Raw genomic sequence first — 120,916 nt, 5'->3', positions numbered from 1 at the left:
AAATTCACAAATTATACATTCCCATAGTTAGGTTACTTTTTTAAATCTTTTCATTCTCTTTTTTAAGTTGCTTTTTAAAAGAGTTGTGTTACTTTTTAAAAGAGTTGTGTATGCATCATCCCAGTCAGCGCTGGGCTCCCTCCTGCATCCCAGATTCATGGTTGCTCCCTCATTCTCCTCAGCTTCTCCACACCCCCTTCCCAATAAAACATTGCCTCTATGTGTCTACTCCATCTGTGTTTCATAAACTGGGAAACCTAACAGAAATAATAAAAACATTAAAAAAACCACAACAGAAAGAAAGAAATAATATCAAGATAAAAATAAAGGAAGAAAAGCCCACCAACAATATTTTAAGACCCAGAGAAGAAATTTCTATTGTGGAACAAGTGAGAAATGTTTAAGCCTAGAGCAAATTCAGGTTGGGTCAAGAGGGAGGTCCACTGATCAAGTATCATATTATGCCAGGGTTTGATACACCATAATCAAGTTTACAAAAATCTCTGATAGTAAAGCTGCTAGAGTCCTTCGCCTGTGACCAGACAGAGGGAATATGCCAGAGGCTTCCTCCAGGGCTCCTCAAACATTTTAAACAGGGGGCCAGTTCACTGTCCCCCAGACCCGTTGGAGGGCCGGACTACAGTTTAAAAAAAAAAAAACTATGAACAAATTCCTATGCACACGGCACATACCTTATTTTGAAGTAAAAAAACAAACGGGGCAAAAACACCTGGCGGGCTGGATAAACGTCCTTGGCGGGCAAGGCCCGAGGGCTGTAGTTTGAGGACCCCTGTTTGAGGACTCTGCAGACGGACTTTGGACTCCCTCTGTCCTCCATAGCCTGCTGCTAATTGGATGCTCACATGTTAAGCTCTGATAGTTCTCTTCATCATATTTGAATTTTATTATTTGTCCTATTTGACTCACACAGGCTGGTGTGCTTCTTTGACGTGGAGTTAGTGAACGTCTCACTTAGATGGCTGCTTGTTTGAATACAAGCCTTTAAGACCCTCAACAATATTCCAATTGATAGCGGGGCGCCATCTGCTTTCTTCTCCACACTTTATTGTAGCACTCTTATCTTCAGTGATCTCTTCATGAAGGTGAATATGGAGTAGGGCCATGTTATAAGAAATAATGTTCTTAGATTGGGGCTAGAATTTTTTTAATCATTGTATTGAGGGGGTCTTACAGCTCATAACAATCCACACATTAATTTTATCAAGTACATTTGTAATATGTTATCATCATTTTTAAAAACATTTTCTTTCTGTTTGAACCCTTGGTATTAGCTCCTCTTTTTTCCCTTCTCCCCCCACTCTTGAGAACCCTTGATAAACTATAAATTATTATTATTTTCATATCTTACACTGACAACTGCCCCCCTTTGTTGGGAGCCGATAGCCATTAAGACCCTGGCCTCAGACCCGTAGCAGAAACTTGGCCGCTTTCTAACATCAAGGCTTTGTTTCCTGCCCAACTTCGCCCCCACATTCCAAGCTACATGCTCAGTAGCATGGGCAGTTGCAATAACTGACCTTGTTGCCATTAGTCAAAGTACTGAGCACCCATTGAACTGCAGATATACCATATTAGGAACATAGTGATCAGTTCACCCGGTAAGCCTTGATTTGCATGCAGACGTCACCACAGATGTCTTTGAGTACTGTTGCGCACCCTTTGTACCTTATTAGGAACATGTGGCTGATTGGTTGTTGTACAGTGTGCGGTTGTTACACAGTGTGCTTCATTGGAATATGTGCCTCCCACTTCCTTCTCTCTTGTGAATATATACCCCGAGTTTTGGCAAAATAAACGGGCTTGATCAGCACTTGTCTTGCCCCACATCTCTGTCTTTTTTCCATCCAGGTTCGTTGCCCCTCCGGGTCACCGCGTGAGGGTCTCGCTGGACGAGACCCCAACACCCCTTCACCCACATTTCTGTTTTTCTTCCCCTTTGGGGGGGCAGCGTCATACATCCATCATTGGGATAGGTTCCCCCTACTCCCCACCTTGCCCCTATCCTCTTGGTATCACTACTCCCAGTTCTGTTGCTGAGGGGTTTATTTGTCCTGGATTCCCTGTGTTGAGAGCTCTTGTGTGTACCATTAGCCGGTCTCACCGGATTTGGAAGGTAGAGCTGAGGTCACGATATTGGGGGTGGGGAAACCTCTAGGACCCAGAGGAATATTGTGTTTTGTAGGTGCTATACTACACCTGGCTGACTCATCCCTTCCTTGTGACCCTTCAGTGAAAGGATGTCCAATTGTCAAGAGAACGGGTTTGGGTCTCCACTCAGACCTCCCTTGTTCTCAACAATATAATTATTTGTTAGGGTCTTTTGATGCCTGTTACCTGATCTCGTCAACACCTCGTGATCACACATGCTGGCGTGCTCCTTCCATGTGGGCTCTGCTAGAGGGCCACTTGTTTCACGTCAAATCTTTAAGACACCAGACACTATAACTTTTCATCGTGGAGCTAGAATTAAATGGGAGCCCAGAATCCATCTACTTGCCCACAGGTTATGAATGACTTTGATTTACTTTATTGTGACAAAAAACAAAACGAACAAGAACAACAATCAAAAGCCAAAAACAAAGTAAGCAGAAAAGAAACACATTGTCAAGAATCCCCCTGAGACAGAAGGCAATCGCATTGATAATGTCAGTGCCCTGGGTAGAATTTGAGACCATGTTGACGTGAGGGTTTTATGGAATAGAGTCCAATTTCAAGCTGCAGTCCAGGAGTTGTTGCTTTATACAGATTGATTTCTTAATTGATTTGAGTTCTGTTTACAATGGGCATGGGGGCTGGTGCTAGGGGAAATTTTCCTGTGCATTCCTTACAAGGGTAGATCCTGATTAACACCTGTCACAATAATGCAAGGAGAGCATTGAATTGTTAAATATATGGTGGGTCTGGGCCCTCGTTCATTGGACACCCACTGAGACAGAGGTCCCACCCAAGGCCATTTCCAGAGTCTTGGGATGGCTTTCCTCTGCTTCCTCACCCATCAGACTTTCAGTCCTCCGTCCAAGTTTACAGGTCGTTTTGAGATAGGGCCTGGGTCATTCAGTTGAGCTCCACATTGAGCCCTTCTGGGGTGGCCCTGGGGGATGCCATGCTCCCTGTAAGGCCAATGTCTAAGACCATCACAGTGCTTAGTCCATGGTGCAGTTTCCAAAGACTTGGGTAAAAACTTATTCAAAGTGTCTTCCCACGAACATGCTTAAAAAAAAGAAAGAAAGAAAAAAGAAGAGAGTTCATTGCCATCAAGTCAATGCTGCCATCAAGTCAAAACCACGCTGTGGTTTTCTGAGACAGTGACTGTTTCCAGGAGTGGAAAGTCTAATCTTTCTCCCACAGAGCTGGTGGTGGTTTCAAACTGCTGACCACATAGATTACAGCCCAACGCTTAACCACCACAACACCAGGGGCCCTAACCGAGGAACACAGAACCAGGTTTTTCTCCCCTTATGTGCTCTGTAGTTATTGACTAGTACGCCCTCCCAATGTAAGGCTCCTCCTCCCCATTTATCCACTGCACCCACTAACAGAACTATCAGTGCCTCCTCCAAAGGGGAGAGGCTTCCCTCCCTGGTCTGAGCTTGATTGTCCAGTAAGCGTCAACTCTCATTCCTGTGGAAGGCCTGTCGATTTGTCACAGCCTCGTCTTAGTGTTGGATGGCATCAAGTGGATGGCCTTCCCCATTTCCTCCCTTCTTGAAGGAGCGACCCCAGCTGATGTGAGGTCTTCTCTCTCATAAGGGTTCTTATGAAGTGCACATAAGTGGGGTGATGTATAGCTCATGGCTGGTGGTCAGGCTTTCTAAACCTTTGTTTGCCAATTGGTCTCTACAATTTGCTTAATTGGTGTTTCTCCTTAGAGTAGTGGACTCATACAATATTTGTCCTGTGATTGACTTCCCTCACTCGGCATAATGGTTTCCAGGTCCGTCCATATCGTGCAGTGTTTCATGCTTTCATCCCTGTTTTTAAGGGATGGGTGGTGTTCCAGTGTGCATTTGTACCATAGTCTCTTTACCCATTCTCCCACTGTTGGGCATTTGGCTGCATCCAGATTCTTGCTATTGTGAACTGTGCTGCTATGAACATGGGAGAGCACACCTCCACTCATGTTGTGTCTCTTATATCTTCGGGTTTCTGATGTGAAGCTTTATGGGAGCAGGCAGCCTCATCTTTCTGCCAGGAGTGCCTGGTGGCCTTACATCATTGACCTCGTGGTAAGTAATCTAACTGCTTAACTCATTAAACCAGGGCTCCTCAAAATGAGACTCCTTCATTAAGTCTCATGTAGTAAACAGAACAGAGAGAACCTAGACAATAGCCCACACGAGGGACACCATCAGCATGCATCCCGTACTGACGCCTGAGAAATCCGCTGAGTCAGTCATGATGTTCAGTTCATACTGCGAAGATTGAAGAAAAACATCACAAGATCGCGATTGGTGGTATCGTCACTGTCTACAGAAGCAGGGGGAAGACCATGATTGGGATTCATACACAATTACAGGTTAAAAAGGTTACCGGATTGGCTATTTTTTTGTAAATCATTACTCATTTTGTGATCCTGTGGAAGGAGGACAGGTCCAGGCAAGTCCCCTGGAGAGCTGTGAGTAATTTTCTGCTTTTAAACTGCTTTTCCTCAGGACAAACTGTCTTTCCCTGGGCTTCCCTAGACTAGTCTAAACATAGTTGCTTGTTGATTTAATGGCTAGCAATTCACATAAAGAACTCAAAAGGTGGCTGAATTTATGTTGAGTCAAAACTTTCACTGTGTGGGGAGCAGGGAGGGAGGGGAAAATGAGGAGCTAATGCCAGGGGCTCAGGTAAAAAGCAAATATTTTGAGAATGATGATGGCAGCAAATGTACAAATGTGCTCGATACACTGGATGTATGTATAGATTGTGATCAGTTGTATGAGCCCCCAATAAAATGATTTAAAAACACAAATTTCTTTTTTTTAAATCATTTTTGGGGGCTCGTACAATTCTTATCACAATCCATACATACATCCATTGTGTCAAGAACATATGTACATTTGTTGTCATCATCATTCTCAAAACATTTGCCTTCTACTTGAGCCCTTAATATCTGCTGCTCATTTCCCCCCTCCCTTCCCACTCCCCCCTACCTCATGAACCCTTCATCATTCATAGATTATTATTATTTTGTCATATGTTACACTGTCCGACATCTCCCCTGCCCCGTCTTCTTCTCTGCTGTCCCTCCCCCAGGGAGGAGGCTATAAGTAGATTCTTATAATCAGTTCCCCCTTTCTACCCCACATTCTCTCCACCCTCCAGGCATCACCACTCTCACCACTGGTCCTGGAAGAGTCATCTGTCCTGGATTCCCTATGTTTCCAGTTGCTATCTGTACCTATGTACATCCTCTGGTCTAGCCAGATTTGTAGGGTAGAATTGGGATCATGATAGTGGGGGGGGGGGAGAGAAAGTATTTAAGAACTAGAGGAAAGTTATGTGTTTCATCGTTGCTACCCTGCACCCTGACTGGCTCATCTCCTCCCCACAACCCTTCAGTAAGGGGTGTCTGGTTGGCTACCAATGGACTTTGAGTCTCCACTCTGCACTCACCCACATTTTCAATGATATGATTTTTTTTGTTCCTTGATGCTTGATACCTGATCCCTTCGACAGCTCATGGTCACACAGGCTGGTGTGTTTCTTCCACGTGGACTTTGTTGCTTCTCAACTAGATGGCCACTTGCTTATCTTCAAGCCTTTAAGACCCCAGATGCTATATCTTTTGATAGCCTGGCACCATCAGCTTTCTTCACCACATTTGTTTACACACACGTTTGTCTTCAGTGATCGTATCAGGAAGGTGGGCACCCACTGATACGATTTTTAGTTATTTGATGTCTGATAACTGGTCCCTTCTACACATCGTGGTCAAACAGGCTGGTGTGCTTCTTCCATGTGGACTTTGATGCTTCTCAGCTAGATGGCCACTTGTTTATCTTCAAGCCTTTAACACCCTAGACGCTATATCTTTTGATAGCCGGGCACCGTCAGCTTTCTTCACCACATTTGCTTATGCACACATTTTTCTTCAGCAATCGTATTGGGAAGGTGTGCATCCTGGAATATCAATTTAATAGAACAACGTGTTCTTGCATTGAGTAAGTGCTTGAGTGGAGGCCCAATGTCCACCTGCTGCCTTAGTACTAAACCTTTAAATTATACGCACATAGATCTGTTTCCTTACACTCATATAGATATATTTACATATGTACATTCCAGTCTTTAGACCTCTATAAATACCCTTTGTCACCTAGTTCTTTCCTCTATTTCCTTTTACTTTCCTCTTGTCCCACTATCATACCCAGCCTTCATTTGGGTTTCAGTAATTTCTCTCGGTTACCTAGCCCTTGCTGAATCCCTACCAGGCCACTCACACTCTCCTTGCTACTGATTTTGAATCACTTATTGCTCCCCTGTCCCTGGGTTGGTCAGCACCACCTCCTTGCCCCCTCCTCCCCCTCTCCCATGTCCCCCTGGAACCATTGGTCCCATTGTTTTCTCCTCCAGACTATTCATCTAGTCTATCTTATCTAGATAGAGCTGTAGAGATAATAATATGCACCAAAAATCAAGTCATAGCAAGACAGACAATGAGTGAGAACACAGCTATAACAAAAAGGAAAACCAATTACCCGTAGAAGAATAAATTAATTAAAAGAAAAAATGTTTAAAGAAAGAAAAACCTGTAAATAGATCTCTTATTTTTGATCTCTAGGCATGTCCTTCAGTCAGGTTCAATGGGGTACCATGCTTTGGCCCCAGAGTTGAACTCCCTTGGGGGCTCCCTGCTCTGCTCCCATGGTTGCTCTGCCACACGCTTTTAGTGGTTTGCCTCAGTGTCACAGGGTCAGTCTGGGCCAGTCCCAGCCCTGAGTCTCCAGTGTTGTCTCCCTTAGGACCCTGGGCCATCAAGGGACCATGTGTCTCGTAATGGGATCAGCCATATTGTCCACTCTGTCCATTGGCTGTTCAGCGTGGGTATATCGTCCTCCAGGCCTGATGGGCCAGGATGTGCTCCACTCTCTTTTCCTCCCCCTTCATTTGCTCCCATTTTCTCTGATCAGACATGCCCCTCTCCACTAGCTGCAGCTTCAATGCCGTCCTCTCAAGTAAATTCTTCTGGGGTGAGGGGCAGTTGTCTACATTGCAGGTATGGGAGCCGAGCCCTCAGGCCCTCTTCCCCATGTTTTACTATAGCACCTATTTAGTAGTCAGTGATGGTCTTGTGATGGTAAGGACCGGGTGGGGAGCACATTGGAATCACTAGCTGGCCTGTGATTGGGCTACAAACTTTACAATGGAAGCTCAATTCCCTTGATAGAATATATCTTTACATGCATGATTCGCTTCATGGACAGTCTATTAGCTATCTGAGAAATCACACAAGAAGAAATCTTCATACTGTAAGGCTGAGAGAAGCTACTCAATTCAGTCACCAGGCCAGATGGGCTGCAAACAGCACAGTTCATTACTCACTGGGTGCGGAGAGGCAGGACAGTGCCTCAGCCCCAAGCCCGGGACTAGTACCCTTCTCTATTGTACACAAAAGAGGGGTGCACTTGGCCCTGCTGGGTGGAAAATACAGGCTGGGGATTGTTTGATCATCAGCATCATAAAAGCAACACATGGCATTTTCAGTCATCCTCGTTTGTGGTTCACTGATTCCTGTGTGGTTGTTAGTGTCCTCGGTTCGCGGGTTTCTGACAAAGGCACATTCTTTCCTGTTTGTACAGAACTTTTTACAGGGTCCGCCTGGGGGGAGAACTTATAAGGTTGGCTTGGGGTGAACAGGAAGGAACTTTGGTTCTTAGCAGCCTCTGGCCAGCCGGACATACGACCTCTTACAATTCTAAAAACAACAATTTCAATGACTATCATTAATTCAGTCTACAAGCCAACGATCAAACTCATGGCCATTAAATCAATTCTGACTCATGCGACCCTATAGGACAGGATAGAACTGTCTCTGTGGGTTTCCAAGACTGAAACTCTATGGAAGTGATAGGGGTGACTTGAAGTACCAACCCACTATTATTTTATGATAGAAATATAATACAGTTAGGAGAATTATACACTTTGTTTAGATGTAACTTAGCTAGAAATCCTGAGCTAAACTCCTCTATCTGGTCTCACCGAGTATCCTGTGATAGTGTCCAGGCTTCCTCCCTGCCCTCACTAATGGCCAGCACCTGCCTACCTAGTCTGTCTTCATTAGGTGTAGGGTCCCTAAGTAATAGAAGCTCTATTGCACAAGAGCTTTGTTAAAACAAGACTGTTTTTCCAGCTTGTACCTGTCATTCCAAGATTTGTGTGTCTGAAAGAACTGTTTCTCCATCTATCCTGGAAGAACAAAAGTTCGGAAACCGGCATTTGGAGGAAGGATCCCCCCATTCTCCTTTCCCAGGCATGTGGAAATAACACTTAGAGTCTCTCTAATACACCTGGTTCCTGCCATCTGGCGATGGTGGCCAGGCAACGCGAGCCCTCTTGGTGGCCACTTGACAAGAAAAGTAGAAAATCTTGTCTTTCTTCTGAGAAGCAACTGGTGGTTTGTGACCATGTGGCTAGCAGCCCAGGGTGTTGTCACTCTGCCCACAGTGCCCCCTCATCCACCCTACAGAACAGATTAAGATAGGAAGGAGGAAAAATATAAAGAAAGGCTTTTTGTTTGTTTGTTAGAGTAAACCAGCCGCTAGCAACCATGGGGTCCGTGGGCGCAACTGCAGAGCGATAGTATATAAAGATTATAGTAAGTCATAGAAGACAGAAGAGACATAGGAGAGAAGATAAAATAAAGGAGTCAGACACATTTCATAGTAGCATGCTCACCTCAGTCCCTCTTGGTGGTCCACGTGGAGGTGGGAGAAGAGAGAGGGAGTCTTTACTGTCTTGGGGCATTTGTAGGTAGTCATAAGTCATGCATATTCAGTCACCAGGTGGGTGATAATCACAGTAAAGTCCGTGAGCCCACAGTGAGGAAACCCAATACCTGCATTGGGGGAGGGCATGAGGGGTAATGGGTGCCGCAGCAGGAGGAAGTTATCAGGGAATGTCTGCTTCTACAGGGAGACTGACTCAACCACGTGCTTGCTTTAAGGCAGCATAGCTGTTAGGGGAGAATCTGTGGGAACGATATTTAAAGCAGGATAATGTGCTTGGACTTTATCTCTAACTTACCAAAGTGGAGTCTTTCCTACCATGGAATATTAGCTTTCCAGATTCCCTGTTACACATTAGGGAATACAGTCCTGGTCATATTTCCCTCAGGGTTAGTTTCCCACAGTTGTTGTTGTACTTTTGACAGTCGTAGACTTGGTTATGTTTGATTCAGAAGTGAATTTTAGGGCACAGGAGGCCCAAAATCCAAATATAATTAATAGAGACACTTTTATTAAGTTTTAAACAGGACAAACACAATTTGAGTGGAAGTGGGAGACCATTAGTCAAAGTCCATAATGTCATACAAGGACTCCCAGAGACATAGCCCTTCAAGTGAGACCTGGGAATACAAGGTAAACTGCCACAAAAGCATGATTGGTAGCAATTTGCTACCCTGTTTCCCCGAAAGTAAGACATCCCCTGAAAATAAGACACCCCCCTAAAATAAGCCCCTCTCCCCCAAGCTACTGTAACTCTGGACTCTGGACTGTAGTGGCAGGTGCCGCTGCACAGCTCACTGTTGGCTACAGCGCAGCCGGAGCAGACAGGAAGTGCGTGATCTCTTTTAATAAAACAATAAAATAAACAATAAATGTGTACCATATTCTTCTTCATGGAAAAATAAGACATCCCCTGAAAATAAGACCTAGCACATCTTGGAGAAAAAATTAATATAAGACACTGTCTTATATTCGGGGAAACAGGGCACGTCGTAGCTGCATGAAGGACAAGAGAATTAGGAATGGGACGATGATTGGGACATAAGTATTATTCTAGATAGAAAGACTTACAAGACTTGTTCAAGGACTGTCCAACCAGGCAGTCAGCATATAACTCATGACTGTGCAGCACTAGTGCCCCAGGCTCCCTCCAGGACACACTTAGAAAGGTCCTCGAGGGAAAGTCTCCCCCCTCAGGTGGTCGGGGCAGTAGTGGTTGGTGTCAGGTGCGCTCGAGCCAGCTCCAACTCACGGCGACACTATAACAGAAAGTCGCACTGCCCGGCCCTGCTGCATCCTCATCAACGTTCCTCTGCCTAAGCCCATTGTTGTCGCCACCAAATCCACCAAATCACCCCATCTTGTTGAGGGCCTCATCTTTTTTGCTGCCCTTCCGCTTTACCAAGGATGACGTCCTTCTCCAGGAACTGGTCTCTCCTGACCGCATATCCAAAGTTGTTAAATGAAGTCTTGCCATCCCTGCCTCCAAGGAGTGCCTTGGCCACAACTGTTCAAAGACAGATTGTTTGTCCACAGTATCTTAAAAATTATTTCATTGGGGGCTCTTACAGATAGCATAACAGTCTGCCGTTCAAGCACATCAAGCAGCATTAGACAATTGATACCACGATCAGTTTCAAAACATTTTCATTGTTCTTGAACTTTTTGATAATAGCTCCCGTTTGGCCCCTCCCTCCCCACCATACCCCCAGGGTGGTTTTTTTGTCATATCTTACACAATCCTATCTATCCATTCATGTACAGTCATCAATGCTACCAGCTCCCCATTCCACCCACCATAGTACTTTTTTTGGAAAAGTCATTTTACTAGGGGCTCATACAAATGGAATAATGTGGGGGTTTTCTATGAATTTTTGAAGCCTCCTCATGTACATTTCTTAACCACAAAGGATGACTTCTCTTTACTTGACACGTCTCGTGTAACTTACAACATATCAAATAAACTTTTAAACACCTTTTCCATTTTAAACAGGAAAAGTCTTTTGTAACTTTCTGTGAAGTTTCAAATTATTAGGACTTTATCAATGAAAACCAACATTCAAAGTTATTTAAACTCTTTCACCATCAACATGGGCAAGTGGCGAGGTCTTGGTACCCCAAGGAAGCTCCACAGCCTCGAAGGGGGCAGAAATGGCAAGATAACCAGCACAGGAAGCCCATTTGGGCACAGCTCTGAAAGCCCGCCCCTTTGGAAGGGAGATAACTGTGCTGGGAAAAGTGGGGGTTGGTTGAAGCCAAAAAGATGAATCCTGCCATCAGGAAGTGCGTCAAGTCCAGCTGATCAGGAACAGCAAAAAGATCACAGTGTTCGTGCCCACCGATAGTTGCTGGGATTTGTTGAGGAAAATGAGGAAGTTGTGGTGACTGGATTAGGTCACAAAGATCAAGCCGTTGGTGACATTTCTGGAGTCCCTGTTAAGGTTGTCAAAGTAGCTCACGTGCCTCTTTCGGCTTTATACAAAAGCAGGAAGGAAAGGCCAAGCTCGTAAGTTTTGATGGCGAACATGTAATCAATTTTCTTTGCCAGAAAAGAAAATGAAGTTATTTAAAGATTTTCAAAGTAGAAACCTTGGTTTGTTTCACACCAAAACCATACAGCTTGGTTTGACTTGGAAATCTTATCCTAATGAGGGGTAGAATCCTGGCTTTTGAGTCAGATTATATAAAGAACAAATTAATTCTCTAAGAGTTTAGATTTTTGTTGTTATTTTAAGGGCAAGAAACATAACTCTTTATTTTATATTTTATATAACATTAGAACCAAACCAAATGAAACCAATCTCTCTACTGTCGAGTCAATTCTGACTCACAAATAAGTCTATGGGACAGACTATAGGACAGAGTAGAACTGTCCTTGTGGATTTCCAAGGGTGTAAATCTTTATGGGAGCAGAAGGCCTCATCTGTCCCTTCTAGAGAGGCTGATAGATTAGAACTGAGCCCTTGATAGTTTATAAATCATTATTTTGTCATAACTTGCCCTGTCCGACGTCTCCCTTCACCCCCTTTTCTGTTGTCCGTCCCCCATGGAGGAGGTCACATGTATCCTTGTAATCGGTTCCCCCTTTCCAACCCTCTCTTCCTCTACCCTCCCAGTATCACCACTCACAACCCTGTCCTGAAGGTATCATCTGTCCTGAATTCCCTGTGCCTCCAGGTCCTATCTGCACCCGGGTACATCCTCTGGGCTAGCCAGACTTACAAGCGGCTATCTTACTGAGAAACCACAAAGTCCATATGGAAGAAGCACACCAGCCTGTGTGACCATGAGCTGTCAATGGGATCAGGTATCAGGCATCAAAGACCCAGAACAAAAAATCTATCATTGTGAATGAGGGGAAGCGCAGAGTGGAGACCCAAAGCCCATCTGAAGGCAACTGGACATTCCCTTACAGAGGGGTCGCAAGGAGGAGATGAGCCAATCAGGGTGCAGTATAGCGATGATGAAACTTACAAATTTCCTCCAGTTCTTCATGCTTCCTCTCCCCCACACTATCATGATCCAAATTCTACCTTACAAATCCTGCTAGACCAGAGCATGTACACAGGTACAGATAAGAACTGGAATCACAGGGAATCCAGATCAGATAAACCCTTCAGAACCGCTATTGAGCGTGGCAATACCGGGAGGGTAAGGAGAAGGTGGAGCAGAAAGGGAGAATTGATCACAATGATCTACATATTCCAGGGGGATGTACATCCCAGGGGGGTAGACAACAAAAGAGTGTGTGAAGGGAGACATCGGCCAGTGTAAGACATAAAAAAAATTAATACTTTATCAAATATCAAGGGTTCATGAGGGAGGGAGGGCAGGGGGGGAGGAAAAAATGAGAAGCTGATACCAAGGGCTCAAGTAGAAAGAAAATGTTTTTAAAATGATGATGGCAACAAATGTACAAATGTGCTTGACACAATGGATGGATGTATGGATTGTGATTAGAGTTGTAGGAGTCCCCAATAAAATGATTAAAAATCCATAGCGTAACAGTGTTGCCTATGCTAATTAACCCCTAGTCCATTGGCCCACCTCAGACTTGCTAGCAGTGGAGGAATGGCCCTGTGTAGGATGTGGGGAGGGAGCCAGCCAAGTATTTAACACAGAGGAAGGAAATTTGGAATTTTCATCTTTTGTATTTTCTCATTACTCTTGTGTAAGTGAAACTGCACTCATTGCCAGAATTATGACCTACCTGTAATTGGTAGTTATAAGAAACAAAGAAAACAAAACTGAGCTATGACAGAGGAGAACAAAGAGAGACTGCTTGACCAGAGGCTGAGGGTGCAGCGATATGTGCAGCTCCCGCAACACTGGAGGGCAGGCGGTAAGAGGGTGGTGGTGGGGGGCGGGGTATGAAGAAAAGAGAAGCTAGCCCACAGAAAACTGGGGCCGGGTGAAGCCTTTCCCCCTGATGTGGAAGAAGACTGTCCAGCAACTGCAGCACGTTGCGTTTATTTATCTAGGCAAAACTGCCTGCGTAATTTTATCACCAACTCGAGTGGAGGACGAAGTCAGAACAGGGAGTATAACTGATCTTTTGCAGAATGTTGTGCTTCAGCAGTTTCGCAGGGAACACGAGGGGAAGAGTCTACTTTATCTTAGGCCAAGGTCAGACAATCCAGTGCACTGGCTCCTTGGGTTGTTGAGCTGTCAACACCTTCCCGTTGGGCCTTCCCTCAACCGTGAGAGGTGATGGTCCTGTACTACTTGACCAAGGAGTAGACAGCTTCATGCCCAAGGTGAGGCGAAAGTAATCCTCTTATATGATTAACTGGGTGGGGCTAGAGTTCAGACAGAAGAGCTTCTACAGCCAGTCCTTCTCTCTTTTAATGATATTTGTAAGCTATCTAACAGACAATGTTCTAGAAACAGATCCAACGCCGTCTTGTGAGCTACAGTTCCTTCTTGGGACTACATTTCCCAGAATCCATGACACCTTGGAAGGTGATTTCACTTTTGTTGGTGAGTAAACTAGGGTAGGTGGCCTTTATGAACATGCTTAACATTATTGTCTTTAAACGTAATGAAAACACTTTCCCTGTATTATGTTGCTAGTCAAATACATTACCAACTTTCAGTGATTCCATGAACAACAAAGGAAACACTGCCTGTTTCATCTGATCCTGTGCCATCGGCACAATCACTGTATTTGAGGCCATTCTTACAGCCACTCTGCCGGTCCATCTCCTCGGCAGTCTTTCTCGTTTGCATTGCCCTTCCATTTTACCAAGCATGTAATTAATTTATCACCGTTCCATTAGCCATGGTAGTTAGGGGAATTCATCTATATGAACCAAATACAGAACAATATCATTAATATCACATGAAGGTAAAATGTTGCTGAAGATTATCCAACAATGGTGGCAGCAGTACATTGACAGGGAGCTGCCAGAGATTCAGGCGAGATTTAGAAAAGAATGTGGAATAGGGATAGTATTACTGATGTCAGCTGGATCTTGGCTGAAAGCAGAGGATATTGGAAAGTTATTTATTTGTGTTTCATTGACTATGTCAAAGCATTCAACTGTGTGGATTATAACGATCTATGTTGCGCCTTGAGAAGAATGGGAATTCCAGAAGACTTCATTGTGCTCCTGAGGAATTTGTACATGGATCAAGAGGTAGTTGTACGAATAGAAAATAGGGAATACTGTATGATTGTAAATCAGGAAGGGCATATGTCAAGGGTGTATCCTCTCACCATAGTTGTTCAATCTCTATGTTGAACAAATAATCAGAGAAACTGGACTATATGAAAAAGAACATGGCATCAGGATTAGAAGTAAGTTTATTAACAACCTGTAATATGCAGATGACACAATCTTGCTTACTGAAAATGAGGACTTGAAGCACTTACAGATAAAGATCAAAGACTGCAGCCTTCAATACAGATTATCACTCAAAGTAAAGAAGACCAAAATCCTCACAACTTGACCAATAGACAACATCATGATAAATGAAAAAAAGAAATTATTAAGGATTTCCATCTAATTTGGATCTATAATCACTGCTCATGAAAGCAGCAGCCACAAGCTCAAATGATGCACTACGCTAGGTAAACCTGCTACACAAGGCCTCTTTAAAGTGTTGGAAAGCAAGGATGTTACTTGGAGAACTGCCATGGTCTTTTCAATTGCCTCATATGCATGCAACAGTTGGACATTGAATAAGGAATACCAAAGAAGAATCAATGCATTTGAATTATGGTGCAGACTAAGAATATTAAAAGTACCCTGGACTGCTCTGCTTGATGCTCACTCTCATGGAGGGATCACTGAAGATATGGGTGCTATAGCAACATATAATGAAGGAGTCAGATGAGGCCAGCTATCAAAAAGAATAGCATCTGGGGTCGTAAAGGCTTGTCTTAAAACAAGGAGCCATCTAAGTGAGGCAACAACGAAGTCCACATGGAAGAAGCACACCAGCTGGTGTGATCTAAGGTCTAAATATAATAAATCCTAATCCAAAAGAGGGAATGGCATCAGGGCTTAAATTGCGAACACTCAATTTGCAGAAGGCTATGGATGACAGTAGAAGCCAAAAAAATTCCATTTGCAGGCTCCCTACCTGGATTGCACCTCCCTCGAATTCCCTCCGACTGTAGTCAAGAGGTGTGAATAGCAATGCCACCCGACAGAGAGAGCAGTGTAAAGTTGATCATGGCGAATGTAGTGAGGTTAAAATGAAATACCTTATCAGTTCACTTCCCCTTTACCCATTTAGAATGTTTCAGTTAAAAAAACTAGTGAAGGACAAAGACATGTGGATTAAGCCTCTGGTGAATTCCCTCTGATCAGAGACCAGGGCTGCGAATAGCCTGCTAGCATGCAGAATGCCATGGAAAGTGAGTTGGTGGAGAACCAGCTGGGCTAAAATTGAAGACCTTATCATTTTATCTCATTTGTGACCCTAAACATTTATTCCAGTTTTCAATATTCCCTGATTTATTTTCCACTGAAGATTTTCTCTGGTTTATTTTGTTAATGCTGCTAGTTTGTTTGTTTGTGTTAGGTATGTTTTCCAGTATATGGAAGTCAGGACAGGTAAATCTGTAGAGATAACTGCATTAATGGCTTATTGGGGCTTGCGAGGGGAGGTTGGAGGGAAATAGGGAGCTAATAATGAGTACAAGAAGGAAGAAAATGTTCTAGAAATGATTGTAGTCATGATTTTGCAACTCCCTTTAATAAGACTTAATGATTGAAGTGCGTGATGTATGAATTATATCAATAAAACTATAAAAGAAAGTACCATCGACTGCCAAGTGAGCCAACACATTTTTGAAGAAGGACAAAAAAAAAAGCAACAACCAGGTACAGCCAGAGTTTGCCTTATTCGGCAAGGATGGCGAGACTTTCTCTTACACACTTTGGACATAATGCCAGGAGAGACAGTGCCTGCAGGAGGACATCATGCTTGGTGAAGCTGAGGGGCGGTGAAAACGAGGGAGGAAGGCGCTGGACAAGATGGACCGGCTCAGCGGCTGCAGCAAGCGGGTCGACTATGCTAGGAATTGTGCGGAGGGAGCAGGACTGGCTAGTCTTTCATCATCGGGTCGCTATGAGGCGGGGCTGACTCGATGACACCTAAGGAGAACAACATTTTACGAGGCTACGTGGACCAGCCTGCAGGCTCTACAGCGGGTGTGTCTCCGGCCTCAGCCCAACGGAGCTGCTTCAGGCTACGTCCCCAGAGCCCTCGAGCGAAGCTGCGACCCCGAACGACAAAGCTCTCCCCCATCGGTGCCCTGCGCGTCACCGATTGCTCCGGGCCCTCCTCTCCGCTAACTGGACGAGCCATCACCGGTCTCCAGTCGGCAGCGGGGCGCCCAGGGAATACAATCGTTACACTGACAGTGGGACACTCCCAGCGTTCTCGAAGTTTTTCTCCCGCGGTGGGGGAGGGAGAAGGGCGGGCCTTCCGCTCCGCGTCCGCCTACCGTCGACATCATAGAGACGCAGACCTCCCACTTCCTAGCCAGAGCGCTCGTTCCCGGGTGCTTGCTAGAGCGTCTCCGCGCCGCTCCTTGTCGCTCACGGGCCGGGGAGGAAACCGAAGGGCGTAACTCATCCACTGAGGGAGCTCCAGAATCCGTGTGTCACAGAGACGCCGGAAGTGTTGGGTGTGAGACCGGAAATGATGAAATGAGGTCGGGACGTAAGGAGGGCGGGGGCTTATGAGGCGGCCCAGGGAGCGTTGGGGTAGATTCGCACTCAGGGCCACCTGAGGGACTAGGCGATGGCGTTCAGCTCTTCCCCTTACCGTCGCAGAGACACGCTTGTCGCCGGAGAGTAGGCTACTCTATGCGGAGGGTGGGCTGTCGGGAGGTCATTTCTGTGGTTTGGCTTGAAGCGAGGTGTGGAGAGGCAGGGCCGGGGGTGGGGCAGGCCTCCTGGGCGTTTGTGAGGGAAGACCCCCGCCCCCCTCCTAGCCCCCTCCGTATATCTAAACTGCCCCCGACTGGACGCTAAGATGGCTGCCGTTGCCATGACACCCAACCCTGTGAAGACCCTTCAGGAAGAGGCGGTGTGCGCCATCTGCCTCGATTACTTCACGGACCCGGTGTCCATCGGCTGCGGGCACAACTTCTGCCGGGTGTGTGTAACCCAGTTGTGGGGCGGGGAGGATGAGGAGGATCGGGATGAGTTAGACCGGGAGGAGGAGGAGGAGGAAGACGGAGATGAGGAAGAAGTGGAGGCTGTTGGGGCTGGAGGAGGGTGGGACACCCCCATGCGGGACGACGACTACGAGGGGGGCATGGAGGAGGAGGAGGAGGAGGGTGAGTTCTGGACCAATGGCATGGGCGAGTCGAACTGGGACGACATGGACTATGTGTGGGAGGAGGAGGATGAGGAGGAAGATCTGGACTACTACTTGGGGGACATGGATGAGGACCTGAGGGGGGAGGATGAAGAGGACGAGGAGGAGGTCCTGGAGGAGGACGAAGAAGAGGAGCTCGAGCCCGTCACCCCACTGCCTCCGCCTCCTGCCCCTCGGAGGTGCTTCACCTGTCCCCAGTGCCGCAAAAGCTTTCCCCGCCGGAGCTTTCGCCCCAACCTGCAGCTGGCCAACATGGTGCAAGTGATTCGGCAGATGCACCCGGCCCCCGGCCGAAGGAGCAGAGGGAACGAGCAGGGCATTTGCCCCAAGCACCAGGAAGCCCTGAAACTCTTCTGTGAAGTGGACGAAGAGGCCATCTGTGTAGTGTGCCGAGAATCCAGGAGCCACAAACAACACAGCGTGGTGCCGTTGGAGGAGGTGGTGCAGGAGTACAAGGTGAGAGAAGTCCAGGGCGACGGGGCTTTCGTGGGGCGGGGGGGGGGGGGTAGGGGGAGGAGGTAAGGGGAGCCGAGAAACGGACGCATCCATCTGTTTCCAAACCAAGGGCTTGGTGGGACAGTGGGTTACGATTTGGGTTGCTAAGCTCAAGGTCAGCAGTTCCAAAGTGCTCCGCGGGAGGAAGATGAGGCATTCTACTCCGGGACAGATGGACAATCAACCCCCAGAGGGCACTTCTTTTTGCCGCTAGGGTCACTATGAGTCAGAATCGCCGGGGTGGCAGTGAGTCTGGATTGGGCGGTTATGGTTTGGTTACCAATCCAGGCTTTCCTCGAAACAGCTGAGAAGCAAAGGGGATTCAGTGACAGTGAGTTTGATTGCTCACGCACGGATTAGAGTCGCTAAGGCTAGCTAGGGGAGAGGATTTACAGCAAGTAAATTGGGGGCAAGTAACAGTTTTCAGGAAGGGTAATGAGGATTCATTAAGGTGCAGTTATGGTTCTTGACAGGATACAAGTCCTTTTGTACCTCGGTGACCGGAAGGTTGTGACTGCCCTTTCTACTCATGTTCTGCCAGCTGAGTCTAGTAATAACTGATGATTGCTTGCTGTGGTACTTTACTGGGAGGAAAGGGCTGCGAAGAGACCGGTTAGCAGGAAGGAAAACCCTGGTTAATTATGAGCAGTAAATCTGTGTGTGTGTGTGTGTGTGTGTTTGTGTAGGAAAATACTGTTTAATTATGAGCAGTAAACCTTTGTGTGTGGGGGAAGTGGACTATATATATGTATAAGTAGATATATGTACATGTGTGTATATATATTTTCAATATCCTATGACATCTGCTATCCTGGGGCAGGCTTCTGGGGAAAGCTGTGGAATTTACAAAATTCCTACAAGGATAAGTAGGTTAGGGGTAATCTCAATCTTTCTCCCCAAAGATCAAAGAACCTCCTGCCCTGGTGAGATGCTCTCTTTAGGTATTTACTGGCACTGAGGTGGGATATGAGGGGGGTACCCCCGAAAAAAACAGAATCTCCCAAGCTATATATTTAATTTTTTAAATAAAATAACCTTATCATCTTCAAAGTACTCTTCATTATACTTAATACATTTGTCAAATCTGCAATTCCATTCTTGGAAACAGTTTTCAAACTCATCTGTTTGGATGGCTGACAGCACCTCCTTCATTTTATTCTTCACCTCTTCTAAGTTGCTGTCCTTTCATTCCCCTCTTCATTTGTGGAAACAAAAAGAAGTCGCATGGAGCGAGGTCAGGTGAGTAAGGTGCATGGGGTAAGAGAGGCATGCTGTTTTTTGCCAAAAACAGGCACACTGAGATGGCTGTGTGAACAGGTGCATTGTTGTGGTGGCAAAACCAGTCCCTCATCTGCCACATTTTGTCTCACACTGTTAAGCTATCTTTTCATAACCCCTAAGTAGAAATCTTGATTAATAGTCTGACCTTGTGGAACAAATTCAAGTCAACATTTCCGTCTGTTTGGGAAGATGACAGATGTCCAGAATGACGTTTGTTATCAGTTGACATTTCACCTTTTTTGACAGGAGAAAACTACTGTACACTTGAGTTTTTCACATTGCACTGTCCTTGTGAGCTGTGTTCAACATCACAACAGTTTCTATAGCATTTTTCCCAAGCAGGAAATGAAATTTCACAGCCACACACTGTTCTCTTAAATTGGCCATCACAAAAATGAGGTTTGAGCACAACTTCTTGTACAAAAAAATTCATTGAGACCAGAGAGAACCTTCACAGGAGATGCCACTGGGTGCACTAACTCACAGCGAGTTGCTTGACTTTCTGCTGTACCCAGCAAAATTCCAGTGTTTGGGTTTTTTTTTTTGTGGGGGGTACCCCCTAGTAGAATGAGAAGACTCCTGTACACAGGCAAAGGAGATACCAGACAAGACTGGCTTCCACAGAGCTTAACAGGCAAAGCTACTGAAGACAGTACAGGGCTGCAGCTCCTAGGAGCAGCTGATTGCTCTTTCATCCTTCCTCTGTCCTCAGGTGTGGCAGTGCTGGTAACAGGTCCCTAGTGTTTACCACTAGTTTCCGTTTCCTTTGGGTAAATCTGAACTCTCTGACTATGACCCCAAGAGGTGGGAAGAACTTGGACTCTGAAGCAGGATCTTAAAAATGACTAATGTTAGAACTAAGTGTCCCATACTTGCCTCCTGACTGGAATGCGCCATCCACCCCAGGGTTTGTTTTGGTTCTTCACCCCCTTGCAAACTTTTGTTGGATCTGATGTAATGACCAGAACTTCTTAACCATTGCTAATAGTTTAGAAAAAAAGAGCGAGAGGCTTTTTTTTTGTTTTGAGAAAGGCTTTTTATCCATTTTTTGCTAAGCCAGATGACCTGGCTCTGTTACTATTTATTTAAACAGTCTTTTGAACTTTAACGTCTGCAAGATTGTTGTTGGGTGCTATCAAATCAGGATTAATGTTATTTATTGAACATACTCTCTCTACCAAGCACTGGACTCTTAAAATTTTTAAAACCCTGTGATTTTGGATGTGTCCAGATTTTACAGTTTGAGAAACAAAAGCCAGAGAGGTGTAAGCACAGTATAAAGGACGACACAGCTACTCGTAGATGGGCATGTTATGACTCCCCTGCCCCTCCTCCATAAACAGCTGCTACCATCATTTGAATGTTTGTTGTTAGCTTGGCATCTCTGACCTGGGACCTCGCTCTTCGGAGTCTCATTCAGGTGTGGGTAATATCTTGCCTCCCTACTTCTGATCCCTACAGTTTGTGGGCAGAGCTGAAGGAGATTTGTTTGTATGACAAGCAGCACCAGTAGCACTACTTAACCCGGGCCTGGCTGGCTTGAAGTTAGCAGGACTAGGAGGAAGAGGGGAAGGTGGTTTCTGTGTGGTCTGTGTAGTTCTTTTTTGCTTGAAGACTTGTGTTTTTACACCTAGAGTCACCTCAAGTTAGATGTTGTTATTTGTTACTTCAATTTTAATGTGTATGAAGACATCTCAGCTCTGAGTAGAGCAAAACAGAAACCTACATCCCTTACTTGTGATTACAGGTAAACTACCCTTTCGTGTACACCTGGTCAGCCCCATTTATTAGAGGAACTTCAAAATGGACAGTGGATCTACCATTAGACCTTTTGAATCAGTGTTGGGGAGAATTTTTTAGGAGCACCAAGTCAAGTTTGAGAATCATTGTATTGGTAACGTCACCTTTTAGCCTTATATCCTTCGTGGAAGTTTTGTGGTCCTTTGGACCTTTTATATGCCCTTAATTCCTGGTTAACTGTACCCCATCATGCAGTGTGCAATTGCTCAGTTAACTAGAACCAGGGGGCCTATCCATGAACATACCTTCTCGTTTTCCTTCACTCTCCTACAGGATTCTTCTGAAGACCGTCTGAAACTGGATTTTATTTGTGTTGATCATATCAGTTGAATACATACTACTGGAAATCCTTCAGGAGGCTTGCAGAAAGTCCCTGGGTGGCATAAGCAGTTATGCACTTTACTGCTAGAAGTGCCCAGAGGGATTTCGTTGATTGGCAGACCTGGCTGTCTGCTTCTGAAAGGGCTCTGTCTTGTAAACCCTATGGAGTACATTTCTACTCAGTATATGTGGTGTCCCTGTAACTTAAAAGTTTTATTATATCCTAATATGAGTGGATCCCTTTCTTTCTGACTTACATGCTCTGCTAGGAAGAGGTAGTCTATTCTTTTCAGATACATACAGTGATCAGCTTGTCACTGTTGTCTAGAAACATTTCTTGGTTGAATAGTAACCACAAATGATTCATAAATACAGCTTTAAAAAAGTGAAAGATCTTTAAGTCTTTTAAATAGCAATGTAGTGAGGCACTTCAATATTTTACTGGCACCATAATATTGAAAATACAATGGGAGTGGGGGAAAAAGGAAAGTACAATGAAAAATATTGAAAGTACAGTGGACTGCTGAAAGAACAAACAAATCTGTCTTGGAAGAAGTACAGCCAGAATGCTCCTTAGAGGTAAGGTTGGTGAGAATGTCACGCATACTTTGGAAGGCCATCATGCTTGGTAAAAAGTGAAAAAGAGGAAGGTCCTAGACAGATTGACACTGGCTCAGATATAAGTGCAATCGTGAGGACGGTGCAGGGCCGGGCAGTGTTTTACGTAGGGTTGCCGTGAGTCAGAACGGACTTGGCAGCACCTGACAACAACCACGATACGGTGAGGAAGTCTGGCGGCCTAGCGGCTATGTACTGGGCAGGGTTAGAATCCGCCATCACACTCCGGGAGAACGATGAGGCGTTCTGAAACACCAGTAAACATCTCTAGCCTCTGAAATGCAAAGAGATGATTGTACTCTGGTCTGCAGGGTAGAAATGAGTCACAATCAACATGATGACGGTCAGTTGTGTTGTGTGTTTTAGTTTGAGTAATATAGTTGGATTTTTGGTTATGAGAACTTGCCAGGAATTTCAGAAGTCTTAATGGTAAAATGCATGATTTTTTTTTAATTGCTGGAGTGGAAATCAGTGACAGTTATAAACCAAAGTAATATCAAAAGGCAATATTTTGTGTAGTTTGTATATTATGAGTTGACTTACTTCTGTCATGTTTTCTAAATTCTCTAATCCTGTGTAACAACTGCTTTTAGTGCTAAGTCAGAGCTGCTCTAGGTCATTATCAGGGTGTCTGTCACAGGCTAGAGGCTTAGGGAGTGAATACTAGATAACATTTGCTTACCTTTTGCTGTTGTGTGTCAAAGATAGTGTTGAATTTTTAATTCTGCTTTCCCAATTTAATATGATTGCCACTGGTCACTTAGTTGTATTCAGATTTAGGTCTGACTAGCTCTAGGTTCAAGGAAAAGAGAGCGATGGCTTGAAGAAGTAGAAGACAAAAAAGGACAAAAGGCTGCTTTCACCCTTGTGTTAGAGCACTGGTATCTGGAAGGCCTTGGACTTCAGTGAAAGGTCTAAATCCATTTTGAGTCTCCACCTTGATTCATCCTCTATTGGATTCTTTCTGACCATTAACCAGCAAAGGGAATAGTTTTGCCCTTAGGCTGAGTGTGTTTGAAAGTGGATTACCACTACTCCTAGAGCTAGTCTTAGGGATTTGCCTGGGTATGCTCTTGAGGGAATTTGGAGTATTGGAGCCCTGGTGGTATAGTGGTTAAGAATTGGGATGTGATCTGCAAGGCCAGGAGTTGAAAACTACAAGCAGCTTCACAGGGGCTTTTACTCCCATAAACAGTGTCAGCAACTCCCAGAGGCAGTTCAACCCTGTCCTATAGGGTCACTATGAGTCAACATTGACTCATAGCAAGCAATGGGAGGGGTCTGCATGACCATGAGTCATGCCCCGCCTGCCTTCATCCCAAGGCCCTGAGGCAATGTTTAAGATTTTCTATCCAGAACATTGTATCCCAGTCGGTCCTTTTCCCACATCTGATACACTGCGCTGCTGCCAGTCATACTTTAGCGGCAGCTTGCTTCATATTTCTGTGCTTACGTGGCTGCATTTCTTTAAATTCTTCAGTGCTATTATGATCCATCGTGCTAGTGATCCTCCCTCATATGGATGATGTGTTTTGTCCTAGGATAACAAATGTGCTCTATAAATTACATTTGAGATTTGGGGTCTCTTTTGCTCCCCTGCAACACCCATTCTGGTCTCTAACAGCCCTTTAAAGGAAAAGACTTAACTTCGATTTTGGGAAAGTAGAACTCGTGTATTTGCTGTGAAAGTTAAACTTTTAGGGGAGATGTTTTTGTTTTAGCTACTAGAATGGAAAAGAGAAATAAGTAACCCTGTCCCCAGGATCCCACGGTGTTATGACAGAGTCATACTCATAAATGATTATGGTGGTATAAAAGTTTTAGTCAAAGTTCCTTGGAATCAAAGATTGAGGGTATGTGTGGGAGCTGGGTCTTCAAGAAAAATTGTCTTAACTCAAGTAGCCTCTGGCAAAAGCAGCAATGGTGTTAAAAGTATGGAATTATGCTTAAAAAAAAGAAAGAAAAAATTAATTTGGCTGAAACAGGCTATGAAAACAGGGTGTCGAAGGTGAAGGTCAAAATGCAGGAGCAATGAACGCCTCATTGCTGGAGAGCAACTGAAGCATTTTTAGTTCAGGCACAAAATTATCTGAAATGTATTTAGAGTTAACTGCTGGGCAGGCCACATGGGTTACTTGGGGGAAGGGACCAAAGCAGGAGGGTTCATATGGAGGCTCTGTGCGCGGTGGAGAAATGCTGAGGTCATAGTGAATTATACACAGTGAGCTGTTTATCGCAAGGTCATGGGTTTAAACCCACGAGCCACTCCATGAGAGAAAAATGAGACTCTCTGTTTCTGTAGAGATTGAAGGTCTTCGAGGCTCCGCTCTGTTCTGTAAGGTCACAGTCACTCAACTCTGAGTTGGAATCAACTCGATGGCAGCGGGGGATGTATGGTGGGACAGAGCCACATCCATCCCGAGTCTGCGTGTGGGGCTCTGTGGTCATAAGGCTCTCCACTTTCAGGAATACACACCAGAGCTGTGCATAATTACAGGAGGAAGGTCAGAGGCCTTCATGTGATCTGAGGAAAAAGGGGGAGGAGGATGCTCATAGATGATCCCTTGCATAGATCCCTTGCATAGATAGGGGTGGGGGGAGTGGGCTCTAAAGGGCAGGTTCTTCTCCCAGGCCAGGCCTCTAACATTCTTTTCCCATTCTGTCAGGCAAAACTTCAGGGCCACGTGGAACCGCTGAGGAAGCATCTGGAGGCTGTCCAAAAGATGAAGGCCAAGGAGGAGAGGCGGGTGACAGAGCTGACGGTGGGTGAATGTTTTTATTTGGTAGGAGATGGCTGGTGCTGTAGTCAAGGAAGATGGGGCTGCTCCCTGTTGGAGTGGTTCTTAGATCCCCTGTGAGGGGCGGCCAAGGCCTAGGAGAAAGGTGGACAACTTTCCAGGGTTCTGAGAAGAGGAGAACCTGAGAGGGCTGGAAGCCATGTTCTTGATTCCAAATTGGAGTGAAATTTGAGGATTGACTTGAAGAGGTTGACTCATTGCTACAGAGTAAGGTTTCTACCTTGGACCTCCAACCCCAGAGCCTATGCTCCACACTACCATGCCAGCCTCAAAATGCAAGAGCAACAAGAGCCTTATTGCTGGAGAACAGCTGAAGCATGCATAGTATAGACATTGCTGCATAGACAGAAATCAGCAGTGGGCAAAGCAAATCCCACAGAGCAACCTTCAGAGACCCCTCGGGTGGGGGTACTGGTAGTGGGTAGAGAACACAGAGCCTCAGAGGAATATGGTCTGGAGAAGCTTATTATACCCCCAGAGAAAGCCACAGTGTTTAGGGTAAAGGAGGAATTAGTGAATGTTGACATTGCCATCCGTTGTTTCCTTATATTCCCATCCATTTCACCCCAACCCTATAATTGTAAGGTGAGATTCTGGAAGGTAAACAGACACTGCTGGAGTAGCCCAGCTTTGTGAGCTGCTGAGGCCAAGCCAGGATATCTCCCCCTGTCCCTTTTCTACCTCACTACCAAGGTCTGCCTCCATGGCCAGCAGCTAGGCCTTGTCACTATTCAGGGGCTAGGATTGTTGACCTAGGGACTCTGCTGTTGGCTACTCCTGGACCTTGGGTCAAGAATCTGAGTCTGAGAGTCAGGACGTTACCTTGCCTCTGGCCAGCTGCCCAAGTTGAGGCTCTAAGGTTCTCCAGGGGGAGAGAAGGGTGCAAAGAGAGGTGCCATTTATACTCGAGTATAAGCCGACCCGAATATCAGCTAAGGCACCTAATTTTACCACAAAAACGGTGTTAAAAATGTGCTGAAAAACTTGGCTTATACGTGAGTATATCTGGTTCCAACTCACTGTAACCCTATGCACAAAAGAAGGAAACACTGCCTGGTCTTCCTCTTTTTTTGTTTCCCTTTTACTTTTCCAAAGCATGATGTCCTTTTCCAGGGACTGGTCTCTCCTGATAACATGTCCAAAATACATGGAATGAAGTCTCACCATCCTTGTTTCTAAGGAGCATTTTGATTGTACTTCTTCCAAGACAGATTGGTTCTTCTGGCAATCCAGGGTACTTAGAATATTGTTCACCAGCACCATAATTCAGATGCATCGATTCCTCTTCGCTCTAACTTAACTCATTGTTCCATTTTCACTTGTATTGAAAATAGCATGGCTTGCATCAGGCACACTTAGTCTTCAAAGTGACGTCCTTGCTCTTCAACCCTTTACAGAAATTTTGTGCAGCACATTTATCCCGCGCAATGCATCAATGTGATTGTTATGTGAAGATGTGCATAATGACCACGATTTTGCCTCATGCACCCAATGTCTAAAATATATACTATATGAATCTTTACAGAAGTTTGTTGGCCCCTAATTTAGAGGGCCAACCTTGGGTAACTTTTCAAGGGTCACTTCAAGTAGAAAACTTATTACCAAGTAGCTATTCCATGCCAGGGTCTGAGGACACTGTGCCAAAAAAAGACACACCGAGTTCCTACCGGCAGAGCTTATGGTGCCATTGGGGGTGGGAGTAGGGTGGTGTTAAAAGATACTCCAACATAAACATGAAATTTCATATTGAGATACATGAGAAATATATGCCTTGAAGGGTTACAGTGATACCCAGTGGAGGTGGTCTTGATTTAGATCTGAAGGATCTCAGAGAGGATTTTAAGCTTAGGTTTGAAGGAAGAGTCAAATTGAGGCAGATGAAGAGAGAATCCAGGCAGAGTGGATGACTTTTACGAACAGTGTACTAGGACTATAACATTGGGTTTGGGAGACTGAGAGATGAGAGGGTACCAGGAGCCTCTTCTCACCCCAGGTCTTTCCTTGACCTCTAGGAGATGCATGGCTTCTTTGCTTTGGATTGAGGGACAATAGCTGCAGAAGTGAGTATTAAATGTGCTGAAGTGAGACCCCTATCACCTTTTCAATCCTAGAGCCAGATGAAGTCAGAGCTGGCAGCGGTGGCCTCAGAATTTGGGCGGCTGACCCGGTTTCTGGCTGAAGAGCAGGCGGGGTTGGAGCGGCGCCTCCGAGAGATGCATGAAGCCCAGCTGGGGCGTGCAGGGGCAATGGCCTGCCGCCTCTCAGAGCAGGCTGCCCAGCTGAGCCGCCTCCTGGCAGAGGCCCAGGAGCGGAGCCAGCAGGGAGGCCTGCGGCTGCTGCAGGTAAACATTGCCCCCTCCCTCACTTGCCCCCACCATCTAAACTTGCCCTTGTCCCACTTCCAGTACCCTGTGCCTGTCTGTCTGCATAGTCAGGCAGTGCTTTTCAGGCATGAATCCAGAGTTGCCTTTTGCCTCCTTGGGAGGAACCACGGTGGTTTGACTTAGACATCAAACCCGATTTTTTAGGCTGAAATCTGTTAATGTTCAATCCTGTGTTTGGTATGACCAGTGTGTACATGAGGAAGATTCCGTTTTCAAGGGACGTAAATGAGACTTACGGGAATACCTCCTGCTGGTGACCTCCTAAAGATGACCAAGTTATTAGGTAGCTTAAAATCAGAGCGCTCCCTGCAGGATGAGGTGAATTCGCATGCCAGGTAGATGATGGCTGAGATGAACTTGAAGTTATTGAGGTCTATAAGGGTGCTTCTTTTCCCTCCCGGTTTAGTTCAGTCCTTTCTCTGGCTGAAAATTGGGAGAAAGAAAGAACCACCTCTGTGCAGCTGACTCTCTCTTTGTCTCTCTCTCTCTCTCTCTCTGTCTCTCTCTCTCTCTCTCTCTCTTTTTCTTTCTGTTATTCCCAGGACATCAAGGAGACTTTCAATAGGTGTGCTCCCTCCCTTTACCCTTTGTGGCCCAGTAGCATCTGCTTCCCCGACCCTCCCTCTCTTGGGTACCCCTTTCCTTGCCTTCCTTTCCCAGGGTCTGCGTTTCTGCTTCCTGGGCCCTCCTTTCCCTCAGCTTTTGCTGTTTCCTCTGGGAATATCGGGTCCTACCCCCTGCCCGGTCCCCTTCCTCTAGGTGTGAAGAAGTACAGCTGCAGCCCCCAGAAGCCTGGTCCCCTGATCCATACCAACCTCACAGCCATGACTTCCTGACTGATGCCATCGTGAGGAAAATGAGCCGGATGTTCTGTCAGGCTGCCCGAGGTAGGGAGCTCACCTGTATAACCATCCTTTCCCTTTTCCTTTGTTGGCCTGAGCTGGGGTGTGGGGGAAATTTAGGACCCAGAGCAAGTGGGGTGCATTAATGGGGCAATTGGGGCTTGAGTGTCAAGTAGCCCTGTCATAGGCCAGGGTGTAGAGTGATAGGAAAAGCTGGAGCCAAATGGAAGGTCTATCAAGTGTCCTGGGAACAAGATGGGGAAATAGTGGGCCCCCAGGGTGTGGAGCTGAGGAGAAGTGGATTGCAGGGTGAGGGGCGGGCAGCTGGAAAGGGAGAATCCATGGAATTAATTGAGATTGGGGAACAGCTGTTCCAGCCCTGGCACATTTGTCCTCCCTTCTCCCAAGTGGACCTGACGCTGGACCCTGACACAGCTCACCCTGCTCTGATGCTGTCCCCTGATCGCCGGGGGGTCCGCCTGGCAGAGCAGCGGCAGGAGGTTGACCACCCCAAGCACTTCTCGGCTGACTGCTGTGTACTAGGGGCCCAGGGTTTCCGCTCTGGCCGGCACTACTGGGAGGTAGAGGTGGGCGGGCGTCGGGGCTGGGCGGTGGGTGCTGCCCGTGAATCAACCCATCACAAGGAGAAGGTGGGCTCTGCAGGGCCGCCTTTGGGCAGTGGAGATAGTTCCTCACGTCATCACCATCGCCGCCGCAGACTCCATCTACCCCAGCAACCTCTGCTCCAGCGGGAAGTGTGGTGTGTGGGCACCAATGGCAAACGCTACCAGGCACAGAGCTCAACAGAACAGACACTGCTGAGCCCAAGTGAGAAACCAAGGCGCTTTGGTGTGTACCTGGACTATGAGGCCGGGCGCCTGGGCTTCTACAACGCAGAGACTCTGGCCCATGTGCACACCTTCTCAGCTGCCTTCCTGGGTGAGCGCGTCTTCCCTTTTTTCCGAGTGCTCTCCAAGAGCACACGCATCAAGCTTTGCCCTTGATTGGCCTGCCACCCGCAAGGGCCCCTCTGGTAAACACTGGGGGGTCGGGTGGTGATGGAGGGTGGCCTATAAGTTTGGGGTCTCAATGGCTCCTTTCCAATGTTAATGCGTTGCTTCCCACTCCCCCTTGATCCCAGGCCCCTGCTTCTCCTAGAAGCCTAAAGAACCTTCCTGGCCTCCAACTTGGCCCTCTCTTACCTACTTTGTCTGTCCAACAGGTCTGCATGGGTCCTTGATATGAGAACAGCTTCCTGGCCTTCTCCCCCTCCTGTCTGCCCAGTCTGGCCCTTGGGGTCTGAATTTAAGTTAGGGAAAATATCATTCCTTATTAACTTCTTTTTCCCCATCTGTGTAATTTCTGAAGGGTTTGGGCATGAATCCTAACATCCCCCATATTCCAACTCCATATTCTGGTACAGACTTTTAGCTAAGGGATTTGGAAGCTTTTATGGGGAGGCAGCCTGGGGAAAATGGGTAGAGCTGGGTAATAAATGTCTACTCTCTTGGGGACTTGGGGAGGAATTCCAAACGTTCCTTCCTTCCCCTATTTCTACCTCCATAGACTGGCCAGAACTTAGCTTCAATGAGAGATCTGGAGTGGTCGACATAATTGAGCCTACATTACTGTTCCACCATCCAATAAATTATTTGCTCCCCTGCCCTTCATTCCAGCACACAATCTAGAAACAAAACTCACCCTCCCACCCCTCCCGGTTTCAGGGTTTTTACTGCCAGGCCCCTTTCCCCTCTGTTCAGTGGAGTTGCTTATACACTCTCAGTTTCTAGCCTCTCTCCATGCCTTCAGTTCCATTTGGCAAAGCCCTGCTGGGGATGCCTGGGGACAGGGGTTTGGATCCCCACCGGGAGAGCCTTGGGTATAATCTATTTTTCTAGTAATCCCTTGCCTTTTGTCACAAGCTTTTGCCCTCTGCTTTGATAGCCGAGGTCGATTCATGTTCTAAGGGAAAGGGAGAGGTGGGTTGTGTTGTGGAATTGAATAAAAGTTTATTTGCTTCTGTGAAGTGTATTCCTTTAGACCAATGTTTCCCAAAGTAGGTGCTACTGCCTTCTGGGAGGCACTGGAACAATCCAGGGGGCCGGTGAAAACAGATGCCTATACTGTATCCTGGATTATGAGCTATAGTACAAATGTTGTTAATTGCTTGGGGAAGGAGGGACTGCTAAATAGTGTTTTTACTGAAAAGGAGGCAGTAGGCCAATGAAGTTGAGGAGCGTATACTCATAGTGACCCTATGCATGACCGAGGAATCGTTGCCCAATCCTGGGCCATCCTCACAGTTGTGGTTGAGCCCATTGCTGCAGCCACTGTAACCGTCCATCTTTTTGCGGGTCTTGCTAATTCTCACTGCCCTTCTACTTTACCAAGCGTGCTACCCCTTTCCAGGGACTGGTATTGATAACAGCCATGAAGTCTCAGCATCCTTGCTTCTAAGGAGCTTGCTGCCTATACTTTTTTCAAAATAGATTTGTTTGTTACTTTGGCAGTTCATGGTACTTTTAATAATCTTCAACAACACAAAGATTCAGATGTGTCAATTCTTTGGTCGTCTCTATTCAGGGTCCAGCTCTCACGTGTGCAAGAGGGGGTGAAAATAATTGTGGCTTGGACGGTCAGGGGAGGTTAGTGTTCAAACGTCACAGGCTTGCTCTTCAACACTTGAAATCATTTTATTCAGTACATTTACCCAGTGGAATACGTTGTTTTATTACTTACCTGCTACTTCCACGAGTGTTGATTGTGAATCCAAGGAGGATGAAATCCTTGACCACTTCAACCTCCTCCATTTACCATGATGGTTACCTTTAAGTCTACGGAATGTGGTTTTCTTTACAGTAACGTGTTACCCATATGAAAGGCAGCTGTCCTGATCTTCATCAGCAAGGACTTTTAGTCCTCCTTTTCAGGAAGCAAGGTTTCTTTACATTCAGTTTGTTAATAAGCCTTCCTCTAATCCTGATAGCACATCTTTCACATAAGAGCCAGTTGCTGAAATTTGGGCCACTATGATGGGCCAGATCTGGCAAGCCATACATACCCCACATAACTTTGAGAGCATAGCATTAGATTGTAGTGACACCACCGGAAGCCTTACACAGGCAAGTATCAGCCTTATTGAGCTTTCCCGATGTCACCACCACCTTTCTGGTTGCCAGTGTTCACGGAAGAGACTGTTCTTTAAAGTAGGAATTGCTGTTTTGAGTGTCAGAAAAAACACACCCGAAGTTCGCTAGATTTTTTTTTATTTCAAAAAGGTGTGCCATAAATTTCCACTGAGTGCTGCCACAGAAACACACACCAGGTTATCTATGTAGCAACCAGAGGCTGCAAGAAAGAAATGTCTGATTAGAGCAGACCTCTCTACAGTGGAAGTCTACAGTTCACCAGTCAGTAAAGGGGGCCTTTTTAAGTTAAGAGGAGGCTTCAAAAAGTTTCTGGGAAAATTCAAATTTTTACCCCCTTTCATGCCGTGTTTTCTAAACTGCTCTAACCAAAACACAGGTGATGATTATGTATTCCTACATAATTGATGCATATGCATTATGGTGCTGGCAAAGAAAATTGAAAGTATCATGGACTGCCAAAGGAACCACCAAGTTTGTCTTGGAAGAAGTACTGTCAGAATGCTCCTTAGAAGCAAGGATGGTGATGCTTTGTCTCGCATACTTTCGACACGTTATCTGGAAAGACCAATCCTTAGAAAAGGACATCTTGCTTGGTAACGTGGAGGGGCAGTGAGAGAGGAAGGCCTTTGACAAGATGGACTCACAGTGGGCTCAAACAACAATTCCGAGGATGGCACAGGACTGGGCAGTATTTGACCATTGTATATAGAAGCAATATGAGTCAGAACCAACTCAGTGACCCCTAACAATAATACAAACCAGTTGATGGTACAGACTCGGTACATATTTCTACGTTCCAAAGTGAAAGGCGGTTAACCAGTGTCCTCAGACCAATCTTACCTCATGCCGGAGCACATACTACGCATCCATTTACTGGCACACGTAACAAGTATACAAACTAAACCTGGCTATTCTTTGTCATTTTACTTTATGTTAAAATCAGCCGTGGTCTTAAGACTGGTAGACTAGTCACCTCAAGAGCAGAAAAGATGCAAGCTGAGTCACTGGAGGACAGACACTTACCTGGCCAGAGCCGTGTCCTGGGACGCTCAAGCCTTGCTGTGGGGCATATAACTTCCTGGTTCAGTTCACCTACGATCGTGCCTTCCAAGTCCTGGGAAGCAGCAAGGGCCCCATAAGTGGTGTTAATGGCACAGATACTTTAGTAAGGCGCAACTAAACGTTCTCTTAAGATGTGCCTCCCGCCCACCCTGGATAGGTCTCCCAAGAGCCCCCTTTAAATCTAAATCTCATTTAAACAGGAAGGTCATGTTCCCCTGCTACCCCTACCCTGAATCTTTGGTAATGCACGAAAGCCTCTGGTTATCACTTCTGAGGAGAGATTTGACCATCTAGTGTGTAGAGACTAGGAGTGGTAAGTAAACATTCTACAATGTGTAGAGCAACCTTGCAACAATTTTACAGCCCAAAACGTCCATTTTGAAGATGAGTAAGTGACTATAATAGTTTATTCCTCTAAGTAGTTAAATTTAGCCCATCGTTACAAAGTAGTCCCTGGCTTATGATCAAGATCTGTTTCCATGTCCTTTTATATCTTCTAAGTAAAATTTGTAGTGAAGCTGAAATATGTGCAGATAGCTCTTTAATGCAAGAAAAACAGGCTCAAAACCTTCAGTGATTCGAACTGGCAGAGCTTTTAATCGTCTCTTAGGAAGCAAAGGAGCCTGGTGGCATAGCTGTAAGGTCAGCCGCTTAAAACCTTTTAAAGGGCATGGAGAAATAAGTCAATGGATGTTTGTAACCAAAGGACTGCCTGTGTTGAGAAGTCATCGCTGGCAGGGCTCCCAGTGAGCAGCCAGGAACTTAGTCTGATACCCATCCATACTCACCCCGATCTTGATCCCGGGGCCTGTGGCTGCTTCCGTTGGGACTGAAGCAAAGGATGCTGATGTCTTCTCAAGGGTATAAAGGTACTTGACCTTCATTGAGGTCCCACTGCATGCCTTGGCCATCCGGAGCAGACAGGTATGGTGAAACAGGGCAATGTTACTTCACGCACACGTCTATAAGGCCAAGCGTTTATCTAAATTAATCCCAGTTTCCCTCCTAGCTTTTGATAAGCCAAAAATTCAAACACTATCTTGGTAGGCGTTTCTTTAAATGCAGGACTCAACTCCTACCCCATTTAGGCACTGATAGCTTATGCCTCCCCATAATCAATTTTGAAATGACAAGGTTCTATTAACCGCAATTGTTTAGCAAACTAGCTTTATAGAAAACAGCTTGCTTTGAATGTTATTTTGGGAAATGCTCTTCAGAAATGTGTATTTTTCTCTACACTGGAGATGCCTTGCCTCCAGAAGCACAGAGAGATCCTTCTCGAGAGATCCACCGTGTTCAGGTACCCTGTGTGGCAAAGTTACTGGTTTTCAGTTTCTATTTAGCCAAGTTCCAACACCTAGGTTGACAGAAAGGTGGGGCCCACACAGTGAGGAACTTGGGTCCAGATTAGCCATGTAGAAGGGTTTAGCTCCCATCTACGGCCATAATGCTCTACTAGCCACTTGAGAACACTGCCGGCCAAACAGCAAACCCAATGGCTTGAAACTAAGTAACAGCAGGGGGAATATTGATGGTGGGACTTCACCCATGGAATGTAGTGTTTATACTCGCTTCCTGAGACATAAACTCTAAATCCTTGGTAATATAAGAGCCTCTTTGCAAAAAGGGCACCAGTTCTGATATGTTAAGCCAGTCAAAAACAGCCAGAAAAACCCAAGGCACTGTTTCATATCCCTTTGGGGACTTGGGAAGAAGCCCCACTTGGGAAACACTCCGAGGCCCCATGCTAATGAAACAGCAACCCACCGTGCATTCGGAACCATCTTAATGAATTACGAAGACGGGGTCTGCAAAGCTTTTAAACTTGTACCCCGTGACCCTCTAGATGCAGTCAGCACTTTCCATCCGCAATGGCCTCGTGGCCCTGGCACCAAGCTCACCTTGACCAACTTGTCCCAACCACACGAGGCAGTGATGGTATTGCTGCTGCTGGGCGCAAAGCGCACATAAAACATCTATTCAGAGGCTCTCCTACCGGAGACAGAAAAAATGTCCTGTCCCATGAAAGTCTAGACTACTGTCTCTCCATCCTGCTTTGGGAGGTGAATGTTACCAGCCCTTGGGTTCCAGAGAAACTTGAGATCCGTACATATAGTAGAGGAAAGATGGGAATGAACCGGAACATGTGATCCAACCCCATACCTTCATTTTACCTGTGCAGTGTACTTCCGGATACCCAGATTATTCCACAGCTTGATGGGTTTATCTCTGGAGCCAGAGACAATCTGCCGGTTGTCAAAGATGGCCACATTCAGCACATACTTGGTACGACCTACACAGTGGTGTATGGTGGCACCCCTGAGAGGGAGGACAGGGTCACTATACCAGCCGTTCTCAACCTGTGGGTTGGACCCCTTTAGGGGTCAAACAACCCTTTGGCAGGTCACCTAAGACCATTGGAAAACATATTTCCGATGGTCTTAGGAACCGAGACACCTCCAGGTGGGTCCGCCCACATGCAGATACGCCCACATACAAGTACCTGGTGTGATGACATCATCGTGCCAACCCCATCACATACATCCCGTACAAAGACAGGTGTATGTGGCAGGGTTGGCGCCATAATGTACTTATGTGAACCAGTCACGTGTAGGGAACAGCTGCTGTGTTGAAAGCAGCTACTCTGTTAAAAGCAGCTACTGTGTTGAAAGCACAGTATTGGAGGTAAAATGATGCTTCATGAATTATAATCACTGAGTAAATGTAAAATCATGTACTGTATAATCCAACTACTGCAAATATATAGATATCTGTATCATGGGAACTTAATCTGGATGCTGATCAGTCTTTTTATATTCAGCTGTGGTTGATGTGAATGCTGCCCCTTGTGATAATAACAGGTATGTAAAAAACAAACAATGGTAAATCATAGGAAACTTTAATGAACTGTATCGACTGAACTATGCCATGTATCATCTTTTGTATTATTAAAGCTATTGTTATATATCATTTTCATTAGCAAACCATCCCATGACAGTGGCTCACGTAGAGAAGAATGATAAGAAAAGAAAATATAGTGAGGATTTTTTACAGTATGGTTTTACCTCAATAATTACAGCAGGAATTGAGAAACCACGATGTGTTATTTGTTGTGAAGTTCTATCAGCCGAATCTATGAAGCCGAACAAACTAAAACACCATTTTGATAGCAAGCATCTGAGCTTTGCCAGCAAGGATACCAACTACTTTCTAAGCAAAGCTGATGGACTCCAGAAAGCCAGACTTGACACTGGTGGCAAGGACCAGAAACAAAACGCAGCAGCCGGGGAAGCTTCCTATTCGGTGGCACTCCGAATCGCCAGAGCTCTGCAGCCTCACAACGTTGCCGAGGATTTACTGTTGCCAACGGCCAAAGACATTGTTCGAGTTATGATCGGAGGCAAATTTGTTATGAAATTGAGTGCAATTTCTTATCTAAGGACACTCACTCTCCACAGAAGAATAGATGACATGTCTGCTGATATTCTTGATAGGTAATCCAGGAAATTAAATCTGCATCATTTCCAATATTTAGCATCCAGCTTGATGAATTAACAGGCGTTGCCAACTGTTCACAGTTACTGGTTTACATGAGGTATATTAATGATGGCGACTTTAAATATGAGTTTCTTTTTTTGCAAACCTCTTGAAATAACAACTACTGCGTGTGATGTATTTGACAAAGTTGGTTTATTTCTGAAAGAGCATAAGATCTCTTGGGAAAAGGTTTGTAGTGTTTGCACAGATGGTCCTCCAGCTATGCTAAGATTTCGATCTGGATTTCAACATTTGATACTGAATGTGTCACCGAAAATCATCAGAACTCACTATGATTCATCAGCAAATTAGTAACAAAGACGCTGCCACAAGAGTTACAAGAATGAAAAGCGTTATAAGCTCTGTCAATTTTGTAAAGGTGAGCACTTTAAATAGTCGAGTGTTTTCACAACAATGAATTGAATGCGCCGAACAATGCTATTTCACACTGTCCAGAGGAAAAGTTTTAAAACGTTTTTGAGCTTCGTAATGAACTCAAAAAGCTTTTCAATCAGAAAGCACAGTTCAAAGCACGTTTCAGCGATAAAAGTGACCTGCAGAGAATAGCTTACTTGGTTGCCATCTTTGCCATCTTGAATGAGTTAAATTTATCACTGCAAGAACCAAATGCAACACACCTCAATTTGTCTGTAAAGACCCAATCATTCCAAATGAAGCTTTAGCCAAAAAGAAAAAGGAAATTTACATATTGCCTACCTTATCTGCTTTTTTTGAGGAACATGACATTGAACCAGACAAAAGGATTACAATGATAATTTCTGTGAAAGAATACTTGCCCATGCTTGCAGATGAAATTTCATAGCACTTTCCAAATCTACCTGACACCCCATTTGCACTTGTCAGAAGCCCATTTAGTCAGTTGAAGCTGTTCCTGAGAGCACAAGAGGAGCTCATTGAACTTATCAACAGCGATGCAGCAAGAACTGATTTCTCTACAATGCCAGTTACGAAATTCTGGACCAAGTGTTTGCAGTCGTATCCTGTTCTGTCTGAGACTGTGTGCCCCTTCTTCCATTTCCAACAACATATCTTTGTGGAACAGGGGTTTCCACCTTGCTGGTTGTCAAGTCTAAATACAAAAGTAGACCTGTGGAAGATGATCTTCATTGAGCTCTTGCAAAGACTGCCCTGAGAATTTCTGATCTGGTGAGAAAGAAGCTATCTCAACCTTCCCACTGACATTGGCTTTCACATACTGTTGCAAAATGTAGCAATGTAGTTTACTGTTATATTAAGACTGTTACCCATACTACACTATGCTTCAAGACAAAATTTCATTTGTCATTAGAAATAAATATTTCACAATATATAATTACATGTTTGTGATTAATCACTCTGCTTTATGTTCAGTTTGTAACAAAATACATCCTGCATATCAGATATTTACATTATGATTCATAACTAGCAAAATTATAGTGATGAAGTAGCAATGAAAATCATGCTATGGTTGGGGTCACCACAACACGAGAAACTGTGAAAGCATCTCGGCATTAGGAAGCCAAGAACCACTGATCTAGACACTGCTAAACTTCCACGGCTACAGCACTTTCTGCATATCTGTCTCAGGGGATTTGCTTTACCCACACAAACACATAGCCATAGCTCCGACCACGGCAAGCTCCTGGTTCAGTATATGCCAGAAGATCCATCCAGAATTGCAGGTCATGGCTTCACTCCCACATGGAGCTCCGTTGGTAATGTCACCTACCATCACTAGGTTCCTGTCCCTTGCCGACGACATGGCTAAGAGCTGTGAAGGTAATGTGGCGAGTGTGACTGTGGGAGGCTACGTCGGTGAATTGGTGAGGGCTGCATTTGGTTGCTTCCTTGCCAGGTGGTAAATCCTGGGAGAATCTGTGGACCTATTTTGCATGTCAGGGGGTTATGAAGGATGGGGTGAGGGCTGGGCACACTGCAAGGGAAGGAGGGGCACCCCTGGCTAGGGCAGTGCCTCTAATAGAGCAGTGAGGACAACTCCAGGACACTAGAAGGGGTGTTGACTGGGCAAAGACAGGATTGGGGCTTGTGTCTCAGGCAGGGTCCAGAGCTCATGGCTGTGAGCTAAGGATGAGGGAAGCAGGGAGGGCGGGGGTAGTAGACCTGTTCTGAGAGCAGTCCTAATCCTGTGAAGGTGGGATCTGGTGGGGGGGGGGTGGGACTGTGATAGAGCAGAGGCAGCTGCAAGGGAACAAATTGAGAAGGTGGCTAGAATCTGAAAGTGGTGGGGGATGGGGGTAGGGTGTGCTGGACTGAGCCTGGGGAAGGTCCTGTGGATCCTAGCCCTGCATGCCACCTTTGGGAGAATTAAGAAAAGGTAACCTTAGGACTCCTCTTGAATCATGGAGAACTGGCCCCATCATGACTCCCAAAGGGCTTAGAGTAGGGGGAGAGTGAAGGCATGGTGAGGGACAAGGGTCTCACCTTGACTAAAGACAGGTGACAGCTGTAGGTGGTAGACCTAGACTTGGACTCAGGGGTCAGCCTGCCCTAGAGTCCTTGCAAAGCCAGGAGTCTGAGGTCAGTGGACAGGCAGAGGTGTTCCCTAGTCTAGAGACTGAGAGTCCTGCGAATATGGGGTTACAGAGGGCTGAGTTATGGGTGGCTCTTCTGGATCATGTGTCTGGGATTAAGGGGTGGAGTCTGAAGGGCCCAAATTAAGCCAGTCATTGTTCCCAGAGACTTTGATTTCACCAGGGCCCAAAGGATGGGCGAGGAAAATGCATACACACACTCGCACAAGGCACTGTGCCATCAGAACGATCAGCAGGGACCACTAGAGAACATCCTTTCTTCCATGTGGAGTTAAAATTGTGAACTGTTGTTAAAACTGTTGTTTAGATATTCTAAGACCCACCATCACAAAAAGCTGAAAATGTATGCTTCAACAAGTTAGTGGGAAAATTCCATGATCTTTTCTAGCTCTTTGTCCCCAAACCTTTGAACCTCCTCACTCATACATCCATACCCAGTACCTATACCTGGCCTGCCACATAGTCTTCTGTAAGCTGTCTAAAGTGTTTCACTATTAAGAAGTACTCATATGTGAAACCAGCCCCGGGGGCACCGTGGTCGTGAGTTTGGCTGTTATCCACAAGGTCAGCAGTGCAGACTCCCCAGCCAATGGGTGTCAGGTGTTGGGACTGGAAACCCACAGGGACAGTTCTACTGCCCTACAGTGCGACGGAGTTGGATTGATGCGACAGTTCTACCCCGGCTGTGAGAAGATATGACACTGAGAAAGGACCCTTGTGGGGTACTGAGTTATAGGAACCCATCAGCTGCTCTCAGGAGAAAGATGAGGCTTTCTGCTCTCTGAATCCAACCCTAAATAGGGTCATGATGCTGGGGGGGGGGGGGAGTTTGGGTTTTTTTAAACTATATACTTTAGCACAATTATTACATGAGATATGGGGTTACTGAACTACTCAATCAAAAAGCCACCCTAGCGGTCCAAACAGCTGTCTTTCCGTCTGATGGTCACTAGGTGGTTTAAGTAGAAAACTGCACGTTGGAAGTGGGTTTTCCGTGTGCAGACCGGCGACACTCAAATGCGTGGATGGGCTGCAGTGTTCTAGAGCTCTCTTCCTGTCGGAAAAGAGCTCAGGATTTAAGAGCGCCCTTCAGCTTGGAGAATGCTGGTGGAGGCTGGTCCTGACCCCAGCCCTTAGGACCCAGGGTCCTGATTGCCTGGCGCAAGGTGACAAGCACGCACACATCCACACAAACACACATGCTCCCTCCCTCCGCCAGCCAGAAGCCCTTGCTCAGACTTGTGTTTGGGCATTCACACCAGGAGACAGGGGAGAGTCAGCAACCCTAGAGCTCAGCTCACTCTCTGTATTTCCGTCTCCCCAGCCCCTGTCCCTGAGGAACACGAGGCAAGGAACTACGTCACCTTCCAGAAGCCCCACCATCACATCAGACGGCCACGGAAGGAGGAGGCGGGAAAGGGAAGGCCCACCAGGCAATCTGAGCAGATGGTGCTGCCAGCCCCAGGAGCACCAGGCTCCTGGACTATTAACACGCATCTGGCAGGTCCCAGAAAGGGTGTGTCAGGGGCAGCTTTGTGCTAGTGCATCTCTGCTGTGCTGACTGCGTCTGAAAGTTACAAGCCCCAACTTGCCTGGCAAACCAAACTTCCAGAACTTTTCATCTCCTTTCCCGAGGGAGACTGCTTTTTGGTCCTGGAAGATGGGGCATCTGAAAGAACACAGGATAGCTGTTGTGGTCAAGAATGTATGTATGTACAATTGATGTATGTATATGTATGGATTGTGCTAAGAGTTGTATGAGCCCCTAATAAAATGTTTAATAAAGAATGTATGTATGGCGCTGGATCCTGACTGAAGGGTACTGGGGGGTAGCAGTGCCCGTATGGTGTTGCCTGGGGTGTTTTAGAGTGGGCTCTTCCTCACACACACGGCCAAGGTCTCCTTTCAGTTCTGGTCTGGACAGGCCTCTGAGCTGAGTCAATATCCCTCCCTGAATAGAAACGTCTTCAGGCCTGCTGGATCTGTGGGTCTCATGGCCTCTGAAGGGAGAGCTGGCAGCTGACCAAAAGCAACTCGGAGCAATCATGCATCTGGCTGGCCCACACCCAGCCTACCCCGGTGCACCACCAGGTGGCCAAAAAGAACCCACAGGTCAGGAAGCGCCCTTACCCATCTTGTTCAACACCCAAGGGATGTGCATGAGCTGGACTTCCATCCTCCTCTGCCTCCACTTCCTGGGCTCAAACCCACAAACTGCCAACAGGGTGGGGAAAGGCCTAAGAGCCCAAGACCTGCTCATCTCGCCGCCTGTTTAATTGACCACAGAGTCCTTGTACTCAGTCACCACGCTCATGTTTCTCAGGGTGTTCCCAGGAGCCCCTGGGGCGGGGGGTGGAGGAGGATAAACCCAGCAGTTCAACACTGGGGGTGGGGCGGGTGTTGGGTCACGCCCCTCACGGCCAGATTCGCAAGTAAGTGCCAGTGGAGCAGACCGAGAACAGGGGGAACACGGGCTCCTGAAAGTTGACGCGGAAGGTGTAGATGTGGCGCATGTCCTCTGCAGCATAGAAGGACACGGCCCCCACTTCCAGGTCCAGGGCCACTCGCACCCGGGACAGGTGCCCACAGCTAAGCGGCGTCCGTTCGGGGCTGGTCACAGCCCAGTACTGTCCACTGTTGAGCTGCAGCGCCCAGACGCCCTCCTCAGGTTTGAAGGGCGTGAGCCCCTTGCGCCGCACACTTTCCCGGGCCACACCAAAGGCCCAGCCCTCCTTGGAGCCCACTTCCACTTCCCAGTGGTGGCGGCCGCAGGAAAAGCTGCAGGACGCTAGCACCCGAGTGTTGGTATCAAAGCGGCTCGGGTGATCAGGCACGTCCTGGGCCCTCTGTCCAAGGCGTACACTCTTAAGATCTAAAGAGAGGATGAGGCGAGGGTTGGCTGTGTCCGGATCCAAGGTCAGTTCCACTGCAGGGCAGAGAGAGAGATGAGAGGTGAGGGACTTCACCACACAAGTCTGGCATAGGCCCTCCTTTCTTTGTAAACCCTTCTAATAGGAACCCCCCTGCCAACACCCAATCAGTCCTCTGCTCCCTCCCTCCCCACCCCCGCCCTTGAGGGGTGTTCTGACTACTGGGAGCCCTGCAGGACAGGGAACTGTGCCATAGCATTCCAGAGCTATACGCCTTCCTGGAAGCAGACAGCCTCATCATTCCCCCCCCCAGTGCACCTGGTGGATTTGAACCACAGACCTTCAGGACAGCAGCCCAACAATGATCCCATTGTACCAGCAGGGCTCCTTCCTGCCTTCCAAGTACAGTTAAGGTTCCCCCCCCCACCCCCACCCCCGCCACTTAACGTGTATTTGTTGAAATCAAACAAATATATGGACCTGATCGGATCCCATATTGACGTGGTTGTTAGGTGCCATCGAGTCGGTTCCGACTCATAGTGACCCTATGTAGGACAGAACAAACAGTAAAAGTTACAGTGTGTACACGTTCCAGGCCCTCATACGGGCATTGGGACAGCCAGTGAGGATAAAACAGGCCAGATTCCCGGCCCTCCTGTAGCTTGCTTTCTAGTAGGGGGAGAGAGAACACAGCCCAACAAAAGCTGTTCTTTCATTTTCTTGAGTCTTGCTTTCAGGCCTGTCCCCCGCATTATTTGGGGCGCCGGTTCAGAAAACTGCTTTGGATAGACGGCAACAGCTCATTTCTTAGAGATGGTGTTCCGCTGCATTTTCAGCTGACTTAGTAACTTATCATCCTGGTTTTAAATATGAGAAGAATTCAGACTCACACATTCCAGGATAAGACAAAAAAGGTAAGGAATATTTTTAAAAGAATTAGGTATTAGGGAATTTCAAGGAAAGCTGTATATGGACCCATGGTGGCTAGTTGGTTACACACAAGCTGCCAATCAGAAGGTCAGTGGTTCAAACCCCACCAGTCACTCTGCAGCCTTTAAAAGATGGAAACACATGGAAACCCAAAGAGGCAATTCTTCTGTCTTAAAGGGTCACTATGAGTTAGAATCAGCAAGATGGTGGCGAATTTTCCTGTTTGGTGTGGGAGGCCGTGCAATCTCTCCAGAGACTGCAGGTCGGATCCTGCAAAGCCCCACACAGCTTGAGAGGAGGGGAAAGAAAAAGGGACATCGGAAAGGCACACGCATGGAGGGTGTGAGGGCCATTCAGAGCATCAAAAGACTCCATGACAATTCTCATAAATATTTTGAAGATCTAAATTTTTCTTCTTTAAACTATGAACATTTCACAACACATATTAATACACAGAAAACAATGAGTCATTCATGTTAAATGCTTCAGAGGTGAGATTGTTTCCAAGCTTCTCTATAAGAAAAGATCTGACTTCTTTCAAGAGTTTCTGTGCACAGGTGGAGAAGCTGTGCCATCCTCTCACTAGAAACTGTCATTTTAATCCAGCAGTTTGAATTCTGACGGACCCATTTTGAATCTCTATTTATTGTACCAATCTCACTACCAGTTGATATGATTCATAAACATTTCAAAACTGGTGATAAGAGTTGTATGAGTCCCTAATAAAATGTAAAAAAAGAAAAGAGGAGAAAAAAATGATTAGGGCAAAGACTGTACAGATGTGCTTTATACAATTGATGTATGTATATGTATGAACTGTGATAAGAATTGTATGAGCCCCAATAAATTGTTAAAAAAAATAAAAAAAAAAACATTTCAAAACATTTGATTCTCTATTTATTGTACCAATCTCACTACTACTTGATATGATTCATAGTGACCCTAGAGGGCACAGTGGGAGTTCTGCGGGTTTCTGAGGCTGTAAATCTTCTTGGGAGCAGGAAGTCTCCTTTTTACCTTACAGAGCAGCTATTGGGCTCGAATAGCTGACCTTGTGGTAAGTAGTCTAATGCATACCCCACTGTACTTGTCCAGTAACTTATTTGTGGCCCCCTTTTAAGATAACACATTGGAACTGCCTGCTAATCAGTTCTTAAGAAAGGTGAAGTGATATTTGGGAAAATTCCAAGTTCATTTAATTTGCACTCTTCAAATATATATCTTTGGATCATCAAAGGACACCATGTGAAGTATAACTTGACCTAAATATTTAGCACCACACAAACTATTTTAATAAAGCCTGTGTGTACTTCCTCTATCTCAGCCAAATACTACGTTAATATATCCTGATTTTTTTCTGGGTGAGCGGAGTGAATAGTAGTGTATGGCAAATGTTCTATATCTCAAAAACTAGAACTGATAGAGAAAAAGCAGCACCATTTTTTTGGAACCAGCGGGTCAAATATACCCAGAAACACCTAAGGCACCAAAATGTGTTGGCTAGTGATAAATGATAAACACAGTAAGTAAGAGGAATTGTGCTATAGTTTGAACTCCATTGTTTGGGGAAGGACCCACTGACAAGGTACCATTTGAATCTAAAGAACTCCACACACTCTGGATCCACGGAGCCCAGAGGAATCCCTAGAACTATTGCCCCGAGATACCCTTCAGAACCCAAGCCCAAACTCTCCAGATATCTCCCGAAGTCTTTTTAAAACAATGGTTGGCACATTAAAAGAGGTCTGCTTGGAGCAGTATGCTCTTTTAAGAACTATCCATATGGGATCCAAGTGACAACGGCAACTCAAAAGATTAGACAGGATGCTTAGTGGGCGGCGAGTTTACGTTGGTGAAGAAGGAACAAGTCAGAAAGGAAAAGGGGATGTGACTGGTTGGCCACTGCAAAGAATGCGATCGAAGTCATTGAAACGTCTGTGTAGAAACTGTGAGGTTGGTGTGTACTTTGCTGTGACACAGAAGAAATTTCTAAAAGAACATTTGAGAAAGACAGAAAGAAGGTAAGGAAACCCAGGCTGCGGGGAAGCACGCTGGCTAACCATACAGCCACCCGGTCTCGAGCCCAAAGGGACCTACTGCCATGGACTGGATTCCAGGGGGTAGAACTGCCGCGTGGTTTCTCGAGCCTACAGTCTTTGTGGAAACAGGGTGGCTAGTGGTTTGAACCGCCCAATCTATAAGCAACCCAATACTTAACTCACTGCCCACCAGCGATCTGGGTTTATAGCTCTAACCCTAAAACCAACCAGTCCCTGCCATCTTCGGACTCGTGGCCACACCACGTTTCACACAGTGCGAGTCCCGCCCCGGGTTTTCTGGGCTAGCATCTGGACAGAAGCAGACCCTTCCTTCCTTCCTGGTGCCACAGGGAGCGCGCAGCAGCACGCCAGCCACCGCAGTACGACAGACTGACAGACAAGTGGTGGGACTTTTAAGTTAGTGGTCAAGAAACTCTAAAGAGGATGAACGCTTCTTGAGCACAAGTCACAGAATATATTTAACTTTGCATTCCAAGATATGCACACTTGGGACAAAAATCTCAGAAAATAATATTTTTATGACGTGATGCACTTTGATGGTTTGTATTTCATTTAAAAAATAGGTTGAAACACACATCTGAGTGGGGAGTGTGTGTTTAGTGTATTCTGGGAATAGCAAGGAGGTGTGTGGCTGTACAGCAAGCGAGGGGGACCGAGTGGGGGTGAGGCCAGATCTTGAGGGCCTTGAAGGCTGAGGTAAGGACTGGCCTCTTACATGATCTGACATGGTTGGTTTAGATGTTGGTTAGATGCTTTACAAGATCTGATGGGGTTGGTTTAGATGTTGCCAAGGTAACCTCTGACTTAGCTCAGTCACCAGCAGGGCGAGTACGGCGCAGGCTTGGGCCTCACTTCAGAGCTCTCTGCGAAAAGAACTGTCTTCAGCCTCCCTGTTGCTCCTGAGCCCTGCACACACACCTCCGTCCACAGGAGCTGCCTCCAGTATAGGAGGAGGGGAGCTGGGAGAGACTCCTCTAGGCGGCTGAGAAACACACCCAAGTCTCTGTCTAATCCAGCGTACAGGCCCACAGGCCCAGGGCCACGCGCAGGTGACAGCAGTGCTGAGGCACGCAAGGATGTGGGAAAGGGAGCCGAATGGGTGAGTTCGGAGGCAAGGCTGCCTTGACCAGGACAGGAACCAACTGAACACAAAGCCCAGAGATAGTCGCTGCAGGGAGAGGCGTCTCTGCTTCGCCATATCATCAGTTCGTACTTCCACGACAACCTCCTTACCTTTCTCGTCTTTCTCCAACTCATCCCGAAGATCCTCTGAAGAAAAGAAACAAAGCAGGTGTGTGTGAACAATATTTAAGTTTGTTAATGATACCACCTTTTCCAATACTTATAACCCAAGTGACTAATTTCCCCCAAAACCCAGATTTGCCACTACCATCTCTCAAAACCAATCCTGCCTTGACCAGAAAGCATTTTTTTTCACAGCTTCTGGAAAAGCAGAGTGCAGATCCCTGAACTGCCCAAACCACACCACTACCACCTCCACCATTCACACAGGATGGCCAAGCACCACACCCAGGCCCCTACCTTTGAATTTCTTGAGCAACCCCTTTAAAACAAAGGTCTTGAGGGAAACGTTCCAGACTTTACTCTTCATCTCAGAAGAAACTGTAGATGGCTTGGGGCCAGGCACATTGCTGCACCTGCAGGACAAGCGCCCTAAGAAAGGCCCGGGAATGCCGTTCCCACCCCTACTGTGGTCCCACAAATAGGTTGGCAAAGCCCTTTTGGTGAGAAGAGGTGGAAAAGGGAGAGGCCAGCCTCCTATCTAAACTGCCATGGCCAGGCAGGCAAACAGTTGCCTAAGAGTGCCCCCAGGTAAGACAAGTGTGTGTGTGTGTGTGTGTGTGTGTGTGTGTCGGGGAGGCTAGATGAGGGCTGCGAATGGAGAGAGAATTTAGCAGAAAGAAAGACGTAAAAGCCTAGAAGCTTCAGAAGCTGTTAGGTTCACTCACCTGCTTAGTGTGCTCTTGAACTCCTGGAAGGATAGATGGAAGAACACCCAGTCAGCATTGTGCAACTTGCATTCACCTTTACAGCAAAACTGGCCCCTTGGCCTGGGGCCGCCCTGTCCCACACGGCGGGAGCCTCTGGAGGCGACAGCACACCACTATGGCTTTGCTCCTGGGGTGTCATCAAGCCAGTGGGTCCCTTATCTCTGGCCACACTCTGCCAGTGTTCGCTTTATTACAGACTCTTCATCTTCTGGGCATAGGGTTACCTCTGCTCTTGAAACCACACAGACAAATGCAGCCCTATGCAGTGTGGGGACTACAGGCTTCGGGGGTGAATTTAGGAGATTGTGATGACCAGGGTTTTGAAAAGCGATGAAGAGTAGCAAACAGCAAATGTGCATCACATGCAGTACAGGTAGAGATTACTTTCTGGGACTTTTGTCTCACGCATATTTGTTTAAAACTTTATGGAAAATTTTCATTCTACTTTAATTCCATTTTCCCACTAATTATTGAAATCCCTTCCTATGTATCCTGGAATAAGTGTCAAGTCAGCGTTATCCCACTCTAACCCCAGGAGAAGCAGGACACCTCTCCTCGGTCCCCTTGGCCCTGGATTGTGTGGTTCCCCTCACGAGATCAAGCACAGCACGGGTCATGCTGCCTCTCCCCACTTGCCGAGCCAGACTCACCTGGAGAAAGTCAAGGTCGGGCTTGCAAGCGGTCTCCTGGATCTGGCTGCTAAGCTTGGAGAGCTGGGTGATCTCGCCCCCAAGCTGGGCCAGGTTCTCATTCTGCTTCTGCGTCACTTCTCGGGACAGCTCCTCCAGACGGCTGAGGAGCCGGCCCTCCTGCTCCACCAGGAAGGCTCTCAGGGCCTGGAACTCAGCCCCCACCTTTTCTCTCTCGGCTGCCATCTGTTTCTGTCCACAGAAGAGGAAAGGTTGGAGAGACAAGGACACTTGGGCACTGAAACATGACAAGTGAAAGGAGTCTCTGAGTGGTCCCACAGGGCAAGGGCCCGTCTCCCTCAGTGCTGCATGGATCAAAGACACACCTACTCTAGTTGACATACTCCCACTTGGTGTACCAACAGTCTCAGAATGCATCTCCTTGAACTTGGGAATTACCACCTAATCTAGGACAACTTAGAGTATCCCAGGACTACCTCCTAGCTGCATGGTCAGCGTTTTGAAACCACCAGGACCAATGTGAGGCTTTCCACTAAACAGAAACTCCAGGTATCAGTTCTGCTCTGTCCACTTGATCACTATCTATCAGAATAGATTTAATAGCAGTGGGTGATTATAAACTTCAAACAGAAACCCTATTGGTGCAGGGGTTTAACATCTGGATGCTAACTGCAAGTTTGGTGTTAGAAAAGCACCAGACAACTCCCCAGGGCAAAGATGAAGATGGCTGCTCCCATAAAGATCCGCAGCCTTGGAAATCCCGGTGGGGTTTCCTGCTCTGTCCTGCAGAGTCACTCTGAATCAGAGGTCTCAACGAACGAGAAGGTGGCTATAAAGTAGAATCACCAGTGTTACTAGGTAATAGGTATTGCAGGACACAGGACACGGGGTACTAGGAATTTCAGAAGCCTAGGTATTTGGGTGGAGACACTGATTCAGGCCAATGTGACTTCAACCTGGCTACCACTAAACCTAGGGTTGAAATGTACTCCTTTAAAAAGTCAGAGGAATAAATGAGCATAAGAAGCCAGCTACTATCAGGATTTAAAAGAAGGTAGCTTCTTAATTCCCCAAACATTTCCCCTTCAAATGTTTACTCTCTGCTTTACTTCATTTAAAGGTGTGTCTTTTCTTTTTAACACTTATTAAGATACCACATGTTCAGAAAAGTAGAAAGAAGAAAGGTTCAATGCAGTCAATTTCTTAGGATGAATCTTCTGGTCATAATCTCTATGATTTCCACCAAATGACTGGGTGGGATTATGCAAATAAGGTGCTATGGCCCACCAAGGAGATTGGATAACTTCCTAATAATGTAAATAAGATGCAAGCTATCTTTGTGGTGATGGGATCATGTAAATAAAGTGTATGGAACCCTGACAAGGGGATTGGTCAGTTTTGTCATCTGCTAGACTTCAAATGAGCCATCCCAGAGGTGGAAAGAGTAGGTAACCTCACCACCACCTGGAAAAGATGGGAGCAGGCCGTCCTTTGGACCAAAGACCCTTGTGCTGGAACCTTCTGACCCAGGGGACAGAAGGATAGCACTGACGATAGTAAGAAGCAACGGGACAGAAACAGTGACAACAGAAGCAACAGAACCAGGGCACTGGTAAGAGGAGATGGTGTGGTAGGTTTCCCGGCCAGAGAGCAAGAAAGCTGAGCATCTTCCAGCAGGCTGGATGAGGGCCTCTGGGCACTTGGGGAGCTAGGTTCCATGGCAGGGGAGATATGAGTGGCTGGGGTTAAAGCACCAAGAGAAGACAGTTAGTTCGGGCAGGAGGCTTGCAGGTAGAGTGGAATGCCTCTGGGTACTTGTGGGCGGAGCTAGAGAGCTTTATACCACTTGCCGAAGCAGGCAGAACAGAGGGAGGCCAACCTGTGGGCATCGCTGAAAAGCAGCTGTCCTGGTGGAAGAACTGTATCATGAGTTGTTTCTGATCCTGAATTGTAACCTGTAGCTTCCCTAAAAACTAGGTAATGACTTCCTATAATGCTTTCTGAATGGCCAGAGCAACAAACTATGGAAGCCAGAAGAGACGTAAGGAGTGCTATGGAAGGGATGGAGTTTTAAAAATCAGAATTGATTAAAAAAAAACACACACAAAAACTGGAGGGTGGAAGGAAGCTTGTCTGACTTCCACCTCACAGAAATCAGCGTCAGGCTGATGTAGATGGTGAGTCTTCCCTCCGCGAAGTCGGGCACCCCCACCCCTACCCCGGACACCATTCTTACTAAAGGGGAAAGCACTGCTGATAGGCAGAGGCAACCGCATACCCAAAGTGACCCCGGTGAGAATGTATTTGCCTGGGGGAGGGGGAAAACCGCAAAGTTTAGAGCTAGTTATCACGTTCCGAGGGCACAGAGGCCTCCAGAGGGTCACCCTCATTTATAACTACTAACAACTACCCTCACCTTTCTGCACCTCATCCTGAAGACCCCAAATGCGGTTCCAGGTGGTGCCCCAAATCACTTAGCTTTAGTAATTCACCAGACAGACTCCCTGAAAGCTAGTCTACTACTCCTACCCACTCCCTCCTCACTGCCACTGAGGGGATGCCCGCCCACAGTGAGCCTGGGGAACGGTAGGATCGCCCTGTGAGCTTACGAGACTGTGACTCTTTACCGGAGTAGCAAGCCCTGTCTTTCTCCTGCAGGGAGGCTTCTGCTTTCAAGCTGCTGACCTTGCAGTTAGCAGGGCACCGTGGAACCACCCTGCTGCCAGGGCTCCTCAGGATTCGCAGTCACAGAGTATCAGAGAACAGATATAAATGTAAACCACACACAAAGTTTCCATTGTCCTTTTCTTTGGAGTCAGAACACGTGACCTCCCAGGGACTGATGTATGATGATATGCACCAACTGTTGCCCAGCAGAGAAGCTCACCCCAGCTTGTGTCCAGAGTTCTGATTCAACTTGCATTATGTCGGGCTGACTGATTGATTGCCCATGTGGTTAAACACAGTGCCCAGGTCAGTTGATACTGGGTGACCCGAGGCTCTCACCTGTTTGGCCTAAGACCTGGCTCCAAACACAGATATTCCTTGCAGGTCTGGCATAGGTTACCCCCAGAGCTGAGGGCTCAGGTCAGATCTCTCTTTGGGCAAGGCCAAATTCTGTACAAATGATGCTGTATGCGCGCTTTATAGCCCATGAAGCCCTCACTTCAAGTGCATGGCAACAATCCATTATCGTTCATTTCTATTTCCCACCTACTTTTTACAGCCCCCACATAGTCTTTCCATTAGTACCACATGCCCTCCTTCGTTTTCAAACAGACTCACACTCCTGATCCTTTCTTGATTCTTGGCTTGAATCCATGTGACATCCACATGATTTAAGAAGTAAACTGAGGCCTGAGGAAACCTGCCCAGTAGCTAGTGAGGACTTGGGCCGACCAGAACAACCTCAACCCCTCCTCCCTGGAAAATCTAGGTACAAGAAACCGTGGCTGAAAAAGGAGGCCGTCAGGGAATTGCTTTAAGTCGGGGCGTGTGGGGTTAAGCTGCACCCACTTCATGCAGTCGGAAAGCAAACAGTGCGGAGTACTTACATAACCCAAGGGCAAGGCCCGTTCCGAGTACCTGGTGGAAAGTAACTCACACTCACTCAGCCCTGACAGGGTCCCGATGAGGTGAGTACAGTTAGCATCTCTTTGAAGATAAAAATGTATCGTGTGCTTATCCCGTTTTCACGATGAGGAGATCGCGGTGGAGAGACATCTTGGGGGTAAGTGGTAAGCCAGTCTAACTCAGGGAGTCCAGCTCCAGGGTTTATACTTCTTGCAATCGCATCAGGTTGCCTCACTAGGAAATCACACACGTGAAGTACCTTAGCCCAAATAGTCTAAGTCATAGCTTGTCGACACTGGCACTCCTACTACTTGGGAGTCACATAACAGTTTGTGGTGAGGGGCTGTACATTATACAGCATCTAACTCAAGATGTCCAAACCAGCGTGGACAACCAAAAGATCTTCAGATATCGCACGTGTCCCTGTGGCGCCAAACGAGCCCTTGTTGAGAACCACTCTTCCGTACAGTAAGGACGTTTTCAACAATGGTTATACGCTCTCTCTGATGCTTCATGAAGCAGACATTTTGTAATTATAAACAATGTGCGAGTCAGAAACAAAAGGTGGCTGGCAAGAGAGGACAAGAGTGGAAGGTGCTAAGTAAGCCGCAGGCCGGGAGGGGCTGCCAGGCTACAGGAATACTCTCTGGGCCACCATAATGAGAAGACAAAACAATACACCTCACTGCCATGGCGTCTCAATCCTCAATAGGGCCGAGTAGAAGGCTTCGTCCTCTCTCCCGTGGAAGGGCTAGCCCTTGTGAACTGTTGGCCCTGTGGCTAGCGACCTGACACTCAGCCGTGACAAGAACCAAAAAGAGACACAATTATTCCTTCTCCACGCTGAGGTTGGATAAAGGTCAGGAGGTGTGAGCCGTTCCTCGTGCACAGAAGTCAATGACCGGATAAGAAAGAGTGTGACGGATGAGCCTGTAAGTCAAGAAAGGACCACAGACATCTCAACTTGACCCAAAGCCCATCTGTAGGCAACTGAACATCCCCTTACAAAAGGGTCGCAGGGAGGCGATGAGCCAGTCGGGGTCCAGTACAGCACAGATGGAACATACAACTTTCCTATAGGTCCTCGATGCTTCCTCCCCTCCTTCACCCTCCCCCCCCATGATTCATGATCCACATTCTGCCTTACAAATCTGGCTAGACCAGAGGATGTACACTGGTACAGATAAGATACGGAAACAAAGGGAATCCTGGAGAGATACACCCCTCAGGACCAATAATGAGAGTAGCAATACCAGGAGGGGAAGGGGAAGGTGGGGGAGAAAGGGGGAACCTGTCAACAATGATCTACATATAACCCCTTCCGTGGGGGGCGGACAAGAGAAAAGTGGGTGAAGAGAGATATCGCACAGTGTAAGACAGGAGAAAACAATGATTTATAAGTTATGAAGGGTTCATGAGGGAGGGAGCATGGGATAGGGAGGGGAGAAAAACAAGGAGCTGATACCAAGGGCTCAAGAGGAGAAATGTTTTGAGAATGATGATGGCAACAAATGTACAAATGTGCTTGACACATGGATGTATGTATGGACTGCGATAAGAGTTGTATGAGCCCCCAATAAAAGGATTTAAAAAAAGACATCTCAACTCAAAGGTCTTTCCCTTCTGCCCTCCTCCCCCTGAGAAAGGAAGAAGCCCCAAGTTCCCCTTCTAGTTCCCAACAGGCCCTTGTGCATCCTTTCATTATTTCAACTTTTTTACCGAAGAACTGAATTTGAGAGTAAGACAAATGGCAGTCAGTGACCCTCCTCGGCCACCTTAACCCAAATGAACCTGATCTCACTGTCCTGCACCCAAGTACATTTTACTTGAATCTTCTCAGGAAACCTGCACTCCACTTTGGGGGGCATCCTCAGCTGCGGCGAGGAGCTGTGGTAAGCCCAAGACCCCAAACCTCTGACATGCCCCAAGAGCTCTTTCCCTTAGCCTCGATTCCAAAGCATAATATAGTCGGAAAATGAAAAAAATAAAGTTTAACTTATCGGGTGGCAAAATGTGCCCTGAACTGACATGACACTATATATTATACTTATGTTCCCACCTAGTATGCATTTAGATTCCTCTGCAGAAATATCAATGTGTTCAATCACAAGATGCTACCCCAGGGAATAAAAATAGCCTCTGACCCGGCAATTTCTCCACTTGATATGTCTTCCAAAGAAGTAAGCAATAGAGATACGCACACCCCCTTGCAGCAGGATTCACATCAGTGGCAGAATGGAGAAACTTTGGTGCCCACGCACAGTGGAATACTACGTACCATTAAAAAACAAGGAAGAGACTGTGAAACACCTCATGACATGGATGGATTTGGAGGACTGAGTCAATTGAGTAATTCCCAAAATGACAAACAGTATATGAAACCATTGTTCTAAAATAAAAACGACAGGTAAAGGGTCTTCGTAGCAAAAGAAACAGACTGATGGTTGGGGGATTGGGGTTGGGGGCAGAGGAGGGGAGGGAAGCAACAGACTAGAAGGGAGTCCAGTGTCAGGGGTGGTCACATACTCTTCTAGAAGGGGAAGGGGGGGGAGGGAAGGGGGCAGGGCAAGACAAGCTACTGGGAGTTTTGATTATGTTGTTTAAAAGATACTGCCCCAGGCCCCTGTTGAGATACCACACATCCTGATTCCCTGGGGCACACCGGTTACACGCTGCCCTAAAGTGATTGCACTAGCAATCTCCTGCACGCTCAAAAGCTTTGGTTTGTATAATAAATTAGACGGCCATCCTACGCAATGTGTACCCAATGACCTTTCGAAAACCCACCCCTGCAGTTCCAAGCCACACCCTGGAGCACTGCACACACAGTCAGGGGGGGCAGGTGTCCCTGCAGGTGTCTCCCCCAGGCGCGGGCCCCACTCACCAGGAGCTCCCTGCTTTCTTTCTCCTCGGTGGACCGGAACAACTCATATTCCTCCAGCTCCTTCTTCAAGACTTGCAGTCTCGAGTCCAGGAGCTCCTGTGTGAGGGGCGAGGGGAGGTGTGGTAGTGAGAGGTTGCTGGAAACCCCGCGTGCACCTTCGGGGGGGTGGGGAGGGAACATCCAGCAGAAACAGAAGGCCTCGTTCGTTGGGCAGGAGGCGGCCAGGTAGAGCCACCTGTGGACATCAGGATGGACGCAACAAGCACAGGCTGGACACTGGGATAGCGGATGGCTGCAGGGTGACCCCAAAGGCCCGAGTCTCACTTCCCAAGAATATCTGCGGCACAATCCAGACTGAAACACAGGCACCTCCACGAGCCTAACCCACCTTGCTATCTCCTCTCTTCTTGCCACCATCAAAAAGCCCCTCTGGGCAGCAGGGTGGCAGAGTAAACAAAGAGAGAAGACAGTTCTTAAGTCAAGGCACACACCTCGCTGTGCGCCAGCAGGGGATATGGTGGGTTGGGCGCCCAGTAGGGGAGCTTTGACAACTCATGATTCTCTGACTAGAGAGGTCGTCCCACCTGGTCCCAGGAGGTCACTAAACGAGCCACGCCCCCGGGAAATGGCTCAGAGTGAAAGCAGCAGGTGTGTGGATGGAAAGGGGCTTGCGGGCGGCAATAAGGAGCGCGCTCCTAGAAGCCGTGGACCGATAGGGGGAAAATCGCCATGCTGGGGAGTCGTTCGGGGGGCGGGGGTGCCGGGGAAAGCTAGTGACAGAGGTGTGTGGGGAAGCCTGGAGAGCCGCTCTCGGCCGCGAAGCAGGGCCCCGGGCGGCCTGGGCGGAGCAGGGTGGCAGGGAGTCCTTCGCACGGCGTCTGCACCACGCGTGGGTGAGCCGAGCTGGGGCTGAGTGGGGGGTTCGATTCCCGGAGGCAGGCAGGGGTGCGCGCGCCCTCACCTTGGCCTCCTGCACCGCTTCGTCCAGCGGCAGCACGGCGTGCGCGCGGTGCTCCCGGGCGCGGTCGCACACCACGCAGATGGCGCGCCCGTCGTCCTGGCAGTAGAGCTTGAGGGGTTCGCCGTGCAGCGCGCAGCCGCCCGCCGCGGCCAGGACCGTGGCGTCCGGGGCCCCGCGGTCCCCCGGGGCCGCCGCTGGCAGGCTGAAGCGGCGCAGCAGCGTGGCCACGGCGGCCAGCTGCCGGTTGGGCCGCAGCTGGCTGGGGCGCGCGGGCTCGCGGCACTGCGGGCAGGGCAGCGGGCCGGGCAGCGAGCGCGCCGAAGCGGCCGCCCCGGGTGCCGGGCTCGCCCAGCAGCGCGCGATGCAGGCGCGGCAGAAGCTGTGGCCGCATTCGACCGACACGGGTTCGCGGAAGAGCTCCAGGCAGATGGAGCAGGTCGCCTCCCCCTGCAGCTCGGCCGCCAGGGCCAGCGCCTCGGCGCCGACTCCGGGCCCAGTCCGAGGCCCCACCGCCGCCATGCGCGCTCCGCGCGCCCCGGCCCGCCCCGGCCGCCCGCGGGGGAGGAAGCGCGGGCCCGGCCGAGCAGGCGCAGCTGAGCGCGCGCGGCGGCGAGCCTGGAGGGAGCGCGCGCGGACTGCGGGCCCGGCGGCCCGAGCGAGCGCGGCCCGGCGAGCCCGCGCCGAGGGGCCCCGCGACCGGGTCCCCCTGCCCTGGGCCAGGGACCGCCTCCACCCCGAGGCACCCTCTCTTCGCGCGGCTCTCTCGAGGCCACTCCAGGCCGACCCAGTCAGCCTCGGGAAACGCGCCGAGACAGGTGGGCTCCAAAGCCTGGCCAGGCGACATTCCTGCCACCGCCCGGGGTCGAGCCAGCACGGTGTCAGATTCAGCGAGCGCTGCTTCGTCCTGGCGCTTTGCGGAGCTAAATTTAGGATCCAGGACCGCACTCCTCCGGCACGACCGTGCATCTATCTCTCTGCCAGTCAGCTCCTCTACGTCCCTCCCACTTTGATTTAACATTGATTTTTTAAAAAAAACAAAAACCAAGTAATACCTATGCAATCAATTTTCTTCACTTTCTTCGAAAATATTCTCCATCCTATCCCATCCCACCTCATCCCACCTCCCCCTAAAACCTTTTCTCTTGCCCCTCCCCCATCGTTCTTGCAGCCTCTTACCAAGGCTTCCAGGATGATCTGCTTCCACACTCTCCTTTCTAATGAAGGCCGCATACGCCAGGGTTTTGCCCCCACCCATCCTGGGGTAATGAACTTCAAGGTCAGCAATTCAAACCCCGCGGGCTCCTCTGAGAGAGAAAGATGAGGCTGTCTGTTCCCATATATTTACAGCCTCAGAAACCTCAAGAGTTGACTCTGCCCTACGTGCTTATGAGTTGACCTGCGATCTGAAAAGTCAGTAGCCACCAGCCATGCTGCGGGAGAAAGACCAGACTTTCAACTCCAGTAAAGAATTACATTCTCTTTATACAATTGATGTATGTATATGTATGGATTGTGATAAGAGTTGTATGAGTCCCTAATAAAATGTAAAAAAAGAAAACAGGAGGAAAAAAAAGAAAATGATTAGGGCAAAGAATGTACAGATGTGCTTTATACAATTGATGTATGTATATGTATGGACTGTGATAAGAGTTGTATGAGCCCCTAATAAATTGTTTTTAAAAAAAGAATTACATTCTCAGAAATGCCTACTGTGCCCTGTGGAGTCAATCGAATAATATAAGAACAATCATATTAAACTTTCAGGTTATATCATGGCCCTTCTTGGTCACTAGGGGACCCCATCTCTGTTTGCTTGCTTCCTGACTTAAAACACACCCTACACTAATGTTGCTTCATTAATATAACAAGGAAAACCTATTTTCAAAAGAGATTATATATAACCACAGGTATAAGGGCTGTTGTTAGGTACCGTCAAGTCCTGTCCAACTTATAGTGAGCCTATGCACAATAGAATGTGCATTAGTTATTTTTCGTACGTGACCATGTGTGTTCAGAATGAAGCACTGTCTAGTCCCGTGCCACATGGAGACCCTGTCAGGGCTAAGATGCTTACAGCGCCAATGGATCCACAAGACCTTCCACCCACTGGCCTGTGATCTTCCTGCATTCATTGCCTGTGTTTCATGAGTCTGAAGATGACTACATAGATTGATATTGGACATATGGGTTAATATTGGACTTATGGACTTGATCTGGACTGGGCTGAGATGTTTTCTCAATACTCAATTGCTATTGTATATAAAGCTCTTTCTTTTTTTAAAAAAACAATTTATTAGGGGCTCATACAACTCTTATCACAGTCCATACATGTACATACATCAATTGTATAAAGCACATCTGTACATTCTTTGCCCTAATCATTTTCTTTTTTTTCTCCTCTTTTCTTTTTTTACATTTTATTAGGGGCTCATACAACTCTTATCACAATCCATACATATGCATATATCAGTTGTATAAAGCACATCCATACATTCCCTGCCCCAATCATTCTCCAAGCATTTGCTCTCCACTAAAGCTCTTTCTTATACACATGAGTGTGCCTATGAATTTGTTTCTCTAGTCCATCCAGACTAACACATTCCTTACTGCGTTGTATAGTTTGCAGGGGTCCTCAAACTTTTTAAACAGGGGGCCAGTTCACTGTCCCTCAGACCCTTTGGAGGGCTGGACTATATTCTTAAAAAAAACTATGAACAAATTCCTGTGCACACTGCACATAGCTTATTTTGAAGTAAAAAACAAAACGGGGCAAAAACACCCAGCGGGCCGGATAAATGTCCTCAGCGGGCCGCATGTGGATAGTTCAGGGCATATTTTGCCCATGGAATCTTTCAATAGTGCAACTCAAGACTTGACTTTTTTCTTTAGTCTAAGACACTCTGAGCATCTTCTTCCTGTTTGGTTTTCTAACTGTGGATCTTTATGGTTCCATTATAACATTTTACTTAGTCTTTTCCAGCTTTGCTTTGAAATTTTCTGTTTGGGTCTATGACTTGATCATTTCTTCATTCACCTTAGCTATTCTATGATGAAGAACATGTTTCAGAGTCTTGTCAGCTTCAACCTGATCTTACATTTGAGTGATTGGTGGTCTGTTCCATAGTCAGTCCCTGACCTGGTTTCAGCTGCTGATATTGAGCTTCTCCATCATGTCTTTCCACAGATGTAGTCAATTCGATTTCTGTGAATTCCATCTGGAGAAGTCCATGTGTATAAGCCCTTTTGTGTTGTTGGAAAATGATTTGTGCTGAAGAATTTATTAGTCTTGCACAGTACTACCATGTGATCTCTAGCTTTGTTTCTATTACCAAGGCCACATTTTCCAACTACTGTTCTTTCCTCTTTGCTTCAAACTTTTGCATTCTAATTACCACTAATCATCCTAATTGCATGTTTGATCAATTTCAAACTGAAGGCATTGGCAGAATTCTTCCATTTCTGCATATCACTCCCTGTAATGGTTGGCACATACATTCAAATAGTACTGTGTTGAGTGGATTGCCTTGTATAAGGATAGATAATACTTTATCACAGGCAGCATTGCACTCCAAGATTGATCTTGGAAGATCCTTTTGATGCTGCAAGATTAACAAGAAACTTCAGCGATATTTATCGAGGAGGATGAAGTTTCTTTATTATGCCAGCATTCAGAGTGTCAGCTATTGCTTAACCCACTTTGCCCTCTAAATGCTATTCCACAAAGGATATGATACTGTACAGGAGCAAGGGAGCTGAAGCAGGTGCAAGTTAGTGATGAGAAACAAAAAGTGGGAATGTGGAGCAGCTAGCGAGGCACAGAAAACGGGAGTTGGAGAAGGCGCCGGTTCCCTCACCTTTTGTTCCCAGATGAGGCCAGGCAGGGGTGGAGCTAGGGTCAGATGGGTCAAATAGTGATTCTGGGTTAGCAAAGGAACTTTGCTGCCACAGTGGCATAGTGCTTAGGACAGTTTGTGCTGGGGAGGTTTGAGTTTTCAGCTTAAAACAAAATTGCTCTACTTAGGGTAAGGTGAGTTGTGACACTTTGACCGTGAACGTGACGCCATTCCTGTTGAGTTTCTCATTCCGGCAGGCATAGTAAGCCATATGATTGTCTGATTCAAAATGGCCAGCACTAGTCCATTTCAGCTCACGAATGCCTAAGATATTGAACTTTAAGCCTCTGTTTCATTTTTGATGACTTCAAATTTTCCTAGATTCATACTTTGTAATTTCCAAAATTTCAATTATCAATAGATGTTTGCAGCTGTTTCTTCTTATTTTGAGTTGTGCACCTGTCAGTAAATGAAGTCCAGAAATCGTGTACTCCATCCACGTCATTAGGGTGGACTCTACTTTGAGAAGGGAGCTCTTTCTTGGTGGTCGCGTTTTGAGTCCCTTCGGGCCTGAGTAGCTCACCTTCAGGCAGATCTCTGACAGTGCGCCGCCGCTTTTCATAAGGTTCCAGTGGCTGATTCCTCCGAAGTGGACAGCCTGTTCCTCCTTTGCTACCTGTTCTGAGTCTGGAAGCTCTGCTGAAACCTGTTCACTTTGGGTGACCCTGCTGATATTTGAATTATCAGTGACGTTGCGTGCAGCATCATTGCGACATGCAAGCCACCACAGTACTACAAGCTGACAGGTAGTAGGGTAACAGCGCCACAAACTACAAACTGACAGACAGGTGGTGGGGCTCAGGGTTACACATATATAATGCATTGGGGCGGGGCGGAATCAGGGCACAATTTAATCTGTTACACAGCTGATCACGCCACAATCCATATTGCCAGCCCAGGTACCTTAGGAATGACGGTACCCACAGCTAGCAGCTCTCACACAGAACCTCCAGCTTCTCATTCTTAGGAGTGTCACACTCTGTGTGTCCAAAGCTGCAGTTCTGATCTGCCCAACCTGCTCCTCTCACCGCCTTCCTGACCCCGTCTTTTGTCTTCTTTATCAGAGAATGGCCCTCCTCTACTTCAGGCCCTTCAGAATCTCCCACCTCCTGCAGGGTAAAAACGAAGGTCTGACAATAGACCAAAAGTTTTGTCTATTTTTGTTTTCTTATCTAAATCCACGACTCTTATTTTTTTGTCTTGTATTGAAAAGTTTATATTTGGCCTTAGCTAGCTAGACTCAGTTTAATCCTGATTTTGTTGGCAACATCTAAAGCGCCATTGTCAGGAGCCATGCCTTCTCACTTCAGGCCTGATCAGGGTGTTGACCTTGGCTATATCATTGCCATGGAACTTCTCCCCAGCCTGTTTGATCTGGTGCTCGAGGGTCTCCGCGTCCACAATGAACACACGTGTGCTGCTACCTTTGATCTCCTTCGTGGCTTCGGGGGTCAAGGGGAACTTGCTGATGGAATCACAATCCAGCTTGTTTCTCCTGGCGGCGCTCTTCGGAGGCATTTGAGTTGCCTCTCAGGGTCTTCGGCCAGTAGAAGGTGCAGATCTTCTTTTGGGGGGCGTGGATGTGTGTGATTGTGGATGCCTGTCTGCAGGGCCTTTTTGGCCTTTAATGCCTTTACTTTGGCTTCTATTTTGGGAGAGGCAGGAGCCCTTTGCCTTCGGCACCATCCTCCTAAAAAGATCCCAAGACTCTTTATCTGCATCTATTTGTCTTTTGAATTACGCTCTAACCGTGCAAGCCTTCTTGCGATTTCTGCAACTTTTCGGAAAGACTCCTGCCTCAGGACCTTTACACAGCTGTTCGTTTGCTTGGCGCTCTTTCCCCCAGATACCCGCACCGCCCTACCCCTTTGGAGTCACGGCTCGAGTGTATTCTTTTCAGTGAAGTCTGCGCCGACATCACTGGTTAAAATTTCGTTTTTACCACACCCCCTTCCCATCACTAGCTCTATTTTCCCTCTGGCATTTTTCTCCTTTTGCATACAAACGCCGATACTGGAGCATGCAATAGCCAAGTAAGCTGCAGAAAACAGCGTTAGCCGGTTGGGGATGTAGCTCAGTGGTAGAGCGCATGCTTTGCATGTATGAGGCCCCGGGTTCGATCCCCGGCATCTCCAGCGCAGGCTTGCGCGTCCTTTTACTTTTTCTCCTTTCAAGGGTAAAGGCCCGAGTCAACGTCCTGAAGAAGCAAATGCTGACCGGACAGTTAGCGCTGAGTGTCCGCAGCATTCTCGGCTTTCCTCTGGTTTCCAGACACTGCCATTAATTAACCCGCTGATTAGACCTCATATTTAAAAATTTGAATGAATTTCTTTAAAAGAAAATCAGGGCAGGTAGAGCTTCGGAGACAGCGACCAGATTTGTAGTTTATTGAGTTAGCATGGGAGGTTGGGGCGAAACAGAGAGCTAATAATAGATACAAAAATGAAGAAGATGTTCTGATTGGGGTGATGAACACACAACTCTCTTTAATATACTTAAATATTGAATGGTATGACACATGAATTATAAGTCGATACAACTATTAAAATAAATAAAATATAATATTTAGGGTTTTTAAACTATAACGGTGAGCGCCGAGATGCTTACCTTTCCGTTCTTCTCTTTTTGTCCTAGCGCTTCCCGCGGATTGAAAAAAGTGAAGACGGTGGCAGTGGGAAGAACGCTACCGAGGGGAACTTGAATTTCTCGGCTTTCTGAAGTTCTTTAATAGCTTCAATATACTCCAATTCGTAAGGCTGTGGGAATGACAAAGGAGATTCAACTTTGAATAGGATTATTTTGCAAGCGTTAGCATGGTTGCCCGGCTAGCTCAGTCGGTAGAGCATGAGACTCTTAATCTCAGGGTCGTGGGTTCGAGCCCCACGTTGGGCGCGTTTGTTTTTCACCTTGAATAAATTGTTGCCTGATTATCGATTATTCTTGAAAGACACTAATTTGAGTTAATGTACCCTATATCTTATAAAAAGTCAGTTTTCAATAATTTATCCTCCGTCTACAGGGTAATCATTTTAACATCTTTTTAGTAAATAATGTAATTATGTGGTTATAAAATAGGATAATATATGTAAAAATATTCAGAGAAAAGGATCTAACTTTCAACCTCACTTGATAGGCAATAACTTTCGTATCTTTGTACGTGTTCTTCCAAAGTTTAAAAAAACTGCTCATGTATATACGTATGTTTCCCTGTACTTTATACATAAGAATAGTACGGCCCAAAGAGGTCTATAAAATCCTATGGAATATTTGCAAGGTAAATGTAAAGTACTGGGTATCTGCTGTTATTCCTTAGAAATACTGCACTGAGTATATACCCTTGTTACTGGACTTCATTTTGATACTTGTCTATCCTTCATAATGCCCTCTACTTTTAAAGGGCTTATATGTTAAACTGCTGTGGCCTTCTACAATATGTATATAATGTAGAATAAAATAATAAAAACACTTGATAGCTTAAAAAAAAAAGAATAGTACGGAAATCTTTGCATTTCCCTACATATAAAATGTCCTCCATCTTCTTTGCAACTGTATAATGATCTGCTGTACATGAATCATAATTTACTTAATAGATACCCTATTGGCGGACATTTGCATTGTTTCCAATCTTTTGTTATTACAATCAATGCTTCAGTTAACAGACATGTGGCAATTGTCATTTTTGCATTTTTCAAAGGTAAGTAAAAAATATTGCTAAACTCACAGAATGTCTTAGTAAACAAATCAGAACAATTAAAAAATTAAATATATCTAGATTTAGAACCACAAAAATGTTTTTATTGTGAATTAGGGGAGTGTGTGAGTGTGTGTTTACATTTCAGACCACTATCTTTGTAGTCAGTCATTTGAAGAACTTATCAAACCTCCACAAGCCTGCCCTGTCTGCTCCCTTGCCCCTCATTTTCTCTCTTATGGTATATTTTTGTCACTTGACCCAAGTGAAAGCCTGTCTACACCATCTGTTACCTTCCCTTCCTCTCCCCTCCCACCGCTGGTCACCATCAAAGTTTTCTTTTAGTTTGAAACTTTTCTTGATTTTCTTAAATAACATTGGTTTCATTCAATATTCGTCCTTTTGTGATTGATTAACTTTACTCAGCACAATATCCTCCAAATCCATCCATCATGAGAGCTTTCATAGTTTCATCATTTCTTTAACAATGTGTGTATGTGCCAAAGTTTATTTATCTGTTCTTCCACAGCTGGGTATTCTTGCTCTTGTGAGTAGCACTGCACGCCACATAAATGTGTACATATCTGTTCATGCTGTGTTCTTGATTTCTTTGAGTATATACCTATACGAGGGATTGCTGGATCATATGGTACTTCTATTCATGCTTGTTTAAGAGAGTGCCATACAGCTTTCCATAGGGGTTGTACTGATTTACAGTCCTACCATCGATGTATGAGGATTCCAGTCAGTATATGAGGATTCCCCTACAGGCTTCAGCATTTATTGTTTTCTATTTTTTCAAGTCAGGTGTGAGACGGCAACTGACTGTCATATTGATTTGCATCTCTTGAATGGCTAGTGATGGCTATCATTTTTTTCATAGGTTTGTTCGCCCCCTGGATGTCTTCTTCAATGAAATGTCTGCTTATGTGTTCTGTCCATATCCCCTCCCACCCCCGGTATATGCCAAACATTTTAATTTATCAAAACAAGATAAACCTCTCCAAAAGAAAGCAGAAAATAATAAACACTAGAAACAAGTTTAAAATGGGTGAAAAGGGAAAACATGTGGTAAGATGTTACATTTTCAGCTATCTGTGGCTGCAATAATCCATTTTTCAATGCCATCTATCTGAGAACAAAACTATTCACGTATCTAGTAGGTGGTCTGAGGAAGTTCAGTGGAGATGGTCCAGGTGGGGATTCTACAAATGGATTTTGTGCCATCCATAACCTCCTGTAAACCAGCTGCTTAGAATTTAAGCTCTAATACAATTCCCTCCTCTGATCCTGGATTTTGTTGCTTACAATCACATAAGCTGGTGCATTTCCTCCATGTAGACTTGGCTTATACCTCACTTTGATGGACTAGCATGTAAGACCCCAGGTTTGTTCTTTCTAATAGCTGGGCGCCATCTGATTTTTTTCACCATACTTTGCTAAAGCACCCGTCTCTTCAGCGATCACTTCATGAGGGCACATATCATGCAGGGCCAAATCTTGAGAACTAATTGTTCTTAAGTAAGGATTTAGAATTAAAGGCAAGCTCAAAATCCATTCATATATCTAAGGTTTCCATATATATATATATATATATATATATATATATATATATGGTTCACTTTAGAGGCAGCGTTCTTAACTTCTTGAGAAATAACATGAGTAACCTGTAGAGATACTTGATGTTTCTGACAATATTATCATCAATCGAGCCAATAGTATACAGCATTTAAAATACTAGTAAGAAAACTAAAATGTACATCAGTACTCAGGCTTATCAGACTAAATAAAATACATGGAACATTCACTTGTATAGATTAAAACTTTAAGTGACTGAATACTGCTTAGACACAAAGCACACTCTGTCTGCAAAAATAAGAAATGTCATAAAAGCAAAGGAAATATAAAAACAGTAAATATCTGCTCATCTTCGTTTGCCAGTTATTGGACAATCTTTAAAGCAGGTCACTTACACCTAAGTTCGGTGATCTCCAAGGCCACCGTGTTGGAATAGCAATCATCTGTTTTTCCTCACCAGACGGTATTTCAGGTTTAAGTCCAAAGGAAAATTTCAGTTTCTTGAAACTGCAACAGGTAAGTTTAAGTTAAGGGATGGCTCATTTAGAGGCGTTTCCAAGGTGGATCCTTCTGATGTGGCCTGTGAACAATGCTACACGGAAAACAGACATCTAAAATCCAGGTAGTCTATGGTACAAGACCTGGATCATCAAGGGCAGAAAAGAAATTTGGTCAAAAATACATGATTAGCAACTTACTAACAGGGTGGATTCTCCCATTGGGGGGTTGATACAAGTAATGATAACTTTTTTCCTCCAGGGCCAGGCGGCCTCTCCCTAAGTGTACCCACTAATGAAAGTGAAATCACCTTCTCTTGGATACATGCGTCCCTCATCCTCTCAGGTCTTAACTTTCCATTGAGGCTCACGGAACATCCTGGTAGGAGTGTTCATCAAATTGAGGTGACCAAACGGAGGTCCTGCTTGGCAGGAGATATGTGGTCGTCTCCTAGTCCAGGCTAAATGAAAAACTGACTCCAATTGAGGTTGGGCAGAAGTGTTTGTTTCTTTTCTTTCTATTTTTTTTGAGGGAATTATTGATTTTTAACACATCCTTCATCTAAGTCTGTAATTTTATTTTGTTATTTTCTAAAGAATCCAAGTCGGTTTCAGTTTTACATTTCTTCCTTTTATAGACACCCAAACCAATGTTAGATCTGGTGGGTAAGGAACTGGGAGGGCTTTTAGGGCTGTGACTTCAGATTTTAAGGTTCCATCTCTCTTAAAAAAAAAAACTTTATTTATTTTATGATATTTATATATATAGTTTATAGAATATTATTCTTATGAAGAAAAGCATATTCTATGTATTTGCACAGCCTATCTCAATAAACCAAATAAGGAATAGTGTCCCATTAAACCCTCTATCTATTTTGCTCTTTTAAATTCTCACCCCCTCTTTTCCCATCACCCTCCCTCCAGACTTCCCTGCCTTTCTCTCTCCCTCCCTCCTTTCTCCTCCACCCACCTTGCAATGGTCTTTCAAGTCTTTTCCGTTCCTGCAAAGGCCATTTTTCTTTTCTTTGTCTTCCTTTATAATAATATTGTCATAAAATACTTATCTTCATGAGACTGACTACCTTTGCTGAGCAAAATGTTCTCTAATTTTGTCCATGTCTTAAGATGTTTGGCAGACTCATAATTATTTTTTAAGGATATGTAATATTCTATTGTATGAATATATCAGAATTTGTTTATCCATTCATTTATAGTTGGGTGTTTGATTGTTCCCATCTTGCTACTATTACAGCAATTGCTGCTCTATACATCAGTGTGCATATTTCTGTTCATGCAATAGACATTGGTGTGCATATTTCTGTTCGTGTTTTGCTCTTTATTTGTTTAGGGTAGGAACCAAGTAGCGAGACTGAAGAAGCATAAGGTGTTTGGATCTGCCATCCTGAGTTTCATCGTGGTTGCACAAGTCCACGTTCCCACAGTAAAGTATGAGTGTGGCAATCTCTCCGACTCTCTTCCAGAATTTAGTATTTCCTCTTACGAAATTGATGACTGTCCATGTGAGATGGTATTTCATTGTTTTAATTTGTATGTCTCTTATGGCTAATACATTTGAACATTTCTTCATATGATTGTTGGCCGCCTGGATGTCATCTTTAGTAACTTGGCTATTCATTTCTTGTGCCTATTTTTTTTTTTTACAGTGAGAGAGTAAGTGAGAGAGTGAATTAGTGAGTGAGTGAATTAGTGAGAGTGAGTGAGTGAATTAGTGAGAGAGTGAGTGAGTGATTGAATTAGTGAGAGTGAGTGAGTGAATTAGTGAGAGAGTGAGTGAGTGAATTAGTGAGAGTGAGTGAGTGAATTAGTGAGAGTGAGAGTGAGTGAGTGAGTGAGTGAGAGAGTGAGTCCTTGTGCCTATTTTTTTAGTGGGTTATTTCCATTTTTCTTATTAAGGTGTAGTTTTCTACAGATTTTTGAAATTAGGCCTTTATCTGATATAGCATTGCTAAATATTTTCTTCTCAGTCAGTGGGTTTTCTTTTTATTCTTTTGAGGTGCATAAATGTCATCTTTTTAAAAGGTCCCAGTCCTCTATTTACGCTTGGTAGTGTATTTCTGCCTTATACTAAGGCCTTTAACTTTGTCTCTGTTTTCTCACTGATGGTCTTTATAGCTCTAGGGTTTTTCTTTAGGCCTTCAGTCCATCTTGAGTTCGTTTTTGTACATGGTGTGAGGTATGAGTCTTGTATCATTTTTTCTCAGGTGCAGATCCAATTTTTTTCCAGCACCATGTATTTAAAAGGCTATTTACTCCATATTTAATATGTTTTAGTCCTTTACCAAACATTAGGTGTCTGTAGGTACTTGGTTGTGTTTCTGGGCTCTCAATTCTAATCCATTGGTGTCATTGTACCAGTACAAACTATTTTGACTACCATGGCTATATAATAGGTTTTAGAACCTGGAAGTGAAAGACCTCCTATGTTTTTTAATCATGCTTTGTTTATTCTGGATTTCTTTCTTTTCCATAAAAAGCTGATTATATTTTCCATTTATTTGAAGAATTGGGGTGGGGTTTGGATCAGAATAGCTTTGAATTTTAAAAGTGGTTTGTTGTTGTTGATGTTGATATTTTCACCATATTTACTCTTCTTATCAAGGATCATAAAACATCCTTCCATTTGTGTAAGTGTCTTTTAGAAGTCTTACCGTTTTCTTTGTATAAGTCTTTCGTTTCCCTGGTAAGAGTTATTCCTAGATATTTTATCTTTTGGGTAGTTATTGTAAATGGTATTGTTTCTTTAATTTCCTTTTTGCTGTCATCTACTGTAATGTATATGAAACTAACTGATTTCTGTATGTTGATCTGAAAACCTGCCTATGTTGCCAGAATTTTCAATTAGTTCCAGTGATTTTTAAATAGAATTTTTGGTTTTTTTAACATATAGGATTATATCATCTGCAAATATAAAGAGTTCTCTTTCTTTTGTGCAAATGTGGATACCTTTCATATCATTTTGCTATCTTACAGTTCTAACTAAGACTTCCTGGACTATATTAAATAATAGTAGTAATAAAGGGCAACCTGCCTGGTTACTCTTTGAAAGAAGAATGTTTTTAATTTCTCCCCATTAAGTAAGATTCTACCTGATGGCTTTCCATATATAACTTTTATTATTTTCCTTCTATTCCTATATTATTGTTTTTTATCAGGAATGGATATTGAATTTTACCAGGTGCCCTTTCTTCATTTATTGATATAATCATATGGTTCTTATATTTTATTTTGTTTATGTGGTCAATTACATGGATTGTTTTTTCTAATATTAAGCCATCCTTGCATAGCTTGAATGAATCCCACTTGATCATGCTGTATTACTATTATTCTTTTTGATGCATTGTTGAAGTCTGATGGGTAGGATTGTGTTGACAATTTTGGTGTCTATATTTATCAGAGATATCGGTCTATAATTTTCAAATCTGGGGATGTCTTTAGGGTTACACTTGCTTCATTAAATGAGTTGGGTAGTTTATTGACTGTATATTGTGAAATCATTCATGTAGGATTGGTGTTAACTCTTCTCCAAATCCTTGGTAGAATTTCCTGGTAAAACCATCTGGTCTGAGGGAGAGGGGAGCGGGGAGGGAGGGGAAAAAAAAAAGAGGACCTGATGCAAAGGGCTTAAATGGAGAGCAAATGCTTTGAGAATGATTGGGGCAGGGAACGTATGGATGTGCTTTATACAATTGATGTATGTATATGTATGGATTGTGATAAGAGTTGTATGAGTCCCTAATAAAATGTAAAAAAAGAAAAGAGGAGAGAAAAAAAGAAAATGATTAGGGCAAAGAATGTACAGATGTGCTTTATACAATTGATGTATGTATATGTATGGGCTGTAATAAGAGTTGTATGAGCCCCTAATAAAATGTTTTAACAAAAAACAAACCATCTGGTCCTGGAGTTTTTAATGTGTTTTTTTTAATGATCATATATATTTCTTCTTGTGTTATAGGCTTGTTGAGATTTTTATACTGTGTTAATTTAGGTAGATAATGCATTTCTAGAAATTTATCCATTTCTTTAAGATTTTCAAATTTGTTGGAATGCAACTTTCCTAATACTGTGTGAATATGGTTTTTTTTAAATCTCAGTTGATTCTATTATAATGTCACTCATTTAGTTTCTTATTCATAATATTTTTGGTCCTTCTTTTCCTTTTTAAGGTTTGCCAGTGGTTTACAAATTGTATTCATCTTTTCAAAGAACCAACTTTTGTCTTGTTGATATTTTTTCTATTTAAAAAAACTTATGATTCTGCTTCTGCTAAAATTTTTATCGTGTCCTCTCTTCTAGTGTTGGAGGATCTGTTTTGCTGATCATTTCCAATTGTTGTAGATGATGTGTTAAGGTGTTTACTTCAATTCTTTCTTCTTTTTCTATGTGTGCACTTCCTGTTGTAAACAGGCTTCTGAATACTGCGTTTGCTGTGTCCCAAAGATTTTGGCATGTTGCATTTTCATTCTTAACTGTTTCAAGGACGTGTGTGTGTGTGTGTGTGTGTGTGTGTGTGTATGTTCTTTACTTCTCCTACTAACCAATACATTTTATTGGGGGCTCGTACAACTCTTATCACAATTCACACATACATCGATTGTGTCAAGCACATTTGTACATTTGTTGCCATCATCATTCTCAAAACATTTGCTTTCGACATGAACCCTTGGTATCAACTCATTTTTACCCCTCCCTCCCTCCCTGCCATCCCCTCTGTCATGAACCCTTGATAATTTATAAATTATTATTATTTTGTCGAACTAATGCTTTTTAGGTTAAGTAATGTTCAATTTCCATGTATTTGACTTTGGGAGGTTGATTATCCTGTGCTTGATTTCTAATCTTACAACATTGCGATTTGGGAAAAAATGGTTTGTTTTTTAATTTATTAATGCTTCTTTTATTTATTCTATTTAAGATATGCTGAGCATAAAAACAGAATAAGATATCCTGAGCATGCTCTTCCTTTTTGGTTTTCTGACTCCAGGTCTTCACATATTTCATTATAATACAACTCTGTCTTTTCTGTTCATCTCGACTTCATCATTTCTTCCATTTACCTTAGCTACTCTAGGATTAAGAGCACGTTTCAGAGTCTCTTCTAACACCCACTCTGATCTTTTTTCCTTTCCTCTTTTTAATGACTCTTTGCTTGTTTCCTATAGGTTATCCAACAGCGCATCAGGCTTTCTGACTACTTAGTGTTCAATGCATCAAATATGTTCTTGAGATGTTCTCAAAATTTAGGTGAGACTTCAGGTCATTTTTTGGCTCTTGGAGAGTTGTTTGAATTTTCTTCAGCTTTAACTTGAAATTACATATGAGCAAGTGATGGTCCTTTCCACACGTGGCCCCTGACCTGGTTTTGCCTGTAAACATTGACCTCTTCCTACAGGTGTAGTCGATTTGATTTCTGTGAATTCAATCTGGAGAAGTCCATGGGTGCTGAAGACCAGCTCCGGAGTGTTCCTAACAGAAAGCTGAAGTCAGGTGGGTGGTCTTGAGAAAAAAGGAGAATATAGGAAACAGAGGGGTTCAGGAGGACCAAAGAAACATTCTCAAGCGTGAATGTATGCAATGGCCCTTTATTAAAAGCTGAGTTTCTTTTTATACCCCATTTCTTTGGCTTCTAACATCCTTCTGGGATAACAGCCAAGTCCATAAACAAAGACACGTGGATTTTGCAGACACTTTCTTGTAAGTCAAGGTTAAGCAAAATAGTCTGTTCTATCATATCTTAACGAAGACACACTTTGTAAGTCAAGGTTAAGCAAAATAGTTTGTTCTATCATATCTTAACAGTTCCAAGAAGCCAAGTTATATTTCTAAATACCAAAGTTCATTTAACCCCAAGTGAACTTTTTTAACTAAAAGTGAAGTCCCACTCTTTTTACCCATTAGGCCGGTTAGGATAGGGTTTTCCCTAAGACCATGGGAAAGAAATGGGAAATCACCCTACACATGGGTACAGTTGCCCTTTGTGGTGTTGAAAAGGGTAATTGTGATGAAGAAGTTGTTATTGCAAAAGTCTATCATGCAATCACTTCTTGGCCTTTTGGCTAAGATCAAGTGTAGTATCTGTTCTTACCAGTTTACTATCTGATACATCCTCTATCTGAGGACAATATAGTAAATGGATTTTTGGAGCAGGGATATGGAATAGGAGCTTGCTTCGTCCACTCCATGCATTAACTTGGTATTGCAGTACTTCCAGGAACGGTGCACCCCTTTGGGGGTTATCAAAAAAGAGAGAGAAAAAAGTCTATCATGCAATCTCCAGCTTCATTTATATCACTGAGGCCATATTTTCCAACCCCTGCTCTTTCTCTTTTAAAAGTTTCCAAAATTTGCATCCTGGTCTCCAATACCTTTCAATGCATCTTGATTGCATACTTGATCAATTTCAGACGGAAGAAATTTGTAAAATGCGTGCATTCCTTCCTCACTAGCCGTAGTGGTTAGTGCATGAAATAGCATAATAGTATTGGCTGACCTTGTGGTCTGTGCTTAGACTTCTTTCTTCTGCCCTTCTTAAAGGGCTTTCTTCTAAGGGCCACCCCATGCTTAGGACCTTGAGACACAGGATGCCTCTTTGGAACCGTCCGCTTCGCTTTTCTCCGTGCTGAGGTGCTGCTCCACAGAATCTCAACTCTGGGGCAGGACAGGAAGGTGGTGCCAGGACCCGTCAGTGCCCTGAATTCCAGCTTCAAATATGGCCTCAAAATAGCCATCAAAGAACAAAAAAATCACATCAGTGGGTGCCCCCTCTCTGATATGATCACTGAAGACAAAGCAGGTGCATAAGCAAATGTGGTGAGGAAAGCTGATGGTGCCCGGCTATCAAAAGATATAGCATCTGGGGTCTTAAAGGCTTGCAGTTAAACAAGCAGACATCTAGTTCAGAAGCAACAAAGCCCACATGGAAGAAGCACAACAGCCTGTGTGACCACGAGGTGTCGAAGGGATCAAGTATCAGGCATCAAAGAACAAAAAATCACATCATTGTAAGTAAGGGTGAGTGCAGAGTGGAGACCCAAGGCCCATCTCTAGACAACTGGATACTCCCTTACAGAAGGGTCTTGGGGAGGAGATGAGCCAGTCAGGGTGCAGGGTATCAATAATGAAACATACAACTTTCCTGTAGTTCCTAAATGCTTCCTCCCCCCACTATCATATCCCAATTCTACCTTACAAATCTGGCTAGACCAGAGGATGTACACTGGTACAGATAGGAACTGGAAACACAGGGACTCCAGGGCAGATGATCCCTTCAGGACCAGTAGTGAGAGTGGCGATACTGGAGGGTGGAGTAAAGGGAGGTAGAAAGGGGAAACCGATTACAAGAATCTACACATAACCTCTTCCCTGGGGGATGGACAACAGAAAAGTGGGTGAAGGGAGACGTTGGACACTGTAAGATATGACAAAATAATAATTATTATTTATAAAGTATCAAGGATTCATGAGGGAGGGGGGATGGGGGAAATAAGGATTTGATATCAAGGGCTCAAGTAGAAAGCAAATATTTTAAGAATGATGATGGCAACAAATGTACAAATGTGCTCGACACAATGGATGGATGTATGGATTGTGAGAAGACTTGTATGAGCCCCCAATAAAATGATTTTTTAAAAAGATAGTCATTGGGATAGGTCCGAGAGGTATATTCTATTGTCCCCGCTGTTATTAGACCCTGGACATTATCGTCTCTTCATTTGGTCAAATCCTTGACACAGTTTCACTTTAACTGCTGAATTGTGTCTAATATAGTTGTGATTAACCCTCTGCCCAAAGCATGACCTGATGTTAAGGTTCGGTTTTCTAACCAGAGTGGACTGTCTTGGTGCAGCTATCTTAATGGATGTCTTAAGCACTTGCTGTTCTCTGCTTCGAGATACCTCTAGACTCCGTTTGACGAAGCTTTGCAGTCTGGCGCCCTGCTGCCGTGGTGCACTCTGTGAAGGTTGTATGTAGTTGCTGTCGCATACTTGGTAATGGGTTAGCTGCCTCTTGTCTGGCTCTATTGTCTCGTCAACTTTTGCTTTATATTTGAGTAACGCATCTTCAACATTCAACCCTTCTTGGGGGAAGTTTGGTTATTCAGGCTACCAATCAAATTTGAATAAATGTCCTTAAGAAATGTTTACTGTTTTTATCTAATTGAGGAGCCTCTTTTCTTTGGACATTTGGTTTGGCATCTGAGACCAAAATGCAAGGGAAAAGTTCCATTCAAAGGCAAGAGGCAAACTATGGTCTTTCTGTTGGCATGTATGTCAGTCTGCCTTAAATTAGTTGAAGGACTGAGACATTTCAACCCTCCACCCCTGGAAGCACAGCCTGGGTAGAACGATGCGCAGTTGGAATAACTACCACCGCATCTGTCTAATTGTTTCTTTCTTCATCTAAGGAGCTGGCCTCTGACATCTTAGGGAGGAAGCGGCAGCAGTGAGGCAAACTCTAAGGCACACATTCCTGGCACAGAATGGTTTAAGACGAAGGTGTATTAGGAGATCACCTTGGCCGAATTAAATGAGTGACAAGGTACCTGGAAAGCGTGACAATCACTTTTCCTGTGCTCTGATCATTGGTTTCCCAAAGCACTAGTAGCGTAACTAAATCTGTTGGACTGGAGCAGAAGGGAAGAGTTCTCTAATGTGTGACCTGGCATTCTATAAGAAGATGGGTGGGAAAAACCTGTTAGGTTTCTCTCTCCGGCCTAAATCTCATCCGCGGTCCTTGGCTCCGCGCGAGAAAGATTTCATGCCGAAGCCGGGCTCGTGATCCAAGTGAATTTAATGAAAGTCCAAAGAAGCATCAGGTTTTACGGGCGGCACCCATAGGATTCCTTTGACCATGCGGCCTGGCAGAGACTGCTCCGGGACACGCAAGGATCTCTCCCCTCCCACGAAGACGACTAGACCACCCAAGCGAGGCAAGACAAGACCAAGAGCCCAAGAGCCCAAGAGCCCAAGAGCCCAAGAGCCCAAGAGCCCAAGAGCCCAACAAACAGACCAACAGACCAACAAACAGACCAACCAACAGACCAACAAACAGACCAACCAACAGACCAACCAACAGACCAACCAACAGACCAACCAACAGACCAACCAACAGACCAACCAACAGACCAACAGCCCAAGAGCGCCTCTCCCTTCAGGTCCCTGCCTTTTAAAGGTTCCCAGGGGAGGTGTGGTGAACGACCCCAGGTCGATCCCATTGGCTGAATTGCAATCACCCGGCCCAGGTGGGCTGCTCCAGGTGTAACGCCCATCCAAGCCCACCAGTGGGAAAATCCAGCTTTTGTCTTTTGCTGGCTCTCCTGGGCATGCGTAAATGGACTTCCCATTTCCCTAGGCTAAGCTACCTAACAAACCCAATTAAGCCAATAAAAACTCCCTCTGGCATTTTCACTTAAAGATAGAAGTGGGTAGACTCAGGAATTTTTATCTCTTTCAAAGCCTCATGTCTCTTATGTTTGGTGGTGGTCTCTAAGCCTGGTGCTTGTTAGGTAAACTGAGGCACAAAAGGAGAAGAGACGGACCATACTCGCTGAGGACTGATTAAAAAGCAGGCTTTATTGGAGACAAGCGGACGGGTTCAACAGCCCACAATAAAGTGAAGCTGTGGAAGCTGCGCCCAGGGGAGCGCTTGAGGGGTTTTTATATACCCCTCCATCCCCTCCCTCCCCCCTGCCTTGTTGAAGCTTCTGGAGAGTTAGCCACTTTCCACTGATGTAAGGTGCGGTTTTGCTCAGTGGGGCGTACGTGACTGTTTGCTCGTTGTACCAGGTCAGCCTGTTCTGGTTCTAGGAACAATGAAATGGGCGGTCTGTGCTTTTAGAGAGTGCAGCTGCGTGCAGAACTAGCCCGTTTCTGGGAAACTCAGTCTGGGGGAAGGGTGTCCATGCTTTTACCTGACAGTGTTCAGGTGGAACCCTGTAGGTTTTGTTTGCTTGTTTTGAGCAAGGGCTGTTATCTGCATTTGACTGCCTAGCTTTTTTCATCCATGACGGCACTCTTACCGCAGGAGTCTTGACAAAGCAGAGTGAAAGTATTGTCATCGCTCACTTTTATGTAGAGTCTGAAATAACCTGTAGTCCTGCTTCTGACGCAGCCCCTGATTAACTTGAGTGCTGTCAAGGTCAATTATGAAACCAAAGTCTGGTGTCTCTCTTTATCATGTTGCCCCTGCACCCCACCCCTTGGAGTAGTTGCGTTTAGTGTCATTAAGATAAAGTAAAATTTAAACAAAAGCAATTGTCTTGATTGGCTTTCCTTGAATGCAGATAGCTATGATCACAGATAGCATTGTATTTCAAGATCGATCTTGAAATGTCCTTTACTAGGATGAATGGGATGCTATCCCTCTTAAATATGTCCTTCCCAGTATGGTAGTTACATCATTTCATGTCAGCTTAAAGATTTGCAGAAGTGTATTCAACCTGTCACTCATCAGGTCACAGACTGATGGCGCCTCCTTGTGGATGCGACCTTCTCAAAAGGAGAGCCCTAGGAACCCCTCCACCCCCCTCTCTGCCTTCACCTTCCTGCTGGCTGGCCCTGTTTACTGCCAGGGTCCAGGGTGTGTCCACTGCCATTGGATCCACAGGACTCTGAACCACCGACCTGTGATCTTCCTGCATCTGCATCACGACTCGTGACGGCGTGAGTCTGAGGAGGGACTTATGGACTAGTATCAGACTGTGGTCTCAAGTTGGACTGGGATGTTTTCCTGGTCTATAATTACTTCTTGATACAAAGGTCCTTCTTACACCTATGTAAGTGTCGGTGGACTTGTTTCTCTAATCCACCCAGCCAAACAGACCCAGCATAGTAAACCATATGACTGTCTGATTCAAAATGGCCAATACTAGTCCATTTCAGCTCACTAATGATTAGAATATTGATCTTTATGCAATCCATTTCAATTTTGACAACCTCCAATTTTCCTAAATTCCATACATTCCAACGTCCAATTATTAATAGGTGTTTGTAGCCATTGCTTCTCATGTTGAGTAAGTTCAGTAAGGTTCAAGTCCATGAGTCAGAGGTTAAGTCTGTGGTTCAGATGTCTTTTATTGTCTTAGATAGCTGCAGCAGTTAAGAAACCAGGAAGCAGGGAGATTCATCTGTAAACAGGAAAGTCACAGCTGGTGGAGGGAGGACAGGTAAGTCCAAGGTCAGCAGGTCAGGTCAGCAGGCAACAGGCAGGCCATGGGCTCAAGTCTAAAGACCAGAGGTTGAGGAGACAGATGGAGAATCCAGGCCCACAAGTATAACTGCAAACTTGTGACCTGAGAATGACCAGGTGGCACTCTTGGAGAACTGGAAAGAAGAAAAATGTAGTAGCTGGCAACCCAGAGGAACTAGTGTTTCAGAAGGTCTGGGCCCTGAAGAGCGATGAACATCCCTTTTCTACTCTGGGAGCAGGGTAACGGAAGCGGAGCAGGCAGGGATTTCTAGTGCAAAGGAAGAAGTCCATGTCAGGGGATGGGTGTGTCCCCGGAATGAGGAAGCACTTAAGATAGGACAGGGTGTGGGGTTTCTTCTCCATTAGAATTCCTCTTAGGATTCTCCTTACACAGAAACAGAGGAAGTTCTCCACAGGGTCATCTTACAGAGAAGTAGATCCCGTCCCTGAGGAGACTTCTCTTCAATCACACCCCCCCCCCAATCTTCCTCAAACTGCTTAGCTGCGTAAAGTAGACTCCACAATGGAATTGATTACATTATGGTCGATCACATCACAGGGAAGGTCTTATGTTTGGATTCAGCTGAAGCAGGTGAGGGCCCTGCACATGCTTTCCTGCAAAACCCGAAGGTCAGCAGCAGACAGCACCAGAAAAGACAACGGTGAAACCAGATGTTCTAGGTTTGAAGAAAGCTAATTGCCAAAATTGCCATATATTCCTCACCACCCCTTTAAAAACCTTCACCCCCAGCTGCTGGGCACAACTTCCCTAACCTGTTGGCCTAGATCCTGGAACCTCGTCCGGGAGCTCCCCCTAATAAAGCTATTTCTGTTTCTGCTCTCCCTTGTCCTGTCAGTTATGTCTTTCTGTCTCCCTGTACCTCAGTTTCACCTTTACAGTCTAAACAGCCAAAATATTGAGAATCGTGGCCCAGCCAAGTTGACACAAATCTAAGTATCATACTATTTGCATGTTACATCAACATAAGGATGCACGTACCCAGAAAAAAGGCCGGTGTCAATCACAGTTGGTGTTCAGGGAATGTGAATTTGGGATAAGGAAGAAAACAAAATATCACCAGTACTGCCTGGTCTTGGCATGAGGAACTCCATTTTGAATCCAACACCTCCATCTTAGCTCTCAAATTCACCCCTTGCTGCCCTTCCCCTCCCTCAGTGAACACCCTTCTCGGAATAATGACTCTGGTCGGCACGGAATGTGCTCAGAACACCAGGTATCCCAGGCAGCCCGCCTGCTGCACCTGCTACCAATAGGAACCCCCACCCTCTGCCTTCTCTCCGGCATATAAAAATTTCGCCTCGGCACCTGTAGGGTGCGGCTTCAATAGCTCAATCCCCTGAGTTGCCGAACCCGCCTGCAAGCTTCTCAATAAAGCCTGCTTCTAAAACTTTGCCAATTGGATCTTTGGTTCTGTTATACGCCCCAATAAACCTTACAAGTACAATCTAATTCTGGACGTCTTTCTGCAAAAAGAAAAGTGGAAGAAAAAAAAAAAAAGAAAACATATAAGCGGCCAAAATGGTGACCCAGAATGACCTGCTCCTCCCTCCTGTGTCAGAATGAGCTGTGATGAAATCAGTGGATATTTTAAGATACTCTCCTTGCCATCACTGTCATTTGAGACATCTAAGGTCTACGTGCAAAGGTAAGACGTTTGAAAATAGGAAATAATTAATACAGCTCCTTGTTTGTAATTAATATTCAGTTTACTATAACTGTAAATGTTGAAATGTAGTTTTCCTCAAAGTTTTATTTTATTTTACTTTAGGTTTTTAAAATGTGTTTGATCAAGTGACACGAGCTGCAAGTTCAGCAAAGGCCGAAGCAAAACACCGAACACAACAATAAAAAGCCCTTTAGAAATAATGCCCCACCCCCACCACGTCATGACCCCAATTCTACCTTCCAAATCTGGCTAGACCAGAGCATGTACACAGGTATAGATAAGAGCTGGACACACAGAGAATCCAGGACAGATAGATCCCTCAGGACCAATATTGAGAATAGTCATACCAGGAGGGGAAGGGTAAAGTGGGGGAGAAAGGGGAAACCAATCACAATGATCTACCTATAACCCCCCTTCCAGAGAGGTGGACAACAGAAAAGTGGGTGAAGGGAGATATTGGTCAATGTAAGACATGAAAAAATAATAATTTATAAATGATCAAGGGCTCATGAGGGAGGGCAAAAATGAGAAGCTGATACCAAGGGCTCAAGTAGAAAGACAATGTTTTGAAAATGATGATGGTACAAATGTGCTTGACACAATGGATGGATGTATGGATTGTGATAAGAGTTGTAAGAACCCCCAATAAAATTATTTTTAAAAAAGGAAAAGATGATGGAATGTGTCCACAAACATTCGGAAGCTCCTCCACCCCTCCGTGTCTATCTAGTCAGTTACAGGCAGTTGATACACAACAGGAAATAAATACCAGTTCTCTGGCACTATTTTAAAGGGGAAAAGTGTAAGATAAACAACCAAATCAAGATTTGCATTAGAATCAAGGTTAAGGAGAGGAACCGGAGAAGCACTGGTACCAGGAGGTCCGTGATTCTTTGGGCCAGTGCTAAGGAGGGACCAGGTACTGCTCGCTCCCTAAGGCTAGGTCCCGTCCCGCTGAGCTTCACAGAACTCCCGTGGCATCCCAGCCGATGCACCGCAACATTTAAATGCTGTCGATAAAGGGTAAATTGACGACCAAGATTTTAAGATTTAGCAATGAGGTCGTCACTGATAATCTTAAATAATCCACAGGATCCTGCTATGTAAATAGGTAGCATGCATAATTTGCTCCCAATGGGGGTAACACATCAGACAGACTACAATGTCAAGGCTTCGGACCCTCAAGAGTCCATTTGTGAGTTCACCTGCAATGGAGTACTTTCTGCAAGGATAGTCAGGCTAGGAGCAGGGAGTGGGGGTGGCGAGCTAGGTTCAACGCCGCCCCCCCCATCCCTTTAGTTCAGCAAGGGGAATCAGGTAGAGAAAACCAGTCAAAATATTCAAACAGGTCTGCAAGGCATAGACTAGACTCCTGAATACAGGCGCTAGGGTGGGAAGATTTGTTTGCCTTTGTGAGCTTGACTTTCCTGGCCTGGAAACCCCCCCTTTTCCCCTCTAGCTCACAGCTGTCTGCTGGGCCACACTGGTCTCTTCTCCAAGCCACAGGAGCAAAACCCTTGCCCTGCGCGGCCTGCTCCTCCGGAAAACGCCTTTTTGCATTATTTTTCCTTTCAGCCTGGTTCTTCTGAACTTTCTTTGATCGCTCTTTTTATTTGAGATCTCTTCCCCTTCAGAGGTCAGTTTAACCCCTTCTTGCGGCCCCAGAGCAGTGCAGAGCGGTCAGTGAACACGAAGCAGTCCTTACCCGGCGTGGTGCGGACCAGCTCCGCGCTGGGTGCTTTGTAGGTGACACCGTCCATCCTTGAAGTCCCCCACATGCAGCCCGAAGGTGCTGCACTTCTTGCTGCCTCCTCTCGAGTGGGCTGTGTGGATACTAATCGGCTGGGGCCAATCTGTGGGTTGGCAGCTGGGGGTGGGGGAGCCCCAGCTCACACTTCTGCTTCTCGTGGGAGGGTTTTCTCTTGCCCCCTATCTTGCGGAGCTTGTGCCCCCGGTGTCCCTAGAGATGCCCATCGCTCAGAGCTGGCTGGAAAGAGCCAATGGTTTAGACTTCACTTAGCAAAAAAAAAAAAAAAGAGCTAGCAACTTTTGAAACAATAGAAAACAATCTTTTCCATGGGTTTTTTTATCAATTAGGTTGTCAAAGGAAGTCATCCTGTAAGTCCTATTACGTACTCAATTGATTATATCCTCTTAAGATTCAACATTATAATGACAAATTTCCTATATCAGAACTTTGATTGAATAGGCGAAGTCCCAGAGGCAGGAAGAGACTAGGGCGCCTAGCTTGGAATGGAAAGCTGGGAGGGGAACTAGCTCACTGGCACAGACCGCCTTATTCACGACCCCCACGCGCTTTCAGAGGTTCTTGTGTGTGAGTTATTTACAAAGTTGGAAGTGCAGCTGCACGCATTCATCCGACCTGAAAAGTTGTGCATTTAGGAAGCCCGACTGTGTGCCTCATTAGCCTGGGAATCCTTTTAGATTGAATAATCAGGTCTCCTCCACTAATTTTTCGAGGTCATTTTCAAAACAAAACCTTTCAATGGTGTTGGGGACGCAGCCCTCAAAATGCAGTCAAGCCATGTAACTCGAGACGACTAGAAGCTCTGGCCTCCCTTCATGGAAGCCCAGCAAGGTCTCTCCTGCCTCAAGGCTTTGAAACTCTCTTTCCTGAGACAGGTTAGGGGAAAGGAAGTCTGGCTGCTTCTGCCACCATGTTTCTTTCTTTTAAAAAAATCATTTTATTGGGGCCTCTTACAGCTCTTATAACAATCCATACAGCACTTGTGTCAAGCCTACTTGTACATATGTTGCCATCGCTATTTTCTAAATATTTACTTTCTGTTTGAGCCCTTGCTATCAGCTCCTCTTTTTTCCCTCCCTTCCCCGTCTTGTGACCCCCTTGATAAATTATACATTATTATTGTTTCCATGTCTTACACCAACCACTGTCTCCCTTCACTCATGTTTCTGTTGTTCACCCCCCTGGGGGGGATTATTCAGTCAATCATTGTGATCAGTTCCCCCTTCTTCCCCTCCCCCACCTCCCTTCTTCCTACCCTCTTGCTACTTCCAATTCTGTTCCTGAGAGGTTTATCTGACCTGGATTCCGTGTGCCATGAGCTCTTATCTGTACTAGCGTATATGCTCTGCTCTAGCCAGAACTGAAAGGCAGGACTCGGGTCATGATAGTGGGAGTGAGAAAGCCCCAAAAGACCAGAGGAATATATTTAAAATTCGATGATTCTCAGGAATTTCTGTAGGCCAAGACATATGGGTTTTATTACAGCCTTCACCCAGTTCTCCTTTAAATTGTAGCATATAGAAAATTCAACCTAGATAATTTTCAATGTCCTTAACTGCCTGCAAAACTAATGTGGTTTTCTCCCTTGGAAGAATAGTGTATTTAAATTCCACTCCCTGTTCAGCAGCATTCAGCATTTGGCCAGTTCAGATTAGACACAGGAGCAAGAATAGACCAAACACCTGTGACCTCTAGTTGCCCAAGAGCAAAGAACAGGCTGGCAGAAGACCTGACCCCAGGGAACCAGCTGCCCTGTGCATGCCCACTGTCCCATCGCAAGTGCCCATAACCTGCTCAGAAACCTTTGTCACACATTCCATTTTGAACACCACTTTGAGGACACCCAGTTAGACCTTAACCTCACCCTTGTGGTATCAATTTCTGGAATTGTTCAACTCCTTTCACAAGTAAATATAATGTCTTTTCTCCCTAACCCCTCCTTAACAATCTCCCCTTTCCCTTGTTCAGAGAAATGTGGTCTCGGTTGTCGCAGGTCCTTCTGCAAAGGCCTCTCTAATCAACCTTTCCCTTCTCCCTTTGCAAGGAACTTCTTACACTGACTAAGCTTTTTGCTCTCTTCTTTTACTCTCCATTGTAAAGAATCTGCACTTCCTGATCACTCTATGCATCTCAGTGCAGAGAAAATAACAGATGCATCTGAAGCATGTGTGGCTACCAGGAATCAAAAAATGATGTTTTTCAAAGGCAGGGCAAAACTGAAGGGACAAAGGGGCCTGCATAAAGGGGCTCCTATGGACAAACAGCTACAATTTAAACATGAAAGAGAGATTAATTATAGCTTATTAAAATAAGATGAGTTTGGAAAAGTTGTGAGGCCATAATGACAGGTTAACATTAAGTGTGATTAAAGGTATTTGTTGTGTTGCTTTGAACTTCGCTGCCTCCACAAGAGGGCAGGTGAGACTGTCTTTTATTAGTTGAGGTCTAAGTCAAAATCTTCCTTGAGAACAGTGACCGAGGACCCAGTGACGTTATGGCCTCCCAGAGCCTGGGAATAGTCAAGGAGGTCAGACTGGAGGGTGTGAAGTCCAGAGTCCCAGTCGGGAGTGGAGGTGTGTGCCCACTCAAGTTAGCCAGGAAAACTGTGAGAGACTGTAAGGAAAATTAGGGAGCTGGCAAACTATGGGCGAATTCTCTCAAGTCAGGTCCATCATCCTTCACCTTTCACCCTTTACCGCCCCTGCCCCCTGGGGGGGTGTACGTAATGTCCAGGACTGGGACTCTGAAGGGCATTCTGTTATCTTCACCCCATGAGTATGTCTATAAATTCTGGGAAGGTATAAAACAAACAAACAACAACAACAAAAATTATGGTCCAACAATGGATGGATGTATGGATTGTGATAAGAGTTGTATGAGCCCCAATAAAGTGATTTAAAAACAACAACAAAAAACTATGGTCAAACAAGGATAAAGAAATAAAAATCAAACAAATGCAAAATTTACACAGGCACACATAAAAATTGTCATCATTGAACTATTTGTCTATGCGCTGTCTACACTGACTTGCTCTCACAGCCCTCCAGTGGATTCGGATTCCCAGGACCCCTCCCTTTGCCTATATTTACAATGCATAACAATAAATTTGAACGTGTTACTTTGATGAGGCTTACTTCTTTGACTTTGGGAATTGCAGGAAGGGATGACAAAGACCTTGCTTGCTGCATGCTAAGGCAATGAAACCAAGGGGTTTCCCACGGGAGGAAACGGGCTGCAGAACAGTGGTCCACAGTGAGGGGTGTGCTGAAATCTCCCCTTGGAAAAGAGCTCGGGATGGTGTCCAGAGCACGACTCTCGCTATAGTTTAATAAGGACTCTTCATGGAGAGAGAAATACATACACACACTTGATGACATATGCTCTCTAAGGGAGTAGTACAAGGACCCCCCTTAACTAAATCCCTGAAGGAATAGAGAACCTTACAGTTGAACTGATCGGAGCGAAACTCAACTTTCAACCCAGAGTCAGTGCTTAGGCCAGAAGCAAGCAGTGGTGAGAACTTGACTGATCGGATGCTTTTGAAGGTCTAGACACTTGCAGGCAGCAACAGATGAACTGGGCTCGAGAGGAGAAGAGCAATCGCAGCTCGGCTGCTTGCCCAGCCTTACTTTCCAGTCTTGGACCATCTTGCCTTCTTGCCTCTTTGACTTTGCTGTATCTTCCGGCCTGGCCTGAGACGGACACACTTGCCATTTTAAATTGTATCACACCTTCCTTCTGCTCTTAAGTCAAACGATCAGACTTCACTTATTCCTCCCAGGTACCTTTTGCGTGTCCCGTGCGTTGGCATAGTCAATATTTCACGCACACGCCCTTGGTTTATGGAGGCAGTAGCGAATTATAATCGATTTAGTGCGTTAATCCCCACAATGAACATGGCCTTGTAGAAGAAGACACTTGAAGTTCACTTTACATCCGCAGGCTGTCTTGGGTGCTGTCCACAGTGAGCAACCCCGCGGGGGCGGCTCCGGCTGCCTTCTGGGGTCTCCACGGCCTCTTGCCCTTGCCCCCTCGGCAGCCGCCCCCAGACTCGTGCCCAGCCCCCGGCCCGCGGTGCAAGTGAGGGCTGGTGAAGACGGGGCGGAGGGTGCGCCTGGCCGGCGTCCACCACCACCCGGGACTCGCGGGACGGCGGGGGGCGGCGCGGACACGGCGGCGGGAGCCGGGGCGCTGCGGGCGGAGTGCGGGGGAGAGACGCGCGGCCGCGCTCCCTGCGGCCACCTGAGCGGCCAGCGGTCGCCGTCGCCCCGACGGGACGGCCGTGGGAAGCGGCCGACGGGCTCCCTAGGGCTCCCTGTCTCCTCGCCGCGGCGCCTGCAATCTGCCGCCCGCGGCGAACGCTCCTTTCCCGGCAGTTCTGCCCTTGATCTCTCCTGGTGTCCCGCTCCTTACCCTTTCTCTGGTCTGCTCATTGAATTTGTCCCTGCCAGTAATGGCTATGCTTTGGGGCCGGTGGCTGCACCTGCTCCGCCTGGGCTTTAAGGTCTTGTAAGGGCAACCTGGGATCACATACACTATTGTCTTTGCACGCATAGACCGAGGCCTGGAATATTCTGGTTGAAGCTTACTGCCGCTGATTGAAAAACAGAGTAGAGTTGAAAGAAAAGTACTAAAACCTACATGCAAAAAAAAGTGTTTTTAAATAAAACCTGCGTGCATTTATTTATTTACATTGACTGCGATGAGAAAACACAAAAGTTAAAGTGTGTTTCCGCCCGGTTTCGAACCGAGGACCTTTCGCGTGTTAGGCGAACGTGATAACCACTACACTACGGAAACCTCCGGCTTGGGAGCTATTCCAAAACCTTTATAACATGGGTGATCACCACCAGGTCCCGAGGCTTCGTCCAATGGGAGTGGAGTCTTAGAGCCAAGCAATCTCTGTCAATATCGCGTCCGGCAATTAACAACATAGAACCAATGAAATCTGCGTCCCAAAGCCGGAGAGGTAAATGCGGCTTCAGAAGGTTGAAAACGATCGCCTGAGGCTGTAAATTTTCATATAACTTTGCTTAATTCATTGTGACAATCCAAAGCAGCGGTTCTCAACCTGTGTGTCGTGACCCTTTTGAGGGGTTGAATGACCCTTTCACAGGGGTCACCCTATTAATAACAGTAGCAAAATGAGTTATGAAGTAGCAACGAAAATAATTTTATGGTTGGGGGTCACCACAACACGAGAAACTATGAAAGGGTCTCGGCATTAAAAAGTAGAATTAAAAAAAAACAACTAAAATTCAAATTTGTTCAATGTACTGCGTACAAAATATAGAAAAATAGTCATGTAATTAAACTAAACATAACTAAATAATAAATTTTATGTTTAAAAAACTTAAATATGTCTCAATTATGCAAAATGAGCTACTAGAGGTTATACTATTGTTTAGGGTTCAAAAAGACCCCAATCTCACAGATAATATGAAGCCAAAGCAAACTCAGTGCCTTGCAGGCAAGGCTGACTCAGAATGACCCCTTGTGGGTTTCTGAGACTGTTGATGGGAGCGGAAAGCCTGGTGTTTCCCTGGAAGGGCTGCTGCTGCTTTGAGATGCAAAAGCTGAGGGTCCCAGCCCAATGGGTACCCACTACACTTTAAGGGCTGCTCACTTTCAATATAAGGCGATCATTTATTAAGTTTCAAACAGGACAAAGACAACACAAAGACACAGGCACAGCATCTGGATGAAGGAGACCATTAGCTGGAGTTCTAAATGGCATATGAGGATTTACAGACAGGACACGTTATTTATTCTAAAACACAGCATGGAACAAAGGCAACTGTAACACAATCATGACTGTTGGCAGATCAGTATATCACAGTTACAGGTGGGCCTACAGAAACAGGAACAGGACCATGGTTGGGACAGGTCCATTAAGTTAGAGAGACGGACTTAGAAGTTTGATCCATGACCTTCTCACCAAGACAGTCAGCTCATGACTATGTGACCTCTCATACTGTCCCTCAAAGGCACACTCAGGCAAGCTCCTAAGAGGGGACTGCTTCCCCAGGGCTGGCTGAAGAGGGGTGGAGCTAATCCACATTTCTATGCACTCTACCTGGGGAAAAGATAGTTCCCATCCCAAATTAAGGAATTCAGTGAAGGTTTAACACCCCCGTCCCAGCCCTGGGAAATCTGCAAGTAGATTTTAGGCTCACTGTTATCCGCAGGCCTTCTGCAAATGGGGTACTTAGGATTGAAGCTCTCATACGATATAAGCCTCCCAACTCACCTCCATCTCGTCACTGCTGACTCAGCAATCCGACATGTCAGATGGCATGTCCGACTGCCCCTGTGGGTTTCCGAGAGTGTAACATTTTATGGGAGCAGAAAGCCTCATCTTTCACCCATGGAGCAGCTGGCGGTGGATGCAAGCTGCTGACCTTACAGTTAGCAACACCATCACACAACCCACTAGCTAATAGGGCTCCTTGAATGAAATAAATAACTTTATAATTGAGCCTCTCTCCCTCGTGACAAACAATAGAAACATGGGGGAAGGGAGACACAGTGGACAGTTAAGACATGAAAACAATAATTTATAATTTATCAAGGGAGGGTGGGGAGGGAAGAAAAAAATGAGGAACTGATACCAAGGGCTCAAGTAAAAAGAAAATGCTTTGAAAAGGATGATGGCAACATATGTACAAATGTGCTGGATACAATTGATGTATGGCTTGTTATAAGAGCTGTGATAGCCCCCAATAAAATGATTAAAATATATATATATATAACTTTATAATTTTGTCAAATTTACTAATGAAAACTTCTAATTGGAGAGTTACAACATCTAAACCAGTTAGATAATTTAGGAGAAAGGATGAAAATGTTTTCCTGTATCCAGAAAATAGAACCTTAGAATACTAGCAATATTTCTCATATAACCCATAGTAACTTAGTTCACTAGTTTTATAGAGTTAATTTCTGTCCCATGGGTTCTAGATCAGCCCCAGTCTAAAACCTGTTAGCTTTGTTGTAGGGAACAACGGGATCTGAAATCTCTAAATATAATTTATGGAAAATGTTTATTAAGTCTTAAACAGGACAAAGACAATTCATTTGGATAAGGGAGACCATCCGCATGAAGTCATATTGGGTGCCAGAGTTTACAGAAATATAGCCATTTAAACAGAGCATGGAAGTACAAGGGAAACTGCCACAAACTGTGAAAGTTCAAAATCCACGTGCAAAGCCCCCATGGATGAAGTTTCTATTGAATTCCTTATAACCATTAACCGTGTGAGTCCTGGTGGTGTGGTGGTTGCATGTTGGGTTAAGATCTGCAAGTCAGCTGCTCCTTGGGAGAAGGATGAGGCTTTCTGAGAGTATAAAGAGTCACAGTTGCAGAATCCCAAGGGGCAGTTCTACGCTATCCTTTGGGGGTGTCAGGAATCTGACTCACCGGAATCAAGTCAGTGGTGGCGAGTTTGAGTTTTATTAACCAAGGAGCTCTGGTGGTGTGTTGTGCTGCTAACCTCCAGGTCAAGGGCAGCAGAGGTTAGCTGTTTGAAGTCAAAGTTCATCATTCTGCTGGGAAGAAGATGAAGCTTTCTAGTCCCTTCAAGGTCTCTTCAAAACCCCCACGGACACTGAGTTTGGACATGAGATGAGGTTATTAACCAGGTAGGTGAGCAGTCTTTCCCTCAGGCAGAGTGCATTGACCAGTGCATTACTTCTACCCCTCTGGGCAGCCCAGGGAGGGCAGTCTCCTTTAGAGGTCTCCTGAATGTGTCCTTGTTGGAGATCACGGTCCTGGGGTCCCATAGTCAAGTTTTATGCCCCAACTGCCTTAGCCAGGGAGGCCCTGTGTTCCAATCATGACCCTGTTCCCACTTCTGCATTTCACCCAGTAACTATAATATATGGATCTGCTGCCAACGGTGCTGTTGTGAAATATCTGTCTTTTTCTTGTCTTTTCCTATTTAAGACTTAATACTCTCCTTAAATTATATTTGGGATTTAACATCTCTTTTCTATAAAGTTAATTATGTATATGAGGGATTTCACTGCCCTTTCTACTAGGTACACACTGATGATTTCTCTCATTCAATTGTGTCTGCTTTTGTGAGACTTGGTGTCCTGTGGACTAGGCCTTGGGTTGCCAATTGCAAGGTTGGCAGCTCTGTTTTGTGGAAAGCTATCGCTTCCATAAACAGCAGTGGGCTTTTATGGTATAGAACATATTTAATCTGGGGCCTTTTCCTATTGGCATAACCCTCCGCCAATCTTTTCTAAAAAGTCGATGAAAATTATTTAAGAAGTAGCTATTACTTGGATCTGGTGCTTAGTAGACATGAGGAGACACCCTGCATAGGGACTGTCTTTCCCAATTAGTAGGTGCTGAGAGCCCCCAAACCGACCAGGAGTCATTCTGGGAGACATGGATTTTATTATTTAGGAGGTTGTTTTCAGAGGTGCAGTACGGTCTGTCATCCTGTGGTGGCCAACAGGGCCTCTGGGTTTGACCTGTCTTGCAGGTCGCTATCATGCTCACTCTCCCTGCACCCTGCACCCAGGTGGTGTACTGGTTACAAGTTGGGCTTCTAACCAAAAGGTGAGCAGTTCGAAAACACCAGCTGCTCTGTGGGAACAGAGGAGGCTCTGTGGGAACAGAGGAGGCTTTCTACTCCCCTAAAGAGTTACAGTCTCGGAAAGCCTCAGATGTTGTACACCGGGTCATTAAGAATCAGATGGTATGAGAAGGTAGGGACGGTGAGGTGGAAGTGGCCTCAGTGAGGCAGGGAGCAACTGCAGGGGTTCCCTTTCAACTGCAACCCCAAGGCGTTTCCAAGATTGCTGCCTTGGTGTTGTCGGTGGTCAGCTCTGGCAGTATGCCTTGGATGGGAAGGCATCCCACGGACAGGACGTGTAGAGGTGCTTGTAGTCTGTTTATATGACATTTAACTAATTTTCACGAGTCCCTCTAAAGTGGGTACTATTATCCTCATTTTGCATGAGTAAATGAAGGCCCAAGAATACAGAAATATCAACTAGATGTTACATTTCCCTCTCGTTCCCCCCTCAGATGTCAGTAACCTGTACAGACAGTGCAGTATCTTGCTTTCTTCACTTCAGAATAAACTGGAATACACGTCTTACAGATAGTGTTGCACTAGGTGGATGCTGAGGTAGGGATTAATCTCCATCTCTCTACGACAGGACTTCGGGAAGTTCGCCTACATGACGCTACAGTAACCCGACAGCAGATTCTACCATGGGCGCAAGATGCCAACCCAGGGGGTGGGTGTCTGGCCTCACCCAGACCGAATTTGCTCAGGCTCCCCACCCCCACCCCTGGCCCCATCCATTAGCCAGGGAACCCTCTGACTCCCCAAGCACGGTCCATCGCCTGTTAGGGCCGCTGTGCTGAGGGTACTGGCAAAGCCCCCCCTCCCCGCTTGGGCACTAGTCGTGCGGAGTCTAGGACGCGCCTTCCGCCCCGGCGTGTATGGGGCGCCCGCCCACGCCATGTAGAAGCGGACGGTCGCCCGGCGCTCCGAATCTTCCTTGGCGGGAGTGGGCGGGGAGGGGGGAGGGCGGGGGGGAGGGCGGGCCCTTTGCTCGCGGCGTTCCCCACGCCCGCACCACAGAGGCGAAAACCTCCGACTTCCTAGCCCTTCCGGCCTGTTCCCCAGTGCGTGCTAGAGTGTCTCGTCGCCGTTTCCCGTCGCTGCGTGTCGGAAAGGGCTGCCGCAAGGGCGCTCGGGAGTCTGCGTGGCAGTTACCGGAAGTGCTCGCCGTGAGACGGAAGTGAGGGGACCGGCAGGGAAGTGAAGGTCTTTGAGGCGGCCAAGGGCGTGCTGGGGCTAATTTGCACTTAGGCCAGCAGAGAGACTTAGCATAAATGGCGACAGCATTCAGGTTTTACCTTTGCCCTCGAAGAGGCACGGTTGACCAGCCGTGAGTAGGAACCGTATGAAGTATTGGTGCAAGAGGAGGAGGACGTAGACTAGGAGGAGGTGGAGGCTAGGGGTCTGAAGGCGACTGGACACCCCTGTGGGAGTTGATGACTATGACCTGGAGGAGGAGGTCCAGGAGGAAGAGGAGAGCGAGTTTTAGATCAATGTCTTGGGCAGGTCTAACTGGGACAGCATGGACTGGGTGGGAGCAGGAGGGCAAGGAGGAAGACCTGTACTATGTTTTTGGGTACAAATGAGACCCCATCTCAAAAGTTAATTTAAGGAGAACATTTATTAAGTCTTAAAAGAGACAAAGACACAAACAATTCAGATGAGGAAGACCATTAACTTGATGTTGGAGTTCCAGAGTTTACATTTGAAACGAGAGAAGGAAGGTGTGGAGTGGGCAAAGGAAACAGTCACAAAAGCACGATTGGTAGCAGATTAATACATCACAGTTACAAATGGTGGGTGGGTGGGGGGGGTCTACAGAAGTAGGGATGGACCATGATCGGGCCTCAAGGGCTTACAAGATTGTTCTAACCAATGCAGCCAGGGCAAGACTGATGACTCATGCCTATGCAACCCCTATACTGGTCCCAATCCAGTGACCTCCATCAAGGATGCACCGAGGCAGACCCCTGAGACTGCTCGTTTCTGGGGCCTATAAGTTCATACAAATTCAACTGCCAAACCGTTTGAGCAATGTTTCATCTATTATGTAACAGAATTAGAGTTGTAGTGATTCCTTCCCAAATACAGATAAGCTATAACCCATCAGTGGTCAAGTTTAGGGATATATCTTAAGTAGGTGAGCATGTCAGTCATAACATTTTTGGGAAGTCTAGCATTAATCAACAGGAACAGATGCTTGTAATCACTTGTTTAAATTTTAATTAATATTTGATCTTTATGGGTTACAGATCACACACAAAGCAAATTATATTGTTTTAATAAAAACAATTTGCATGCGAGCATTGTTATACATTACTTATCTACTGTACTTTTCTTTCTTCTAGTATCTACTAATTAAATCAAAGCAGGTTTGTGTCCAGCACAATACTATTTAAAATGTCAATATATTGCCATATATTTTATTATATCTAATGAATAAAATTAACATATTTATTGATTCATCTATTAAATGGTAATGCAAGTGTTAATGAAAATATAAAAATGGGTATAATAAATGACAATAATTTATTTGAATTGTATATTGATGTCGTTTTTAAGATTGTTGAATTTAATCTATTTGCCAATTTAATATCCAAACACATATCTAATATGAGCCAAAACAGAACCAAGTTTTAGTTTCATTAATATTTTAGTTTTCTTTTGCGGCTGTTTTAAGCAAAAACCACTGTATACTTGATATCATAGGTACTATTCTAATGTAATGTGCAAAAAATTTGTTTCTGGTGAGATAAGTTGTACTTTTTCAATTACGTATATTGTATCTCATTAATTTTATACCCCTATTATGATAAACATAACTTTTTACCATTTTTACAGGTAATATCATGGCTCAATCTAAGATAATATAGTATTAAATATCTGAACTATGACTTTATTCAGTCACCTACAAAGAATACATTCCTGAATTGCCTAATTAGCCAAAAAGTTTTATCAAATGAAGCCCTGAAGTGTTCAAGAAAAGAACATTTGACAAATGTTAATGCTGCTATGTTTTCAAGCACAGAAAAATTCCTTTGACAGCTGATATTGGCAAAACTTTCAATCGCATCCAAGTAAGATGACAATGGGCTGTGTGCTTTTTAAAAAAATATCGTTTTATTAGGGGCTCATACAACTCTCATCACAATCCATACATACATCAGTTGTGTAAAGCACATCTGTACATTCATTGCCCTCATCATTCTCAAAACATTTGCTCTCCACCTAAGCCCCTGGCATCAGGTCCTCATTTTTCCCCTCCCTCCCCATTCCCCACTCCCTTATGGATCCATGATAATTTATAAGTTACTATTTTGTCATATCTTTCCCTGTCTGACATCTCCCTTCATCCACTTTTCTGTTGTCCATCCCCCATGGAGGAGGTCACATGAAGATCCTTGTAATTGGTTCCCCCTTTCTACCCCATCTTCCCTCCGCCCTCCCAGTATCACCACTCACACCACTGGTCCTGAAGGGATCATTTGCCCTGGATTCCCTGTGTTTCCAGTTCCTATCTGTACCAGTGTACATCCTCTGGTCCAGCCAGACTTGTAAGGTAGAATTGGGATCATGATAGTAAGGGTGGTGGGGGGAAACGAAGCATTTAGGAACTGGAGGAAAGTTGTATGCTTCATTGTTGCTACATCACACTCTGGCCTGAGACCCTTCTGTAAGGGGGTGTCCAGTGGCCTACAAATGGGCTTTGGGTCTCCACTTTGCACTCCCCACCCTTTAATTCACAATGATATGAATTTTTGTTCTGATGATGCCTGATACCTGATCCCTTCGATACCTCGTGATCACACAGGCTGGTGTGCTTCTTCCATGTGGGCTTTGTTGCTTCTGAGCTAGATGGCCGCTTGTTTACCTTCAAGCCTTTAAGACCCCAGATGCTATATCTTTTGATAGCCGGACACCATCAGCTTTCTTTGCTACATTTGCTTAGGATTGTGTGCTTCTTACAGCATTTTGTTACTGATTGTTAAATCCAGAAAAACACACTAATTTGTGAAGAACTACTTTTTCTGGCTAAAATTGAGGGAATAGACATTATGCTCCAGAAGCCAGCTTTTGATGTTAAACCAAGAAAATTTCTTGGAGCAATAGTACAGCGCAAAGAACTGATGAAATGGCTCAAAATGTTGTCAACTCATTATGTGAGCAGTAAAAAATAAATCCCAGTTATCTATATAGTTTAATGAGTCATCTTTGCCAGGAAATGAAAGGAGAAACTATTTGCCAACAACAATGGTTGGCTAAAGATTTGCAAACACCAAAGGAGAGTATTTTGTGCATTGGAAGAGTTTTTTTTTTAAGGAAAATAAATCCTTGAATAATATCTTGTCAGTTGCTACTAACTGTGCTCTAGTGATGACAGGGTGCTCCAGGGTTTCCCTGCATCCTTTAAAACAGCAGTACTGAACGCACCCCGATGTACATGGTGTCCTTCACTGCCAACACTTAGTTGCCGACATTTTGAGTAACACCCATACAATCACTATGTCACTAAAGGAATCAACCAAATCAGAAGCAATTCACTGAATGATAGATTGGACAACTTTGTATTGAAATCACTTTCTGCTGCTTCATATAGAAGTTCACCGGCTATGTGCCTCTTTGGATCAGTTTTATAAACTCTTTGACTAGGTCCTAGAGTTCCTAGAACACAAAGATATGAGCTACCTTGATTAATTAAAAAATGACACTGCTTGTTTGACTAGACTTGTTTAATAGATTTAATGAAACACATCTACAGTTCCAAGGTGATGAACTGAATTTAATTGAAACAAAAACTTAGATTTCCTCATTTGTGGCAAAACCAATACAAACAAAATTTAGGATGAGGGGGATTCAGCCAGTTTCTAAATGTATAAACAGTAGAATAACACAATCAAGATTTGCTTATCTATTGTCAGTATTTGGAAGCTTTCCATTCTGACTTCAGTCACTTGAAGAAATTACAACAAACTTACCCTATTGGATTTTGGACCCTTTCTAAGTACAAATATAGAAAAATCTCCAAAATGATAAAAACTGATAGAAGCAACAACAAATAAATTAAAATTTAAAGACAGCTACCAACGATTCTGGCTGCAGAAGCCCCCCTCTACACTCTACCCTGAATTATGGGCTATAATAGAAAAGTTTTCACGTGCATTCTCTTCGTTAGTGGACCAGGGGCTGAGTGTGGTTACAAATCTGTTAATGAAAATAAGAAACTGACAGCAAATAGTTAATTGGTGATTTAAGAATGCTGCTGATAAAAAAAAGAACCAAGCCTTAACAAATTGATAGCAATGCATCAAATTCATCCTTCTCATTAAGATGACCATATATACTCAAGTATAAGGTGGCCCAAATATAAGCTGAGGCACCTAATTTTGCTCCAAAAACTGCATTTAAAACTTGGCTTATACAAGGGTATATCCACAGTATTTTCAGTGGCCATGCTGGGTGGAAGAGAACCGATGAGCTGGAGGGGCAGAATATGGTGAGCACGCCAACAGAAAGCACGAGGACACACTGTGAAGGTTTCTGGTACCAAAGGAAGTCATCTGCCACAGAACTGCAGCAATCAGGCCCACTGGTCCTGGTCACATATCCTTCCCTTGGCCCCCCTTACCTATCACCTCCAACATCCTTTATTGCAGCTTATAGGGGAAGACCTGCCATATCCCCAATGATCCTAAATGCCCATGGGGTGGGGGAAGCTAGGGGAGGCCTCTTCTGGAGAAGGTCTCACTATAAGGGGTTAATAGTAAAAGGGCTCTTTCCACCGAGAAAGGAATGGTGCAACGGACTTCCATAAGAAGCCGCTTCAAGGGAATTCTTACCTTGCATGGAATGGAGGTAACACCAGCGGAATCCGGGAAGTGGAAAAAATGTAGTCAAGCTCAGAAAAGGGAGGTAAGACTATGTTGAACTAGGACCAAGAATTGTGGGCCCAGCCAAGGAGCACCACAGCAGCAGAGCCATAGGATGGGGAGTAGGAAACAGCAGGGCGCTCTCATGTGGAGGACTGAGTCTGGAGGGACCCTCCAACCAGCATACCTGTGGGGCTTGGAAAAAATGCCCATAAGGCCCAAAGGCCGTGCTGGAGCAAGGAGACCTCTGTGGCAGGGCTATTTGGCTAATTTTCAGCCTTGTAATGCCAAGGTCATCCTGCTACAAGGAACTAGGTTGGAGACACTGGGGTTATCAGGAACCCTTTGCTGGCAATAAGAAAACTCAGATATTCTTCCTGAGGAGTGAGAAGTCCAGGTAGGGTGTGTAACCCAGGCCAGGAATGAATATCAGGTAAGCAGGCATGGATATTGCTCAGCACAGGTGGATGTTGAGCTGGAAAAGCAACTGCTCCACTCCTGTCCTCTCCCCGATCTATACTCAAAGTGGTACCTGAGGTTGGGGCAATTCCCTCAGCTCAGAATTACCAGTTAGTATCCATTAAGAGCTGCCAGCATCCCTTCTTTAAGAAATGTGGAGAAAACTGAAGGGGGAAAAAAAAAAGAAAACTGAAGGGGAAGCCTGAAACCTACAGGATCTGAAGGAAACAAACCATTTATTTTATTTCTCTTTCAACACGATAGGAGGCTGTTGCCAAAATCATAGAGTAAGGGATGAGGGAAGAGAGGCGTGTGGATGATCCAAAAATAGAAGGCACCTTTGGAAGTCTGGGTCTCTAGATGGGGATAAAAAGAAACTATGCAGGACAGGTGGTCTGGAGAGGCTGATCCTTCCGTAAAGGGACTGGGTGGTGCAGAAAATGCAGAGGGCTGAAAGGAGCTAATTCCAAGCACAGATTCCCAGCCCAACCTCAGGGTTGTAGATTCCAGGCTCCCTGGGCTAAGTTAAAGGAACAGCAGAACCAGGTGGGGTTTTTGGTTTTGGTGAGAGGCAGATGGCAGAATTTCTTTTGCATGTACAGACAGTTGGGAAGCCCCTGTGTCGTACCAGGAGCTCAGGTCACCTACTTGTCCATCTGTGCAGAATACCTATGGAGCCAAGCTAATATGGCCCAAGTCATGGGCAGCAAGCTGGATATAGGGGTGTGTGACAGTATGGGATCTCTCACAACCACCAAACAAGTCATTAAGTCAATTCTAATTCACACTGACCTATGTAGTTTACATAATTGTAAGTCTTTGCAGAGGCAGACCACCTCGTCTTTCTCCTGGGGAGGGGCTGGTGGGTGTCATCTGCCTACATTGTGGTTTGCAGTCCAGTGCTTGTCCACCAGGGTTACTTTCCCAGGAGCAGAGAAAGAGCATGTGAGTTGGGGGAAGACATCAGTATTGCAAAAATGAAAGGTCAACCAATTGGGGGTACCAGGGAAATAGTTGATGTCTACAAAAGAAACCTCAATCTCAAATAGAATTTAAGGACATTTATTAAATCTTAAAGGGACAAAGACAGACACATCTCCCAGGTGGGACAGGCCATTAGCACAGGGCCATACAGGCATCTGAAGAGCCAGAGTCCGGACACTAGTTACTTACGGCATGGAACAAAATCATAATTGGTGGCAGATCAATACATCAGTTACAGGTAGGACTACAGAATTGGGAACAGGAGCATAATGGAAACACATATATTAGAAAGAGCTTACAAGATGGGTCTGTGGCCTTCCAGGCAGTGAGGGCATGTATGACTCATGACTATGGGGCCCTCTGGAATTGTCCAGTAAGGTAAACTCCCTCAAGGTCACACCCATGCAAGCCCCAGTGAGAGACTGCCCTTCCAGGGTGGCCTGGAGATGGGTGGAGGTAATCCAATTTCTAATACACTCTCTCTCAAAACAAGATTACATCAGAGGTTCCTAACCTGTGGGTCTGGTCCCCTTGGGGGTCGAACGATCCTTTCACAGGGGCTGCCCAATTCATAACAGTAGCAAAATTACAGTTATGAAGTAGCAACCAAAATGATTTTATGGTTGGGGGTCACCACAACATGAAGAACTCGGCATTAGGAAGGTTGAGAACAACTGATCTACATTCTCAACTAACAACCAGGAGATGGATTTGGGTTTTTACTGTCATTCATAGCTTCCAGCTAACGGGGGTGCTCTACTACATTACTATGGATTTTAAGGGCAAAGAAACCACAGTCCTCATATTTTTTTACGGTGTATCCCCTAGATCTAAACAATCCTGGTTCCAGGGGGTGGTCACTAAATAATGTAACGTTCACTCTCTCTACCAGGCGCTGTTCTGGACGACTTACCTATCTGAGTCTGTTTACTCTCCATTAAGCCATGCGGAAGTATTACTTCCAAATCTCAGGTCACAGACGCAAAACGAAGGTTAACTTATGTTACCAACCGGACGGTACGTGTTTCTGTATAATTCCCCTTTTATTTTGCACAGAGAACAACTGCGATCATTCCGATTCGCTTTCCTTAGACGTCCCCGTCACGAAGCATTTCTAGGGTTTGAGTTCAACTAAGCATGGTTTGAAAACCTGTTTTAAGTCTCTTGGGGACAGTTTGTTTTCTAACTGCCCACAAGCACTCACAGCTCCCACCTCGAAATTTGGCTCCCCTTTCAGGGCCCTCCGAACTGCGAAGCGGAAGGGGCGGGGCTCCCGCTGCGCCGCGAACAGGAAGCAGAAGCCGTCAGGGTAGCGTTACGGCAAAGTGTGCCGTACAGATAAACGCTTAAGCTTTGGACGCATCAAAGTCCCGCCCACGTTCGAAGACACCTTTTCAACACCCGGTTCGGAATGTGGTGCTTTCAAATTACACTGCGTTTCAGAAGGGAAAATGTCCTGAAACGTCACCTACAGCTGGCCTCACGCACCCACTATCTTCAGCACAAGCCAAGCCTGGGGGCCGCAGTTTAGCACCGGAGGAGAAGGTGTTTCCGGTTCCGGCGGTGGAGGGGGCGGAGCGGGTATTTCAGGTTCCGGCAGCGGACAGCTCGGTCTTTTTCTCCGCTGAACAGCAGCAGGAGCTGGTGTGTCGGAGCTATCCGGTGCCATCCTTGTCGCTGCGGCGACCCCCGCACCCGCCGCCGCCATGACTGAGCAAATGACCCTTCGTGGCACCCTCAAGGGCCACAACGGCTGGGTAACGCAGATCGCTACCACGCCACAGTTCCCCGACATGATTCTGTCTGCCTCGCGAGGTACGTAGTGGATTGCAGGCGCTGGAGGACGGGTGCACGCGCTGTGCTGGGCGGGTGGCGCGTGACCCGCAGGCCCAATAGACAAACCAAATGTGAGTGCGGCCATGGGGACTCCCTTAAATTTGTAAGGCGTCTCTTTTGGCCCATGAGGCTACCGGGACCAGGCACCGGCCACGGACGTCAGAAGTGTGGGACCTTTAGCTGTAGTGGACCCGGAAGCCTGAGGCCTGGCGGAGCGGTGATGATTTCAACATGCCATCTGAGCATTCGTGCTGAGACCCAGAGGCTGTTTCTGAGCTACCGCCCGACGCTCACTCTGGGGAGTAGGTATTGGTGAACTCCAGACACTCCGTGTCATCCTGACCGCCTCTCCACTCCCTGAAGTCGCCTGCCGTGTTGCTCCCACACTGCTAAGTTTTCAATGTCTAACATGGCCGACCTGTAACTTATAAAGTGTGTGATTCACAAAGCGAATCACCAGGGATACGCATTACTTTGGACCCTCCAAAGTGCCAGCTCTGCAGCGTGTCTGGTCTCACCCAGACTGCTGTGTCCACATTACACCTTAGGTGTACTTGAAATGGTGGCTGAGTTTATCTCAAATCATAAGGATACCTAGAGTTGGGAGCAAATTTGTGCGCACCTGATTTAAACTTTCTATTTAAGAACTAGAGTTCAGGTCCAGTTGAGGCCATGCTGAATCAATTTGCCCTGATAGGTAATAGTTGCTTTTTTCTCATCTGTTGTCTTGAAACCCCATCCATGAGCTTGAAGTCTTGCATTGTCCAGTAGATTCCTAAGGGACCTGAAGGGGGGTGTCTAGATACCCAGGGCAGCGGATAGCAGCGTTCTCAGTGGTTTCCATTTCTGCTTATCCTCCCTTAGATAAGACCATCATCATGTGGAAGCTCACGAGGGATGAGACCAACTATGGCATTCCCCAACGTGCTCTGCGTGGTCACTCTCACTTTGTGAGTGACGTGGTCATCTCTTCTGACGGCCAGTTTGCGCTCTCAGGCTCCTGGGATGGAACACTACGTCTCTGGGATCTTACAACGTAAGTACTTGCTTGTACTTGGCTTTGGGGCTGTGAAGGGGAAAACTGGGTAGAAAAGAGGTTGAATGCTGCAACAGTTGAGCCCTGGCTTGACTTGATGGGGTTAGAAAAACTAGGGAGTGGTCCAAAGGAACTGTTTGACTGGCTCTCTCATCCAGTCAGGTACATAAAAGTTTGAAAATGGTTGGCCTTGCATGGAGGTCTGGCAAGTGACAGGATCCTAGTGATGACAGACGACATAGTCTTCTGATCCCCGTGTGGGAGTGAGGACATGTCCTGCAATTCTGAATGGATTCTCTGGCATGTACTCCACTTGCTGTGGTCTGCGGCACGTTAGGATTCATCAGAGTGAAGCAAATACCCTGGGATAGAGCCATGGCAAGTGTGGAAGGTGGAAGGTTTAGAAAGTGCATCTAGAGAGTGACCAGTCCTTCCTCTTAGGGGCACCACCACCCGCCGCTTTGTAGGCCATACCAAGGACGTGCTGAGTGTGGCCTTCTCCTCTGACAACCGGCAGATTGTCTCTGGCTCCCGAGATAAGACCATCAAGCTGTGGAATACTCTGGGAGTTTGCAAGTACACCGTACAGGTAAAATGAAGGGGGCAGCGGGTGGGGCGTCTGTCTGGAGCCTAAAGGTTCCTGGATGAAAATACAACATCCATCCATGTCAATATCCATCTCACATGGATGGAGAAATAGGCTAGGCTTTCATGGGATAGGACATTTTTTTCTGTCTCCTGTAGGACGAGAGCCACTCTGAATGGGTGTCCTGTGTGCGCTTTTCGCCCAACAGCAGCAACCCCATCATCGTCTCGTGTGGCTGGGACAAGTTGGTCAAGGTGAGTGAGCTTGGCACCAGGGCCACGAGGCCATTACAGGTGGAAAGTGCTGACTGCATCTAGAGGGTCACGGGGTACAAGTTTAAACGCTTTGCAGACCCCGTCTTCGTCATTCATTAAGATGGTTCCGAATGCACTGTGGGCCTCGGAGTGTTTCCCAAGTGGAGCTTCTTCCCAAGTCCCCAAAGGGACATGAAATAGTGCCTTGGGTTTTTCTGGCTGTTTGGGTTGTTACCATATGAGAAGTGGGTCCTTTTGCGAAAATCACCAGGGGTGCTCTGATTTAGGTTCTGTCTCAGGAAGTGAGCACAAGCACCACATGCTGTGGGTGCAGTTACACCCGCAGTCAATCTTTCCCCCGGTGTTACTTCTTTCTTTCTTCCAGGCTATTGGGTTTTGCGGTTTGGTCTGTAGTGTTCTCAGGTGGCTAGTAAACAACATAGTTCAGACAGGGGCTACAGCAATCCTCCTGCATGGCTGATCTGGACCTAAGCTCCCCACTTGCAACTCTTTCAACTTAGGTGTGGAACTTGGCTAATTGCAAACTGAAAACGAACCACATCGGCCACACAGGCTACCTGAACACTGTGACGGTCTCTCCGGATGGATCCCTCTGTGCTTCTGGAGGCAAGGTATTTAGGGGCAAATGAATCTCCAATGTGTGAGAAAAATATAACTTGACACATTTCTGGGGATTGTTGTCTTAACATTATGTTCAAAGTAGGCTGTTAAAGGGGACTTGTCTGTAAAACTGGTTTGCCGGGGCAATTAATGAGGACAATAACCTTGCTTCATAGTTGATCCTGGGAAGTTAAAACTTGTCAGGGTGTCAGGTTAGGGTCCTGAATTTAAGGAAAGCCGTATCAAGATAGTTGAGTCTTAGGAGGAAAACTGGGATTTGATTCAGATAAGCTTGGGGGCTGTTGGGATTAATGTTTGTCCAATAATGTTGCCTGCTTCACTGTACCTGTCCAGGATGGCCAGGCCATGCTGTGGGATCTCAATGAAGGCAAGCACCTTTATACCCTCGATGGAGGAGACATTATCAACGCCCTGTGCTTCAGTCCCAACCGCTACTGGCTCTGTGCTGCCACTGGCCCCAGCATCAAGATCTGGGTGAGTGAGAGTCGGGCTAAAGACCAAGGCTGCGCCTTGGCAGCCCTGCCAGCTGCGACGTCTCAATTCAGGCAGTTCCTTTGTTACAAACATCCACTTAACGGACTATTTCTACTTGCCCTTTAATAGCAGGCCTTTGAAATTACTTTGCCTGGCTCTGCTTAAAAGATGTACACTGCTCTTTTTTTAAAAGGAGGCAATTAGAAGCTTTGTCAAAAGTAAACTGTCATGAGTGGATTCTGGCTCTCCCTGTAGGACAGCAGGGTAGAAATGCCTCTGGGTTTTGGAGGCTGTAACTCTGGGCCAGAGTAGAAAGCTTCATCTTTCCCCTCAGTTCAGTTCAAAAAGGGCTTTGAATACCCTTCTCCCCTATACATCCAAGTAAGGCAAAGTAAGCCGTATGTACCTGTTCCAGTTCTACTGCAAACAGATCTTGACCATAAGCCTGTCTTGCAACGATGGGGTACATTTAACTAGTAAAGGAATAGCAGATTGTCCCCTTACTCATCCATTAACTGGGAAATCTTGGGGGCTTTAAAACTTTCAGGGGCTGCTCCGTATACATTGTAGGATGTGAAGTACCACCTCTGGATTCTTTGGAAGAGAGACCCATGGCCAAAATATTCGGGACGAGGATGGAAGGGGAATATGACTTTACTGTGCTTTAGAGCCCTTGCATGAGTCTCATTAAAGCATCTGGGGCATTAAAGCCATTAATAGGTGCCTTTGTTCCATTTCCCAGGACTTGGAGGGCAAGATCATTGTTGATGAGCTGAAGCAAGAAGTGATCAGCACCAGCAGCAAGGCCGAACCGCCCCAGTGCACCTCTCTGGCCTGGTCTGCTGATGGCCAGGTAAGTGCATCTGCGTTACCATGGTTAAGTTCGCATCTTTCCTGCTCTTGATGTGACTGCTGTGCCAGTCATAAGACCACCATTGTATTTTAACAATAAGATTGGTTGGGCTTATTCTGTAAGATTTCTTAGGTCTGCCAGGGGAGGGGGGATGAGGAGTACAGTTTCGTGTGCTCCTGCATAGGGAACCAGTAACCCTGTAAAATGAGTGCCTGATCTAATCTTGTTTCCTTTTTATTTTGCAGACTCTGTTTGCAGGTTACACAGATAACCTCGTGCGAGTATGGCAGGTGACCATCGGCACCCGGTAGAAATGTGTGGCACAGCTTTTTTGAAATTAAAAGACTGGCTTTCTGACCTTTGGGAAGTATCTTTTGTGATACACACAACATCTAATTCTTTTTCATTGCTTACATTTAAAAGTTACCCACTGAAAGCAGGTGGTAAATCAACTAGGCTTCAGTTTAAAGCCACCTGTTGTCTTCCTGGAGGCTAATGGCGTGTGGTGAAAGTTAGCCAAGGGGAAGACGTGCCCACAAGAGACAGGTGGCTGCCACTTGTATGTGTGTGTAACCGGTTTCCTAGGAAAGTTTGCACAGCAGTAGGTTCTCATTTAACAGCACAATTTTTAAAAACATCGAGGGCTCTTGGAACAACCCATAGTTCACATTCTTTAGTGACCTTGTTTACATTTAAAAAACTGCTAACATTGCTGTTCCATTTAACGGAGTTGAAAGCAAAAACTAAACTTGTATCCACGGCAGAAATGACCCATGTCCCATCAACAGGGTGCATATACACAGTGGAATAATCAGCCATAAATGATTTTTAAAAACATGCTAATTAAAACATGCCAGACATAAAACAGTCCCGTTTTGTACTAATAGGTATGGCTAATTCCCATTGAGTGTAATTTGACTCAGTGGTGACGCCATGTGTACAACTGAAGAAATGACATGGTGGCCGTATTTGATCTTTTCCAGCTTCTATACAGGAGAATCCAGCTCCTCAGCATAGTCAGGTCATACGTGCCTCCTGCCCGTCATTGTTGAGCTTATTCGGCCAGGTGGTCTTTTGTTACCAGGAATAGTTCTGCTTGCCTTTGACAGGCCATGTCTATCGCTGCTCCTCTGCTCTAGTCTGGTGTCGGCTTTGTGGCCGGTGGCAGCTACATTATAGTCAAGGATCTGGTACTTCACTGATGGCTCCGATTGTGGCGAGTTTAAAACGTCAACACGGACCAATCCCCAAGTAGAGCCATCTGCATCGTACTTGCATGCGCCCACCCAGTCAGTGGGTGTAAAGGGCAGTGGCCCCTCAGCAGCTAGAACTGCTCCACACAACTTTTGATGTGCTGTGTGTCGCTGGGTGGACTAAAGCTGCCAACCTTTTGCCCAGCGGTTCTCAAACTAAACGGGGGCCAATTCACTGTCCCTCAGACCAGTTGGAAGGCCGGACTACAGTTTACAAAGAACAAATTCTATGCACACTGCGGATGTCTAAACCACCCAGTGGGCCGGATGTGGCCCCCAGACCGTAGTTTGAGGACGCCTACTTTTGCTGGTAGATGAGTGCTTAATTGTATACCACCCAGGGACTCCCAAATAAGCAGTGACAGGAAATAAATGGTAATTATGGACCTGGTGGACGGGAAAGATGGAGATTAATACTTAATTTACATGTAATCTATATAAAATCCTAATGTCTCTTCAAAGTGACTGCAAAGTTTTGGCAATACCATCTAATTCTGATAAAAGAAAAAGGCACTCCCTAAACTTGTAGTTTGAGGACTCCTGGGTGTAGAGGGAGTGTGGACCTTGGAGAAACAACTGGAGATTCTGGGGCTGGGGGAATGTCCTTGCTAGTCCAGGGCCCACGTGACATTTTGGTCTACCTATAGCAGTCATCTGACAGTGAAAGCGCTGGTGGCATAGTTAGGTGTTAGGCTGGGTTCTGCAAGGTCTGCAGCTTGAAACCAGAAAGATGGGAGGGGGGAGGGTTCAGTGCAACTTGTTTCAGTGCTCCCACACTGGCTGCCCGTGCCCCACCTCGACATCAAAGTCAGGTGCCCCATATACCTGGCCCCCAAGATCGGCCGCCTGGGTTTGTCTCCAGTTTAGTGATGACCTTGTTAAGGCAACAGGTGGTTGGAAGGGGTAAAGGATTACTGTGAAACTGACCATTCAGAACAGACAAGCCCAGATTAAAGTCGTTCCTTCTGCCTGTCTTCCTCAAAGCCCCCAAGGAACCACCCAGCCACAGAAAGAACATTAAGCACAGTGGGAACATCACTTTTGATGTGATTGTTGGCATTGCCCATCAAATTTGGTGCTTTGTCGAGAATTCTCCAGAACTATAATGAATGTCCTGGAATTGCCCAGTCTGGGCCGCAATGTTGGTGGCCCCTACCCTTGTGACATCATAGATGACATTAGCAGTGGAATGCCCAGCAAGAACTACAGAAGAACATACCATTTAATCATTGAACAAGAGGTTGGCTTTCTATTCCTATAAATGGCCTTGGAAGCTCAGTGGGGCTAGTTCTGTCCTAAAGGCTCACCACTGCACCATTGACTTTCAAACTCATCTACAAATCCTAAGGCTTTGCATTACTATCAGTAAGCGTCTTTGAGTCTTGGTCATGTGTAGACTCACAACAGGTACAAATGAAGTGCTAGGACTGTTACTTGTATCTCTTAACCTGGAAAGTTTGCTTCCTGTGACCTGGCACCATATCTGCTCAGCTTCATGCCACTGTAGAGAACTAAACTGTCCACTTCCATTTTGGTGTAAATGTGAAGGGGCTCCAAAGGTTTGTGGAAAAGGAAATTAAAAGACGAATTTTTTTTAAAGACTGGAATTTTTGCATGAACTATTTGAATTCCACTCATTCCATTGTCTAGACACCAAGTTTATCTTGTTTCCAGTTCCCAGCTATTATGGTCAGTGCTAAGAACAGGTGTATCGGTCTTTGAGGAAACTGGCATGAGTATACATGAAACTTGGCATCTCAACAGTACCTACGTGCACAGTTCAGTAGCACTGGTTACATTCAAGTTGGGCACTCACTCTGAGACCATCCTTTTCCAGATGATTCCACCACCATTAGCATGACCTCACTGGCCCATAAGGAACACCTCCCTCACCCTGTATCTGTCTTTTGGTGAGCAAAAGTGCGTTTTTGCTGGGTGAAAATATTTAAATTGTAGTCACTGATTACAGAGGCCAGAAGTCTACACATTTAGCTTTTGTATGTAGTCTTTATTCTATTTCAAACCTTGGAATTAAGATACCTTTGCACTTTATAGCTGTTTCATTTGGGCAGGGGCCGGCCACTAAATGGGACCTCGGGCACAATGCCTTGCTCCTAGGCCACCTCCCCTTGTACCAGCAGCCTGAGCATGGCCAGCGCTGGGGTGTAGGATGTTAAGTATTCTCTGATCATTTTGTCATTTTAGGGAAAACCCTGAGCTCAACTTTGATTCATTGTTGTCAAGAGGTTTTTTTCCTTCCACTTTGGTTGGAATTTCATAAGCCTAGTTGCCTTTCAGGCACAAAGTTACCCATTTGAGAAAAAAAACCTCACTACCATTGGGTTGATTCAGACTCAGGAGTGTGAACATGTTCTTTACAGGAACAGGTAGCTTCAACTTTCCCAGGAGAGGCTGGTCCCTTCGAACCTACCTCCTGGCTAGCAGTCCAATGTTTACCCAAGAGCACCACTAGGGGGAGAAATTGGTGACCATGTCTGGTGTGTGTGAGGGCTGAGCGCCACAAAGCTGGTAGGTCCATGGGCAGGGGTGGGATGCTTTGCCCTTGCAGGCAAGGGCAGCGGGGAGTGGTGAGCAGGGTGGGGCCAGCTCCCTTCCAGCTGAGGGAGGGTAGCAGTTCCCAGAAGTGTCTGAGTGGCCAGGACGTCAAAATACAAGGGCTTGCAGATGCATGGTCAGGCTAGGGTTTAAAGGACAAAGTCCTTGCCCTTAGGCAATTGGTAAACCAAGTAACCAGTGAGGTCACTTGGCAAGGTGAAGTGGTCCCATTCATTGGGTGGCAGGTGGCCTGAGCTTATTGCTGTCCTGCAGGACCAGCCCAAGACCTCTGCCTTGTCTCCATCCGGGAGAGGCTGTCCTGCCATCCTGCAGCCCCAGGTGTTCAGTGTCCCTGAGGCGAGGAAACTCCAGCCATCACCTAGCCCAAGGCTCTCATTTCACAGAAGCGAGTCTCGGAATGAGATGCCTGTTTCTGGCCCTCTGCAGTTCTACAAAACCTCTTCAAAAGAGCCCTGCAATCCACCGGGGTAAGCTTTGTGCTAGTCTGGGCTGCTTTGGGGGATGGGTAAGGTCAGCTACGGTGTGGTGTGGAGACACCAGGAGACTGAAGTCTTGGGTAAGAGGCATACCTGTACCACTTGTGGGGTGAGATGTGGCTGGCCAGTAGCACTTGCCAATCTGCTTCTCCCTGAACACATTGAAGGCCCCACCACTTCGGCCCCATGGACGAAGTTTCCATTTCTGCTCAGAAGGTCTGCTCAGACCTAGGGAGCCCTGTGGGGTCACCTGGGTCCTCGCATCTCCTGTGGTGAGGGGACAGATCCACCTTGTACCAGGATCCCAGTTCCACAATTCAGCCAGACAACTGTGTTTCTACTAAAGTGCAAATTGTTTATTATAATACATGCTTATTAATAAAGGTACAAAACCCTTATCCAAAATCGCTAGGGGCCAGGCCCATTTCAGAGGTAGCAATGCGTAGACAGATGTTCTCTAGGGGGCCGGAGGTGATACCCCATAATGAAGTACATGAATATTGCCACCGACAATTGTGAACAGGTGAATTAAGGTGATACCCCATAATGAAATGCATGAATATAGCCGACAATTGTGAACAGGTGAATTCAGGTGATACCCCATAATGAAGTACATGAATATAGCTCCCGACAATTGTGAACAGGCGGATTGAAGAGAACGAGGAGAGGATGAGTGGCCTCACTTCAGCTGGAATGTTTTGAAAACAAAGTTAAGAATGAAACTTGGGTTTTGGACTTTAGAATGGTGGGTGTGGTTTCCGACCTCTGCTTACCCTCCCTTTTACAGAATGGCACAATGGTCATCAAGGCCTCTGGTCCGGCGGTGAAGGAGCAGACTGATCATCTGACCTCATGTCCTTGATGTGGCATGAGTCGAAGCACCCTGGTTTTCAGGACGGTGGGACCCTGGGCCACACACCTGGCCTCTCTGGGCCGCAGTTCCTCCCACTCTAGCCCACGACTGTGCCTCTTTCTGCACAGGAGTGACTGACTATGCCGTTTGTGACCACGTCCCCAAGACAGGTAATTAAGATACATCCTTCAATAACACCTGACAGCCAGCAGCTCACTGCGGAGGTTGGACAGTTCACCAACGCAGGCTGAGACGTTCCGAAGTATCAATGTCCTGGGGCTGGTTCTGCCAGGGATACTGGACAGGAAAGGTCCATCATGCCTTGGGGTCTGGACAGGCTCCCCTGGACAGGAACGGATCTGATAGGAGAGGCTGGGTAGGAAGGGTAGAGGGCACCCTGTGAGAAGGTGGCTTCAAGCTTTCTGCTGGAAGGAGGAGAAGGTGGGCCCGAGGTCCTCTGGACACTCCGAAAGGCAACAGTCTCAGGACAGTGGAGCTGTCCTTGACTGGAGCTCTCACATCGTCTGGGCCTGAACTGCAGAGTCTGGTGGATCATGTGGCCGGCCACTAAGGATTTACCTACAAAGCACATACAAGCAAAGACAAGGTCCCAGGGAGAGTCTTGTTCACAGAGCAGATGCGGGTCTCTGTTCTGCTGAAAAGGTGGGGAAGATGAGGGTGGGTCTTCTCCAGAAACTATAGTTAAAGCCCTGCCATGGGACACAGCAAAACCGGAGCCTCTCTTTCTTGTAAACGTCACATGCACTTGTTGGGAAAATGGAAACCATTCAAAATTCAGAACTGTATAGCATATGCACTGTGTGCCTTCTCATCCTCGAGCAGCCCAGGGGCAGTTGGGGAAATCTGGGTGAACGTACACAAACAGGAAGGCACCCCTCCCTGAACACATCCACTCCCACTTATCCCCCCGTGCCCTCCCCCCACGCCCTTCAACACGCTTCGTTTTCTTTACAGAAAGGGATCATAGAAACACACATAGATACAAGAAGGCATTTATAGGAAGAAGCAACTTTCCCAGATGTTGGCCCAAGGGTGCAGCGCATGCTCCACTGCTCGAAGCCTCGGCTTCTCTGTGGGGTGAGCGGGGGATGAGGATAACATTGCCACGCTAACAGTGTCTGCTTGGCTCATTGCAATTTGCATCTATATGACACAGTGTCAAATGGTTACTACTGCCCACTTCTCAAATCAGGAGCACCTGGACTTTCAAAAATACCTCCGTGCTTAAGTCACGGGCCCAGACCATCTATCAGGGGGTGAAGAGAGCCCCAGGGCCTCCAAGCCCCTCTAGACATCTCCCTGAACACCTCTTTGATTTTGTAGCCCCTGCTCTCTATGGGTTTGGGGATTGATGAATGTCCTCTTGACCTGCAGAGAAAAAGGAGGGAGTTTACACTCGCTCGCTCCCAGGTTCTCCCCCAAATGCAGGTGGTAGTTGCCGAGAGTGATCCCCACCCCTTCCTACAGAGCCTGGGCTCACTCCCTTCTTCCTATCCTGCTGGGATAGTCCAGGGCAGTGGGAGGGCACAGGGACCTGTGATTAGGGTTGCAGATAGGAAACAGCCCACCCCCTCCTCCCACCTCATCTTGGGTTCTAAGACATCTCATCTCAGTCACAGCTTGGAAGCATCTCCAGTCCCTGGGGGTTCCTCTCCCCAACCCTGTCCCATTCCACCAATCACCTGGGGCTTGCTGGTAAGATTCCGTAGCTCTGGCTGTGGGGAAAAGGAACACATGAGACTCAGTTGGTAGGCAGGAGGGGAGAAAGGTGCTGAGGTGGCTCCTGGGCCCTCACCCTCTCACTGTGATTCTCCATCCCCCTTGCCACCTTCCCCCACTGGCCCCACCCCATTTAGTTTCTTCCTACCAACCTTGCAGCCTCCTCTTGATCCAGATGCCTATCCCAGCTAGAGCCACCAGGGTGATGAAGACCAGGATGATGATGGCCGTGAAGACAGTAGGACTTTGACCAGGGGTTGACTCTAAGGAAGGTGGAGAAGAAGGGACACATCTTCTCAGTCACAGAGTTGCTCCCAGGGGCTCTGGGGCTCCTCCCATGCCTTCTCTCCCAGTGCCCAGCCATCCCTAGTGCCTCACCCCAGGTCACAGTGAGTGTGTGGTTCAGGCCTGGGTGCTGCACATGGCAGGTGTACTGGGTTTCCTTCCCGGCAGGCACCTGCACAGCTGCCCACTTCTGATAGGTACCATCCCCACTGGGGCGTGTCTCCACATGCTCAGTCTCTAGGGCCAGCTCCACCTGGCCCAGCCACCAACTCATGGAGATGCCCCATGGGTAGAAGCCCCGGGCCCAACACCTCAGCGTGGCCCAGCCATCCTGAGCCATGTGTCGCGTCACCTGCACCTGGGGCGGCTCTGCAAAGAGAGGAGGGGAGCAAGGTTAGGGTGGCCTGCTCTCTGCTCATCCCATCTCCTAGGTCTCTATCCCAACTGGAGGGGGTTGGAGGATAGGAGATGGGGAACAGGGTCTCTTTCCAAGAGACCTCCAGGGGACTCATCAAAAACCAACACAATGAAGTATTGTCCTGGGAATTACCATGCAGGAAATGTGACTTCCTGCTCCCAACTCCTGAAGAGGGTCCTGGCCAGGACACCCCTGCCTTTTTTCTTCCCACAGTGACCAGAGTTTTCCCAGAGGCTCAGTACACAGCGGGTCTCTAACAAGCGTTTGTCACCTGAACGCAAGATTATGACCCCTGACCTCAGAGCTAGGCTGAGTACAAGGTGGGCTGTGGACACTCTGGGGCTGACATTGTGTGATTTGTCTTTCAGGATTTCATAGGGTTTAGTCAGTCTTTGGTTTTACGATGGTTCTGATGTCACACTGAGATGGACCACCAGGACAAAGGTGTAGAACGAGCCTGGTGTTCAGTGCCAGTTCAACACCCCCCTGTTTAAGGCACACCAAGAAGGTCCTTCCAGGAGGCGGTACTCTTATTACCACCCTTGTTTTATGGACTGAGGCACAGAGAGAGCAAGTTACTTGCCCAACCTTCCACAGCCAGCTAGTGAGGGATCTGGAGGGAGAGGCTGGCCTCCAGTGCTGGAGCCCTGACACTCCAGTCTCTGCTCTCAGAATCCCCTAATCTGTCCTGTCCTCCTTTCTGGAAGCATCTTCCCCATTGTCTCAGCAGATCCACATCCCAACTTGATCAAACACCATGCATGGAAGGTGCTCTAGGTGCTATGGTTCAGCTCCATGCCCCCTGGTGGTCTTCCTGGTTACTGCAGCCTGTAAGGCCACACCCTCTTACTGCAGCCTGTAAGGCCAGCACCTTCAGGCACCCCTTTCCCTATTGTCCATTCCAACCCTTGTGTGTGCAGCTCCCTAACTCCTGTATCCCCAGGTCTGCTGTTCAGAGTTAGAAGTTTAAGACACGAGTACTGAATGGGCCTGGGGCTGGAGCAGTAAGTTTAGGCCAAGTGGGAGTGGGTAGGGGGAGGGAGGAATGAGCCTGGGAGGGCTCAGTTTCCCCATGCGGTCATTTCCCCAAAAGCAGAACCACAGGACATTAGGCTGCAAGCTTCAAAAGCCACCTGGTTTAACCCACTCACTCTACAGATAAAGAAACTGAGGTCCAGAGTCAGGGGCTTAATTGCCTAAGTGCACGCTAGACACGAGAGGCCTGGTACTGCTCATTTCGGGTCATAAGCACTGGGCCGGGGTGGGGTGGGGTGGGGAGTCTTTCCTCTCCCTCACACATGCTGGTCTATAGATGGATGGTGCTTGCATGTGGGAGGCAGGGAGATCACTCTTTCAGTTGCCACGGAAGGAGCCCTGCAGATGGAGTGGTTATGCGTTGGGCTGCGACCCAGTAGTTGGCGGTTCAAAACCACAGCAGCGCCCAGGGAGAAGCATGAGGATTTCTACTCTCGTCACCAGCCACCGTCTTGGAAACCCACAGGGGGTCACTCTGAGCCCGCAGGGACTTGAAGGCAGTGAGTTTGGTTTGGATTTGGTTGGGGCCTTACCTATCCGAGTCAGACTCTGGCCTCCTAGCTCCAGGTACCTGTGCAGGGAGATGAGGCAGAGGCCTTCCAGGTAGGCTTTGTCGTATTCGGCATAGCAGTGCTCTGTCTCCCACCAACGCTTCGTCCGAAAGGCCGCCGGCTGGGCTGACACCCAGCTCAGTGTCTCCAGGTCCAGGGACAGGTGGTCCTGCCCATTGAAGCCAAATTGCCAGAAACTGTCGGAGTGGCCATCCTCCTGCATGGTGCAGCCGAACATACGCTGAGTACTGTGCTTGCCTGTGAGACAGGGAGGGCCTGGGCTGGAGAAGTGGATTCCGCCGAAGATGCTACATGACCCTCATCTAAGTGTAAGGAGCGTGGGGAGGACGGATGCCATGAACATAGATGAAGATTTCCTGCTTGATGCAAAGGATCTGGCTTCACAACCAAATTTCTTTGTCTCCATTATATCCTGAGTGACAGGTGCCAAGCATGCCCAGTAAGAGCGAACTATTCCACTAGTGTAACCTAGCTGGGTGGTAGTAATGAGCAACCAAACTTGACAGGGAAATCCCGGTGGGAGAAAATGCATTCTCTCTGAATTCTCCCAACAGTCCTGCAACGGGCATGCGCACATTCATTTCTGAGACGAGGAAATAGAGCGGAGGGAAACACCCTCCTGATTCAGCAGAGCAAGCTCCAGAGGGGCCCCATGGTCGCACTCCTCACTCTGATTCTTGGTCCCGTTAGGAGCTGTCTGCCTCGTTCCTCTAGGCAAGAGCGGTCAGCTGGCTGAGGAGGCTTTGAAGGGAGGTGCAGGGGCATGTTTTCAAGGCTTTGGAGGGGTGGGAGGTTAGTGGGGTAGAGGGCCCTGGGCAGTGGGAGAGGAGGCTTAGGTGGGGGGATGAGGAGGCACCCTGGGTTCCCAGCCGCACAGGCTGCTGGTCATGCTGAAGGCAAATGTCCGGGGGGTCTCTCCTCCCTGTGTGGTCAGGCTGGGAGTAGCTCATCGAAAGGCTGAGCTTCAGAAGGGTTGTCCTCTGACGGGGCTTCCTGTCTGTCCAGGAGTCTGGCCATTCGTCCCCCTAGCGGCCAGGCCTGAGATGCCTCCAGGTTCTGCGTTCAGCAGGAGTGAGAGCAGTGGGACCACCTCCCAAAGAGCAAAGGGGGAAACGGAGGTGGGACTGGTGAGCGACTATCTGAAATCACTGTTGCATGGCGCAGCCCACTCGGCCTTGCGCTGCGCCACCCAGGCCAGGCCCCCTTGGATCCCTCACCCAGAAGTCCCGTGGCAGCCCCGCCCCTACGCACCTCTGCTCTGGTTGTGGTAGCCCATCACCGTCCACATCTCCACCTGCTGCACCTTCTCCCACACCCTTTGCTTCAGGGTCTCCTGTTCCCAGTACTGGGCGTCCACGGGAGCCATCCAAGAGGCCTGGGGCTCTGCCCTGCCCACTCGGCTGTCATAGCGGATGAAGGGCTGGTCGTCTACATAGCCCACTGCCAGAAACGGGGGCAGATCTGGACCGGGTTCTGACAGAGCCAGATAGTGGTAGTGAAGAGTGTGGCTCCCTGCAGAAACATGAGCATGGTCTCAGGCTCCCGCGCACCGCCCGGAGCTGCATGGGAATCAAGCTGGAGATAGGTGGGTGCAGGGTAGGAGGTAGAGAGATTGGAAACCTACCCAGGTAACATAATCAACAGGATCAAGAAGTGGGCTTGAAAAGGGGGAAAAAGAACATTCAAACAGTGTCAATCAATAATAAAGTAATCAATACAATAGTAAAGACAAATTGCAAGGCTTTGTAGACCTGATGTCTGTTCTGCTTTCTGTGGGGGCTCAGATGTTGCCTAAATCCCTCTTTCGCCCTAAGACTCAGCTCGGTCTTGGCCCCCACCTGTTGACCCACCCCCCACCACCCAGGGGGAGACCATCATGCCTCAGGCATGGGTCAGGGAGACAAAAGAAGCCAAGGACACAGTCATCGGATCACCTCTCCTGACTCTGCGAGTCCACCCTCCCTGTCAGGCTGGTGGAGGGGCAGGTAGGTCAGTGTCAGGCATGGTGGGGCTAAGGCGGGAGGAGGTGGCATTGTAGGGAACACCGGGGAGGTGTGTGACTGCTGTGCTATTGCCCTACATGCCCGGGTGCTGCCAACAGTCGAACTCAGTGACTCACTGAACACACCCAGGGGCATCTCCAAAGAGGGGCTTGTCGGACTGAGTCCGAAAATTCACACCCTGAAAAGCCCATGGAGCAGTTCGACTGGAGGTTGCCGGGAGTGACTCCATGACAACTGGTAGTGGTGGTGACAGTGCCAAGGCCCGTCTGTGACATCACACCTGCGCTCCCTTCCTGGTCACTGAGCCATTGGCCCCACCACGCTTCAGCACAGCCTCTTTCTCTCTTTGACCATGGGAAGAAGAGGGCGCTACTTGGCCTCTCCCTCGGGCCCCTCCCCAGGAGAATGCTTGCGTTTGCCCCACTTCCTACAACACTCTTGGCACCACTATCCTCCAGCGGTGTGGCAATAGCTCCAGGCCTGGGTTTCCACACCCCTACAGTGTCGGGTGGGGGGAGGGGCAGTCCATCCTCCACAGTGCTGTGAACGTTAAATGCTATCAAGAACACAAGGGAAACCATGAACATGGAGAAAAACTCCTGCAGGTATCATCTGTGTGGTTCGTCGCCCCCTTCAGATTTTGAAGAGGGAAGAGGGCAGAGGATGGAGGGGGGATGTTAGGAGAGGTTAAAGGTGGGAGGTTGGCAAACAGCCACTATCACCACCACTACCAGTTGCCAGGCACTCTCCACAGGCTCTGGCCACTGCTCACCCACCCCAGGATGGCCTGTTCACACGCCCACCAGGCCCCTTTCCTGCTCCTGCAGGCCGGGGCTCTGGGCTCCACTGCTCCTGTCTACTCTTCCGTGGGCCGGGTGGGAGGGGGTCTTACCTCCAGGCCATGGCTTGTTTTCCATCTTCAGACTGGCCAGCTGGGCCATCGCTTTCTTTGCTAAGGGAGCTGGGCCATCAGCCACCAGGGGCAGCCCCCAGGGAACCTCTGCAGGGGTAAGTGAGAAGGGAAGGATGACTATTTGGGCACGCACACATCCTTGTTGACTGGTGGGAGGAGTGGCAGACATGCCAGGACATGAGGCACATTTGACAGGGTAGAGGGGGCCTGGGTTGGGTGACATGACTTCCTTGATCATGTTTGGTAAAGTAGAGGGGCAGGAACACAGGCGAGGCTGGCTCAGGACCAAGCAGAACAGAGTTTCCTTCCTCCTCCTGGGCACAAGGTCACTGTGGGTCAGACCTGGCCCTCGGCACCTGTGGTCTCAGTTCTCTGTGGAAACAGCTTCAGCACTTCCCCCACCGGAACCGAGGTTGCCCTGAGTTGGAATGGACACGTAAATAACTTAACCTTTTGACTGTCCCTGGCCGGAAACCCACCCTGAGTTTGGTGGCACCTTGTGGGTATTAGTCAATATACCCATGCAAATGAAGTGACTAAGGGCTATGCAAATGAGATGAGTGCAGCCTAGTTTGTAAATAAAGTGCTGAGAGAAGATTGGTTTGTGGCCTCGCCCCTGCCTTGAATTGACAGGGATTGTGTATACAGTTGACTTTGACCTACGTGGAAGGTGGGTTAGAGGCACAGCCCCCTCCGTCACATACCCAAAAAACCAAAAGGTACTGCCTTCAACTCAATGCTGACTCATACGGACCTATACTGCAGGCACTTAAACCCAAACTCCAAACTCTGCCCTCGGCCGATCCCCACTCATAGTCACCACGGGGCATACGCTGCAGGACACGGGGCGCTTCCGGGAGGGTAACTCTTTTTGGGAGTAGAAAGTCTCATCTTTCTCCCTAGGAGCAGCTGGGGTTTCAAACTGCTGACTTCGTGCTTAGCACCCCATGGCATAACCATCAGGCCCCCAGGGCTCCTGAAAGAGGAGGAGAAGGGCGACCCTGCCTGTCCTGCTGGACACCCATCTATCCCTGCCTGTAGTTCTTCACCTCGGCTGGTCCCTAGAATCACCCAAGCAGCTTTGAGAATCCTGCCAGGGACACTAGTTTAGTTGGTGTGGAGGGAGGCCTGCATATAGTAAGTACTGAGGACTTCGGGGGAATGGATAGCGGGTCGCCTCCTGGCACTGACCGCTCAGCCCTGTCCAGCACATGGGCTTGTCCTTGGGCTGTTAACAACTCACCTGCTGCTTGCTCTGAATCCCTAACCTGCCTTTCTAAGGCCAGATTTCTCCCCTTGCAGCAAACATCTCATGGGCATCTACCATAAGCCAGATATTATTCTGGGTGGGGACAGGGTTCTTTCTGAGCAAAGGCAGAGTGTTGGTGGTTGGGCAGAAGTGGGGGAAGGGAGAGACAACTCAACAGGCAAATTCATCAAGAACTGCAGGGGCTGACAAATGTCAGGGACAAGAAGTACCAAGCATGGGGGACACACAGGGGTGGGAGACTCCTGAGATCTTAGAAGGGCTTTTATGACCTGAAAGAGCAAACCTCAGCAGTGGTGAGTTACCAAGCAAGTGATGGTGAGGCAGAAAGAATATTCTAGTCCAAATGTCCCTGCTTGCCTCAGCGTGTCCTAGGAACTTGCTAGAAATTTCAATTCTTGTGCCCACTTCAACCCTTCTGAACCAGAAATGGTGCTGAAGGGTCAGTGCTTTCTGAGATGCAGCGAGGCCTCTGGGCAATTCTGTGGCACACACCATTTGAGAGGAGATGCTCCAAGCCGAAGGACTGGCCAGGGCAAATGGCCGGAGTAAGAACCTGTGGCATGTTCAGAATAAACAAGCTCGAAGGCCGGCTGCATTGTGAAGTCTGAAGAAAATTTTAGACTTGGCTTTAAAATTGTAATTCTTCTTCTTTTTCTTCCTACGTTCGTTTGAGTAAGCTAAAATCTCGGGTTGTTTAGGGGAGACACCCAGGGATGGGCCCTCTACAAAACTCAAGATATTTGAAAACATCCTAAGGTCAGGTTTCTGCACCATAAACGGTCATTTCTCCTACTTCTCAAGATTCCCTGCCTTAGCCACACGCAAAGGTCCTTTGAGGGAATGCCCCGAAATCATTCTTATATTATTAACTGTGTGTCTTTGTTAATAATAAGATGCCTTACAAATAAACAGGCGGCCGCAAATGCCAGAGCATAGTCTGTGCAGGAAAGAAGGCTAGTGCACACGGGCCAGATGTGGCCGTGGTCAGCGGGAGGGGCGCGCAGACCTGGGACAGAAAGGGCCTGTGAGGGAAGCTGGGAGGGGGACAGTGGGGAAGGGTCTGAGGAGGAGGGATGAAAACTGAAGTTGCAGTGACTCTGAGCTCTTGCAGTCCCATAGGAAGACACCTCGTTGTCATGTGCCCCACCCAGGTTCAGCCCCTCTCCCCTTGAATCTCCCCAGGATTCCTGTCAATGCCCCCCGCGGCACTCCCAGTCAGGAGCTCAGGCCAGACACCATGAGTAGTCCCTCGCCCTGCTCTCCTCACCCCAACCCCAATTCCAGCTTTCTAATCTGATCTCCAAATTGTCACTAGCGTTCTCATCTGAAGAACCCCACGTTCCCTTTCTGTCTTCTCACCTCTGACCTGGTCAGAACTCCCTCCCTCCCTCTCCCAGCCTGGGCCCCAGTGCCGGCCTGCTGGGGTCTTAGCCAGTTACCCTGCAGAAACTTCAAGAGTAAAAAGCCAAACAGCCTGGGTGGCCAGGGGGTTGCTGACTCCCTACACTCAGCCCCAAGGAGCATCCCGTTTCCTTGTCAGATGCCCCTGAGCTGCACCTGGGATTCCGGCTCCGGAACAGCACCACCTGCCCGGCAGCACTGCCCAGTCAGCTGAAGGGAAAGCAGACCTTCTTCCTTCAGGAGCATTTCCCAGGGGGCCTGCCAGGAGCCCTGGATATTTTCCCCTGAGTCATGTTCCTCCTACAATTTGGGGCACTCCTGATTTGATCCCGCCCTGCCTTCTCTTCTCCTTGGCTTTGGCATCCTGAGTGATGATGTAGTGTTGGCTCTGTGTGCACACACCCATTCCCGGGACATGGATTCACCGCCAGCTGTGTCCCGAATCTCACACCAACAAGCGGCTGGAAGAAAAAGACAGAGCTTCTTCCCGTGGGGACTACTGATTCCTTAGGATCTCTGTGAACCCCAGATTTTGAGTTGGGGAGCTTCAACTTGAGTCGGGAAACTATAACTGCTATTTTTACTAATTTGTAGGCTAGTGGCTAGTGGGTCATCCGTTGAGCTTCTAATGCCAAGGTCAGCCGTTCGAAAGCACCCATCACTCCCAGGGAGAAAGAAGAGGCTTCCTGCTCCCATAAAAGTTGCATTTTTGAAGCCCTCAAAGGAAGCACTCCGCGGCCCTAAAGGGTCGCTGTAGCCTCCGCTCCCATCAGACTGGCGGCCGCAGAGCAAGCAGGTGAGCAGGACCTGGGCTTGGTCCTCAGGGAAATCAAGTGACAATCAATGCCCGCTCTTCTGCTATTTAACACCCGACTTCATCGTCCTCGCTCACGGTTCACTTCTCAGGGAGGCTGGCGGCTGCCGAAGTCAACCCCAGCTTCCTCATAACGCCACCACTGAGCCCGTTGGTCCTCGGACTTGCAGGAGCAGAGAGCCTCCGGTTCCGCCGCACAGCGGCCGATAGGCTTGAACCGCTGACCATGCCGTTAGCAGTCCAAATGTACAGCCCACTCCGTCACCAGGGAGTCACCGAAACTCACCATGTCATCACCCACCGCCCAGAGGCGCTGGGAGTGGGTGTGCCCCGTGGGCGCAGAGCGAAAGCGAAGACGCTGTCCAGTTCGCCAGTTGCGCCCGCCGCCGGCTCTTGGTTCGCAACCGAAAGTGGGAAAGGATGGGAATTCCACACCCAGACACCAGGGCACGAGAATTCCCCCCCACACCTCCCTAGCCTCCACCTCTGCCGAGCCGCAGATGGAAGCGAGCATCGCGTCCCTCCTGTCGCCCCCCTGCCTCCCCCTGGCCCGGCTAGGTGGGAGGGCAACTCCGGCCCCGGCCCTCCCTCCTCTCCAGCGTCCTCCTTCCGAGAGGCTCCCAGGGGCCTGCCAGGATCCTGCAGTGTCGGCTGGTCCCCCGTCCCCCGTCCCGTCCCCGACCCCGTCCCCGGGCCCATCTGCTGGGCCAGAGTTCCCCTCTGCAGAATCGCTCCGGAGCCTGGGACTCAGCCCGCACGCCGCTCCCCAGCCAGCGCTTCACCTCCCCCCGCCGTCCCCAATCCTGGACGTACCCCCACTTCCCCTCCCCTCCCCCGCCCCCCGCGTTCAGGTGGGAGAAGCTCGCCCAGGTTCCCCCCGCCGCGGTCTCCAGGACCCCTCACCTGCGGCGTTCTCCCGCACTAGTCTCAGGAGCGCGAGCAGGAGCAGCGGCGGCGGCTGCCAGGCGCTCGCGCTCGGGGGGCTCCGCGCCCCCCCGGGCGCCCGCCTCTCGCGCGGCCCCAGGATGCCGGTCGTCTTCCCGCCCGTCCGCAGCTCGGGCACCTGTGGCAGCGGGCCCACGCCGGCAGCCCACCGAGGGAACGTCCTCGGCTCGCGCCGCCCCGCCAGCTTCTGCGCCACCGCCGCGCCCCAGCGCCCGGCCCCGCCGCTGTGCGGAGAGCGGCGCGAGAGGAGGGAGCCCCCGCCCCGAGCCTTCCTTACTTCCTTCCCCTCCCTCCGCCCGCCCCCACTCCCCCCAACCCTGGGATTCTCGGCGACTTGCCTCTGACCTCAGGGAGTAGAAGGACACCGCCTATCCTTCTCCTCCGCCACCCCTTGGCTGGGCGCCCCAAGGCCCTCATGGAAAAGGAAATCAAATTGTGAAATGTAGCATAGACGCGTCTTTATTACCCACCAAAATAAGATTCGGAGAAGTGTTTTACCCATGACCACTACTCCACCGGAAGTAGTGAGGAGATGATGTGGATAACATCTGTTAGGTGATTCGAAAATACCCCTGCAGTGTCTATTGGGGACCAAGGCACAGCTGTTGGGAATCCCACCGGGCTTCCTCCCTCCAATCCGTCTTGGGAAGAGAGACTAAATTTCCATTAGGGGTTAGATATTTTTTTCTTAGGCAGGTTCCCAAATCGCCTGATAGCTGACCAGGGAATTCCATGCTCAAGGTATGAAGGTGCATAAATAATAAGCCACTGTAAGTCAGCTCCACCTAGGTTAACGGTTCTGCCAACTTTGCCTAAGGCTGGAGGACCCAAAATCCCCCCAAAACAAACCAAACTCATTGTCCTGGAGTTGATTCCGACTTATAATGACCCTACAGGACAGAGTAGAATCGCTCCGGTGGGTTTCTGAGATTCAGAAAGCCTTGTCTTTCTCACTGAGTGAACGGTGGTGGTTAGCAGCCGGAAGGGGAACCCACTGGGCAGCCAGGGTTCCTGAGTCTAGACTTCAGAATCTACAAATTCTAAGAGAAGTCTTCATAAGCGAACTAGCCCCTGGCTCCCTGAGCCTTTTGAGGTACAAACAGTAGGAAGCAACCCTTGATATGAGGGAAGGCGGGGGAAGCCCAGAGACCCCATTTTGACACACTGATGTGAAATCCTACGTTTCCCTTTCTTTGCATGTCCTTATTCCATCTCAGGGGAAATATGACCCCCTGCATATTACCTAAAGTTACCATGCTTACACAGCTGACTCAGCAACCCTTTGCACAGGAGAAAACTTTCTCTGGGTTTCTGACTTTGTAACTCTTCATAGAAGTGTAAAGCCTCACCATTCTCCCAAATCGTTAACACTTCTAAGAGAAACACTAAGTAAAAAACCCCCCAAAACAAACTCTGTAAATCTTTTCAGATGGTCCTCAGAGAACTGGTCTCTTCCTGAAAAATGCAGTTATGTTCCGAGTGATCATTGATCTGGCTCCATCACTCTAGGGCCAGACGACCATATTTGGAGGTCACAAAGACCCGGCAGAACTCCAGGATATTTGAAACTCCATCCCCACATGTGGTGAGTGAAACCAGAAAGGGCCCTGTCCTGTCCTGTCCTGGCACTGCCAGGTGGAGAATTGTCTTGCAGCCCCCAGAGACTGCCAGGCTAGTTATTTGTGAGGAGAGAAGGCTGATTGTAGTGAGCTGAGTCTAGAACACGGTCCCTTTCCCTCCTTAACTAACCCTTCATTGTGCTTTGGGTGGAAATTTATAGAGAAAATTCCCTTTCCCTTGAGCAACTCATACACATTTTAGCGTCTGAGCTGACTGCTGGCCCCACCATGTAAGGACACTCTTCCTCCATCCTCCCTCCGCACCCCTTTCACTGGGCCTTCTTTCCTGCCTTCTGAGGCTTGTCCCTGAACAAAGGCTGCCCCTCTGCGCCAGCATGCTTGATGGCGTTACTGTTCACAGCACTGTCTGGTCTAGTGTTGGGCTGAAAGTGAGTCATGGGGGTGAGTTCAGATCCAGGCCTGCGGGGAATCTAAAAGCCTTAGTGGTTGCTATCAGACTAGCAAACCTGTCTCTTCAGACTACTTTTAGGTTTGCTCCACAGTGTTCTGCCCCCCAATCCAGGGCCTCCAATCCAGGACCACCTTTCAGAGTGGTCGGCAGGGGTAGCTCCCTCTACTTCTGGGTTCAGGTTCATAGAGGGTGAGGCAGAACACAACTGGTACATGCATTATAAGTAATATGTGTTGTGGATTGAATTGAGTCCCCCCAAAAGATATGTTGAAGTCTTAACCCCTGGTACTTGTAAATGTGACGTTGTTTAGAAATAGGGTCTTAATGTTTTACTTTTTGTTTCTATGGGTTTTTGTTTTCCTATCTGTAGTTTTTTTGTTTTGTTTGCTGGTTGGTTTGTTGCTGATTTTGGTATGGTTGGTCTTAACAGGGTCTTGATTTTGTCATAATATGACTGTCGAAAGTAAACCTGAGTCATGGGCATCCCATAGACAAGCAGATGGATTCTGGGCTCCTACTTAACTCTAGGCCCATCTAAAGACAGTTGGTTCTGATAAAATGGCCCTGCTCAATACTCACCTTCATGAAATGATTACTGAAGATAAAAGTATGACAGCAAAGTGTGGTGAAGAAAGCAGATGGTGCTCGGCTATCAACCAGAATGGTGTAAGCGGTCTTAAAGGCTTGTATTCAAACAAGCAGCTGTCTAAGTGATGAGTCAAGGAAGACCACCTGGAAGAAGCACACCAGCTTGTGTGATCCAAAGAGGACAATAACAAGATCCAAATATGATGAAGGGAAAATAGCCGAGCTTAAGGCTATGAGGACAGTGGGAGCCCCAAACCCATCTGCAGAGTAGCGAGTCAGAATAAGCCACTGGTAGGGGGTCTTGAACAGCTTACTATCTATCAGAAAGAAATAATAGTAATCTTGATTATACTGGTTCATTGACCTCCCTCTTGACCCAGCCAGAAATTGTTCTAGGTGCAAGTTTCCCTTGCTGGCTCCACAACAAAAATTTCTTCCCTGGATTTTAAAATACTGATGGTGATCTTTTCTTTCTTTCTTTTTTTTTTGAATCCTTTGAAATCTGAGGCCATCAAAGGATTACAACTCCTTATTAGTAAGTTCCTCCAATGTGGACTTTTGGTCCCTTTTAACTCTCTCTGTAACACCCCCATATTACCAGTTAAAAAGAAAAATGGGTCTTATTGGCTTGTCCAAGACCTCAGGATAATAAGTGAAGCAGTGATCCCACTGCACCCAGTAGTGCCAAACCCCTGTACCTTCCTAGGGGAAATTGTGAATGCTTTTACCCCCGTTCCCATGTTTACAGTGAACAAACACTCATGCCTGTTAATCCTAAGATTTTTATTTATTTCCTGTGACACTAACTTAACTTCAAGGGCACTGCCACCTCACAACCTTATCCCTGTCTCACCTAAACTGTTTACCTGTTTGGTTTTTCCCAGAAGTTCTCAGGATACTGTGATCTTTGAACCAATGTGCCAGCTTCAGGACCACCAGCTCCTGGACCACCTCAACCTTATCAATCCTAGACCCTGAACGGACAACCCCCTTCAACAGAGTAGGAAGGGTGTGGACCCCAAACCCCACTTTGCCCCTTTTGTCAGCAGGAAGTAGCTAGAGATGTTGTCGCCCAACACCCCCCTCCCCCAAATTTGGGTCCATACCTCTTCAGGGGGAAATTTTAGGTAGCTAGCATAGGGACTGGGGCATCCATTATGCATGCTTAGAGGTTCAAGCTTATGGCCAGGAAGGGATGGTACACCTAGGTGGGCGTTACACCTGGATTGGACCATCAGACCAGTATTGTCCACCATGCCTCCCAACGGG

At 46.9% G+C, this 120,916-nt stretch overlaps 4 protein-coding genes, 6 non-coding genes and 1 pseudogene across 17 annotated transcripts; 8 read left to right on the top strand and 3 right to left on the bottom strand.

The window, feature by feature from the left end:
• The first annotated feature begins 11,041 nt into the window (after positions 1-11,041).
• On the top strand, positions 11,042-11,461 carry LOC142441159 (small ribosomal subunit protein uS12-like; annotated as a pseudogene).
• A 4,915-nt stretch (positions 11,462-16,376) lies between these two features.
• Positions 16,377-40,328, top strand: TRIM41 (tripartite motif containing 41). 7 transcript variants are annotated; one of them, XM_075542079.1, is made up of 7 exons: positions 16,386-18,248; positions 24,974-25,069; positions 27,217-27,447; positions 28,032-28,054; positions 28,249-28,376; positions 28,740-28,912; positions 29,490-30,357. In XM_075542079.1, exons 1-7 carry the CDS (start codon positions 17,445-17,447, stop codon positions 29,574-29,576), a joined length of 1,542 nt encoding a protein of 513 aa, XP_075398194.1. In that variant the 5' UTR covers positions 16,386-17,444; the 3' UTR covers positions 29,577-30,357. The 7 variants fall into 7 exon arrangements, with proteins under 7 accessions (XP_075398189.1, XP_075398190.1, XP_075398191.1 ...); XM_075542074.1 differs by lacking the exons at positions 28,740-28,912; positions 29,490-30,357 and adding an exon at positions 35,523-37,376 and having other exon boundaries at positions 16,377-18,248; XM_075542075.1 differs by lacking the exons at positions 28,740-28,912; positions 29,490-30,357 and adding an exon at positions 35,622-37,376 and having other exon boundaries at positions 16,379-18,248.
• On the bottom strand, positions 36,150-55,090 carry TRIM7 (tripartite motif containing 7). 2 transcript variants are annotated; one of them, XR_012782864.1, is made up of 8 exons: positions 54,572-55,090; positions 53,611-53,706; positions 47,154-47,384; positions 46,462-46,484; positions 46,034-46,149; positions 45,725-45,760; positions 41,982-42,046; positions 41,422-41,557 (listed from the first exon to the last, which is right to left on the bottom strand). XR_012782864.1 is itself a non-coding variant. In XM_075542080.1 (7 exons), the coding sequence occupies exons 1-7, from the start codon at positions 55,088-55,090 to the stop codon at positions 41,046-41,048; spliced, it is 1,533 nt and encodes a 510-aa protein (XP_075398195.1). In that variant the 3' UTR covers positions 36,150-41,045. The 2 variants fall into 2 exon arrangements, 1 of the variants encoding a protein (XP_075398195.1); XM_075542080.1 differs by lacking the exon at positions 41,982-42,046 and having other exon boundaries at positions 36,150-41,557.
• A 5,437-nt stretch (positions 55,091-60,527) lies between these two features.
• TRNAA-UGC (transfer RNA alanine (anticodon UGC)) lies at positions 60,528-60,599 on the top strand. Its single transcript has one exon. It is a non-coding gene; the product is annotated as a tRNA-Ala (tRNA).
• A 684-nt stretch (positions 60,600-61,283) lies between these two features.
• TRNAK-CUU (transfer RNA lysine (anticodon CUU)) lies at positions 61,284-61,356 on the top strand. The gene has a single exon. It is a non-coding gene; the product is annotated as a tRNA-Lys (tRNA).
• An 8,931-nt stretch (positions 61,357-70,287) lies between these two features.
• LOC142441837 (U2 spliceosomal RNA) lies at positions 70,288-70,478 on the top strand. Its single transcript, XR_012783155.1, has one exon. It is a non-coding gene; the product is annotated as a U2 spliceosomal RNA (small nuclear RNA).
• A 13,143-nt stretch (positions 70,479-83,621) lies between these two features.
• TRNAV-AAC (transfer RNA valine (anticodon AAC)) lies at positions 83,622-83,694 on the bottom strand. Its single transcript has one exon. It is a non-coding gene; the product is annotated as a tRNA-Val (tRNA).
• A 12,692-nt stretch (positions 83,695-96,386) lies between these two features.
• LOC142439590 (small ribosomal subunit protein RACK1) lies at positions 96,387-100,844 on the top strand. The gene is made up of 8 exons (XM_075542072.1): positions 96,387-96,607; positions 97,493-97,664; positions 98,106-98,253; positions 98,409-98,504; positions 99,026-99,136; positions 99,480-99,620; positions 100,363-100,473; positions 100,719-100,844. The coding sequence occupies exons 1-8, from the start codon at positions 96,499-96,501 to the stop codon at positions 100,782-100,784; spliced, it is 954 nt and encodes a 317-aa protein (XP_075398187.1). The 5' UTR covers positions 96,387-96,498; the 3' UTR covers positions 100,785-100,844.
• LOC142442087 (small nucleolar RNA SNORD95) lies at positions 96,840-96,907 on the top strand. The gene has a single exon (XR_012783340.1). It is a non-coding gene; the product is annotated as a small nucleolar RNA SNORD95 (small nucleolar RNA).
• On the top strand, positions 97,881-97,959 carry LOC142442030 (small nucleolar RNA SNORD96 family). Its single transcript, XR_012783293.1, has one exon. It is a non-coding gene; the product is annotated as a small nucleolar RNA SNORD96 family (small nucleolar RNA).
• Positions 100,845-106,629: 5,785 nt separating the features above from the next.
• Positions 106,630-117,247, bottom strand: LOC142439589 (H-2 class I histocompatibility antigen, Q10 alpha chain-like). The gene is made up of 8 exons (XM_075542071.1): positions 116,987-117,247; positions 112,578-112,685; positions 110,934-111,194; positions 109,644-109,919; positions 107,751-108,026; positions 107,525-107,635; positions 107,336-107,368; positions 106,630-107,021 (listed from the first exon to the last, which is right to left on the bottom strand). Exons 2-8 carry the CDS (start codon positions 112,624-112,626, stop codon positions 106,987-106,989), a joined length of 1,041 nt encoding a protein of 346 aa, XP_075398186.1. The 5' UTR covers positions 112,627-112,685; positions 116,987-117,247; the 3' UTR covers positions 106,630-106,986.
• Between the last annotated feature and the right edge of the window lie 3,669 nt (positions 117,248-120,916).

This window comes from Tenrec ecaudatus, chromosome 2 (genome assembly GCF_050624435.1).
Source record: "Tenrec ecaudatus isolate mTenEca1 chromosome 2, mTenEca1.hap1, whole genome shotgun sequence".
Classification (NCBI taxonomy): domain Eukaryota; kingdom Metazoa; phylum Chordata; class Mammalia; order Afrosoricida; family Tenrecidae; genus Tenrec; species Tenrec ecaudatus.
Note: the sequence above shows the minus strand (reverse complement) of the source record. Positions and strands in the feature narration are given on the sequence as shown.

Coding starts and splice junctions, on each gene's coding strand:
- LOC142439589 (XM_075542071.1), bottom strand. CDS start 112,626: ATGGCCCAGCTGGCCAGTCTGAAGATGGAAAACAAGCCATGGCCTGGA. Junction 108,027..109,643: donor CCAGAGTCTGACTCGGATAG/GTAAGGCCCCAA, acceptor CTCTCTTTGCAG/AGCCGCCCCAGGTGCAGGTG. Junction 107,636..107,750: donor CACACTCACTGTGACCTGGG/GTGAGGCACTAG, acceptor CACCTTCCTTAG/AGTCAACCCCTGGTCAAAGT.
- TRIM41 (XM_075542073.1), top strand. CDS start 17,445: ATGGCTGCCGTTGCCATGACACCCAACCCTGTGAAGACCCTTCAGGAA. Junction 28,055..28,248: donor ATCAAGGAGACTTTCAATAG/GTGTGCTCCCTC, acceptor CCCTTCCTCTAG/GTGTGAAGAAGTACAGCTGC. Junction 28,377..28,739: donor GTTCTGTCAGGCTGCCCGAG/GTAGGGAGCTCA, acceptor CCTTCTCCCAAG/TGGACCTGACGCTGGACCCT.
- TRIM7 (XM_075542080.1), bottom strand. CDS start 55,090: ATGGCGGCGGTGGGGCCTCGGACTGGGCCCGGAGTCGGCGCCGAGGCG. Junction 53,707..54,571: donor AAGCGGTGCAGGAGGCCAAG/GTGAGGGCGCGC, acceptor CCCCTCACACAG/GAGCTCCTGGACTCGAGACT. Junction 46,485..47,153: donor CCGACCTTGACTTTCTCCAG/GTGAGTCTGGCT, acceptor CTATCCTTCCAG/GAGTTCAAGAGCACACTAAG.
- LOC142439590 (XM_075542072.1), top strand. CDS start 96,499: ATGACTGAGCAAATGACCCTTCGTGGCACCCTCAAGGGCCACAACGGC. Junction 97,665..98,105: donor CGTCTCTGGGATCTTACAAC/GTAAGTACTTGC, acceptor CCTTCCTCTTAG/GGGCACCACCACCCGCCGCT. Junction 100,474..100,718: donor CCTGGTCTGCTGATGGCCAG/GTAAGTGCATCT, acceptor TTTATTTTGCAG/ACTCTGTTTGCAGGTTACAC.